The sequence below is a fragment of the Amphiura filiformis genome, chromosome 2, assembly GCF_039555335.1.
Source record: "Amphiura filiformis chromosome 2, Afil_fr2py, whole genome shotgun sequence".
Taxonomy (NCBI): domain Eukaryota; kingdom Metazoa; phylum Echinodermata; class Ophiuroidea; order Amphilepidida; family Amphiuridae; genus Amphiura; species Amphiura filiformis.
Genome location: NC_092629.1, coordinates 11,386,367 through 11,503,180, shown reverse-complemented (window position 1 = coordinate 11,503,180; position 116,814 = coordinate 11,386,367). Strand labels below are relative to the sequence as shown.

Sequence of the window (116,814 nt, the reverse complement as noted above, 5' to 3'; positions counted from 1 at the left end):
GATTAACTACTTGTATATCGAAATGAAGTGGTCAAAATCTTGCTAAAAGCATCAAATTTTTTGATCTAAGGTAATAGCATTTATTCATTTGGACGTACCATCTGAAAGAGATCTAAAACTACCATTTTATTAATTCATTACCATAATAGCAAAATTTTAACCTCTAAACGCAATATAGATATTGTTAAATCGCTCATATTACCTACGAATACACGGGTTTCTTCACCTTTTCATTGCATAAAGCGTTAGGTGTATGCGTATAATTCCTAATATTCTTGAAAACATAATCCTACTCGTTCTTATACAATGTGTAAATTGATTCATACTCATTTGATAAATAGAATACAGAAACTGACCTAAACTTCATTTTCAAAAATAAACTAGCATAAATTGACAAAGATCGTATTGATCGCGTTATAAAAATAAAAACAAATATTTTCTGGTTGAGCTAGCATTTTCCTGACACCCTGTGGTCTACATTACACGAAAAAAGCGTTAATGGGAATATTCCATTTGTTTTAGGTTGATTAGTATTGCGATAGTGAAAGCAACCTAGTGGTATTCGTAGGTAACATTGGGTTTTGATATCACATTTACTATCACACGTCCTGGATTTATTTTTCAAGATTAGTAATGGCACTTTTGGTTCCTATAAGGCCAATATGTCATCAATCAATGGGCAAAAGGAAAAAATTGTGGAGACATTTTTATTTCGGACTTTTATTTTTGGCCCGTGGACACTTTTGGTTGGATTCAACCATATGGTAGCTAACGCTACTGCTGCAATATTCTATGGCCTCCTTCCATTAAAGTCTTCAATTACTGTTCTGGATATCTATGCGTTTATACCTGTCATTATTACAATATTTTGTGAAAAGGTCCGATAAAGGCATAACTAACATAAAATCTACCAGAAAAATGTATAATGGGATAAGGATAGTCGTCATCTGGTGCAAAATCATAAAGGGCGCCATCCGAATCAGAAATTACATTCTATAAATTCAAACTTTAGTCGCTGAATGAACTGAAACGTTCCTTTCCAAAGCAATAAGATACGGCTTCGTTAATTCGTTAATGAGTGGCTTCATAATCGCTAATGTCTGGACTATAAATTGTAAAAAAATATAACACATTACACAGTTATCAACATATGGCAGATAAATAAATCTATATTTTTACGCATTTTCAGGGTTAGACATAGACACGATATAGATTCTAGTATACTCACTTTTATCAGGACGGGAATTGTCATCTTGGCACTGAGATGTGTAGAAATTTAGATTTGCAATTAATAGCAAGTGATGAGGTACTTACAGTTTGATCAGCTTGCAATCGGCAGACCAATATATTTTATTTTGAGAATTGTCTTGTGACATATCGCTAGAAGCATTACGAATTATTAATTCAAGTCCTTAAGGGCTGGGGTATGAACGTTTGGACAGTATTTATTTTGGGACATTAGAGCACATCAGACATATCGAATTGCATTCTGAATACGAAGAATGTCATTCTGATATCAAATAATTTTGATTTTTGAAATTCGCAATTTAATACAAATTTTATGGCAAATCATTACAAATTGATATTTTTGATATTTAACAGTACTTGAAGTAAACTTTATAAATCTGATGATTTATACTAAAAGTGTATGTAGGTGGGATGAAAAGCCGACGATCAATTGAAAATTTTGACCTTTCGTATTGAAGATATGGATTTTTTCCCAAAACACCAAAAAAAATTAGGTCTTTTGGGGAAAAAATCCATATCTTCAATATGAAAGGTCAAAATTTTCAATTGACCGTCGGCTTTTCCTCCCTGCTACATACACTTTAAGAATATATCATTAGATTTATAATTTACTTCGAGGACTGTTATATATCAACAATTTGAAAAATACCAAATTTTTATAATTTGTCATAAAATTTGTATTATATTGTGATTTAAAAAAAATTAAAATTATTTGATATCAGAAAGACATGCTTCGTATTCAGAATACAATTCGATAGGTCTGAGGTGCTCTCATGTCCCACAAAAAATACTGTCGAAACGCAATAAACGCTCATTTTGGATCCCTTAAGGGAAGTGTAATGAGCGTGAACCTGGTTTGGATTCCAGAGGAAGTGTGCCTGTAACTGCTGTAACAGACACAGCCACCAGAAAAGGACCAGCTCAGATCGCGCGGCACATAAGTTTGCAGTTCAGAAATTGCATTTTTTTTTCTCAGCCTTGAAAAAAATAGGCCGAGGTGGGAATCGAACCCGGGACCTCACTTTTATCAACTAAATGCGTTACCACTAAGCCAACTGCAGCTGTGAGAAGTGTGATAGTAATCCTTGATATTGCTGAATAGAATAAATCAATACTGATAGGCTTATTTATCGAATGTACGATGCTATTCAAAATTAATAGACGTTCCATAGGGCCTATAAACTAGGAATATAATGTGAAATGATTATCAATCGACCATCAATCAAGTTTTAAGTTATCAACAATCAATAATAAACCGATGAGTCATGGAATATTACTAATTTCTTACTTATCTACCAAATAAATAAATAAATAAATAAATAAATCAGTAAATAAATAGGCACAGGTCTAAATAAATAGATAAATACATAATGCAAAATGCAGTTAGTATTTTAGTTAGAAAACTCCAAACATTCTATTATAATTTTCTGCTATGCACGCAAAGGTCTTGTGCCTTTAATATCCGCGCCTAATCAATAATGGGTCTTTCATCATGCTTACACACCTTGTTAAACTACTGACCATGCTGACTATATCCCTGTAGGATTATATACTGATCAGGTGCTAAACAATTCAGTAAAGTGGATGCTTTTACTGTACCCAATCAAGTTTACATATCAAGGTCATAGCAGGGCATTAACAAAGAATGGTCAAAGGTCAACGTTTCCAAAGAAGTATAGTATAGATGTTGACGCAAGCTTTCGTGCGGGAAACATAAAACATACTTGCCAGTCGTGGCCTTTTCAGGAGATTTGATACGGCGCTGAAGTCTATGGCTGTCCCAAAATCAGTTCCAGACCCGGTTTCCAGACGCAAATTTGTATGTTGTTACAAGGATTGCAAACTAATTTTATCATCAAGTGACCCACATAGAGGAATACGACATCTATCGTGAGCCAATCTGCATTCTGTTGCCTGCAAAAGCCGACGATCAGGTAAGAATTCTAAAAGCAGCGTGACTATATATTCGCGTTAATTTCATTATAAGCTTAAAACGCGTTGAAAACGCCAAATTGCAGTCACAAAATATATAACATTAGTAAATCACCAAAGCAAATGGTAACGTAGGTATGTGGAAAAGAACTGCAATAACTATAACAAACTATGTGCCCAAAGAGTTGTCTTTGGCATGTCGCTTTTTTGAAATATGGAAAAACGACCAAAAATTAAAACAAACACGAACCTTCCAAAATAAATAGATATTCGCACTCGGCGGCCCAGTGACTACCTGCCGCTGTGATTTGGGGGTAACTCGTTGCTTCCCCTCTCCAGATACCTGTACTTCAAGTTCGCCCATACCCCACGCCTTAACACACCAAATATAGACCAGTTTGGTCAACTATAGCACTCTTAACGTGGGTCTACTTTTCGGCGTAGTGGTACATACTGCAGTTACTGTCCGTTTTCCTATACACAATACACAGTGCTCTCACCATTGACGCGTGACCTCTACAAATGATGTACGTTGGAAGAATGGGCACATGCCTAGTTAACATCACTGTGTGAAAAATAACCAGCCAATATTTTAGCTATTCTCCAAACTTCTAGCAAATATATTTCTCTAACATGACCTAAAATTACAGCTAGGTTAGATGTTCAGAAATAGTCGCACTTTTGTAAAATATGAGTGAGGGCAAGGCATAGCTAGCCAACTCCCCGTGTTAATCGAATGGAGATTTGACCGAAAATATCGGACCGCTCACTTCTGAAGGATGCCACTAAAAAAGGGTATAAGCTACATTTGAACTATTCTAAATAGGTTCTAGAAAATATAGTTTTGTAACATGTCCCTAATTTTTAGCTAATTTAGATGTTTGGAGAGGGTCGCACTTTTGTGTTTTAGGAAGGATATGTAAACGACAGATAACACCAAAAATATGAAGAAATTATTTCCAAACCGTGTTAAGTCAACAATCATTATGTTGCTCATTTTGAAGAATGCTGGTTAACAAAAAGCAGGTCTTTGTCACAAAAGTACACATACCATTGTTTCCTTTCGTTTCCTTTATAATCGGTTACCCAACTGAAGCTATAATACCAGCTTTATTGTGATGTCGCACATTGAAAACAGACACTTGTTCACAACCAGAGAAGATCTGATTTAATCAGTTGAGCTGCTTCAATGAGTGTTATCTTGGTTTAATAGCTTTTAATGGTGTTTAAGTCCTGCAAAGGTCGAAATGAATTCTACTGTAGACATGACTGCATCATGAAATGCCTAACCATTCCCGCCGATTACGAGCTGATCAAGCTATAGTTTTTACAACCCCCCTCCCCCCCATTCTACATGTATATTGAAAAAAGGGTATTTCCATCGAGCAGCCGACGCGTTTCTGCCAGAAAAAATATTAGAAATATTCGCGTTTTCGCGAAAATAGGGGGTATTGTCGAAGGGCAAATAATTCGCGAAATCGCTAAAAAAAGGGGTGTTTTTCCCCTAAAAACTTCGCGAAATGAGATGCAAAAGGGGGTGTTTTTAAAGTTCACCGACAAGCATGAATACCCGCGGATGCACGGAGTGCGGGGACCGGGGTAAGCCTATGTGCAATGCATTGTGGGATCGAGATTTCCTGATCAGATAATGTGTTGCCAGATTTGTCACAATTCCTAATAAGGAGACTTGCCCAGACTGATTTCAGAAATCACAAACAACTTGAGAACACTAGCAGTGTTCTCCTTAGAGCAACACTTAATAATAAAACATCAGTGATAACTTACTTTAATGTTTATAAACCAATGTGTTAATTTATAAAACTTATATGTATGTCCTAAAACATTAGTGCCAGATGTCAAATATACTGGTCGGAATTAGCACGCTGTTTATTTTTTATTATTATTCAAAATTCTGTTTTTTTACATGATTATATTGTACTTTATTATACATGTACAAACATACCCTGTAAAAATTATAGGTAAAAAATAAAAGATTATAGGTGCTGTAGTTTTGTTTTGATGGAAATATTAGTCGAACGCGTACACGATGTTCACTACACAGTACGTACATGGCGTGCGGGACGGATATACACATCAAATTTATTTATTCGTTATTTATTCAGGGAAATTCCATCAATACAAAAGTACTGGTCTCCCTGGAAGCCCTGATGATAACATATATATATCATTGATATACAAATAATATTATAAGAAAATGAATAATATACAAACATGGAAATTTAGAACAAGTTCAAAATAATAAATTAATGAGGAGGGCTATAATAAGTTCCTCATTAATGATAGTACCACAACACAACCAACGGTGTGATACACATTGGCGACGTCGGTGCTGGTAGTAAATTCCAATTTTCTATGCTTTACCTCATCAGTTGTTCGGCTCAAAATTAAAAGGGGCATGATCTGACAGTAAAAGCTAACATTTTATGGAAAATAAATACTAATCTATTTTGTATGAAAATGTTATAATATGGCTTTAAATGAAGGACATTAAAATGTCAATATACCGTAAAAACCCCGTCTACAAGCATATGGAGAGCTTCTGATGAAAGCTACATTAGTCCTAGACTTCTCCGTAGTCCACTTGCCCATTTTGCATACTCTGGCTATTACATTTAAGCATAAAACTCTGATTTATATTGATTTGTGTGCAACTGATAGATTTTCACATCTGTATCTGATCTTTTCAGTCACCGCACTCCCTCTGTTTGTTAGCTTCCCAAGTGTGGGATTTTCGTGGTTCGCTGTCAATAAACTGGTAGCTTCCAAAATCAGAATATTGTTCAGTATTAAAGTGAGCCATTATAATTATGCAAGATAATGTTGCATTCAATTACTTTTATTGTCACTAATCATCTGATATTCTTAATTCTTTATGACCATTTTACTATTGAATACTTTAATTTTAATAAACATCAGTATAATTTTGAGTTTAACGAAATGGGTTCATCATGACTAATAATAACATATTTTTAATAAAATTCGACTATGGCATAGTCTACATTAATCCAGGCGCCATTATGGAGTTTGAGCAAATAAATTACGGATCCAAGCATATACAAACAAGTATTATTTTAAGACCAATCTATTGTATTGGTATATTTACGCTTGCTTCGAATTAATTTAGCTTTCATAAAAAAACACTATATATGCTTGTAGACGGGGTTTTACGGTATTTTATGACGAAATAAAGATGGGTAATCGAGATACTTATTCTGTCTCTATTTTGTAAAATTGGCAAAGGGCGTGTTATAAAGGGCATATTAATATTAATTATTAATCGTTAGACAACATCAATATCGGCCACGATTAATCAATTGTTAACACTCCTTTTATTGTTCTCATAGCTGTTTAACACGGTTTGATATTTTTTGTCACGTATAGTACTACAGATTGTGCTCAATAAATTGTCGAAAATCGTAGATTTTACATTTAGCAGTTTTTGAGGAAATCACAAAACTTGATTTATTTTACTGCCTTGAGGAAGGCACACAGACTATTACCGGGTCAAGCAAGGGGCGGCAAAAAGGAAGGGGCGGCAGAAGAAGTGGCGGCAAAAAGAATTGCTAAAGGGAAAAGGGCGGAAAATTGTCAAAAATGTGTCAAACTGGTCAAACAAATGGAATTATACATAAACTATTTTGTTTTTAGGTTGCTAGCGCCTATCCTATTTTCATTATTATTATTTTCTGGCTCTTCACTTTTTCAAACCATCAAAACAATGGGCTAACCATTTCGGGTTTTTGAAGGGGGCGGCAAAATTCACCTTTTACTCCAGCCCTCTTGTGGGAGCGGCCTGGGTACATCACTGTATTAGTTGATATTGTTATATACTTCACGACATCAGCCATCCTATCCAATACTTTATCTATAGTTAGCCCCATCGCTTGCGAAACTGTGTGCTCTAAGTACACCCAAGACTTCGAAAGGTCGAATTGGAGCAAACGTGCATTAATTGGTTGAAAATTTTACCAATTAAATTACTTAACTTCAAAAACAAATTTGCAAGATTCTTCTTATATCGTCACTAGTGGAAATTTAAAATGAGAATTCTTTCAAACCGATGAGAATTGGATAAAACTATGAGAATTAAAAACTTTCTCATTTCTACCAAACTTTCTCATCCAAATGAATGAAAAATACTAAAAATACAATCCCTGTCTATATAGTGAATAACATTATTTCAATAATTGCTAATATATTTGTAATACAAAACAGTCCGGCAAAAAAAAAAGGGTTGGTGTTTGAAAGTAGATTTGCGCGGTTTACCGTCACGGAATCATTGAGTACATGTTCTTGAAACCAAAAACATTAGCCTAAAATGAAAACTCTGTTTGCCAGACTGTTTTGTATTACAAATATATTAGCAATTATTGAAATAATGTTATTCACTATATAGACAGGGATTGTATTTTTAGTATTTTTCATTCATTTGGATGAGAAAGTTTGGTATAAAGAAAGCTACATGTTTTGTTTTATTTATTTTCACCGTGATTTCTGTTTAAATATATTTCAAATCACACATAACTATATGGTCAACTTTTATCATGTGTAGGTTAAGTAAGATTTGGGAAAATTTCAAATTTATTTGAGTTAAGGGATCTAAAATGAGCGTTTATTGCGTTTCGACAGTATTTTTTGTGGGACATGAGAGCACGTCAGACCTATCGAATTGCATTCTGAATACGAAGCATGTCTTTCTGATATCAAATAATTTTCATTTTTTGAAAATCACAATATAATACAAATTTTATGACAAATTATAAATATTTGATATTTTTCAAATTTTTGATATATAACAGTCCTCGAAGTAAATTATATAAATCTAATGATATATTCTTAAAGTGTATGTAGCAGGGAGGAAAAGCCGACGGTCAATTGAAAATTTTGACCTTTCATATTGAAGATATGGATTTTTCTCCCAAAAATACCTAATTTTTTTTGGTGTTTTGGGGAAAAAAATCCATATCTTCAATACGAAAGGTCAAATTTTTCAATTGATCGTCGGCTTTTCATCCCACCTACATACACTTTAAGTACAAATCATCAGATTTAGAAAGTTTACTTCAAGTACTGTTAAATATCAAAAATATCAATTTTTAATGATTTGCCATAAAATGTGTATTAAATTGCGAATTTCAAAAAATCAAAATTATTTGATATCAGAATGACATTCTTCGTATTCAGAATGCAATTCGATATGTCTGATGTGCTCTAATGTCCCAAAATAAATACTGTCCAAACGTTCATACCCCAGCCCTTAATGCTCCCAATTATTAATTTATAGCTAGCATATACAGGTATGGTATATATCCTGTGTTAGAAAATATTTTTTAATAAAAAAATATTGTAGTTTAATGTTAAAAAGCAATAGCGGCGGCCTAAAGAAAAAAAATACTCCTTAAAAAAGAAACTTTACCATGATCAACTGAAATTTATTTGTAAATTCTATTTTCATCAAATCTGTTAACCATCTATAAACAAGAGGCATAGATTATATTGTGTATTTATAATCAATTAAAATCAGCTTTGTTTTTTCAAAGAAAGTGACCTTGATCGATTATATGAAATCGATGAATAACAATAGTGTATTATACTTTTTGCATAGCTAATATAAACTCATCTTCATCAAATTTGACCGAAGTTCTAACAGCTACCTATACATCAGAGAACTTTGCGCGTAATGTTCGAAACGTGCTCCAACAGTACAAAGCAAAATTGTTCTTCTCCAAAGCAGGGCACTCGGACTTATTCAATCGCCTGTGTGCAAGGTAAGAATTTATATAATTTTTCTTTTTTTGTATAAATGATGTAAAATAGTTTTTTCCACTTAATTTTGCACCTTTTTTTGACACATCAGGTCATTGATATTCGTAAAAAAAGATATTTCAGTTTCGTCACAAAAAACAAAATCATAGTTAATTGTATAAACTATAACAATCGATGTCGTCAGTCTAGCATTCTGATTTGATTTTATATCAATATAGTCATGATGAGCTTTCATTTTTATATCATTGATGTTCGCCAAATATCTGTTCCAAAATCATCTCACCGATAATTACCTGATTTGAAGAAAATACTACGCGTATCGCAAAACATGCTTAATTCAATGCAATGAAAAAAATATCAAAAATATAATGGCTCTCATTTTTTACCAGACTCATAATGTCCGTAGAAAGCAGCGTAATTCTGAAGACAATCCCATCCCATGTTAGTATGTACATCCAAAGATGGTGATTTACAAAGAGTTTGTATAAACATGGAGAAGCAATAGATTACGTAACACATTGTTTCTTTGATACCGAATTAATTTGCCGACAGGTTATTCATCAAGTGGTACCTTTTGTTCTGGACAAAAGGGTTCTGCAATTCAATTACTGATAGCGTATTAACGCTTTACCAGAAAGACTACTGTCAATGAGAGATCAAAGTATATGAGACTGTACATCACGAATCAGCCGTAAAGTCGGCCCGGTCAAAAAATATATATCGTAATAAGCTTTAAAATGGTATATCATTTGACTTCAAACGATATCCAGAAGCGGAGTTATGGTTTGTTGAACTCTGCTCCTTCAACAAAATGGTACCTTTTTCGGTTTTACATGTGTCTCTTTTTTCCAAATTGCTGGTAATAAATATCAAACAGTCATAATTGACGGTCATTTCAAATCATCCCCAAGTCAACGAGGTTCAGGAATGTCTTCTCATTGTTAATTGTTGGTTATACATACCTAGACAAAATACAATGCTTTGTAACCCACCACCACTTGAACAGGATTTAGTCAAAGCAAACAAAGACTAGAGCTATTTAATGATTCTACAGAAATAGGTAAAAGACTATAAACCTCTTCAGCAATAGGATTATTGATTGGATTACACGATGTTTGACTCGCACTATCTTATGAGAAACTTGTCGCAACAAATTGAGGTACACAGGGAAAATATGCCACCTAGTGCCAGGTTGGCACTTGCCAACTGATACCAATGTGGCATTTGCCAGGTTCGGCCAAGATGAATGTGCAAGGGGTACGCACAACCAGGCATTTGCAGTCACGGGCCAAATTGGCATTTGCCATCAATATCCAGAGTGTCAGAAATCATTGGCATCTGTCAATTGTACCAGGTTGGCAAGTGCCAATCTGGCAGGGGTTGGCATTATCATTTTTTGGTGATTTACAGATTTTTTTATTATTTTTGATGCAAAAGGGGTTCATTGGGTGACAGATTTGCAAAAAAAGTCCACTTTTCAGAGGGGATCTTAAAATGTAGCCAACAGGGACCGAATTAGTCGTTAACTGTGCAAAGTTTAAATGTTAGGGGGTGGGTGAAAGTCCACATTTTGGGAATTCTGCGGCCCCAAATCCTGGCTAAGATATAGGTTTAGCTATTAAAAATACGGAATCGCTTAAAATGTTTTGCAGCAACTTTTAAACATGTTTCTTACAGTTACATGTATGTTTAATACTATTATAACCCAGAATTGAAACGTTTTCTAGCAACCTCTACTAAACTTAATGTTTTATGTTTGTTGGGATAAAGTTAAAATCAATCATTCTGTCACGAGCTGTTTCAAAAGTAATATGAGGGATTGAGTGAGTAGGCCTACCAACATTATCACAGGTCTGGATAATTATGTTTATCAAGCTAACATGATCATTACTATACTGGCACTAGGTGGCATATTTTCCCTGTATACCTATGAATACGACCTTCGCGCACATTTTACAAAAGTGTAACTCAGAATACAATTGCCGACTTTACGGCTCATTCGTAGTGTACGGCCATATATTAATGCCGGGCCGCCCGATTTTGTAGGCGCTGTAGACGAGCAAGATCTTTAACGTTGTATCCAAACAGGAGAGCAATAGATAAGACTAACCACTGAGCTACCCAGACTATCCTGATAAACACTTATGAATAAGCGGTCAGATACTACAAAAAAATTCACAACATACTAACGTACGAAATCAATTTAATTATGCTTACCCGCTAGCCTAATATAATACAAACAAGCACTCAAACATTACAAACTAACGCACATAAAATCAAATTAATGATACTTATTTCATAATAGTATGTATATCAATATTATTTTTAACAAAAAATTACAATAGAAATATAACAGGCAGATAAGCCAGAGAAACAACTCTCATGAAGTACTAGTAACAACGTACGTTATGATAGTGTTATAAACGCGTTTTGGTTTTAGTCAAAACATTTTTCAAGATTCAAAGTTGAAATGCGGTCTGGTTTTAGTCAAAACTTTTTAATAACATAAATAAATGTCGGGTTGTATAACGCTAATGAAAAAGGTTTTTTTTAAATTGTTTTGTTTGACAAAAAAACAACAATATTTTTATAATGTTGTCAAAAATTGTTGTAAAAATATGTTTAGGCAAACAGTTTTGCACAATATTTTGGCAACACTAAAGCAGTATACAGACTTTTTATTGTACGTACAATATTGTTGTACGTTATTTAATCTATTGCCATTCTATTTCCAGTAATGTTTAAGTTCTAACGAATGTTTGATGACGTAAAATCGTTAATATATTTCTGCTAGATATTGTATGTAACATATTATCGATTTTTCGTCATCAAACATTCGTTAGAACTTAAACATTACTGGAAAGTAGAATGGCAATAGATTAAATAACGTACATATTGTACATACAATATTGTACGTACAATACTCGGAGTCTGAAGCTCGCTTTAGATAACATTTTAGAATGTTATCAAACCGGATTAGTCATGGTACACTCTCAAGCAATTTCCATACAATTGACTATTTAAAAGAAGTTTTCTAATAATTGACATTGTAAATAATATACTGCTAATTATGCATTTGTAATTTTTTAAGAGACGTTTGAAACAAAGCTGATCGACGGTATTATTACAAACATTATTGATTCTGACAACATCATCACATCTGCCATAGATAAGCATAGAATACCCAATAAAATCAAAACAAATACCAATATTATCAACGCTTAAAGCGCTCCACAGACTCCGAGTATTGTACGTACAATATTGTATGCAACATACGTTGTTTAATCTATTGCCATTCTATTTCCAGTAATGTTTAAGTTCTAACGAATGTTTGATGACGAAAAATCGATAATATGTTACATATAATATCTAGTAGAAATATATTATCGATTTTACGCATACAATATTTTACGTACAATAAAAAGTCTGAATACTGCTTAGTGTAATTAGTTTTGAATTGTGTGACACAACTTCCGAATCAATAATACAGTGTGATCCAAAAACAACTTTACCCAATTTGCCTGAATGTGGAAGGTTCATTTCAAGTTTAGAGCTGCTATTCTAAAAAGTGTTATACATTCTAAATATATATATATATCTTTCTAAGAATATGTGGTGAAAAAATGAGAGAAAAAGAAGCTTAAGTAACAAAATGGCAGCAGTTTTACGTCAGAGGGTCGAAAATCGCTTTGTTCACACGCAATTAAATGGGATGTATCCGATTACCAACAGTAATGCGCTATTCATGCATATGCTATTTGTAAATAATCTCGGCTTGTCGTTCAAAATTTTCACCACATATTCTTAGAAAAATATATATTTAAAATATGTAATAATATTGGGAATAGCTGCTCTAAACTCCGAGAAACTTTTTGCGCCACCTGTACAGCGCGACCTGGCCATAACCTAAAACACATGAAAACAATTATTTTCTCTTGAATAAAAAAAAAAAAATCAAAATGGGCTATTCCAGTTGAAATCCATACACCCAAGACTTGGAGATGTCCAACTCCCTTGGCTGAAACAAATCATTACTGAGCCAACTAGAGAGGACTAAATCCTTGATCTCGTTCTGACCGACCTGTCTTCAACCGCAACAACTTTTGCAAGACAATGCAACATAATCCTGTCCTAGTTATAGTTGAAGGTGCCAATCTACAGAGATAAAACTTACAGTGGGAGGTTTTTTCGCTACTATCTATACTGCGCCAATAAAGTATCCTTACACTTGGAAAAATAATCACAATTCCCAAACTGAACAATATTTGTGTAAATGTTTTAATAGATGCACTATCTAGTCCTGCACATTTTGACACCACATTGAATCCAGTGTGACTTCAAGAAGCAAAGTTATATAAGCATTTGATTAGACGAGGGTCCAGTTTTAAAAGTGACAAACTAGCCTATTCAAAACTCCACAGACTAGACATCTGGTTTGAGAGTGATGAATGGTTAATTTATGCGTTTGGCTTTAATTTAAAACGAAAGGAACAAAAGAAAACTGAAACAAAAGAACTGACAAATAAAATGAAAGTTATGAAAAGTACTGAGAAGTAAAAACTGAAATAAAAACTGCTTTAAATAACGCTTCATTGAAGAAACTATATTCAATTGCTTGTAACTTTACTTCTTGCGGTCACATTGGATTCAATGTGGTGTCATAATGTGCAGAATTAGCTAGTGCATCTATTAAAAAAACAAATTTACCCTAATATTGTTCAGTTTTGAAATTGTGATAATTTTTTCAAGTGTAAGGATACTTTATTGGCGCAGTATAAATGTAACTGTGAACTGATTTTTACTCTTATCGAGTAAAATTGGCTCCTATTCGAGTGACAAGAGAGTAATATAATTCACTCTAAAAAGATTGATTAGTTTTCACTCAATTTAAGAGTGAATTACCACTTTCTTGGAGTGAGAGTCATTTCATTTCCACTCTTTTGAGAGTGGGTTTCAGTCTTTTTAAGAGTGAGAAAGCACTCTTTTGAGAGTGAAATATTTTCACTCTTTACAAAGAGTGATCTTCACTCTTCAAGGACTGGTCCCTAGAGTCACTCTTTGTAAGAGTAAAAATTCACTCTAAAAGAGTGAATTTTCACTCTTTACATTAAGGGCTGGGGTATGAACGTTTGGACAGTATTTATTTTGGGACATTAGAGCACATCAGACATATCGAATTGATTCTGAATACGAAGAATGTCATTCTGATATCAAATAATTTTGATTTTTTGAAATTCGCAATTTAATACACAATTTAAGGCAAATAATTAAAATTGATATTTTTGATATTTAACAGTACTTGAAGTAAACTTTATAAATCTGATGATTTATACTTAAAGTGTATGTAGGTGGGATGAAAAGCCGACGATCAATTGAAAATTGACCTTTCGTATTGAAGATATGGATTTTTCCCAAAACACCAAAAAAATTAGGTCTTTTGGGAAAAAAATCCATATCTTCAATATGAAAGGTCAAAATTTTCAATTGACCGTCGGCTTTTCCTCCCTGCTACATATACTTTAAGAATATATCATTAGATTTATATAATTTATTTCGAGGACTCTTATATATCAAAAATTTGAAAAATATCAAATTTTTATAATTTGTCATAAAATTTGTATTATATTGTGATTTAAAAAATGAAAATTATTTGATATCAGAAAGACATGCTTCGTATTCAGAATGCAATTCGATAGGTCTGAGGTGCTCTCATGTCCCACAAAAATACTGTCGAAACGCAATAAACGCTCATTTTAGATCCCTTAAGAGCGTATGACAAGGCTGACTACTAGGATATAAGAGTCTTTCTTTTTATCAAGTCTTCCAAACCGAACAAGCTTACAGAAATGTTACTGACATCATAAACTATGCAATGAATATATACATTCAGAGTCAATTTGTCATCGAAAAAGACTGGTGATGAAGTTTAGTTTGGCGACAGTTGCAAAAGAGCTGCAAATAGGAAGCGTTGTCTGTTCAAGAAGTTAAGAAAAACAATACTAATAAAACAAGGATAAGTTTGCAGAAGCCAGGAGGGAATCTATATGGTTGAGAAAAAAACCCAAAAGGAGGTACAGGAGGTATAACAACAAGCCGAGGGAAGAGCTTTCGGATGGAAGCCTGAGCAGCAAAAACTGGTGGCCACCACTTTTTGCTGTTAAAATACTCTTTCTGGAAGAACAGTAAAAGCAGACATACCTGTGATAAAAGATCAAGACCACGGCAAAGGAGAAGACTGAAATACTAAGACAGACGTTTGCAAAGAAATTACAACTTGAGAATGCAGAAGAACCTGCTCCAGAAGTAAAGGGGCATCACCAGATCCCAAGGACACCATAGTTTTCAAAGCCAAGGTCACCAGGAGGCTCTTGAGAAATTAGAACCTGATAAAGCTAATGGTCTGATGAGATCCCCACTAGAATCCTAAAAGAGTGCACCGCTGAATTCAAGTTAGCAAGCCCTCTCAGCCGTCTATTTGAGCTGTGTTTAGCTTTGCAAAAGGAGTGTTCCTCAGGCAGTAGAAGTGCGCTTCAGACATCCTGGTCCATAAGAGGGATTCAAAGTCTAATCCATCCATGTACTGACCATCTGTTGCAGCACCAGCTCATATCAGACAGGCAGTTTGGCTTTACACCCCATCATAGCACAGCTGGCATCATAACCATCCTCTCTCAGCAATGGTCCAACGCTCTAGACAGAGGTCATGGAGTGCGTTTGATTGTCCCGAACATCAGAGGAGCATTAGACGAGGTGTGGCATAAAGTGCTTTGCTCCAAACTGAAAGGCTCAGGAGCATCTGGTAAGCTTCTGATCTGGTTTGAGAGCTACCAACCGGTCCATCAAAGTGGTTGTATCTGGCCGATCCTCATGTTATTCCAGCCAGAGGGAACTTCCTCCTGCTTCAGCGGTCGGTATACGCCACTGAAAAATGGGCTATTCCAATTGAAACCCACATACCCCTCCATTGAAACTCACACCCCATGTGTGGAAGATTAAGGTCATTATATTCTTTCGGGGGAATATGGATTTAAACTGAAATATCCCAATGCGATTCTAATTCTAAATCTGATCAAACTGACGCAAAACAAAAGAGGAAACATGAAAGAGTAGACTTGCTTTAATTAATTCCTTTCAGGTTAGCAACTATTTTAAACTGTTGCGATTTGGTAGTTCACAGCATCTTGCGAATGGTAGTCATGGTAGTGAGCACTGGCAATATCAAAACCAAAATGGTTGCTTCGACCAACAATACCTCGTGTACCCTTAAAGTCAAAGTAATTTGCTCATCCAGATGTGCAATGGTTTTTGGGGCTGTGGTGACATGAGTATAGGGGTGGTTTGGGGTTAGAGTGTATAGGTGCGCATGGCTACAGAGCGTATAATAGCTCTGTAGTCATGTCGCACAGCGTCATCATCCCTATATCTTCGTGTCAAAAATTGCCGTGATAGTACGGTGAATCCTCTCGTTTATCAAAAGCTACGTAGGGCGATTTTGTTCGAGATAGGCCGAGCGACTCAGGCTAAGCATACCATTTACACGATATGAGATACCACAGAGTTCCTATTCTACACGTTTTTACGATTGCATGCTCAGTACCCCATATGATGTTGCCATTACAAGAAAATTCGATTTGTTGTTTTCAATACACTAAGCGGCGATTGCTGCCGTTATACGCATAGTTTACTGCATTTTATACATTACGATTTTGAAATCGTACATTAAAATTTTGATATATTCAACTGTTTGAGAATTAAAATCATATAAAGCTCAGATGCACGTGCTCTATAGAATATTAAATCACAAGTCTATAATACAATGCACTATATCGAGAGCTATCGAGACACTATGCAACTTTCTTTATCTGTGTCAAACTAGAATATTGATTTTTATCGAATTGAATACATCTCTATATTTTGAGTTTGTACTTCAGCACTGAGCGATCTAGCGATCGATTCCTAGCCAATCAGATAGGACTCCTTTTCTTGCGTTCGGTGAAATACAAATCGCCCGTCGCTCACCAACGGAGTATTAAGTTGCAGGGAAAAAATGTTTATAATACATGGTGTCGACACTGGTGGCGCCTATTTTCAAGGGTATTAAGTTTGGTAGACATCTTGCAGCAAAGTTTGAGAAGTGGTGAGTTAGACCAGACGATGGTGGTGGCCGACGTCATTTAATGCGGCAACAGCCAATAGCGTAAACAAAACAGACAATATGGCGACAACACTGCCTGGACGTTGGACGCAATTATTTTTCCCCCAGCCGCACAGTGTCGTCGCCCCGATATCTTCATGGCAGAAATCGCCATGGTAGGTTGAATCCACAGCCACGCATGGCCATTTTGTTCCGACCTTTGAGACGCATAATGAGCCGGGGACATTCCGACTAAGGCTACTGACAATAGCTCGGTAATTGACTTCTCTGTGTGTAAGTGAGCTTGTATACGCCATGTGAGTGAGTGCTCACACTACGCTGTGTGTGACCTCTGTGTGGGTGTGAGCATGTGTACGCCATGTGAGTGAGCGCTCACATCAGAAAATCAGAATATTTCTGTCACTTTTTGAGTTCAAGACGCTCGCTTCTTTCTCAAGACGCTAGCTAACGACGATAATATCCGTTGAACATATATATTCAAGTGCAAGGAACCAAATCTGGTTTCTTTATACGAAATCATTTACGGGAGATATTTATCATTTTCTACCCCGGTATCCAAAGATTTATCTTCTGAATATCAATCGTGCATAGCAGATTCACGTGTATCGATCCTGGGTATTCATTTCAGTGTCTCTGGCTGTATAATGTAATTATTAACCGGGCGATGTCGGTGTGAGCCGAGGTGCGTTTATGGTGACATCCCGCTATCTCTAAGGTCCGCTATCTCTAAGGTTCGCTATCTCTAAGGTTCGCTATCACTAATGTGTAAAGTCTATGGAGATCAGAATCCCGCTATCTCTAATAGAGAAAAAGGTTCGCTATACCTAAAAAAAGGTCCGCTACTTCTAAGGTTCGATATCACTAATTTAGAATAAGGTTCGCTAGTTCTAAGGTTCGATATCACTAATTTTAAATAAGGTTCGCTATCACTAATTTACAATAAGGTTCGCTATCACTAATTTTGAATAAGGTCCGCTATCACTAATTTATTGAAGGTTCGCTATCTCTAAGGTTCGTTATCACTAATTTCAATAAAGGTCCGCTATACCTAAGGTTCGCTATCACTAATTTTGTTTCAGGTTCGCTATCCCTAATTAATTAAGGTTCGCTATCTCTAAGGTTCGTTATCACTAATTTCGATTAAGGTTCGCTATACCTAAGGTTCGTTATCACTAATCTTAAATAAGGTCCACTATCTCTAATTTTAAATAAGGTTCGCTATCTCTAATTTCAAATAAGGTCCGCTATCTCTAATTTTAAATAAGGACCGCTATAGCGAACCTTATTTAAAATTAGAGATAGCGAACCTTATTTAAAATTAGAGATAGCGAACCTTATTTAAAATTAGAGATAGCGAACCTTATTTGAAATTAGTGATAGCGAACCTTAGAGATAGCGAACCTTAGAGATAGCGAACCTTAGAGATAACGGACCTTATTTAAAATTAGAGATAGCGAACCTTAGGGATACCGGGATTGTTAAAATTAGAGATAGCGGACCTTATCTTAAATTAGTGATAGCGAACCTTAGAGATAGCGAACCTTCAATACATTAGTGATAGCGGACCTTATTTAAAATTAGAGATAGCGAACCTTATTTGAAATTAGTGATAGCGAACCTTAGAGATAGCGAACCTTAGAGATAGCGAACCTTAGAGATAGCGAACCTTAGAGATAGCGGACCTTATTTAAAATTAGAGATAGCGAACCTTAGGGATACCGGGATTGTTAAAATTAGAGATAGCGGACCTTATTTTAAATTAGTGATAGCGAACCTTAGAGATAGCGAACCTTCAATAAATTAGTGATAGCGGACCTTATTTAAAATTAGAGATAGCGAACCTTATTTAAAATTAGTGATATCGAACCTTAGAAATACCGAACCTTTTTCAAAATTAGTGATATCGAACCTTAGGTATAGCGGACCTTTTTCGTAATTAGTGATAACGAACCTAAGAGATAGCGAACCTTAGAGATAGCGAACCTTAGAGATAGCGAACCGTAACCGCGTTTATAGCTCTATTGGCCCCGTTACAGAAAAAAATGCACAAATTATATTTCCCATTGCAATATAAATATTTTTACATGAAAATTAATAATTTTGGATTCAAAATGAATGTGAAGAAAAAATATCTTCGCCGGGATTGGGAATTGAACCTGAGACCGCCGGCGTCGTAGGAAAAGCTACAATCCATTACACCATGTTTACATTGCTTAGCATAGGGGAATTTTCAGTTCATATCATAACATATCGTGCATTACAATGAGGTGCACTGTCGCACCTCAACGGATTTAGACAGATAAAATATTGCTTCATAACATACATACACATTATTATTTGAGACATTTTCGTGTTTACATGTTCAAGTATCGAAGTACATGTATCTCAACAATATATAGCTTTACGCCGCAGAGTGACGATATACAAAGTCGTAAAGTGGTGTGGTGTAGCATATAAAAATTATAATGAGGTGGATTGTAGAACGCCGCTCTTGGGGTGAAATCTATAAAAGAAATTGGGACTGTTAAATGAAGCTCCATAAACATTACCCTAGGCATAAATGGGTTCCAAAAACACACCATTAATGTCAAAACAGTGCAAAATTTACCCCTAATTCCCAAAACGACGTGCGATGGCGAAAATCGGACTCTTTTTCCACGTGTTTATTAAAAGCGGATGCGTAGCTCAAATATATCTGCGTGGTTCCCCCTGGGCTAAAAAAATAATACTTAAAACAATGCTGTGAAGTCATCACTTCTTACATTTTTCCAAAAATTGGCCCTCAAAGTCATAATAAGAGTCCAATACAAGAATCAACTGTTTCATGTATAACCGGTTATTTAGGATATTGACCCTCCCGTTATCTTGCTATTCGATGACAAAATCAGCGAGCGAATCTCTCTTACCAAGGCCAAAATATTTCAGGGCTGCCCGTCTTGGTTTCTTGATCACTAGCGCGTATTGGCCGTTGGCGGCGGTGTGTTAGCGTCCAGCCTGTCCAGGTGGATCGTAAATATCACCAAAATAATATGTAGCTTTTTGCACCTTTCTTAGTCTCATAGATGATAATAGCCTGCTAGTGGTTAAAGCCCAAAGTAAGATATTTTACATGAATTTGTAATATCTCTGCTTAAGAACTAGAGAAATAAGCTACATGCAGATTGAATGGGGCATCAGTTTTGTTGTTCTCCTTGTTTTTTGCAAAATGTTTCATTTCGACAATTCCTAATGACAATTTTAATGACTTATCCTTTACTTTTAGGAAATTTATGCACAATTTTAATTATTTTTACCCTTTTCTCTGGGATCACCGTATAAGCCTTTAACTAAAGTAATGTTATCCATGTTTCTAGCTTTAGGCTCGAGTGTCACCTTAATATGTCCATACATACATACAAAAGTTTCTTAGGGCGCAATTCGCCAAAGCAACATTGCGTTTACAAAAATAACATGAGCAAAAATACATAAGCAATAACAACCAAAAATCAGAACAAGTGTGTTTTTAAGAGTTTACTTTAAAAAGTGTTTGTAGATGAGGCTCCCCTGATGTATTGTGGTAGACCATTCCATGCTTTGGCAGCAACAGAGTTGAATCTGTCAATTGCAAGACGTGAAGGATCATTTGAAGATCTGAGCGGGCGAGCAGTAACATGATATGAGAACATTTTGTGATGTGATCAAGCAAAATGAGTCGGATGTCAGGTTTGTTGATAAACATTATAAAAGATTTCATTGAAACAAAACCAAAAGTAAACTCACTATTTGACGGTTTCGCCTATCATGGTCGATAGGCATCATCAGAATGATGGTTGCAGATCCATACTTCCGGTATGATCCTCTCCTGGCTGATAAAACACCCTCTTCAGTCGGGATACGTCCAACCGGAAGTATGGATCTGCAACCATCATTCTGATGATGCCTATCGACCATGATAGGCGAAACCGTCAAATAGTGAGTTTACTTTTTGGTTTTGTTTCAATGAAATCTTTATAATAATACCCAATCATAGTATTCAACTTCCTTTCATTGTTTCATTGTTCTGAACAACACTAGAATGGACATATCTCTGGAACCGAAAGTCTAATTATGATCGGGTTTTCAGCAAAATATTTAAGCTATGAGTGCTCATGTAATGAAATTGAAAATTTTGATTTTGATGCCACAGGAAGCCAGTGCAGCTTCCTGTGGAACATAGCACAAATCTTGTCGAATTGTTTATGCAAAAAATAAGGGGAAGTTTTGTTTTCATTCTCTTCATGAACGTTATTTTACTTTTTATTGATGTTTTCCCTTCCAGATTCAGGTGCGAGTGCTGAACACCCGGGCAGACATGCCACGTGCCGTGACGTTGGTAGGCATCGGGCTGTGCCTTGCCGTAACACTAGGGACCTTTGCCGAAGGTCAAAAGTCTTTAGGTATGTATCAAATGTGCTTCTCTCGATTGTATGTTTAATTGATCGATTAGTTGGTAGTTCAATGTTATATAATATCTATGTTAATGACGCCCTTAGGGGTTGTGCAATAATTATAAGCCCTGGAGGAAGGGTAAAATGGGGAGGGGGGGAATACATTTTGGCCGGCCGAAGGGGGGGCAAGCAATTTTGGCAAGCCGAGAGGGGGGGCGATTTTGGCACACATTCTTGGGGCGCTCGTAACATGTATAGACCATTTAAGGGAAGGGGTATGAACGTTTGTACAGTATTTATTGTGGGACATTAGAGCACATCAGACGTATATCGAATTGCATTCTGAATACGAAGAATGTCCTTCTGATATCAAATAATTTTGATTTTTTTGAAATTCGCAATGTAGGCCTAATACACATTTTATCGATATTTTTGATATTTAACAGGGCTTGAAGTAAACTTTATAAATCTGATGATTTATACTTAAAGTGTATGTAGGTGGGATGAAAAGCCGACGATTAATTGAAAATTGTGACCTTTCGTATTGAAGATATGGATTTTTTTCCAAAACACCAAAAAATAGGTCTTTTTGGGAAAAAATCCATATCTTCAATATAAAAGGTCAAAATTTTGAATTGATCGTCGGCTTTTCCTCCCAGCTACATACACTTTAAGTATAAATCATCAGATTTATAAAGTAATTTATCATAACATTTGTATTCATACATACTCACGATATAACGACGTTTCTGATTGGATTTGGGCCCTTTTTTGCTGGTCATAAATTCCGTTTATGACCAGTACGCAGGGCATTGGAACCCAATTAACACGATCCATGATTTGCTAGTGTTGCGTACACGCGCATGTCACCGCGCCCATCTCACGCGGAGCGCAAAAGATGACGCGCATCACGCGTTGACTCCCGGCCGTTGACCTCATGAGCCGAGCTGCTTCCTGCAAGTAGGCCTACTCATTTTCTTCCAATTTATGAAGGAAAAACGGTATGGAAATGTTATTTAAACTTGTAAACCCTTATTATTTTCATCTGTATTGAATTGCTAAGAATGTTGGGTATGTATGAACGGGGTTCATTCATAGGATTGAGGGCATGATCGCTGTTTATGCCTTCGGAGGGCATGATCGCTGTTTATGATCATGCCCTCAATCCTATGAATGAACCACTAATTATATCGTGAATTTCAAAAAATGAATTATTTGATATCAGAAAGACATGCTTCGTATTCAGAATGCAATTCGATACGTCTGAGGTGCTCTCATGTCGCACAAAAGATACTGTCGAAACGCCATAAACGCTCATTCTAGATCCCTTAAGGTTTGCAACTTGGGATGCCAAAAATTTGGCATGTGCAGGGGGAGGGCAAAGATTTTTGGCGAGCCGTTTGGAAATTTACCCCCTCCCCAGGGGTCATAATTATTGCACAGCCCTTTTTAATATAGTCGCATCGTAAGTGCCAACCGTGATGTCACAGTGCCATGATTTAGGGAATGTGTTTATGGTTACAATAAAACCACTAATATTAGACTGACCGAGCGGTGCATGAAATCTTGTGGGCCATCTGAGAAAATAGTTTGAAACAATACAACTTTCAAATTGACACGCTAAAATGGTACATTTTCTCTCATTGGTTCACAATTTTGATGAAAATTTTGCTCAAAATCGATTGTCCATTTCCTGCAGTTCAGGGTGTATCAAAAAGTTCTAAACATTTTGGAAAATGCAGATAGATAAAGTATGTGGTATTTTGTCGAAATGGTATTATTGGTAGCGGAATCAACATCTTGTCTTCTAATAACTGTAAAATTACTGGTGTGTGAAAATTAATAAGTACTCCGAGTAACAATACAATTGCTTAAAGTCAATTAAAATCAAAGCAACATGAAAGTCATATGTTTGACCACTGTCCTATAGTACTATATAGTAGTAATAACTGACAGTCTAAGTCTTCCACATGGCCGCCCGGGTATGCCACCGTTCCTCTGTATGCAGATTTGATCTCTCCTCAACATGATATTCAAACTACGTATTATGAGCTGTTTGATGTATATAGAATTGACTTCATTATTAACTAAATGCAAACTATAGGTGGCGCTAGTTATCCTAAATCATATTTCTTAATTTGAAAGGGGTAGGTGATCAATACTGCCATTAGGACAGATGGAATAGGTGAAACAAGCAACCAAAAATTTTATACAAATATTTCATCAAAAAATAAAAGGAATTATTTGTATTAAAAGTTTGAAAGAGTAATTTCCAGTAAATAAATAGCGCCACCAATTTTGTCAGAAATGGATACAATTTATATCAGAAAAAGCTGTATAGATGAATAATTTTGTAAAAGAGGGGAAATTAAAGTTGAAAATCACTCAAAAACATCTGTATACATTAGCACGATATCGTTATTAGCTGTTTAAGCCAAAAATTGGGCTGTATATGATGTTTTGTGTAAAAAACTAATAAAAGATCACATTAAACAACCGATGAGAGGTCAGCCTGAGGATGTCAAATTGTCAAATTGTATGTCTCTGGAGCAGTGGCGTAGCGGGATAGGGGTACCGGGAAGGGCACGTGCCCAATAATCGATCTGAAAATTTAGAAAATCGCATAGGAAAATTGACAAAAAACCGGTTTGTGCCCGCCCCCTCCCCGCCCCCCAATCATGGTCGGTGCTCCCCCAAATCATATGGTCGGTGCTCCCCAAATATGATGACCCACGCTACGCCACTGATCTGGAGTTCATCAAGGTTTGCAGGAGGGCTTGTGAAAACCTTTGATTTCAGATACATGTAGCCCACAAGAAGAAATCCAGAGGTGTAAGATCCTGCCGGGGGGGGGGGGAGGGCACATCAAAAATGTTGGTGGGTATGCTCCCCCGGAATTTTGAGGTGGTGGGTCTTTGGGAGCTGACAGCGTACCGGTTAAAGGAGGAGCTGCATGATGCAGTCATGTCTACAGTAGAATTCATCTCGACCTTTGCAGGACTTAACGCGGCTGTGTACTCAAGACGTTGTTTCTTTCGCAAAATTGAGATTTTTTGATATTTGTTACTTTGTTATGTTTTTATAAATACAAGGAAAGAAAATCCAGATTTATAAACTCCAACTGCGCTATTTTATGGATTTTATTTCACTATTTCATTCGTGTTTGCAATTTTAAAAGAGAGAAAATCTTTGTTGTATCAGCGAGGTACACGCGCGCAACAACGCATCGCGCTGCGTATCGCGCAATTTGTTAACGCACAGATACGCACGCATACGCGACGCTTATCTGCATGCGTGGCGCATCCTTTGGAAACACTAATTTCAAGTGGTCAAATGGCTCCGTTTTAGCTGATAAAATGTGTTTTTTTTCAAGTTCTCTCCCTCGATTTGAATATCAAGTTATGAATGGATTTCGCTCAAACTTCTCAACGGGCTGTGGATTTACCCGGTGTTCACGTAATATAAGGTAGAAAAAAACGAAAACTGCCGCATTCTCCTGTGAGATTCGATGAAAGGGCAAAATGTGACCACTTTAAACTTCAACGGCCATTATTTCAATGTTAATTTTCTCGGTAAAATGACGATTTAGGTACACGATAACTCAATAAATACAGCATCTATAGGTAAGCAAATATGATCATCGTAAAAAGCATGATCGACTCAAGAAACGGTTTTCTCATTTTTTTTTATTTTGGTCTATTTCCGATTTTAGGCATCATTTTGTGCAAATAGGCGTTTGTGAATTTTAAAAGTTCATTTTGATGCCTTATATGGTCAATATCTCAAAACCAAGGCCAATATCAAAAAAATAAAAAACCGTTTTTGGAATGGAGCCTCAAGATTGAGCTAAAACAAAATAAAATATTTTGGAAAGAGTGTTTTTTGTTATGATGTACCTAACAAATATTGCCAAAAACTCACTTTTTGTGATTTTCTTCATAATTGTTGTTTTACCCCAAATCTGTATTTATATTAAGATTTATTGATGTCTTGCCTTTATAAAACTGTATACTTTTATATGTCTTGCGCGAATAATTACAAAGTTATTGCACTTTTACCACATGCATGTCTGAGAGTACACAGCCACCTTAAACCCCATTAAAAGCTATTAAACCAAGATAACACTCATTGAAGCAGCTCAACTGATTAAATCAGATCTTCTCTGGTTGTGCACAAGTGTCTGTTTTCAATGTGCGACATCGCAATAAAGCTGGTATTATAGCTTCAGTTGGGTAACCGATTATAAAGGAAACGAAAGGAAACAATGGTATGTGTACCTTTGTTCACGAAATGAGACAAAGACCTGCTTTTTGTTAACCAGCATTCTTCAAAATGAGCAACATAATGATTGTTGACTTAACACGGTTTGGAAATAATTTCTTCATATTTTTGGTGTTATCTGTCGTTTACATATCCTTCCTAAAACACAAAAGTGCGACCCTCTCCAAACATCTAAATTAGCTAAAATGTAGGACATGTTACAAAACTATATTTTTCATTTTCTAGAACCTATTTAGATAGTTTAAATGTAGCTTGTACCGTTTTTTGTGGCATCCTTCAGAACGGAGCGGTCCGTTACCAATATAGCTCAATATTTTCGGTCAAATCTCCATTCAATTAACACGGGGAGTTGGCTAGCTATGAGCTAGCTATGCTTTGCCCTCACTCATATTTTACAAAAGTGCGACCATTTCTGAACATCTAACCTAGCTGTAATTTTAGGTCATGTTAGAGAAACATATTTGCTAGAAGTTTGGAGAATAAATTAAATATTGGCTGGTTATTTTTCACACAGTGATGTTAACTAGACAAGTGTCCATTCTTCCAACATACATCATTTGTAGAGGTCACGCGTCAATGGTGAGAGCACTGTGTATTGTGTATAGGAAAACGGACAGTAACTGCAGTATGGCGAACAAGTAAAATGGGGACTTTTGGAGCGGCATACAGCCAAAATCAAGGGTCTTTCTTGGTTTTCTGGTTGAAAATCGCATGAAAATACCTTTTAGAGCTGAAATTATCAAAATCAAGGGTCCTTCGGAGCTCTATTTTGGTCAAATATAGGGTTTTTGTTTGGAGCTGCGAAATCCAAAAAACGTGGGGGGGATTTTCCGGGGGAGCATACCCGTATGGTCATTTGTGTTAAGTGTCCCCCCCCCCCCGTGTAAGATTAGGATACATTAGGGGGCTTAAACAAGTTAAAAGCAATAATCGACTTTACACAACTGCATTTTGCATAGCTCATACAAACTTAGCCACTGAGTCCTTAATGGTCACACGCCAGTGATTTTACAGTTGTAGATGGCCGATATGTTGATTCAGCTACCAATGATGACATACCCGTACCTTATACTGTTTAAAGTATAATGGGATTTTTCCAACTAGCATTTTGAAGTTTTTACTTATCTTAAAGTTAAATGGTGCTGCAACGGCACTAGCATTACTGACTAGACTGTATCTCAGAAATAATGCGAAAGTAAAAGATAGGATCTTTTGCCATTGAACCGATTAACATAACAAAATCAGTTGTTTTTGTAAATGCTATTAATATTACACAAACATTTGTATGAAAATAGAAATCAACATGATGCACACTTTTTAAAATTTATCACATTATTGTTAGGAAGAATAAAAGGTACAACTTTAAAAATGCATTTTTCTCAGAATGACAAAATTCAAATCACAGCCTTTTGAGATAACAGCAATCTGATGAAGAACTTGTGACATCAAAAATTAATAAAGGTAGGATAAAACCACTAGATGAGGCTGTGGAATTCGGAAACCATGGTAAACCTACATACGGTAGCAGCCAATGCTGGGATAGTAAATTTATTTACACTTACAGAGAAAGTTAATTACAATGTGTTATGAAATAAAAGAGCGTGAAAATGTTGATATTAACTGCAATTTCGGGTCAATATTTTGAATTAGATGCACTCAGAAGACCGCCATCGTCCGCCCCAACGACTCCGGAACCCGACGTAGTAGCTGAGGGAACTGAGGGAACTTGGAAAAGATGTAGAGGTAAATATCAAAAATACTAACTTCTTGTCTGTGATGAGGGCATGCCCAGTATGGTGGCTGAAACCACAGAGCATACCTTGAGAGGACACTTGGCTCATTTGCATGGCATTCGGACTCTCCATTGTATATGTTCATTTGTGTATGGAGAGCAATGGCGACCCTTCATTGTATTTGTTCATTTGTGTATGGAGAGCCATTCTTGGAGCCCATGGGACTCAGGCTAGGTCCTCAGGTAGAGTCAGACGCTGTATGTACTAGAAACGCCTATTCTTAAGGGGGGTCGATCTTTTGTGCGTAATTATAGAGGGCCAGGGGATTCACTCTATCATTAAAAAAATTATTTGAAGAAGTCAAAGAGCCCTAGGAATAAAAATTGTAGTGTAATTCACGCCAGATACAATTTCTTTATACGACAAAAATTAATTTTTGTAATCGGTCAAAAAACAAACGTTTTATATCAATTTTAAATTTAGCCTGAATCCGTAAATATGGTACCTCTCGCCCTTTTTTAGTTCAAGGCTATTTTTACCATTATGCAGCGAACCATTGTTGAAGCTATTTCACATACATGTACAAAACATTCTAGAGAAAGAATGAGGACATATAGTGTTGAAATATCTTTTGTTGATTTCGAATGATAATGTCACGAAGTCGTAAATTTTAAGGTCAAATTCCTAAAACCAAAACAAAACATTGCGACGCAGATAATTCCAGACTTACGCAAATTCATCATCACATCAGTGTCTTTATTATTTGTTTGAAACCTTTCCCAAACGTTCGTGCTATTTATGCATAAAACGGCTAATCTATCTTTACAAAACGCGTCTTATTTTAGTAAACAAAAGGCTAAAGATGGCATTATGAGATTTATCTTTTATCATTACACTAATCCGCTCAACTGCCACTGTGGCCGAGTGGTAAAGCGCTAGACGCGTAATCGAAGGAAGTTTGGAATCGCTGGTTCGAGTCCCAACGAAGCCTGTGGAAACTTTTTTTCTTCAAAATTCATGATCGCATTCCGAAATGAGTCACTTGTCAGTAAATCATGTATCGTATCCTTAATTCCGCGTTTATTCAATGTTAGCCTAAATTTGTATTGCCCGGCGGTCCCGCGCAATAGAAAAACCTGAATTTGTTACATAAAAAAATGAAAATTAAAAAAAAGTCGGGTTCCACCTGAGTACATATTAAATGGGTGTAGAAATTGTTCTCAAAATATTAATTAATTTAGACAAACATACGGGATATAATGAACCTTTGACATGACGCCATGATGATATGATTTTATTAGTCGTTTTATATATCACCTATACCGTGTGTCATATTCCAGTATTTGTAATTTTATATAAGAACTAATATTTTGCATCATAAATGCGCAGTCCATATGCACAAACGAATACTAATCTTCGAGATATTAAGCTTTAGAAGACTTCAAAATAACATGTCACTAAGCAGGTCATAGGTGCTGGCCTTGTCCTATTCAGTATCGAAGTTACGTAATGTTACTATGTCAACGGGATCACGCGCTTGAGTAATGAACCACGATCGAAACAATCACCACACAAAGTATATGGCACTCGAAGGTATACCAAAATAGCGTGATCTGGTAACCAAGAGAATTACGTAACCACTTTGATGGTGAATTGTACTTGTTCATTTGTGTATGGAGAGCTCACTGACCTGAATAGAGGTCAATGGGAGAGCTTCTTTATAAGGCACAACTCCATCGGTTTCAGGGCGTAGTTCATTGAACTCACCGGGCTGTTATTTGAAGTGCTTTTATGTTATTGCAAAACGGATCGTGGCGAAAGCTAATAAATAATTCATGCCAGGGTTTAATTTATCCTGGGATGCAGACATTTCATTATTCGCAAACCACTGGGATTCGATATAGGTTTGCGTTGTAAATAAACATGTGAATAAGAGTGTCATCCCCCTGGCTGAAACCATGAAGGTAGTAGAGAAGGAGTTGGCTCGCGTATAGCTCATTACGTAAATCCTATTGTAAACACAATAGTGACAGATATAGCCTACCTTTGATCTAATGATCATCGCCGATAATTTCTGGAATGACTCCGTCTCATGGGGGGTTCATATTTAGTAACAAGTAAATCACGTATGCGCAAAACATGTATTATGGATGCGCATACATTTACTTAGCTGTCGAACTTGAATATTCATATTTCATTTAATATATGATGTTTTTTACGATTAATATGTTGAAACATGTTGTTCCAGAATGTTTCTAAACAGTTTATTATGGAATGGTGCAGTTCAAACACATTTTAAGGACGGGTAAAATTGTTTTAACCACTGTTTTAAAAATACGAAGATCTTATTAAAATAAATTACGCATTGTTAAGTTGAGGAATTCTGCCATCAAACGAGATGAATCTCAATGTTGCCCGGTACTACTCGGGTTGGTCAGATTTTATTTGTATACCCAAAACTTTAACAATTGTTCCTCCCCGAGGTTTCAAAATAAACCGCGTCCCGAGCCCTCTTTGAAACTAGGCAATGAAAGAGATGTAAAGCATAATGTGCATCATTTTCATCAAGTTCGCCGTCTGGGGTTTACTTCTCTTATATTAGGTTTATGTTCCTTATTTAGGGTTAAGGCGCCTTATTTGGGGTTGGGACTGGTTTATCTGAGGTGTACGTCCCTTATCTTGGGTTACGGCGCCTTATCGGGGGGGGTTAGACTACCATATCTGAGTTTACGTCTCTTATCTGGGGTTAAGGCACCTTATCTTGGGTTTAGATGTCTTATCTGAGGTTTACGACCCTTATCTGGGGTTAACGACCCTTATCTAGAGTTAAGACACCTTATGTGGGGTTTAGATGCCTTATCTTAGGTTTATGTTCCTCATTTAGGGTTAAAGCACCTTATTTGGGGTTTGGACTTCTTTATCGGCGTCTACGTCCCTTATCTGGGGTTACGGCGCATTATCTGGGGGTTAGATGCCTTATCTGGGTTTAGACTGCGATATGCTAAGGTTAAGGCATCTAAACCACAGGTAAGGCGCCTTATCCCTAGCTAAGGGATGTAAACCCAAGATAAGGCAGTTTAAACCCCATATAAGGGACATGAACCCCAGATAAGGCGGAAATGACACACTTATGCTTCTGCTCTCATTCAAAAATCACATTTACGCTCTACCAAATAGGGGCCATCTTGGATTTCTGGGCAAAAATTATGTTATAACGTCAAATTAATGTCAGATTCGGATTTCTTGGGGTCGACTTACCGGAAAATGTGTCTTTGTACACGATTTTAGGTTACTTCAAAACTTATTTTTTTCAAGATGGCGCCGGCGGCAACCATCTTGGATTTCTGGGTAAATATGAGTTCGTAATGTCAAAGTAATGTCAAATTTGAAATCCTTGTGGTCGACTTATCCAAAAAAGTGTCTTTGTACACGATTTTAGGTTCTCTTGTTCAAAACTAAATTTTTCAAGATGTGCCGGCCACCATCTTGGATTTCTGGGTGAAAATGATGCCGTAATGTCAAACTAATGTCAGAATCGGAATCCTTGTACATGATTATAGGTGCTCTGGTTCAAAACTTAAATTTTCAAAATGGGGGCGGCGGCCATTTTGGATTTTGGATCAATCGTCAAACCTTACTAGCCAGAGAGTGGTCACCAAATTGAACTTTTTCACCTAACTATGAATATTAAAAACATACGGTATGCTGACGACACTACCCTGCTAGCAGACCGAACTTGAATGCGTAACTTGCACATATACAACGGCTATACCCAGTGTTTACAGGGAAACACAAATTGTTGCAGAGAACCCAATAGCAAATCACATCTATAAAAACTAAAAATTTTATTAATTATTGTTTATAGCACGTGTGGCCGAGTGGATAAGGCGCCCGACTCATAATCCATAGGTTGCGAGTTCGAGCGCCGCTCGTGCCAACGTGTTGTGTCCTTGGGCAAGGCACTTTATCCTCATTGCCCACTGGGGGTGGGGTTGGGTTGGATTGGATGTTTGTATAGTTGTTTGTTTCAATGTTGCAATATTAGCGCTGATTAAGCTGCTGCCTGCAAATTGCATTGTGTCTGTTTAGGTGTGTTTGTACAATTCTAGCAATTTGACCTGCGGGTCACCATTAGAGTTTGAAATAAAACCTTCCTTCCTTATATAGGCCTTTATTAATTATGGGCTTTTTGCAAATGTTCGGATATTTTTTTTTTTGCGCAGTATAGAAGAGGGCGTGTAGAATCACCATTAGAGTTTGAAATAAAACCTTCCTTCCTTATATAGGCCTTTATTAATTATGGGCTTTTTGCAAATGTTCGGATATTTTTTTTTTGCGCAGTAGGCCTATAGAAGAGGGCGTGTAGAATCATCAATTTCTTTTGATACATTTCTACCAAGAGTCACTTATCACGTGTGAACTCCGATTACGTCGTGGCAAAATCTGTATGTATAGAAACTCTGTAATTAAGTGTATGGATTGAGTTGCCCAGGGCCGGATTTACCTTTTTGGGGGCGAAAGGCCAGGCCAAAATTTGGGGACACCAAACTCACCGTTAGGAAAGCATATGCACGCAAATGGTCAAGTTTTGGTTTACAAAATATGGGCATACTATAACATCAACAGTGGCGGCAGTAGCATTACAATTTACAGGTAAACCAGTAGGCCTACATTTTGTTCCGATTTTAGGACAATTGCAGGCGAAGCGCCCGAAGTTGCATTTTGCTATGTAAAGGGCCAGCGCGCGTGTAGTGCGCAAAATTGCGAAATTTTCGCCAAAACATAATGTTTTCGGGCTTAAAAGGAACATACACAGGGCAATTTTTGGCGCCGCATATTTTAGGGCCCAATGGTAAATCCGGCCCTGGAGTTGCCTAGTGACAGTTCAAAATTCAATTCAGCCTCCTATACTCTTGTGAAGCTATTATGGAAGTCCTGTAATCATAACCCTAACAACGAACATATATTTTGTTTTGATTTTCTATAGAAGAAATTCAGTCACCGGATTCAGCACCTAGCGCGCAAGAATTACAGCGTTTGGCTAGATTGAAGACGTATCTTAAGGGGGCTACAGAAAGGAAGGACGCTTATGAGAGCCAGGCATTGGTACTGAGGCAGAAAGCAGCAAAAGCCCCTAAATTGTTATCATCGCTTCAGGTAGGTGAATGTGGCCCATTTTGCTATCCCAAAAGGTCTGCTATTTTGAAGGTCCAATATTCAAAATTCATTTTGATCTGCACCATGAACGGACCATCCATCACTGGAATAGCAGACCATAGGAAAAGTGCGTGTGTGACTGTTGACAGCCCGGAAATATATACAACTTGCACGACATCTCTGTCAAACTACCAAAATCTGCAAGAAAGCTTCTACACATAATTATGATTTCTCAGGTTTCTGATGGTATACAAATCTCAACGTTTTTTGGAGTTAGTTCGGGGAGTAAGGCCAGTCGGCAGCACAATTATGTTCAAAAACTTTTCCTTCAACTTTTTTGTTTGTTTTTCTTGATTTCTGCTTATAGGACCTTGAAAAAGTAATAGAAAAAGCCAAAAGGTTAATAGAACACGTCAAAAGTGATATACAGGAGTATGAACAAATCGTTTACGGTAAGTACATCACACAAACGACCAAAGTCAAAGTTTATTAAATTATTAAGCCTAAAAAATTGTTTGATTGACGTAACATAATATTTTTTTTACTTTTAAAGCTGTAAATTGAATTTGACAAAGGCCTTGGAACTTTTTTAGAACTTTTTCTTCTTTCTTGTGTAGATATCTCTTTCTAGTTTCCATTCTCATCATGCTCATTATCCACATATTTAAAGATGTTTTCCTATTGCGATTGCTACATTGTGGTTTCGTATTACTGACAACAATGAATTTAAGGTCATTTATAGATTTGCTGAAGTAAAAAACCCTGATTTTTGCATAGCTACTTCTTGAAATGCTAAAAAGTTATATGGGCAGTTTTTCAATAATAACATTCTTGTTTTACATTGTCCAATCGCGATACCGTCTTTTCGCACACATTTAGCAAATAGTGTTCTGACTCAAAAGTCAAATCGACTGGCATAAACTTAATGCCATCTATATGCCGTGACAAAGAGTTCAGTATAAATCATCCCTGTATATTCTAAACAAAGAACCAGATATGTCATAATTTTAGCTCGGATTTAAGGGATCGAACAGCAACGTTTGCACAGGGTTTTTTTTCGTGGAACATGAGAGCAAATCAGACACATCAAATTGCATTCTGGTATCAAAATTTTTTGTTTTTGTTTTAAATTCCCGATATAATACAAATTTTATGGCAAATCATTAAATTTACATTTAACAGCCCTCTATAAAGTAAACTTTACAGATGTAATGATCTGTATTTAAAGTGTATGTAGCTGGGATGTAAAGCCGTCCATCGTATGAAAATTTTGACCTTTCGTATTGAAGATATACATTTGGTTTTATGTCTTTTGGGGAAAAAATGTAGGCCTATTTCTCCAATACAATAGGTCAAAATTGTCAAATGACGGACGGCTTTTCCTCCCAGCTATATACACGTTCATTACATATCATTAGATTTAATTTTACTCCTGACTGTTAAATATAAAAAAATATCAATTTTTAATAATTTGCCATAAAATTTGTATCATATCGCGATTTAAAAAAAAAATCATTTGATATTAGAAGCTCATTCCTCGTATTCATAATGCCATTCGGTGTATCAGATATGCTATCAGGCTCCACAAAATACTATTGCTAACAATACATATAATTATATAATAAAAAAAAACCGGTTTCATGATAGATTGCTCTGCATTCGCCTTTTGATCAACAATTCATACCATTCCATGCATAAAACACAACACATCTCCAGTGACTGCCCTGCCCAGAGAAAAAAGGGACTACTCTAATTGGAATGTGACCTTGTGACCCAACATAAAAATCAATGTGGATGGTAAATCTTAACCAATAACAGATAAGCTAGCATAGGCCTACATGTGTATGCATTTTTCTCATGGATCGCTAGCTATTGGATCAGAATAGGATTGGTGGATTTTTCATGGTCAGAGGGATTAAATAGAGGGATGATAAATTAAAATGGTCTACTACAGTTGACTAGTTTGATGATAAAAGTATACTTTTGGCAACCATTTTGAAATTTGAAGATGAAGGCGGCTATTTTGATTTAAAACAGTTGTTCAGTCAGAAAACATAATTACCCAGCAAACACAAAACGTTTTCGACATCATTCGCAAAAGGTTATAAAAGGTTGTCAGAAAACGTATAAATGTCGGGTTATATAAAGGGTATATTAAGAGTATCAAACGTTTTCATAACTTTAAAAAACATTTTTTGATAATCTACTTGCTCAGCAAACAAAAAATGTTTTACAGAAAACGTTTAAATGTCGGGCTATATAAAGGGTATAAAAACGTTTTAATAACATTCCAAAAACATTCTTGAAAACTTGACACAAAACATTCTAAACAGAATGTTATTTTGGAGTTGAAAAATATTTTGCGAAAAATGTTTGCCCAAAATATTTTCAATAACGTTTTAAAAACGTTTTCATGACCTTTATATAACCCGACATTTAAATGTTATTAAAAGGTTTTGAAAAAACATTTTAAGAACATTTCTGTGTTTGCTGGGTTCAAATATTTTAACATAATGTTATTTAAGTATTGACACAATATTTGGCAAAAATGTTTGCAAAAATAGTTTACAATAACATTTTTTGAAAACATTTAAAAAAAATATTGTTGTAGAAAGTTTTCATACAAAACGTTTTAAAACGTTATCATGACTTTTATATAACCCGACATTTTAATGTCATTAAAACGTTTTTACCTAAACCAAAAGCCAAAATATAACTTATTTAAAACGTTTTTAAAACGTTTTTGTGTTTGCTGGGTAGACATCAAAATCATTGAAATTGGACAATGTTAACCGTATTAGAAAATTGACCCCAGCCCAATTAAAGTACGTTGACCTTTGACACGTTTCTGACCATAACGTCGTGAGTAAACTTTGCAGAAACAACAAACTATACATTTTTGGATTCCTTTTAACCAGACAAATAATTGTACATAAATGTCATGGGCTATTTGTTGAATTTTGACCCCTGCTTGACCTTAAATGACCCTACCTATAATTGCCAGAACTTTGAAGAGGGCAACCCAAACCAAATTTGTTCAGTATACCCTTCAGGCAAGTCAAAACACTTTCAAACCTTTGTTACGATGATTTCGTAGAAGAAGAAAATATTTGTACAACATATTTTACATTTGGAATACAATTTCGTGATTACGTGTTAAAACAATGGCAAGAGGATTGCTATTACTGGGATTTGTAGGGTAACAATATAATAACAAATTAAGATCTAACCAGTGGATATTTGTTGTTGTTTTTTGTTTGTGTTTTGTTTATTCTATATATTTTGTACTATAGGCGTTCAGTGTGTTTGCTACGATGGTCTCGACTGTTTCAAGACGCGGTCTGAATGCGAGGAGGATCCAGCTAGAGCTCGTGACGAACTCCCTGAAGCTCCTGGTAATTTGGCTACTACATTTATGCTTTACAACAAAGAGAACAAAGACATAGCAGTAGAAATGCGAACTACTTACGAAAAGGAGACTTTTGAGACAAACGGATTCAAGAAAGACAAGCCTTTAATGATTCTCGTGCAAGGCGCCTGGGGTCCGAACTTTTACGGTTTATTGGAGCATATAAAGGAGGCCTTTTATGCGAAGGTATGACTACGGAATAATGTAATCTTTTAATATGACTCAGAAATAATGTGAAGATCCACTAACCAGTTATCTGATTAATATAAATTAAACCAATGATACATGGCCAATGGATCTTCCATCTGAGACGGGGAAAGACTCAAACAGAAACAAACGGAGAGCAAAATATAACTTCACAAATAAACTTTAATTTCTCATCAACAAAGTGATCACAACAATATAATAGATGAGTGAAATATTCTTAGCTCCATCCCCGGCTGTGGCTGGCTGTCATCTACCACGAATAATAGGCCGGGGTAATTGATGACACGAAGCCGCGGAGCGATATATTTAAATTAGCTATGGAAAGCAAATAGCGTCATAACACACGCCCTGCCTTTCTTGAATTGGCGCCTGACAATTCTAATTTAATAATTTAACTTTTTAAAATAGCAATTTGAATTGATCAACCTATGATTTAAAAATATATATATCTTTTTAACATAAACTTTAACATCAAACATAACATTTCATCAAGTAACTGCATGACTAATAATTAACTGCATCTTTTAATCTGAAACATTTTACTCCAAAACACGATTGGATGGGAAGAAAATTTTTTTTTCTTTAAACAACATCTTTTAAAACTCTGAATCTCGTACAGCAGACAAGGAAAAAGGGGAAAAGGGGATGACAAACTAACACAATTCTGAAAGACATCGACCAAGACCTTGCACAATCCCCAAACTGGGCATTTACAATGTCAAGTTCCATGCGTTTCAGAAAGTGCGAAGATCTTACTCTACACCTTAAACTATACCTTAAAATTAACCCTAGAGTTCATAATCTTGAATCGCTGAATCCCTGGCCAGTAGATCCACCGCTGTCGACTTGAACCCACTCGCTGCACTGTACTTGACGCTGATCTTGACACTTGCGTGATGAACTCGACATTTAATGTGTCGGTGTGATTCAGATCATGTTTTCCATAAAATTTTAAACATGACGTAACAAGAATTGCTTTTGTTTTGCAATTAGACGATAACTGATGACGGATGTCAATATAAATAACAGACGAATTAATTTCTTGATATAATTGCAGTTTTCAATGCACCAACATTGTGAAATAAGACGCAGTTCCTCCCGTAGATACAGTACTTGACGAACACGACGAAACAATTCCACACGACGAAATTGTACTTAGACATTCAGCGCTGAAGACCAATACCTTGATAATATTTGATTCAGAATACAACGGGCTTACATGAAAATCGTATGCAAAGTTTACGTACTACTTTGCATGAAAGGAATGTCATGTATCAGGTCACAGTTAATTAACCCGTATCATTATTTTTATTTCTGAATCAAATCTTATTCTGGAATCACAAATATTGTACTGCCGAAAATTCACAATCATTTCAGAATCACACATATTGCATACCAACTGGAACAAAATTCTTCTGTGTCAAGTTCAAATCCAAATGCACCTATTGTTCAGATGATTGACCACGAAAATGACCGAAGAACTCCATAATCCATTCAGCACGACTCGAATTCTCTGAATATAAACTCAAGCAAAATACACAGTATAAGTATAACACATACATACTATCTAATTTAGCATATTTCTTAATTCCATAATCATAAGAATACCGTATACCATATACAATATAACCTGATTTATACAGTATAACATCATAACATAACACACGCTGCCTTTCTTAAATTCTTCACAAATTTAAAAAAATTAACACAGCCAAAATTCCATAAACACGCAATTTTCAATTCAAAAATTCATAATTGAAATTACAATCTGCTTTATTCTTCACATAATTTGGAAAATGAATACATCCTAAATTCCATAAACACAGTTTTCAAAAATTCATAAATTACAATCTGCTCTATGCACAACATTAGTATTACAAAATTCAATTGCAACACATTCATCTGCTTTTGCCAGATATCTTCACAGGATTACTTTTCAAAAATTCCAAAGCAGCTGGGTTTAAATTATCAGCAGGCTCCCAAGTATTTCTGGAACTTCACGCCACTTGATAAGATACTGAAGCTTGTTGTCCCTGTACCTACCACGTAATATCTTCTCTACTTCATACTCACTACTTGTGGTAACAGCCCATATCAAACAATGAGACCTTTCCGGATAACTTCCCGATAGTCACCGGGTAGACACCGGCAAATTTCACATGCAAATTAGTTAGGTAGCGGGTGACTACCCGATAAATTTTTGGGAAACCATAGTGGATACCTTTCAGGTAATAGGTACCGGATGACTACCCGATGACTTTTTTGGGAAACTAGCGGGTAACTACCCGGTGACTTTTTTTGGGAACTAGCGGATAACTACCCGGTAACTTTTCGGGGACCTAGCTAGCGGATAACTTTTGGTGACAATATACCTGGTGACCTCTTTGGAGACTCCCTATTGACCTTTTGGGGAATGCAGAAATACAAATTCATGAGTATGCACACATTTATTAGACAGTTAGTAAGCTTATTATTTGAATTGTAGTTTTTGGAGAAATACAACTCTGTAGGCATGGCAGTTGAGCTTATAAAGTGCTATCTTTCAATAAGAAACTTGAAAGTGTACAATGTAATTGTAGTTATTGTACAAAAATATTCTTCTGATGTAATTTGGTTCACACCTTTATAAGGTGCATACCTTAATTAATGTACAACCAAATTGTTATGATATAGCATATGTATTACAGCATATAGCATTTACAGTACCTAAATGTGATGACACAGCCTATAATTTTTATATCAAATATTATAATTTATTTACAACAAATAGCTTAACATAAAGCTTATATGCAGTTCATTGACACATTCGCTGATGATTAGTAATTTAATTGACATTAATTTACTGTCAAAATCATGTATGATTTACTAGAAAAGATATAAACTAAAACATTCAAATGTGTCATATATTAGGTACATTGTACATGTACATTGTATAAAGACTGCATCAATATTATATAAATCATTTCATACAAATTTTCCTACTTGCATTATCATATGAAATCAAGCATTCAATGCTTTATAATTCCTACAGCATGTTCCAGATTAATTAGTAAACATCTTGTAATGTCCTACATGTAAATCCATACATTTTGGACCACAAATAACTTGAATATTCTGCACAAATGTATTCCAACTGCCAACAGCTAGCTGCTCCATTTTGAATTGATTCAGTGACCTTTGACCATACACCCACCCACAATGCATTCTTAAGATGCTTTATGCTATTTTCAAGGTCAAATTAAAAGCGGATAACCACCGGGTAACTCCTGCAAAGAATCTATGTTTCTGGGAACCTTCTGGGTAACTCATTTGAAATATTTGAGTTTATGGGAGACTACCGGATGTCTACCCGAAAACTTTTGGATAACTTAATTAGGTATCCGCAAGGTATCCGCTAGCGGGCACTTTTGGATAACTCTGGAAAAGGTACCCGAAAGGTTTCTGATGACCACCGAATGGTCATCGGGTGGTCACCGGGAAACTTTTCTTTTTGCTATGGGAGGAGTCAAAGGTAGACCCGGTATAAAAGATGTGCGCTTATCCAATTCCTGGGATGCCATAAGTGAGGCAAACGAGTCATCTGGACAATCAGCATCTACAACATCTTCTAGAGGATCCCTTTGCACAAAATCTTTGGGCATGACATGATTTTCTGGTCTGGCATATCGATCATAGGCAAACTTCATTCGATTAACATGCACTGAGGCTGACATCAACTTATTGTTTGTCAGATTTCGAACACGGAAATTCACGGGCCCCGTTTGCTCTACGAGTAAGTATGGTCCTGACCAAAATTTCATGAGCTTCTTGGACAAGCCTGGTTGAGTGGCTGGAATGTATAACCAAATTGTATCACCCACCTGAAACTGTACATCACTTGCATGTTCATCATAACGGTCTTTCATGCTAGCTTGATTAAGTTCAAGATGTTGCTTAGATATTGCACGGAACACTTCTAATTGAGATACCAAATGATGGATATGTTCTCTCACTGTCTTCTCTGGGTATTCACTCTTAGCCATCAATGTCACATCCAGGGGTAGTCTTGCTTCCCTGCCATATAATAAAAAGAAAGGGCTAAATCCTACAGAATTGTCTGCTGGTGTAGACCTATATGCAAATTAAATGGCTGGAATATACTCATCCCAGTTTGTCTGATACTCATTATCATAGTGTGACAAGGTATCTAAGATAACAGATTTAAAACGTTCCTGAATAGCATTACACTGTGGATGATAACTACTTGTATTCAACTTTGATGTACGCATAATTCTACACACTTCAAGCACCAGTTTACTGAGGAAATTTGTACCTCGATCACTAAGCAAATATTGCGGACAACCATGTTGACATATAATATGATCAAAGAATGCTCTAGCTACAGTGGCTGCATCAATAGTCTTAATTGGAACTAAGACAGGCCATCTGGTACAGTGATCTGTAAAACACAATACATACCGATTACCATTGGTTGTAATAGGTAGAGGACCCAAGATATCCACACTTACACGTTCAAATGCACTGGGGACCTTCATGGTCATCATGGGAGCTCTAACTTTGTGTCTATGTGTTTTTCTCTGAGCACAAGATATACACGATCTTACCCAATTGTCAAAATCTCTATACATACGTTTCCAGAAATATCTTTGGCGGATTTTGTGATATGTTCTCTGAAAACCAAAATGAGCTGCTAAAACATTATCATGACAGTTGTTAAGTATGATATCAATCATGGTTACAGGTATATAAAATTGCATAGTATTTCTTTCTGGCATATGAAGTTTGGCGGGTGTGTGCCATATATGATACAAAATACCTTCATGGACATAGTATTGATCTGACTGCAATAAAATATCACGTGCTTGTCTTTGATTATCAGGCAATAATTATGTCTTCATCCAAAAATCTTATCATGGGACCAGCAAAAGGATCAGCTAATTGAGCATCTTTGAAATGGTCCACATTAACATCAGTTGGTAAAGAAGGAACTTTTGAATATCTACATACTTTTGTCTCCATCCAGTCGTCTATTCCTTTGAAATCTCAGATTTCGAACAGTATTCACTTCTGGATCTGGCTTTGTCTCTGACGTAGGAGAGTCATTGATGACATCATCAGTCATTGTCTCCAAGCCACATTCTGTCCAGTTTGAATCTGTTGCTGAGGAAGTAGGGGAGTCAACATGATATGAGTTATATGAATTACAAGATTCTGACACTTGAGTTGGTATTCTACTTTTACTATCCTCGTTTATGGACTACTTCATAAGTATATGATTGTAACTTCAGTACCCATCTTGCGAGGCGACCTGTTGTAGGCTTTTGACCAAACAACCATTTCAATGCACAGTGATCAGTCTGAATTATGAACTTTACAGTATGTTGAAGGTATGGGGAATATTTCTTAATCCCTTCAACTACAGCCAAAGCTTCAAGTTCAGTAGTTGTATACGTCTTTTCGGAATCATGCAAAGCTCTACCTCCATAACAAATTGCCTTCTCTTCACCATCTTGTACCTGTGCTAAAATGAAACCAAGACCTCTTATACTGGCGTCTGTTTGCAACATAAATTGAGTACCATCAAAACGAGGGTAGGCAAGAATTGGACGTTCTACTAGCTTTTGTTTCAGGATTTCAAACGCTTCTGCACACTCTTTTGACCAAATAAATTGAACATCTTTACGAGTGAGATATGTTAAAGGTGCGGCTATTTTACTGTAATCTCTAATGTACTTCCTATAATAGCCTACAAAACCTAGAAATGATCTTACTTCCGATACCTTCGTTGGAACTGGATACTCTTGGACTACTTTGGTTTTCTTTGGATCAGTAGCTATCCCATCTTTACTTACAATGTGTCCTAAATAACGTACCTGTTCTTGAGCAAAAGTACACTTTTTAGGCTTGAGCTTCAAATTGGCTTCTCTCAACCTCTGAAACACTTGTCTCAAATGATCTACACGAACTGATTGAACCATCTGAATGTCTCGAGCATCTTTTTCCAAACTCTTGAATCTATCGTCAAAGCTATGGAATTTACCTTTAATACTCTGTATTACAGCCATTACATCGTTTATTGAAACTTCCCCTTCGCCTTGACCTCCCGCACCTTCACCTGTGTCTAAATAGGTCTTGCCTAGGGCTAAGTGGCTTATTATAGGAGGAGCCATAATCACATTTACTTTTCGTCATTAATATACACTGTATCAATACAAGAATATCACGCCGCAATATTATTCACAAAATGGCCGAAAACAGGAAACACGCAACAAAATTCTTCGCGCCACAAAACAACTTTGGCGGGAAATCACTGAAGCGTGAAATATCACTTAATCTACCAAAAATATCACATAATATATATATACAATGAATCAATCCAAAATTGCTAAAAATAATAATACCAAATTAACTTACCTGGGGGTTGGTTTTTCCCACCAGGGGTAGCTGACAGCCAGTCACAGCTTGCTTGGTACCGGAAAAGATCTGATTCTCCACCATTTAATATGACTCAGAAATAATGTGAAGATCCACTAACCAGTTATCTGATTAATATAAATTAAACCAAATACATGGCCAATGGATCTTCCATCTGAGACGGGGAAAGACTCAAACAGAAACAAACGGAGAGCAAAATATAACTTCACAAATAAACTTTAATTTCTCATCAACAAAGTGATCACAACAATATAATAGATGAGTGAAATATTCTTAGCTCCATCCCCGGCTGTGGCTGGCTGTCTTCTACCACGAATAATAGGCCGGGGTAATTGATGACACGAAGCCGCGGAGCGATATATTTAAATTAGCTATGGAAAGCAAATAGCGTCATAACACTTTTGACAGGATTAATTTTTTGTACGGTGGTGGGCGAGTTGTGTCAATTTGATGTCATTATTGAGTGCTGAGTAATTACTCCATAAAACATCTCAAAAAAAGTAACTAACCCCCCCACAGTGTCATCGCCCCGATATCTTCATGGCAGAAATCGCCATGGTAGGTTGAATCTACCGCCACGCATGGCCATTTTGTATCGACCTGTTTAATAGTTTTGAGTCGCATAATGGGCCGAAGGACATCTGACTAAGGCTACTGACAATAGCCCCGATTAGGCCGGTGACTAACCTCGCTGTGTGTGAGTCGAGCATGGTACGCCATAGGTCATATGCTTTTAGACTATCTCCACGATTGGCCTATACACTGCGCTATATAATTCGGCACATATAAATCAGAATTATTGTCAGTTTTTGACTCAAGACGCAAGCTTCTTTCTCAAGACGCAAGCTAACGACTATCATATCTGTTCAAAATATATATTCAAGTGCAAGGAACCATATCTGGTTTTTTTATACGAAATCATTTACGGGAGATATTCATCATTTTCTACCCCGGTATCCAAAGGTTTTCGTCTCATATCAAACTCGTGCATAGTACATTCACGTGTATCGATCCCGGGTATTGATTTTAGTATCTCTGCTGACAAAGTAATAATTAGCCAGGCGATGTCGGTGTGCCCCCTTAAATAATGACTATTATTCAAAAACGGGCGATTGTACTACAAATCTCTCAAATGCGTTGGAAGCAGAATTTATTCCCGCACATTTTGACATCTCATTTGTAGCAATTGACTAAATATTGACGTCACAGCGTACATTTAAATCAATGTAACCCACGGACTTGAAAGTTGCAGTAAATTGTATTGATTTTGTATCAGTATAATGGAAGGAAATCTGGGTACTGATATCTGAGTGTTTTTGTATTGTATGCAAGTGCATAGTGCAACTTTCAAATCTGGACCTCACTACATTAAATTGACCGGTGTTTTATTGTTTTCTGGGCTATCGTATCAAATGAGGTGTCAAAATGCGCAGAAATAAAGTCTGCTTCAAAAGCATTTTACAGATTTGTAATACAATAGTCACTTTTTGAATAATGGCCATGTTTGAGGGGGTTATTTACTTTGTTGCGGTCTTCAAATACCTTTAAATAGGTGCCAACCGTTGTTAATAAAAAAAATAACTATCTATGTTTTAAAGTGGCGTCTGTTACGCGTTATGCATGAGCGAGTAAAATGCGTCATGCCTGGAACTTAGTGTACGTGAACACGCTTACATGTAAAATTCATTATTTTGGAGGAAGATTTTATAGCTGATATCTTCAGAGAACTCATCGATCTTTTTGTAATATTGAATGGCAATGACTAAATTGACATTCCTCATGAAATAATGATGTGAGTTAGACGACCTTTAGCCTGTTTTCGTTGTTGAAAGGGATTCAATCATGTTTCACCGTTGTGCACCGTTTAACAACTTGCGTCCGGTGCGCTTAATTTCATTGCAACCATAACGGGCCGCAATACCACCAACCCTTAGGGTTGGGGTTAGGGTTAGACCCGGGTTAGGGTTAGAGTTTAGGGTTAGCGCATTGTGGCTCCTTAAATACAGTTGCATAAAATAAGCAGGCGAATCCGACGCATCGTTGTTAAATGGTGATGAACTCAGAACGGTTGTACAAGGCTCACTCAGTCATTTAATGAGGCAATACAAACGATCGAATTTGGTGTTGAAATGAGCAAAATTTTGAGTTACACCTTTACAATGTAAAATTAATTAAACTTGCGGTAAAAAACAACTGCGCCGATACTTGGTTGTCAAATGTACTCACGCTATCTCTTTGTGCACGCCAACCAGGGGGTCATTCAAACTTTCTGAGTGCATACCACTTTTCAGAGCCATATATTTAAAGCTCCTCCCACTTTCAAAACTGGTAGATTACAAGTGCATTTCAGTTCTGACGAGCACTTATTGGTATTTTGGTTCAGTAAATATCACCTCAAACCTCATTAAATTTGATAATATCAAAATAATGTTGCCCAAATTCAGAAATTTTGCCCCCACAAAAAATCAAATTCAGTCTCCTTAAATCCGCCATTTTAGGCTAATTAATGGAAAGTACATTTTCTGACAAACAATACCTTACACCATCTCCCGACACACCCCAATTAATATTTACCCCGTGCAATTTATGCAAACCCCTTCCAGACCAGTCTTGGAATTTTGCGAAAAAATATTCCATAATAAATGTCAAGTCTGTATATGGGCAATTCCAAGCGTTGCGGAATGATGCAAACTGCCTTTGTATGAATTTCTTTTTGATGCAGCAGCCAAATATGTATTAACAGCACAAGGTGAATAGCATAATGTTAAAGTATTTTTGGTTAGTGAATGATTAAGGTAGGAGAAACTTTTCCAAACCACCCTAATTTCCTAATTTGCATATGCAAAGTTTGCGTTGCGGAATGATGCGCACGGGGCCAGTATTTTTGCACTAAAACATTTTGACAAACTCTGTGAGTTTAGTAATCTGAGATATTAAATTTGCCACTTAATCTAAAGCTTAGGATGTAAACTGACAATTGTCAGTATCGATTTAAAAAAAATTTGGGCATCGTCTCTTTATGCCAAATTTTCCGACACTAGGTCACGTTGCGGAATGATGCAAGGAGCGTTGCGGAATGATGTTGTGTGTAAAATCCCATAGAAAATAAAAAGCAGTCCATGTTTGAAAATAAAAATAAATAGATCAATAAATTTGAGTAAATTGTGTTTTATATACTTGGCTACTTATGTTAGCTGACAAATATCAATATTTATCCAAAAATATTTATCACCGATTTTTTCAAATCAGATAACTTGTGTTGTATGGTCACATTTTGATACTAAAATTATGTCAACATTTTGCTAGTCTAAAATTCTTGGAAGTGAAATTTAGCACTGGGTGTTAGCCATAGGATGTAACATAACAACTATCACCATCTATCAAGAAATAATCATCACTGTTTTTATTTTATCGTAAATTTAAAGAAAAAATCCTTGCAATCCATGAATCCTTATGGCGTTGCGGAATGATGCAGGGGGTTTTGTGGAGTTATGTCACTTACAATGATTCAGGAAATGCTGAAACATCAATTACTGTAAAGATAATTCTGTGCAATGCATTTCAGAAAGTTCTAACCCAAAATTGTGAATATTTTTTTTCAAACGGGCACATTATGAATTATGCATCATTCCGCAACGTTGCGGAATGATGCAACTTTAATTGGTCGTTACCGCCGCAAATTAGACTTTTTTGAAAATTATTTTTGGGTCATTGGATAGGGATGAATAAATTTGCTTTGCATTCTAGTTTCAATGAAAATCAACCTTATTTTAAAATTGCAGTGGTAATAAATGATACTTTTGCGTTGCGGAATGATGCTTTTAATCGTAAAATTGGTACTCAAACAATGCTGACGAAGCTACACGTTATAAAATTTGAAAATTTCTGGTGTTTATATTTTGAGCTACTTATAAACTTTATATTCACATGCATAATTTGTTTCCAAAATTTTACAGTACAGAGCAGTTGCTGTGTTTTTAGTTTTGCTGCTTTTACCAGTCAAGAATATGCAAATTTATGCAAATTAGGATGTTTTTCTAACAATGGACACCATTTCTTCCTAAAAAAGTATGTTTTCAGAAAATATAACTTTTTAGCTACAATATGAGACCAAAATCACATACTTGACTTGATTTTTAAATTTTGACAATTTGGGCGAGGTTGCTTGGAATTGACCATATAGACCCACACGATGTGCCTGATAGAGGTGGGAAATATCTTTCTTTAGCAAACTCTATTAGTTTGAAACGCTAAAAAAATGAATTGCGAAAAAAGCTCGCGGCCGAAGTTAAGGCCTATAAAAATCAAAAATCTTGCACTAAAAGACAAAATTTCATGCCCAATTTTAACACCAGGATTTTTTTTAAACTGTATATCCAAGCACTATGTTTTTAACTGACATTTCTGAAGGGAAAAAATATTGCTTCATATTTGACCGAGAAAATTAATTTCATAGCAAAAAGCTGTGACCACCGCTCTGAGTGAACGGGAAAACATGAGTGGATCCCGTTCGACAACAAAAACATGCTAAACATTGTCTAACTCGAATGATTATTTTATGCATGAGGATTGTTAATTTAGTCATTGCTATTCAGTAGTGACATCACGTGTTCATCACGTACCACTTCCACGTACGAATTCTTATTAACTTCTTTTTAATGTGCGCAGTATCGATGAAACACATATCATGATTTAGTTTCTAGACTACGTTTTCCGTGCGCAGTGCAACAGGGTGTCCCGCAAAAGCAGAACCATCATTGGGCCCTCTTTTTTCTCCTATTTCAGAAAAAGTTTATCAAATATAATTTCATATGTAAAGAAACCTGTAATCGTTAGCTTTAATAAACTGAAATCAATATTTCTATCGGCTCACAACCTCTGAAGATATGCTCTTTTTAAGAAATGTACCCGTTTTTCACTCTGTCATCAGGATAGTTCATAAAAGTCATATAATTATAGCAAAGGTTCTCAAAGCAGATCTAAAAATATTTCGATTCCTATCGGGAATCTGGTTCAATCTGGTTCGCTGATTTGTAGTGTTTCTAGATGTTATTGTCAATCTTTATGACTGATCTTGATGACATCACACATGGGTTGCTTGCTGATTTGTGATCTGAACGTATATGGATGAAGTTCTTACACACCCTCGTCCTCTTTCGTGGTGGTGTTGCCTCTATACTCCTTATCCAGACGGCATCTTTGAGCTGGCGAGTTGTTTTGTTTGCCTTTTGGTCGATGACTTTATTAAGCCACTTGGGTGGGAAGAGGCAAACAAAACAACTCGCTGGCTCAAAGAGGCCATCTGGATAAGGAGTAGAGGCAACACCACCATGAACAAGGACGAGGTTGCCGATAACAACTAGAAACACAATCACTCATGCCAGAGTGAATAAGATCGCTGATAAGAATCAAAATATTTCCAGTGAGTACCTGGTTTATTTTGTTATGGATCTGATTGCGGATGATTATTGTTTTTCTGCGTTGTCATTTTTCATCTAGGAATTGGAGGGTAAATTCAATATCTTCATGGTAAATTGGATGAGTCTTCACGAGGTCGGCAGTGTAGATGAGGAGAAAATCCACCGAATGTACCTACGACCTGCCCAGAATGCCCGTCTAGTTGGGCGCCAACTTGGAATATTTCTAAAGTACATACACGATAAGTTTGGAGTGAGCTACGACGATATGCATCTAGTTGGGTACAATTTGGGTGCGCACGTAGCGGGATATGCCGGCAAGTACATCCGTGATGTAGAAAAAGACAAAGTTGCCAGAATAACAGGTAAAAAGAAACAACTCAAAATATATAGAAAGGAATTGTGTATGATCAGTATGGCCAGGTCCGATTTTTTAAAATATTATTTTGACTTAATGATTCGTCTGTTTGTTAAAATCATGATACGTATGGATTTTCATTAATTTTTAACTGCCCGTTAACTTACCCTATATACCGCCCTCTGTAGCTCACTTATCATGCTGAATCACCGTTAGACACAGTCTGATCCGGTACATGATTTTAACAAATGAACGAATCGCTATTCGACGTTATGCCAAAATCAAAACGATATGATATTTTCTAGCATTGTATATGAATACTTTTACCAAAGCCATTTGATTCAAAGTGTGAGTCAAATTATTCCAGTGGTTTGGATATTAGAAACAAACGCGTGCATCCCAGTGGCCCACAGACGATTAGATGCCATATTCTATACTGTTGAGGTAGAAATTCAACTTTTGAGAGGATGGGCAACCGAGTCATACCAAAAGGAAACATCGCTAAGTTTTTTTGTTTCGTTGGGGGAAAACACGCTACTTCATTGGTCAAATACAAATCGCTCGTCACCCAGCGATGGAGTATAAATTTAGCTTTACTGTGGTATTATTGTAAAAATATGATAACATTTTACTTTTGATGACGTTTGAAGGGGAGCATAGTAGGGGAGCATAGGTAAATCGGGTCGCCTATCTTAACCACGGGAATATACAATTTCAAAACATCCCAATTAAATCTTTGCAATTTAACCCTGTACACGTTACGCGAGTCGCCGAGCGTATTATTTCTACACAGTCCAACATTCCCAAGTTGAGAAAGATGTGCACATTGGCGTGACAAATGTAGGGTTGAATCGGAAAAACAGTCGAAATGCACTACGAACAAAATTTATAAGGTGACTATGACCACCGAATGAATCAAAATATATATTATGTTTTCACTTTTTTTTTATTCCATTTTATACCATCTTTCCATCAGTTTAAAATGTTTTTAAAGTTTATTGTTGCTTTTTGTGTAAAATTATGTGTAAAAATATGTCCGAGATGATTAATATATCGATATTATCATTATTATCACCATTATCATTATTAATTATTAGTATTAGTATTATTATTATTATTATTATTATTAGTGCTATTATTATTATTATTATTATTATTACCGTATTGGTCCGAGTATAGTCCCACCTGTTTTTTATGTGAAAATTTTTCACAATTGGGGGGTGGGATTATGCTCGAATTTCAAAAAAAAAAGTTTTTTTTTTTTTTTTTTTTAAGTTTTTTTTTTTCCGGTTTTGGAGTGTCCTGGACCTAGACCTAGATGCTAGGATCATTCATGGTTGACCTAAAATCAAAATTAAAAAAAAATCAAGATATTTTGTATTTTTAATATGAAACTTGATACTTTGTTTTCATGTCATACTCTATTAATGATTTCAAAATGCATTCAAATTAAATGCATTTTGAAATCATTAATAGAGTATGACATGAATACAAATTATCAATTTTCATATTAAAATACAAAATATCTTGCATTTTTTTTTTTAGGTCAACCATGAATGATCCTAGCATCTAGGTCTAGGTCCAGGGACACTCCAAAACCGAAAAATAACCTTTTTTTTTTTTTTTTTTTTTTTTTTTTTTTTACAATTTCTGAAATTTTTCGAAAAATGGGGGGTGGGATTATACTCGAACGTGGGATTATACTCGGACGAATACGGTATTATTATTATTATTATTTTTATTATCATTATCATTATTATTATTATTATTATTATCATTATCATTATCATTATCATTATCATTATTATTATTATTATTATTATTATTATTATTATTATTATTATTACTTAATAGCTCTTGGGCCATCCGCTCCATACTTTGAGAGAGACAACGGGACAAGCTTACCTGCTGCGTGTCGATTGGACAAAGGTGATGCTAAGTTCGTGGATGCCATTCACACCGACATTCCCTCTGAGGAAAAGGTTACGCTGGGAATGAAATCACGGGTAAACGCTGACGTTTCTCGTTTGTTTATCAAATATACTTCTCACAATAGGTATCCGTACACATAAAGCCATATTATAATATTTTCATACAAAATAGATTAGTATTTCTTTGCCCTAAAATGTTAGCTTTTACTGTCAGATAATCCTCTTTTAATTTTGAGCCAAACAACTAAGTAGTCAGTCGATGCCTATTGTTAAACATGACCCACTCAGTCACTTAATTAGGTGGTTGAAACGATCAAATTCGGTGTTGAAAGAAGCAAAATTTTTAGTTACACCTTTTCACTCCATACTTAATTTTCTCGGTCAAATGAAAAGCAATAACATTTCTTCGGTAAATGTCAGAAAAAAACTATAATGCTTGGTAGTGTATATTTTTTTTAAACCCTGGAGTTAACACTTAAGTATATATCGATCGACTTTTTGCGCGACTATGCATAACAAAAGAAGCAGGTGACCACCGCACAGCGTCATCATCCCTATATCTTCGTGACAAATATTGCAGGGATAGTTTTTTGAATCCATTAGTTCTTCAACAGCTATGCATGGTGATTTTGTTCGAGATAGGCCGAGCGACACAGGCTAAGCACATTACCTGTGCAACATGAGATACCACAGCGTTTCCATTCATTAGCTGAAATGACACGTTTTTACGATCTGCGCATGCTCATATGAGTAATATCAACCTCTTCGATGTTGCCAACACAAGAAAAATCAATTTGTTGTCAGGTTTTTGTTTTCAATTAACTCACTAGAAGTTCAATTAACTAAGATACGGTTATTGTGTTCTTTCAACACATAGATTTAACTGCAATTCCACCGAAACGTTTTTAAATCGACCGATAATAGTCATGATAATGTGATATATTCAGCTGTTTGAGAATTTTATCATATAAAAAGAATATGACACCACCAATGTTCAATGTCCCATGCATAACTCGGAACTCATTAGGCCTATAGCTAGGAATAAGTACCAGAAATACTTTGACGCTGGAATGCTATGAATAAAATTATCGTTAAGTAGCGGTCTTTTCAAATCATAAGCTTTTGTATGTATTGTATGAATTAAACTGTGTGTGTTCAACGTTCTGTGTCTCAATCAATTCTATAGACACAAGGAGAGAGTGCAAGCTTCAATTATCCTGGTCAATAGGATTATGACTCTTTTCATTAAATGGAATGTAAAGATATCTCTCGAGGTGATTTTTTTATGAATTCAGTTTAATTGTAATCCAGCGCTTGATGGTGCGTTTTACATATCCACGTGATCCCGTCTGTACAAATGTAATTATTGACCTGATGGTGATGATGCGCACCGTTCTGAGTGTAAGGCAAGGCAAGGAAGATTGGAATTTACTACCATCGCCTATGTCGCCAATACGTATCACTCCTTCGGTCGTGTTACGGTATGATCCTCTGTTGTGTAGATCGCCATCCCGCACGCGCGCTATGTACGTACTGTGTTATGAACATCAAGTATGCTTTAGACTAATATTTCCATCGTAATAATAACACGACGGTTCCTGCGTTTTATTCTAAGTCTCGGATTTTTGACAAAACTACAGCACCTAGGGTCTTGATTTTTGCAGGGTATGTTGGTTTAAAGTACAGTATAATCGTGTAAAAACTGAATTTTGAAAAATATTGAGGGCGTCCCCTCAGCAAATGTTATAATATGGCTTTAATAACACAACAGCAATTTATTAAAGACATTAAACCTAATATACAAAAAAAATCGATTGATTGATAGTTTTGTTTTGTTCTGCGTATTCGTGATACCTCATTCGACACGATGCCAAAAACAGAAAAATAGTAATATACAATGAATAGTTTTGTTTGTCTCTTTTGTACGTGATCCATAATATTAATACTGAACAGCAATTTTGTTCCTTTTAGGAATTTTAACTCTTACAATAATGGCGAAATGTGTACAAAGAACAACCAAACTAAAAAATAATTGGATCCCGATACGATACTGAAAATATCAAAACATGTCTTCGCTATCAAAAAATGCTTGTCACCCTGTTGCGATAGTCTCTAGTCGCAAATACCAACGTCTCATAATACATATGGAGCACACTGACCTCTAGGCCTACACATTTATAGTGGGCGGCGACCGAAAAAGTGAAACCACTTGGCCGCCATATTGGTCAGGGCAAAAAAAAAAAACAATTTCACCTTACTGATGAGTAAAAAAAATCCCCCACCCAACTCTGCATGTATAAAAGTATACATCAAAACTGAAATTAAATTTTTTTTAAATCGCTGCCGAAGGCGGCGTCAAAAAATAGTTCCAATCGTCCTCCAGAAGATATGAGTAAAAAAGAATCAAAACCCCTTTAACAGGTGATGAGTATTGTACACAGGGCAAAAAGTCATAGTCTTTGGTTTGGTATTGAATACACTCTATTACAGAATAGTCGCCTGCAGATCCGTCGGATAACGCTTTTTCAATGGGAAAATGAACTTTGCTGCTTGAATGATGTCACGATGAGGTTAGCATTTATTCCGTATTGAAAAGCGTCGACCGACCTCATTAATTACGTGTGAGCCCGCTATGTAAGCGGTCAGTTATGGTGCATGGCAATTTTACGAACAATGTGAACGACTATTACGTAATTTGATGAAAACAAAAATTGCCTTAAAAGGGTGGGTCTGAGCGAGCCGCGGTGGTGTTGGGGACACTGAATTTTACGGCCAACGCGTAGCGCTATTAAAGCGTTAATTGGAGTTCACATAGCAATGCGCGCGGGTGTCGTTTGACCTAACCTGCTAATCAGGGTTCGAATTTAAGGTGGTACAAATAACGATGCAATATTTCTTTCAGGTCGGACATGTGGATTTTTACCCCAATGACGGCAAAGACCCGCAACCCGGATGCAATCACATGTTCTGCAGTCACGGAAGACCAATGGAATACTACGAGCAGAGCTTCAAAGATAAATGTACTTTCCCAAGTAAGATGTGTTCGTGGAGTGAGAGTCAAGACTGCCCGGACGGCGACTGCCCAAATATGGGGTACTTCGTGGATACCAAGGCAAGTGGGGTTTACTGCGTAGATACAACAGATAAAGAGCCTTTTTGCAAAAAAGGTACCGGAAATGGAAAAGGCGGTAACAATGGAAAAGACGGAGGCAACGGAAATGGAAAAGGTGGAAAAGACGGAGGCAACGGAAATGGAAAAGGTGGCAAAGGAAATTGAAAAGGCGGTAACAATGTCAATTTCTAAAATAAAAAAGAGGTAAAATATAGTTTACCTTAATATGGGTAAACATCACTAAGGATATATGCATCTGTTAGGAACATTGTTTGTCTCAAAACTGCCTCGCGCATTTCTTTTAACAAACATGAAACTGATTTCTATCCCTTTTAACCCAAAATAGAGAGTACACAATAGCTTCCTTACGCAACAGACGGTCTTACAAAATGTTGACTTCGCCAATGGTTGAAACGTGATTTTGAAATGCAAAGCCAGTAAAAATCTTTAGAATGTGGTATGTTGTGACAAAAAAAATGTAGTTCGAAAACGAAATCCAGTGAAATTGTTGACCATCTATTTTCAACGTGCTTTCATTCTAGTAGTTTTATCGGCCTCGTTCGTCACGTGATGTGTGTCCATCATCGCACAGAACTTTACATCACCCACATCATTCCCAACCAAAATTGTGCGTGATTATCAACCTCTTTGACAGCTTTGTACTCAAGACATTCATAAAGAATTACGAGCATGTCCCGTACTGTTATCGTACCTGTAGCAGAGACTTCAAGATTTCCTCCACATAAAAGAACAACTTAGGCAAACTGCATTTTGCACGATGAAAATGTTCATCTATATATATTATTGTAATATGGATGGGGACAAATTCACTCATTATAGGGGAAAATTCACATTATAATCATTTATAATCCAATATAATTAACATTCAACTAATATGCATAATATTAATGATTTTTCTTCTAAAGTGAAAATATAATTCCAATCATTTGACAATTTTGATCAAGTCTTGCACATGTCGGATAAGGATCTATTTAAATCCAAGACTGTTAATGATCTATGTTTATCGGTTTTCGTTTTAAATCTAAATTCAAATCAGTTGAAATGTTATTTAATTTTTGGTTAAACAATATTAAATCTAAGATTGGTTGTCCATCGTCACAATTTTATATAAAGATAAACTGTTGCTTCTTGGGAATTCTAATTAGATTTTTTAATTATATTCTGCAAGCTTTGAGACAAACATTTTCTTTCAGATTTTAATTTCAGCAAATTAATATCAAATTTATGAATAATTCTAATATATATATTTTAAATTCTACAGGGTTTTTAATGTTGTCTACCTCTGATAAGTAAATTTTCTTGGTACATGTAAAATATCCCTTTTCGTTATATTTATTCTTGAGTAATGTTAATGAAGTAACATAACTGGACAAAAAAAACACAATGCAGCTAATGGCTATTCTGGTTGAAATCCATAAACCACTTATAAAATACATGACCTTAGTCTTCCACATGCACAGGGAGTGTGAATTTCAATTGGGTTACTTGAATGGGTGACTTCATTTGAAATCTACAGCCCCTCTGTGGGAATTTAAGGTCATGTTTTTCATAAGTGGTGTATGGATTTAATATTGTTTTCATTTCAAAGTGACTAACCTCAGACGACTATAAACTGTTCGTTATATTACTCCAAATAATGAAGGCAGCTTAAATTGAATATTGTGCAGTGCAAAGCCGTTTTTCCATATTATCGCTGCCGTCGCTCAGCGACTCGCGTAAGTATACTTGCGCAGGTATAATAGATGCGGACGGTTTTATAGTATTCTAGAAACTTCCCTTTGAAGTACAAACACACACACCCGTACGAGGTTCGCGAGGCGAGCTTACGCATAACCATCATAATTACAATTAACTGGTATCGAAGTTCGTTCGAATTAATCGTTGTTTATACAACTATATTCTTGTAAAATAATCAGTAATAAAAAACAGCTAAGACTGTATAATAATGGTAATAAAAGTAAAGTGGTGGTATTTAACATTACGTTTTGTTACCCGGAGAGATTTGATCATATCTCACCTTCTTTTTAAAACCAAAATGTCGGCAATAGTGAGGGATCAACATTTAACCACAAATTGCCTCAGGCAAAACTCACTTCCTGGGAACTAAACCCAAGGTCATTTTTATATAACTCAAACCCATTGTGTTATACACTGCCTCTAGCTATAATGACATCCGTGTGATCTGGTCAACTCATTGACAGATACGAACCTCAGGAGGGAATTCAATTTTTGATCAATTCTCTCCAGGTAGTGAAACGTAATGATATTTACAAGGGTGTAATCAATTAAATACGCATGCGGGTAAAATTAGAGCCCTTGTAATATCATGGAACACGGTTTGAATAAAGATTATAAAGGCTCATGCCTGACAAGAGAGACTCAAGGTAGTTCATTTTTGTGTTGTAAGAGAATTTTGCAATTGTCACTAAAATGACCCAGGCCAAAATCACCTGCTTCTGAATCTGAGTTCACGCAACAGCAAACACACAAACACGCTCGGCTGTTTGTTATATAACAGGTTAATTACTAAGTTATTAATTAGTGCAGTATGGCTATCAATCAACTATCAATCCAGAATCATACACTAATTAAACTTAGACATATTACACAGATATATTTTACTACAATCACTTATCTAAGCCTGGGGATCTTGATAAGCTGAACATCTGAACATCGGTCTCAGTTCTTGATCCAAGATCCGGCAATGTCCAAGATCCTGTCTATCCCAAGGTAAACCCCTGGTTTACCACAATCTCCGTCTAAAGTTCTGATTACTATGTTTTCACTATCCTAGCTGCTATCCCAGCAAACACAAAAACGTTTTTAAAACGTTTTAAATAAGTTATATTTTGGCTTTTGGTTTAGGTAAAAACGTTTTAATAACATTAAAATGTCGGGTTATATAAAGGTCATGATAACGTTTTAAACGTTTTGTATGAAAACACCCTAAAATATAATTTTAAATGTTTTCAAAAAATGTTATTGTAAACTATTTTTGCAAACATTTTTGCCAAATATTGAGTCAATACTTAAATAACATTATGTTAAATTCTATCACCTCCACGACCCATTATTCGAAGTCGCGCACTGTGATTTGTTGAAACGCGTCACGTGAGAGCCCATTATTCTGCAATAATGGGTCGAGCGCCGTAACACATTCTACGCACAGCATTACGCTTGGTTACGCGTGCAATATTTCCGCGATACGCGTTGTCACTTACGCGTGCGCGCTCCACCTTGAAGTAAACAACTTAAAATATTTGTGCCAAAAAATGACATTTTCTCTTTAAATCGCACTATTTTCTGGTAATAGAATAGAAATAAAGGGTGCAGCATTATCCTTTACACGCAAATAATGTGTCATCGGCAGTAAAAACGTTTAAATAATGGGTTCGGCTGCGCCTCACCCATTATTTACGTTTTTACTGCCTCGGACACATTATTTGGGTGTAAAGGATATAGCATTACCCTTTATTTCTTAAATAATTGAACCCAGCAAACACAGAAATGTTCTTAAAATGTTTTTTTCAAAACCTTTCAATAACATTTAAATGTCGGGTTATATAAAGGTCATGAAAACGTTTTGAAAACGTTATTGAAAATATTTTGGGCAAACATTTTTTGCAAAATATTTTTCAACCCCAAAATAACATTTTGTTTAAAATGTTTTGTATCAAGTTTTCAAGAATGTTTTTGGAATGTTATTAAAACGTTTTTATACCCTTTTTATAACCCGGCATTTAAACGTTTTCTGTAAAACATTTTTGTTTGCTGAGCAGTAGATTATCAAAAATGTTTTTAAGGTTATGAAAACGTTTTATACTCTTAATATACCCTTTATATAACCCGACATTTAAACGTTTTCTGACAACCTTTTGTAACCTTTTGCGAATGATGTCGAAAACGTTTTGTGTTTGCTGGGATGCTAGTGTTTTCCAAATGTTCTTCTATGGTGACCGTAAGCTCCTCTCTCGGAGATATCTTGAGGAAGCTTTCTGCTCCACTTAACAGACAGATAACACACTATGTTGGTTAGTCCAGCAAAATACCACAGACAGATCGATGATGGAGATATTTCTGTCTGGCGCTTCTTTAAGTCGACAGTACAATCGAGCACTCTTGGCTCACTACCGCCTTTGGCGTATTTTATTCTCTCCAACACAAGAACCGCGAACCAAAGTTTGAAGACTTCAATTATGGTAACTTTGTACCAATACTGGCTAACATGAATTTCACAGAGTTCCTTCTTAACATCATACAGCCTTTCTCCAGATCATTTCCTGTCCAGGCGTTATACCATTTCTGAGCATTATAGAATAATCTGAACTATTAATGGTATATAACAGCATTTTTAAGGCACATTACATCAATTCTAAATATAGTGCATGAAATCACCACAAGCCAATCAGACTCTACTCTGGATACATCAGTTCTAAAAATAGCACATTCCCTCAACACAAACCAATCACCATATACCTGTTTGTAGTGTTATGCCATGATTATTAGCATAGTGTCAACACTTACTACTGTGGTAATCATGACTAATGTAGAAGTCTCAATTATGTTCCAGAAGTTTCTACAAGTTACTAGATATGTATTTCTTGATCATTTTAATCATTAGCATTCCTGAGGATATTCTATTAATCTTCAGAGTATGTCAAATTCAAACAAATGGAGATAAATATCAAAACAAGTGAAAATTAATGTTTAATGACAAAATACATAACTTTTAATGAATATTATAAAATATTTTTGGGGCACATAACAATGTATCATTATCAGTCGAGGAGCCCAGCAATCACAACACGTAATTCTAAACAGAATGTTATGCAAAATTGGTCCCATTACATGCACCAAAATCTGAATCCTAAACCCTAACCATGCTAGTATAAAACCCTAATTAGGGTCTATATCTTAAAAATCTAACCAGAGTATCAATCCATAACCCTAAGGTCCGTATGCACAAAACAAATTAGACTCAGGTCCAACTTTACCTGGTCTAACTATGGACGTTAGACTTAGGGAAGGATCAATTCTTTTCCTCCTTTTCTCTTAGCATAATCCAAAAATTAAAGTGCAGCCATCTAATATTAAGCTACATGCATTTTACAATATAGAATAAGGTATGTAACTGCCAAAAGGTTCCTTCTCCGTAGGACTATCTCCATAGTTAGACATGGTCTAAATTTAGACGGTCCAACTTGTTTTGTGCAAACTGCCTAAAATTTTAATTTAAATAATTAAACTATAGTTTTTGGTGTTATTGTTTTATTTTGAAACATGCAGGAAGGTGCAAAAAATAGGCCCTGTTACCAATCCATTACATGTTTACGTGTATTCAATTTAAAATCACTGTTTTCACTGATTACATCTACTTTAATTATTCGATGTAATAGTACTAAATTTATTACAATGATGACCAATGTGGCAACAAGCATTAAATTGTTTACCCATAGAGGCATCAGTTGCCGGTCGTAAATCAAACATATTTCCATAACGACCAAAACTCCGACTCTTAAACCAAGATAAGTAATAATATTAAGGAACAGGTTGATTTTATAAAGTTTCGACTGTTTTGGCACGCCATACATGAGAAGAAGTTGACGGAGATGAAGAAACACGCCGTTGACTTCGACTAGCGTTGAAATGAGACCGTAGCCTAGAAGACTTTGTCGCCAAAGAAACTTCACCCCGACACTGAAAATCTGTTTTTAGAAAACACGATTTAATTTAATACGGTAAGTTAAGATTACTGAAAGGGATTATCATAGATTTTCTGTAAAAATTCTTGTCTATAATCGGAGACTGCATTAAAAATACAAGATCGCGTCTGACGTTACCTGTCAATCAAACTCTAAAAAGATTTGTTGACAATTTTCATGATTGAAATTTCTGAATGCAGCAGTAAAACAGCGTGCCCTATGATTACTTTTTCACCTTCAAACATACAAACTGTCTCAAAAGTTAGGTCATAATGATTGGAAACTTTCTTTTCTGAAGGCACCATGTCAACAATGCCTAGAAAAAGTTGTTTTTACTTGTAAAAGTACCGTAATTGGAATTGAGAAAATAGCGAACAATTACGGTACTTTTACAAGTAAAAAAACAACTTTTTCTAGGCATTGTTCCCTTTTCTCCGATGAAGGCACCGGATGAATCAACATTCCTTTTATACAGGGCCGGATTTACCTGGGGGGGGGGGCTCTGGGCCAGGCCAAAATTTGGAGGCCCCCAAACTCACCATGAGGAAGGCATGTGCACTCAAGTGGCCAACCTTATTTCTATTGTGGTCCATTTGAACACCAGGACGGGTTACCAGGAAACAGTTAGGGGCATATGAAAAGGTTTGTCTACAAAAACGATTCTCTTATCAATGCATATCTACGCACAGTTCCCACTTCGATGCACCCGAGCACACAGATATTTCCGAGCACAGCGAGTCTAGTCTCTACGCAGTCTGTCTTTATACTACATAGTTGAGTGCATAGCATCATAAGAGCTTTATGAGATCTAGTGGAAAATAAGCATCTGTGATTGTTTTTTTGTCAAAACCTGAAGTGTTCCCTTCATCCAATGAGATTTTTTATATATCGAACGAAAGCTAAAACTAGCAATTTTATGTCATTAAATGAAAGAGCACACTTATATTTCAATATACTAGCTTCATTTCAATGAGCATTGGTCAATTGCAAATATTGTGCAAAAAGTTATTTTCTCCTGTTTGTCATACGGATGTAAATTCAATGAACTATGACTTTGCTAAAGAGCGCTTGCAAATTGATATGTTAACACCCTACTCTTTTCGAAACTGGCTGCGAAATACTTGGACCGGTATGGCCCTCTGTACACGGGACCGACGGCTTAATGTCCCCTCCAAAGGACGACGTACTTTCATGATTCATTTACCCAATTCAATATGAACCATGGGGAGAGCGGAAGTCTGAATTTACTACACAGGTTGCCAATTAATTTGAGATATTTTTCCCCATGTCAATATCCCAGCAAATCTCCACCGCTGGGAATTGAACCCGGGCCCTCGTGCACTTAAAGCAATAATGTGTGATTTGCATAAAGAATAGATTTCTATTTAAATGTTTGTTTTCACTGATTACATTATCCCCTTTTAATTTCGAGCCAAACAAATGAGGTATAACGAAGAAAAATGCGATTTCATTCCAGCGCCTTCAATGCGTGTCTTACGCTCGCCGATCGTATTACATGTAATACTGCACGGAGCATTGTGCTCGACGTGTGTACACATAAAGCCGCGGACATGTTAGCAAGCACTTGATCGGGGAACTCTGAATAAAACCGGGTCTCCCCGGTTTTAATATAAAAAGCTAAATTTTACTGTTATTAAAGCACTTCAGGTTTAGTCTTTTACGTGGTATTTTAGTACACCACTGGGCATTATAATTATGCAAAAAGTAGAAATCCGAGTAAAATTAAGGGCGTCGCTGTGAAGCAAATCACACATTATGGCTTTAAGGCAAGTACTTTAACCATAAGGCCACGCTCTCCCTATTTGCAAGAAAACAAATAATTGTCCTCGACAAACACAAAAATATACATATAACAAAAATGTAGGAAATACAATCGCATGAAATAAAAAAAACCCTTTCAAACACTAAAATAATTCATTAATTTTAAAAGGAAATGTACTTACAAAAACATGGTGGAGTAGAATTGGCCACGACTGAGCAACATTTTGGTTCCGTAAAGAGTCTAAAGTGTCATGTAGGAAATACCCTGTGTGTGACAAATTATAATTATGATTATAAACGAACCGCAAACGGAACAGCAAACATATGGCCCGCACCCCAACACACACACAACCACACCCCGCCCCACCCCCACCACACACCCACCCACCCCCTACACAATTGGGGAGGACAAAACTTATCTTGCATTTTTTTTGGTATTTTATGTCCAAAGAGCATGAAAAGTGAGCACGTAAAGTAGCATAATTTCTTACCTTACACCGAGGGGCATGCAAAGCCCAATACCTCCAACCTCCAATTTTTACCTTGCATTAAGGAATCGTATAGCAACGTTTGCACAGTATTTTTGTGGGACATGAGAGCACATCAGATCGAATTGCAATTATGTCCTTCTGATATCAAATTATATTATGGCAATTTATTCAAAATTTATTTATTTTTTATTTTTCATATTTAACAGTCCTCAAAGTGAAATTAATAAATCTAATGATATGTTCTTAAAGTGTATGTAGCTGGGAGGAAAAGCCGACGGGCATTTGAAAATTGTGACCTTTCGTATTAATTGAAGATACATATTTTGTCCCAAAAAGACCTAATTGTTTTAAAAAAAAAAAAAAAAAAATGTATTTCTTCAATACGAAAAGTCAAAATTTTCAAATGATCGTCGGCTTTTCCTCCCAGCAACATACACTTTAAATACATTAGGGAGCGATCGTTGTTTACGACAGGGGGTAATGGGCATTTTGAGGGGGGACGCGAAATTTTGAGGGGGGAACGCGAAATTTTTTGTTGAACCAGGAGGAGGGATTGTTAAATTTTAAATGGAGGAATTCAAAAAATTCATTTGAGCTGACGCCAGGGGAAAACACGAATTTTGTTGCCGATATTTTTTTTTTCAAAACACCCATTCCCCCCTGCCGTAAATAACGATCGGTCCCTCATTAGATTTATAAATTTGACTTTGATGACTGTTATTTGTCAAAAATATCAATTTTTAATAATTTGCGATAAAACTTGTATTAGGCCTATATCGCGAATTTTTTTTTTTAATCAAAATTATTTGATATCAGAAAGACATTCCTCGTATTCAGAATGCAATTCGATATGTCTGATGTGCTCTCATGTCCCAGAAAAATATTGTGTAAACGTTGCTATCCGAGCCCTTAGTCTTTACAAGATTTTGCAACACACCGTAGATTAAATTATTCAATTAAGGGTAGTCAGAGCGGTGCTTGAGGTGACCGTGTTTGTACTCAAATATTGAGAAAATAAAGCCCACACTCACAGGGAAAGGTATGGCCACAGTGTCATCGCCCCGATATCTTCATGGCAGAAATCGCCATGGTAGGTTGAATCCACCGCCACGCATGGCCATTTTGTTCCGACCTGTTTAATAGTTTTGATACGCATAATGGGCCGAAGGACATCTGACTAAGGCTAATGACAATAGCCCGGTGACTGACCTCGCTGTGTGTGAGTGAGCATGGTACGCCATAGGTCATCTGCTTTTACCTCCACGATTGGCCTATACACTGCGCTATATAGTTCGGCATATATAAAATCAGAATTATTGTCAGTTTTTGAGTTCAAGACGCAAGCTTCTTTCTCAAGACGCAAGCTAACGACTATCATATCTGTTCAACAAATATATTCAAGTGCAAGGAACCACATCTGGCTTCTTTAGACTAAATCAATTACGGGAGATATTCATCATTTTCTACCCGGTATCCAAAGATTTTCGTCTGAATATCAAAATCGTGCATAGCACATTCACGTGTATCGATCCCGGGTATTGGTTTTAGTATCTCTGCTGTACCAAATAATTATTAGCCAGGCGATGTCGGTGTGTGGGCAGGTCACCGGATTTACCTTTTTGTGGACCCTGGGCCAGACCAAAATTTGGAGGCCCCCAAACGCACCGTGAGGAATGCATGTGTACTGAAGTGGACAAGTTTTTAGATTATATTGGGACATTGGCGTGCGAAGCGAGCGAAAAATTTCCATTATAGACTATTTTAGCCCAAATGAAAGCTGAATTTTGCTATGTAACAGGCAATTTTGCAAAGTAATATGAAATTTCAAAAACTTGCACACACGTAAATTATGCAGGCTTAAATCTAATTTAATTATTGATGTGATTGATTCAAATTGATGAGAATTATTCAAATTTATCTATTACATATGCTGTTTTTTTAATTGATTGATGCATCACTAATGCGTATTTTAGATTTTTATTTTCGCTTTATGATATTAAATGAAATGTAAATTTTCATATCAGTTTTACGGTTGCATATATTTTATTTTTTTATATATTTATTTATTTTTCTTTCTATAGCATGATGGTAATTTCAAAAATGTCGTACCTACTCTCACATGGCACACGTCGAAGGGTTAGTGGACTTAAATTGAAGTATTACATGTATATAAAAGCCAATTAAACATGTTAAAACGGAAATCAAAGTACAGGCAAAAGCATGCGAATATTGGAGAGAATTCTTGTACTTTCCCAAAGGAAATAAAGAGAGATAATTAATTAATGTTTTCATTTAGCCGTTTCAAAATACTTAGTTCTAAAAACGTTTTTGAAAAGACTTTGAAAAAAAACCACGATGCGTTTTTTCTCAGGAAGACACAATAATTTTTGAAAGATTATATTCGAAAATAAAGTTTTAACTTATAAGCTGATATGGCCTTATAAAGTGGGGTGGTCCTGTACTATGTGCTAGAAGGCTTTTGGTGACATTATCTTTATAAATTTAGAAAGACGTCTTAATAATTATAGGATCGGTGTACGCAATTTATGCATTAGACGGAGGCGCTGTATTTAACGTTAGTTTTTGATATTTTTTATTTTTTATTTTTCACCCGGGTAAGTCGGGTGCAAAATAGTTTTTAAGTGTCCCAAGCTTTAAATACGACCCTCCGCTTAATGGACAGTTTTGTTTACGGTGTGTCAGAAAAAGCGGGCCTCAGCGAATGTGGTGATGTTTTAAAATGTGTTTTAAGCATTTTTTTCATTCAGTGTGAAAGGCAAGCCACGTCTTCTAGCTCTTATTTACAAAAACCAACAACAGAGTTTATTCGATAAAACAGTTTTGAAGATATAATCTCGGATGTAATATGGTTGAAGGATAGATTTTGCAATTTTCTGTTGACTACAAATGCATGGCCACAATTATTGCCTCATTCCAGTGGCATATAGTTCAATAACCTCAATAAAACAATCGTAGTACAAAATTTGACCTGAAGTTGCAGAGTATGAGTTTTTGTACCAAAATTTTCAAAGGTCATTCAATCAATGTACAGATGTATTGGGGTTAAAGAACTGTGCCCTGATAGATGAGCATGTTGTAGACCATAGTGAAAGTGCAAGTGTAAGTCCACACCGCACACGGAGAGTTTTTGGAGAGTTTTTGAAACCTTCAATGGAGAGTTTTTGAAACCTTCCGTGCGTGTGTTAGTGGTTCAAAAAATCAAGCCACTTTTTGTAAAAAAAAAAGTGAGGCGTGTATTTTAAAGGAAATTAATAAAAAATGACATTAATAATTCGGTAGCTTTTGCGGTTCTTGAATTATAAGGATAATAATTATCAAAAAAATGTAAGACATCTAGAACTAACAGATCTATCAAAATGTGAATCTATTTCTTAAATTCCCAATTAATATTTCTAGAAATCTGATTTTGAGAGAAATATTGATCCATGGATGGACGCGCCTAAATAAAATTACTACAAAATTGGTCCTGCACTCATTTTTACATTTGAGATCATATGTTCAAAACTGATTTATCAAATGAACTCCAGTTTTTTTAAAGATGTGTCATTTACATATACTGAACAACTGTTACAAAAATTAAAAACACCATTTTAAGATAGCATTACATTTGTCGAGGCACGTTGTTTTTGTGACACTCTGTAGAGTGTATAACATTACCCATTGAAGCGGCTGACATAAGCGCACCATTTTGCTCAAAAGTGTTCACTCTATCCGACAGGTATTCTGGAGTAAGAATTAAGCTGTAAATGTAACCAAAAATAAATGTCACAATGGAATTAGTTTTGTTTTATTTTCCGATTGGCGATAGCATGGCAAGACGTACCTAGTACCCCTATATTAATAGGATTTTTTTTATAGTAATTTAAAAAAATGAGTAAATAAATCAATAATATTATTTATTGAAATAGGCTTATGTACCAGTCTTGATTATTTTATTTTAGTTGATAGTATCTAATTCTAAAATTATTCAACCATGTACATTGTAAAAAACAGTGTATGCAGTTATTATACACTAAAATAAGTTACGCGAACAGCAAATATATTATACAAATACCCGGGTACAAATATAACATTTGAATTAATTATATAATGTATAATTATACAATTTTTTGTTAGAAAACTGAAGTTAAGGAAAACTGATATGCCATCCGTCATTACCGAAATTGTATCAAACAAATGATGTCACCACATTCACACCTATTCTATACTTTCCAATTTGTAAGTACATCATTTCTGGTTTGAACATTAATGGACCATGAACAGGGAATCTGAACACTTAACACCTCTTGACTTTCAGCCTTATCAGTAATATTTTGGTTCATATTGTGATGAACAACCCTGGTGAGAACCTAAATTTGTTTTAATAGTGTATGTTATCATAACACTTGGCTTAGAACATTATTACGTACGATTAACAATGACAGGAAGTATGAACAGGTAAAATAGTCTATTCGGTCTATTGTGTGAAAGTGTGTTATGGTTTACCTCATTCAATTGATTTCACTAACCATAGAGTTCCAAGGGAGTACTCAAGAAGTGATGGTTAACTAAACCCCTCAACAAAAGTTTGGAAAGTTTTTTCAAGCATCTGTATCTCAAATTATTTGTGACATATTCATATCGTGTTGCATATCAATGGATAGCTACAATACTGCCCTTTACAATGACACCCCATTTGAAACAATAACATTTTTCACTGCTGAGTACACGCCTTGTGAATGTAGTGGGTCTCAAAAAGAATTTGCCAAATTGACCATTATTCTGAGCTCAAACAACGCTAGCCACTAACCTCAATAGCGGGTAGAAAAAAACCACAGGCAGCCACAATAGTCAGGCACCTTTTCCTCACCGACCTGCAGGTTACACGTTACTGTGGGATGGAATTCCATTCTTCAACAAGGATTCGTCGCAGGTCATTCAATGTGGTTGCATATGGGTTTCTCTGGCACGATCAAGCTGGTCCCACAAGTATTCAATCAGGTTGAGGTCTGGCCTGATGGCAGGCCAGTTTGACTCTACTCCCATATTCTGTAGGTAGTCGTTGACTACCGTGGCTATGTGGGGCGAGCGGTGTCATTTTGGAGGATTGCATTAGGTCCCAGATTGTGAAGTTATGGGATTGCAGCTTGCTGCACAGAATAATGGTCAATTTGGCAAATTCTTTTTGAGATCCCACTACATTCACAAGGTGTGTACTCAGCTGTGAAAATGTTATTGTTTCAAATGGGGTGTCATTGTAAAGGGGAGTATTGTAGCTATCCATTGATATGCAACACGATATGAATATGTCACAAATAATTTGAGATACAGATGCTTGAAAAAACTTTCCAAACTTTTGTTGAGGAGTTTATAACAACATTTATTTTCATTTTAGACTTTTTTATAGTCTATATTTTCTTCATTTCAGCTTAATTTAGCAGTTGTCATGGTTGTGTGCAAATTCCTATTACTATTTATAGATACGTTGTAATAAAACATGATTTTAAACATTTGTATATTACTTTTCTCTGAGGGCTTGCAGCAAAATTGATATTTTATTTTCCTTGGTATGGGTTTGTGGCTAGTAGTCAGGTTATGATGATGATATGATGATGATGACGACGACGACGACGACGACGACGATGACGATGACGATGATGATGATGATGATGATGATGATGATGATGATGATGGATAATACAACTGATGTCAGGTGATTATTAGAGTCGTGATGGTGACGATGATGGCAGTGATGAGGGATTTAATTTAGTATGAAATTCTCACCCCCCCCCCCTCCCGCACCCACCAGTCAATGTTGTTTTGATACTGAGACAGGAACGGACAATTGGTCTAGTATTGGCTCCAACATTGCTTTTTTTGGGGGGTTGTGCAATATGAAACATTAATGTTTGCCACTCATGTTACTTGCAATGTTTAAACAAAGAGCACGTTTCTATGGTATCAGTCACAGTATATGTTTTTGCTTAACACGTGTGCTATGACCCAAAAAATACATCATCTCCAAATACACAGTTCAGTGACCTCGAGGCATCCATTCAACAAGAAAGTTAACCTGTTGTTATAGAAGGACATGCATTTATACCCAATACACTCAGAGGTCAATTTATGAGTGCACAAACATTATAGGGTCAACAAACTGTGTCTTTATAATCCGAACAACATGTGACATATTTACAGCAAGGGGCCGTGCCAAGGCCAAATCGACAATGTTTATTGAAGAGATAAGGTATGCATAATCTCAGTTTGCGAGTAGATAAGAGGTCAAATTTTCCATGTTAAAAATAGAATTACATGCTAGGCATGTTTGTTCCTCTTTTTCGTTTGTGTATTAATCATCATCATCATCATCATCATCATCATCATCATCATCGTCATCGTCATCATTATCATCTTTTATTTGATTTGATTTGTTCATCATCATCATCATCATCATCATCATCATCATCATCATCATCATCATCATCATCGTCATCATTATCATCATCGTCGTCGTCGTCGTCGTCGTCATCGTCGTCGTCATCATCATCATATCATCATCATTACCTGACTACTAGCCACAAACCCATACCAAGGAAAATAAAATATCAATTTTGCTGCAAGCCCTCAGAGAAAAGTAATATACAAATGTTTAAAATCATGTTTTATTACAACGTATCTAATAGTAATAGGAATTTGCACACAACCATGACAACTGCTAAATTAAGCTGAAATGAAGAAAATATAGACTATAAAAAAGTCTAAAATGAAAATAAATGTTGTTTTATATACAATTTGTCAATATTTGCCAGACAGTAAACTTTATCTAGTGTGTTGTGAGTGTGGTTCCCGACTATGGTTTGGTTTTTATCCATATTACTGGATTTATCAACTCTCAGTTAGCGCAAATGGGGGTTTCCCAGGCAAAAATTTAGGCATGAGTCATGCCCATGAACATGCCAAGATCTGGCCATGAACATGCCAAGAACATGCCCTATTTTCGCTAGCAACGGGCATGAATTTTCATGAATTTGGGAAAATTTGATGGGTTGTTCATGCTCACCCATGAATATTCATGCCCTTGCATGTTTTGTTTTTTGTCATGCGTGTAGTCAGAGCCTTGACATGTTCAGGGCATGTTCATGGGTAACTCATGGGCATGAATCGCGGTCAATGTCAAATTCTCTACTTTCATGCCCATAAATTCCTTATTCATGGGTAAATCATGGCATGAATCATAGTCAATGTCAAATTTTCTCTACTTCCATGCCCATTAATGTTTAGTCAAGGACGTCAATTACAATTTTAATGGGTTCAAAATTAACGACCCATGAATCCTTGATAGAGGATTTTCATGCCATATAAAAAACAAAAGAATCAGAATGTCTTGCCATGTTCATAGCATGAACATGCCATGTTTATGGCATGATTTGCATAGCAACCAGTAGCGAATTTTGGGAATACCCATGAATTATTTTTGCCTGGGTTAACACCTCTTGACTTTCAGCCTTATCAATAATATTTTACTTCATATTGTGATGAACAACCCTGGTGAGAACCTTTTGTTAAGGCCGCTATCAATGTTTAGACAAGGGAACTTTCCTACGTTCAGGTTTGTGTAAAAATTGCTTGAAAATAATTTTAGCTTACTACTCTTCATTCTTTTTGATACTAATATTCCTGTTCTTTTCTTTTCCCAGTAAACACAAAACGTTTTCGACATCATTCGCAAAAGGTTATAAAAGTTTTCAGAAAACGTTTAAATGTCGGGTTATATAAAGGGTATATAAAGGGTATAAAACGTTTTCATAACAATAAAAACATTTTCTGATAATCTACTACATAGCACACACAAAACCTTTTGCAGAAAACGTTTAAATGTCGGGTTATATAAAGGGTATAAAAACGTTTTAATAACATTCCAAAAACATTTTTGAAAACTTGATACAAAACATTCTATGCAGAATGTTATTTTGGGGTTGAAAAAATATTTTGCGAAAAATGTTTGCCCAAAATATTTGCAATAACGTTTTAAAATTACCTTTATATAACCCGACATTTAAATGTTATTAAAACGTTTTGTAAAAAACATTTAAAGAACATTTCTGTGTTTGCTGGGTGCAAATATTTTAACATAATGTTATTTAAGTGTTGACAAAATAGTTTGCAAAAATGTTTGCAAAAATAGTTTACAATAACATTTTTGAAAACATTTCAAAAATATTGTTGTAGCGTGTTTTCATACAAAACGTTTTTAAAACGTTTTCATGACCTTTATATAACCCGACATTTTAATGTTATTAAAACGTTTTTACCTAAACCAAAAGCCAAAATATAACTTATTTAAAACGTTTTTGTGTTTGCTGGGTTCTTTGAACTCTCGTAATAGTTTAAAATTAAAGAAGACCTTCTAATTAGCATACTTTTGGATACCTCCATATTTGGTATTACCTAATTAATTATCAATACTTCTGCGGTGTTCACATATTGACGTCATTAAAGCTAGTCACTTCGTCAAACATCCGACAAACAAACATTTGCACTTTTCTTTCCATTACTGTTATATTCTGAAATACCATATATAGCTGACATGTTAGTTCAATGATATGAAAATATTTCTGCCGATGACCTCATGTTCACATTGGCTAAATAAGCAGGTATTTTCGCTGGAAAGGGACCGGTTCTTGTCAGCCATTTCCCCCTCTGATTTGAGACGATTTCGTAGATTGCTTACCAGTCGTTTTTGTTATCCTAACTATTATAGTTCGCACATAGAGAGGTGAACTTCGACGTGGTGCGAAAATTCTTGCCGTACATTTTTTTGGTTTATTAATATTCATATTTCAGACGGCCTGGTTACGTGTCATGCATCAGTATGCATCACCAGATCTAGTTTTACTAAAAAATCTTTGTAATAACCAGACTTGTGAATTTCAGGAGGTCAAAAACCGTAGCTTACAGAAAAATGTTGTGATTGACTTTTTTTTATCCAACTATCCATCGCAAAAACTGATACACTTTCCACGACACTTAAGTCATTTTTCAAATTACTTTTTGATCAAAACTGCACAAAATCATCCAAAATGTCATTTTCACCAATTTTATTGAATTAAGTGATGATATGTTCAGAGATATTTAAAATAGCCATGCATGTGTAATGTGTTCTACACGCCCATGACACCAAATATGAAGTTTCTACTATAGCTAATTAAATTGTGACAGTTTGCAGGGCGATATATTCAAACAAAGTTTTAAGGGCTTGGATATAGCGACGTTTTCACGTATTATTTGTGGGACCTGAGAGCACATCAGACATATCGAATTGCATTTCTAAAACGAGACATATCCTTCTGATATCAAATAATTTGGATTTTTTTAATTTACGATATAATACCGATTAAAATGATTAAAATTGATATTTTTGAAATTTAAAAGTCTTGCATAAATCAAATGATATGTACTTTAAGTGTATGTAGCTGGAATGAAATTGAAAAGCCGACACTCAATTGAAAATTTGACATTTCATATTAAAGACATAGATTTTTTCCCCAATACCCTGAAAAAATTTAGGTTTTTAATCATTTGCCATAAAATGAGTATTATGTCGCGAATTAAAAAAAAAATTAATATCAGAAGTCATAGTGAGTTGAAAAAATAACAGTAAGCTGAGTCTCTGCCTAATTCAAACAGGCCGCTTTTGATTTTGACTAAAATTTTGACCTTCATGCTGATTAAACTTAATTGTTTTTTGTGCTCCCCAAATATTATAGTTGCCCAAAAACATATATTTTGGTAGATTAAAGATCACTGCATCCATACATCATGACTTTACTTTCAAAATGAGACTTTTTCGTCCTGAAAATTGGACGCGTTGCATGGACTTAGACATGAGGTAAAATCAACATATTTCAACGTAGCATCTGCGTTTTATTCTACGTTGGAATCCAAAATGGGAAATCGCAATGTCATTTTTTGTACGCAAAGTATCACACACATTTCAATGTGCAATCTCTGCGTATGAATATTGCGGTTAAATTTAGTCCATTTTTAACACATCGCCGTACCTTTATTATAATGATTTGTTACAAACAAAAAGGATCATAATAATAATTAGACTTTCCTTCGTATGTTTATTATCTTTGACTGTCTTTAACATATTGTGAAATGGACAAATTTTGTGTATTTTCAACGATGTATCTACGTCGATTTCGCACGTGGAATATCTTCCAAAAAAGCTAAATACGTGACCTCGCTTCGATACAGGAGAGTGGGTTTAAATAGATCAACGTACGTCCGATGTCTACGTTTGGAAATCGCAATGTCTCTATTGTGGTACCGTATGAGGTACAAATTGCAATCTTGCAAACCAGGCAGAATAAAAACAGAACATTATTGGAAAATTGACATTTTTAGTGCTAAAAAACCAATAATATTGCTCATTCCTACCTAGTCATCCTAGATATGTAATGGTACGTCTAATAATTACTTACCAACATATTCCTGTAACAGCGCAGTACGAGGCGTGAATAAATGATCCCAGAATATTTTTCCATTTATGCCGCTTTTCACTGGCATATTTGTGCGGTGCTGGTATAAAACTAGTATCCAAAAACTGTTTGAAAAGTTCAAAAACTACACAGGATGAAAGCAAAGTCGTGGTTACTGGCAACGAAAGCATATTTGCGCAGGTTACGTTTCAACTTCAGAATCCGAATCAGGAAGAATACTGCTTGGATAGTCTATAGATGTGATGGTTGTCTGTTGGGTAATTGACGCTCTCAAACATAGTCAAATTTATCACAAAATTATTTGGTAGACGAATCCAGAATATTACTCATGTCTCTAGCTTTCACCATCAAACTCAAAGCTTTCTCAAACTCTCAAAAGTGACTTGGTTCACTGCTTTTCCCACAGAAGATGGCTGTTGCCTCATTCCCACGGTGCGATGTTGGTGCACGTAGTGAATCAAATACGTGATCTAGCGTGAAACTACCTTCTGGATTTGTCTGCCAAATAATTTTCTGATAACCAAACTAATCCTACAGATGAAACTGTTCAGTGAATAATATATAATATTAGTGAACAATTTGCGGTCAATATGCGTGTTTTTCATCATTTCGCAAACTATAGGCCCTGTTCTTCCAGCTGTCAAGATATGGAAATAAAACGAATTTGTATTAAGTTAGAAACCAAAAGTATATGACAGCAATAACAAACCATATGTTATACATACTATTGTAATTATCATTAATTTAATTTATTAAACCACTCAAATACAATCAATTTGATCCATAAGAGACAGACATTTAAACATGGATGTAAATTGGCTTATTGTTTAATTGATTATACGCATGTAATTGGCATTGACTTAAATTCATTATAGTGTGATGTTAAAATCAGGCATACGTATTTTCAGTTTTTAAACTGAATTCAGCTTTTTTTTTGTAGTCAAAATTTCCGCAACTTTATTTAATTTCAGCCTGTTTTTGGGGCTTTTTTTTGCTCAATTTCACGTGTATTTTCATTTTTATTTTCAGGAAAGTGCAGTCTCATGCCTGTAATATAATATTATATAAAAACAGGTCGAATCAAGGGGTGTGTAATGGGCGCGAACCTGGTTTGGATTCCAGAGGGAGTGTGTCTGTAACAAACACAGCCACCAGAAAAGGACCAGCTCAGATCGCGCGCCAAATGAGTTTGCAGTTCAGAAATTTAATTTTTTTCTCAGCCTTGAAAAAAATGGGCAGAGCTGTGAATCGAACCAGGGATCTCCATGTTGAAAAAACCAGTGCGGTACAACTAAGCCAACTGACAATTAGTTTGATAGTAATCCTTGATATTGCTGAATGGAATAAATCGATACTGATAGGCCTATATGTACGATGCTATTCAAAATTAATAGACGTTCCATAGGGCCTATAAACTAGGAATATAATGTGAAATGTCTATCAATCGATCAATCAATCAAGTTTTCAAGTTAAAATGTGTGTGATACTTTGCGTATTAAATCTATAATAAACCGATGAATCATGGAATATTACTAATTACTTGCTAATCTACCAAATGAAATGAAACTAGACTTAGCTGTGGTCTAAGACCACGAACACAGCCGTGTTGTGACCTCTTAATGACCTTTGACCCCAAAATGTATGAAAACCCCATAGGCATTGGCTAATGTCAATGTATGCGTGCACGTGGCATTATTTTGCCATGTTATTTGTGGCAGAAGGGGCATTTTGAACGTTTTTCGTCTCAGACCGGAAGTGGCCCTTAATGACCTTTGACCCCAAATCTGTGTACACCCATAAACACTGGGTAATAACAATGCATGTGTGTAAGTGGCATCACTGTCCTGAGTAATTTGTGGGAGAAGATGCATTTTAAAGGTATTTCGTTTTATACCGGAAATGACCACTTAATGACCTTTGACCCCAAATAAAAAAATATCATATATACATTGGTTAAACACAATTCATGTGTGAACATACCATTACTCTCCTATGTTCTTCTTAGCTAATACATTTTTTTGAAGATATTTCAATTTATACCGGAAGTGGCCCTTAATGACCTTTTGGCCCCAAATCTGTGTACACCACATTGACACTGGGTAATAGCAATGCATGTGTGCAAGTGGTGTCACTGTCCTACGTAATTTGTGGGAGAAGATGCATTTTTAAAGGTATTTCGTTTTATTCCGGAAGTGACCCCTTAATGACCTTTGACCCCAAATAAAAAAATACCACATATACATTGGGTAACTGCAACTCATATGTGAATATACCGTTACTGTCCTATGTTTTCCTTAGCTAATAAAAAAATTTGAAAGTATTTCGTTTTATACCGGAAGTGACCCCTTAATGACCTTTGACCCCAAATCTGTGTACACCATATAGACACTGGTTAATAACAACGCATGTGTGCAAGTGGCGTCACTGTCGTACGTAATCTGTAGGAGAAGATGCATTTTAGTTGAAATCACGTTTTTGACCCCTATGACCCTGCGTGACCTTTGACCCCACAAGTTTCATGTGACATGTAGGGGCACGGTCAATGATCATTGTGACCAAGTTAAGTCAAAATCGATATAAGCATGTGAGTGCTAGAGCAAATGTAATGGTTGACAGAAAGAAGAAAGAAGAAGAAGATCCTGTAAGAAAAAAGACACAGCCGTGACTAACGTCACGGCTGTGTAATGAAATCAGTAAATAAATAAATACATACCTGCCGCTGTGATTTGGGGTAACTCATTGCTTCCCCTCTCCAGATACCTGTACTTCAAGTTCGCCCATACCCCACGCCTTAATAAACGCATTCTGGATGACAAATCTATAGACGAATCCAAATCCACGCAGTACACCTGACTAGCAGCCTTTAGTTGGGTAGCCGTCGGCTACAATGCACCCAAAATGTGAAATGATTCGGCCTTGGCGGAAATTTTAAACTGCATTCCATCACCCGTTTTACATCTTCCGCGAAAACACAGGTAGACAAAAGAATGATTAAAGTTTACACCGGAGTTTACAACACAATAGGCCCTATAGTTCCCTTCGGCAAAACACACATCTTCTACATGGTCTATTCGCTGTTGAAGTGACATAAATCGGATTAACTACACCATATCAAACGCTACAAATGGATGTACTTGCGAAGAAAAAGGACTATGTATGAATAGATGCGACGGGATTACCTGCGGAATTATCTCTATTGTATATATTATTCTATTAACCCTCCTCGTCCTTGCATCTTCTCTAGGTGTTAGGCGGCTTTTATTTGCACAATGGGGCGCTCAAAACACCAGGTTGGTGCTAGCGGCTACCCAAAGATGGCCGACCAAATCCTGACCATGACTTGGCTCGTTGGATTCGTCTATAGGCCTACTGCACGCATGCAGGGTGTCCCTGCAGAACTAACGTCAAAAGTTTTCATTTTGGGGTATTTTAATGCCAGAATCAAACATAATTATGAGCGAATACTCCCGCGAATACTCTATGCATTTGCAAAGTAAAGCATCTATTTCTTTGAACTAGCCGTTTTGTTTTTGAAATAGTGACCTGTCAATACAAAATGAGCGTAAAGTCGCAAGTTAGGAGTTTTGAGACGGCCTGGCTGCTGTGTCGGTGTTCTTTGTTTCACATGCACCTGTTCACGCCACTGGTATGTCTGTATGTCCTTTGTGAATGGGGCCACAATGGGCCATGATTCACGAAGGAAATGCCAATAGCTTGTACAGGTGCGCGTCAAACAAAGAACATCAACTCAGCAGCAATGTCTCGACTACCAACTTGCGACTTTACACTTATTTCGTGGTAGCTGGTCAAATATAAGGATTTTACGAAAATTGCTCATTTTCAGTCCGTCTGAAACCCAGCTAACACAATACGCTTTTAAAACATTTGGAGCAGATTATATTTTTTAGTTTTGAATTTGGTAAAAACATTTTAATAACATTAATCTTTTAGGTCTTTTGGGGGAAAATGTATATCTTCAATACGGAAGGTCAAATTTTCAAATGATTGACGGCTTTCCCTCCCAGCTACATACACTATCATCAGATTTGTTATAAAGCGTACTTCGAGCAGGGAAGTGCAAACCTGCTTCGAGGACTGTTAACTGTCAAAAATATAAATTTTTTAATAATTTGTCATAAAATTTGTATTAGGCCAAAAAAAAAGTTTGTTTCCTGTAGCGCGCATTTCGTTTTTGACGGAGAAAACTACTAATATTGGAGAAAACATCACACATTTTTTTAATACTTTTTTTAATCTGCAGGTTGAAAGGGGATCATAAATATTCTTGAATATGAAGAAATATGATTTTTGTGTGTGTCAGGGAGACCCACTGTAAATTTCCATTCCAATTTGCAGCAAAAAGGGTATTTTTTTTTCATTTGAAGACATGGATTATAAAAAAATAAAAAATAAAAAACCGCATTTCGCATTTGACTTTTTTGACCTGCTACAGGAAACAAACATTTTTTTTTTGGTCTTATGTTGCAATTTTTTTTAAATCAAAATAATTTGATATCAGAAGGATATTCGATCGTATTCAGAATACAAGTGTGCCTGATGTGCTCTCATGTCCCACAATAAATACTGTGTAAACGCTGCGATCCGATCCCATAAAGAATCGGTTATTATAAGGTGTTAGCTACAATTTAATAAATAAATCTACCAGACTTATTTGTTCTCACACATGAAAAAATTATGATTTTATTGATAAATAAGTGCATGGATGCTTACATTACATCCATGCATTAAAAATAATTAAATACAATGTACGGGTATGAATCAAACAGAATTGAATACATTATACTAAATACATTTGCAGCCTTACACGTTATTGCTATACAATCAAATGGATATTTACCTATAGTGGGTTTACATGCGCTATGCATGGACTGCTAACGTGTCAAATACTTGAATAACATTTTCTTTGGTAAAATTTAGAAAAAGTCTTGACGAAAGAGAAATAAACTTGCTGTACACAGCAAAAAAGAACGGTACTTTTTTTTCAGGTGTATACTTACTGGGGTAAGAAATTGTGCACGGGGCCGCATGTACAGGTACACCAGTGGGGCCTGTGCAGCAACAGCAATTGTTCATAAATTTCTTTCAGGGTGGCCAAACTTGTACGAGCCTTGTGCTCTTCTTTGGTCATCCCTCCATTAATTGCGTTTGTATCGATTTATATGATAAATTTATATGGTAAATAAAACTGAAACAGAAAACTGAAACTGATTGTCCTATGTAGGTAGTTTGTGTGCACCGGTGAGGTACCTTGGCGATGGTGTACCTGTGAAGCCGGCCACAATAAGAATCTTGTAGTATAGTTATATTTAACACTGGTTAACAACAAAAAAATCATTCCAAAAAGAGTGAAATTTTTCAAAATGAGTACATTTCACTCCAAAACGTTTGAATTCCACTCTAAAAGAGTAAAAAATTATCACTTTTAAGTAGACATATACGTGACCTTTCTTTTGGAGTGAAATTCACTCTTTGGAAGGGAAAATTTTACTCATGGAGTAATTCTCATTATTTTTGGATTGCATAAAATACTTACACTTTTTGTACACTCTCTTACTTTTATAACAATACCCTAGCAAACACAAAACGTTTTATAGAAAATGTTTAAATGCCGCGTTATATAAAGGATATATAAATGGTATAAAATGTTTTAACAACATTAAAAAACTTGTTGCAAAACATTCCAACAAAATGTTTTTTAATTGGTGACAAAATATTTTGAAAAAGTGTTTGCTAAATATATTTTACAATAACATTTTGAAACCGCTTATATAAAATGTGTTATGTTTTCTTGTATAAAACGTTTCATGAGCTTTATATAACCCGACATTTAAATGTTATCAAAACGTTTTGCCCAAAACCAAAACGAGCTTATAACACGTTTATATCGTTTTAAAAACATTTTATATGTACGTTGTACGTTACTGCCGACTTAAACAAAGATTGCATTTACACCACTCAACTTGAGTTCCCCTGAGATTTTACATTATTCTTTAAGACACTTGTAACCTAATGGCTATTTACAATCCACATTATATCTGTGAAAGAGTTTGGAAATATCTTCCACAGACGGAGTATAAATTACAAATGGAATTGAGCACATTAGTCAGCTCTATTTGAATTTTATGCCTATAACTCAAGAACTACATATCGGAGATATGTCAAACTGTGCTTTTTCTGAAAACACCTCGCTCGGAGAAAGATGTAACCAGAATATTCACAGAGGAGGCGGTGAGTTTCAAATAAAGTTAGTTAATAGGTTAGTTCAATTTGAATGTCATACTCCCCCGTGAAAGATATTTTTAAAATGTGGAATATGTTTTTAAAACTTCCACAGGAAAATCAACTTTAAATGACTCAGCCCAATAATTGCATAGAAATCGCGATTCACATGAAAAAGAGTTATATCCTTAATTTCTACGATGTCTCTGGTTATGAGATCTTCTCAGTGGCGATAACTTTACTACCAAGTTTGTCACAGTTCCTTTTCTCTTAAATTTCGTATTTTCATGATCATTCCTCAGGTACACTGCAAACTCATCTTCAGAAGTACCACTTTCTTCCTCCTCACGAATCGTCGTTTGTCCATTATTTTCTTCTTCCTCCTCCTCTTCTTCAGAACCAAGTAATCTTTTATTGACAACTCTGCTGACATGTTCCCCCACGTTTCGATCACAGTATGGACGCCTATGATGCACAACGACACACAGTTGACCATATGCATATTTTTGACTAGAGTGCGCCCCCATCGTTGGACATCCAAGAAGCGGGTCACAGAGACCAAGGATTTCACCTTTGTTTGTCACGCACGGAAAGGAGGTGAAGGGACATCTGTTTTTGATGCTTAAAGTAAAGTAGATTGGTGCCATCGCATGACTACAAGAGAGCTGGTCACGTGATGGACATGCTGGTTGATTGTGTCCGCCGTTGGGGTAGAAGTCGACGTGACCAATCTATAGTAGGAAAAAAATAAAAATGAATTCAAGGTTGGTGAGTTATGTTCATAGTCCACTGATGAAGAACCACAAGACATCGTCATTAAAACAGTACTGGGCTATTCCAGTTAAAATCCATACATCCCCTATGGAAGACATGACCTTAATATCCCACACAGTCTAACAGAGAGTGTAGAGTTAATGAACTCAGCCATGTGGTCAACCCCATTTGCAATTCACACTCCCTGTGTGGATGTTTAAGGCCATGTCTTCCATAGGTGTTTTATGGATTTCATTTGGAATGCCCATTGTCCTTGTTGCCGGCTGGTTCTAGTGAAGATCAATGTTCTACTGATATAGCCCTAAAGTACCAAACATTGCAGTTTTACGCGGTAGTAAATATTGCTATATTATAGATGCCGGCTATTCTGTCTTCTGAAGTACAAACATCCTATGTTAACAATGTTGTTTTACAGAAGGAATAAAATCCCATGATTATGAAGTGGGTCAACTAGATGGAATACCATGATATTTAACTGCATTTTGTGAAAAATTGGTATACTGATAGGTCAGCATCCGAAAGTCTGTGTGGTGCAGTCCCCGTACAATAATTTTCGAAGACCACCAGTTGCTTTATATATATAAAAGGTTAATTTAAAACTATATAACACAAAATATGTTAAAACTTAAAACCGAAACTTACGTTTTGGTGGATCCCAAGACCACGAATATCAGTGTGAATAACATCCACATAGAGGGCGTCTTTCTTGTCTAATCTGCACGATGGTTTGGTATCTTTATAAAGAGGACCAGCTGGATCTAAACCTGAGAAAAGATAACAGTATAATTCGCTAAATTAGCAACATCCGACATGATTAAAATAAAACATTGCAATACGTTTCTGGAAAGGGTTTTTAATATTTTGCGGGTTTGGCGGTGACGGAAGGCACTTACTGAAAATGGATGACAGGAATGTACGGCCATAGTGACCCACATTTACCAACTATTTCCCACTCAATGACCTCTTTTTTGTTTTGCTGTCGCCCAATCCCCTCTGTTAAAGTGTAGCCCGCAAAATAATTAAGGTACCAACCAGCTATGTTCACCCAGGGGGGGGGGCACTCAACACAAATGACCATATAGGTATGCTCCCCCGGAAAGACCCCACTTTTTTGATTTCGCAACTCCGAAAGACCCCCTATGTTTGACCAAAATAGAGCTCCGAAAGACCCTTGATTTTGATAATTTCACCTCTGAAAGGTTTTTTCAAGCGATTTTCAACCAAAAACCCAAGAAAGACCCTTGATTTGGACTGTTCGCAGCTCCAAAAGTCCACATTTTACTTGTTCGCATCTCCAAAAGACCCCCTTTTTTCGGGGGAGCATAGGCCTACCCACCAAAATATTTCGATGTGCCCCCCCGGATGTTCACCCCTGCACCAATGTGCACACTGACATCTTCAAAGTCAGGCAAATCTCAAAAGCAAGAAAAAAGTCTTTACCAGTGATTCTGCTAATTTTTCCATCAAGAAATTCTCCAGCATGTCCAGCAACATGCGCCCCCAAACTCATTCCAATCATATGGACACCTTCAGGTGACAGCGCCATCGTTTGGTTTAAACTCATAAGAAGCGATCCAAGTTCACGTCCCGCTATCTTTGCATTTTGAACCGATTTAACGTAGAGGGGGTTAGATGAGCCGCCAGTCCAGTCCACAAGAATGACGTTATAATCGCCCTGAAAAAAAACGGGGAAAATTATTATGATCCATCTGCATTACTGAGCATCCCAGGGGGCACTCACATAATAGAGAGATTGCGATTTCCAAACGTAGCATCGAACCAGAGATACTATAATAATGAGATAAGGCACTCTCTACAAATTGCCTATACCATGCTATACCGCAGCTGAAGACAGGCAATTCGCAAGCGTCGTCGCCGGCCAAGTCTTACTACGAACGTGTAATGAGAAGATACCATAGAGTCCTACATAGAGGTCTGGGGAAGAGACGGTCCGAATTGACCTACCTTGACCTATAATTAATTAGAGAATCACATTTTGTACCGCTCACAAAACAAAGAGCATAAGTCCGCCCACCGCTGTCAATCATTCTAATGAACAAATAAACAAGCTCTGGCAATGACGTAATCCTAATTATAAATGAGAAAATCACATTGTACATGTACTGTCTGCTGTACTAGATGTCTTCCAACAAGTGCCGGAGTGTCCCGGTCCTGATCGAACGTATGGGATCTATTCAAAATCCCGTCACAGGTGAGAGATTTTGAATAGATTCCAGTTCCACGTACGTTCGACACGTACGTTTGGAAATCGCAATTTCTATAATATTATTAGTACGCGTCATGTGCCTATCAGTAGACCCTCCCTGCCACCCAATGACACCTTTTTCATCAGCCTGTGCTTACACCCAATGAACCTTTTTTTTTTCATAAAAGCGGTTGACCAATGACGTAGTGGTGCTTCTCCCAACGCAACATAAAGCGTTGTACCTCATTGGGCAAAACACCAGTCGCTGTCACTTAGCGATGTAGAATACATTCAGCTTCATATGATTGTTTTTGATTGCAGACAAGTTCTGCCCCTCTTTTTAATCCTCTAATATTTAGTTTCTGAACAAAAGACAGGAAATGTTATGAGGTTTGACCGTCATCACAAGCTATCACAATGTTCTCAAATTAAAATGGTTGGATTTTGGAAAAGATCCTCAATACCTCATGTAGAAATGCGTCTTTCATATCCAGCATCCACATTTTCAGTCCCGTGATTATATCAATCTTGCTTGGATTATTGGCCGAATTCGCTTTCGAGGCTTTGGTCCAACCGTGTACAATAACCTATATGTAAAAGAGAAAAAAAAGTTGTATGATAATTTGACGACAACAAAATAGATAAATTAATAAGCTTACATATTACGTACTGTAAGTTTCCCGTAAATATATCAATCCTGTTTGGATTGGCCGAATTTGGTTTCGGGACTTGGCTCCAACTGATGTTGCATGCATACAGTATGACAAGATTAATGTTCTTCGATAACTTACGGTTAAATACCACTAATTAGAGCTGGACAGCGCTTGAAAATAAGAGAGGAACTTTCTTGCATGACATCTGCAAAATTAGGTGCTTAAATTCACTAGAAATACTAGCTCTATCATTGGCTATAGCCAAGAATGTGTAACTTTCAGGTAAAAGTGCAGAAATGACATGTTTATTTTATAATTTTGATGAAAAGTTCTCCCAATTCATCCGTCGCATTTGTTCACCCAGCCGGTGTGCTCCTACCTGATCCCAAAAAGGAGGGCGCGCTGTAAAATTGTGGCGTTTACTTCAGTGGTTTAAAACAAAAAAGTCTCATGTCATCATAATGTTGAAATTTGGTCATTCACCAATATAAACAATATTCCTAATAGATGAGAGGGCAAATGTCCCTATAAACTGCACAAACTGTCCCACAATGTATTGTAAATTACAATGCCGATTTGGTAAATTTATAATTACCTTAGTGGGTCTACTTGAATTCAAATGCCTCTCTTTCAGCATACCAATAGACATATCTTTGATAATCATGAGTGGCAATATAGAGTTCTCCGGAGTATAGAGGAGGAACTTGGTATCCACGACAACGGGATGATCGGGAGGAAAACTGCCATCGACGACAGAACCACATGATTCTGATCCTTTATTAGAGAAGCATCCTAGATCGCCATAGCAGACTTCACCGGCATGAATTGTGCTGATGACTGTTGAAAATAACATGGAGATACAAACAATATTGATGATTATATGATTTTTTTTGTTAAAGATTTATAAAAATGTATTCTTTTTTAATCGTTTTTATGTGCTACACACTAACAAAACGTTTATCTGTGAGATACTGATGTAAGACAAAATAGATTCAAATGTAGCTGAAGTGAATTAGAGTATTTTTGTTTAAATTCTAAGAACATAAGATTCAAATAGATTATATTTTATTATGATCTTAATTTACATTTAGTCTTGGATTGGTGTCAATTTTAATCCATGTGAAGATTAAAATCGCAGAACATGACCTGTACAAAATAAAGCACTTTTTAGAGTTTTTAGTTGTTTTGTCATTCCGCGATTTATTTGACATCAAAATTAGGCCTACAGGAAGTGGAAAAGCAATAAATTAATAAAAAATAAATTAATTAATTAATTAATTAAATCGATAAATAAATAAATAAACAAAAATAAATAAATCGATAAATAAATAAATAAATAAAAATAAATAAATAGATAAATAAATAAATAAACAAAAATAAATAAATAGATAAATAAATAAAACAAGTAAATACATAAAAATAAAGAAATGAACAAATGAAAATAATTAATTATTAAATTAAAAAATGTCAACAATATCAGAATTGGACATTGCCATGAACCCTCATTTTGAATCAGCATGCAAAATACATTGAAATGAGTTCAAACAAGCTTATAGTATTTGCACTCCTTACGTTGTGCCTTAATAATCAAATCTCGCCGTCAGCAACACTTTCATTAATTTCATTATTTGTGATAAACTCAAAAAATTGCAGGTTTATGCATCACTATGATTACCAAATTTCAGGTTGGATTTGTCTCTCATCGCGATGAACTAGAAAGTTAAACGACCTTTTGGTTTCATTACAATGTGCATAACGCAATTTCTTTATTGCTGTACATCTCATAATAAACAGGCCTCAAAAAGAAACTTATAATTTTTCACAAGGTCATATCTATATATCAAATTCTGTCCATAAAAGTGAACAAAATTACACACAGGATTACTTCAATACTCTACTCAACTGACATATTTTAACAGTCCTCTTCCACACTTTTCCATTTACTCACAGATTTCTTGTGTTGGGTGCCAAATATTGTGCTGTGAATGTGGTCCAGGAAGTTGTTCCATGTCAGTGCATTTTACTGTTGTACAACTGTTTTGGTTACTGAACAGTGTTTAGAGTAGAGTATTGAAGTAATCCTGTGTGCAATTTTTGTTCATTTTTATGGACCGGATTTTAAGATATGACCTTGTGAAAAATTGTAAGTTTCTTTTTGAGGCCAGTTTAATAAGGCTGCCCAAAAGTAAAAGAAGTCAAGAGACTACTTTCAATGGGAGACAGAAATTCGTGATGGGTTGAAAATGCCTTGAAAGGTATGTTGTCCAAGTTGTCCAACCTGGTTTTTCAACCGATAACACATTTGTCATGAGAAATCGTGTATCAACAAAATATTACTCAAAAGGGCATTGACGTTTATCAATGTTCCTAGTTATGTAAATGAGACAGTTGACGCTCCGTAGCTATTACATTGAGATTTCGGGGTTGCTCTTTTACTTGCTCTGAACCATTTCTCTATTTTATGTGCTCAAGGCCATTTCTACACTAGCTCTACACAGTTGAATTAGCATAAAAAGAGTGTATCTCACGACTATTTGGTGCGGACTTAATATCACATTGAATGCAATGCAGAAATGTCTCCTAGCGTTTGCTACTCATCAGGATACCAACTTTTTCACAAAAAGCTCCAAACATTTGCCCAAATCGAGTGCTTTTAATCCAATTTCGCGCATTGGTCTCCACTAAAAACCAACCCATCGATATACAAACATTGGTGAACATGTTTAGGCCTACCCCAAAACCGTGGCATATCTCCGTGCACATTCAACCAGAACCCCCACACAGCACATATCACCCAAGAAAAAAGATAGTAGGTCTATATCTATTTCGTAATGTAGTTGCAGTTACTGCGTTTCACGGGGCAGATGGGAAACTTACCTGTGACTACGACGTGAAAAAATAGAATCACTTTGTTGGTATGATTGAGACAGGACCACATCATGAGGAATCGTATGTAACCTGAATCTGTGATAAAGAAAACGAAGAGAAATCAGATATATTAACCTATATCAAGAAAATCATGCGTTGATAAAGAGAAGAAAGGTAACATTTTTTTGGCAGTATGTTTCGACTATATTAACATAAATACGTATTTACAGATTCGGAATCCTCCCATCCCAGATGTATAATTTTGCTATTCAATTAATACTTAAATTTGAAGATATTCATCTAAAGAATTCCATCCCTTTCTGTATTAGTAGTAGTCAATGGCATTAGGATTTGATCACGCTTGCTGGTCTTGGTATGTCGTGCCCATGGGTCACGTGCGTATTCATAAATACGTATTTATAATATACTCGAAGGTAGCTGTTTGGAGGAAGAAAATGGCAATTCAGATTTATCATTTGAATCTATTTTATGGTCACTATACAGGAAGTTTGATTTGACTTAAAGGTCAACAACATCAATTAAACTAAATTTTTGACAGCTGGGTTGACCTAATGAAAACAATAAGAAAGAACGAAAGAAAAAGGAACGGCAAAAAAAAAAAAAAGAAAAAAGAAAGAAAGAAAAAAGAAAGAAAGAAAGAAAAAAAAAAAAAAGAAAGAAAGAAAGAAAGAAAAAAAAGAAAGAAAAAAAGAAAGAAAAAAAGAAAGAAAGAGACTTTTGTCTCATTTTACAATACGTTCACAATGAATAATGTAGGAAACTTATATATTGTTGTTAATAATATCGTTAATTTATTGCTATAATTATCATTTTAATAGTATTACATCGCGTCTTAGTCACATATTTAACACATAATTTGCTATTAACAAACGACACATGAATGATACGCGACGGCCTGCAATTTTAAAAGATCAAAAGGGTTCTCACATTAACGAAATCAACATGATTAATCAACATGATCGAAGTGTTGATATAGGTATTGGCTTTGCTGACGGCGAGATTTTTCAGGCACCACCCATTCAGTGATCCCAGCGAACCAGTGTGCATCCAGATGTGCCTAAAAGTGAGGGATACCGGTACATCATTAAATTGTCTTAAGGCATTTTTGAAAAAAAAAAGTTTTTTGTAAAAACAAGGAAAACAGAAGTTAAAGCCAAATGAGCTTTTTTTCTGATGCCAAATATCCATTTTAATAGAGAAAAAAAAGTGGATGGGGAGGTGGGGCTATCGATCAGGTCAGCCATTTTAAGTACCTCGTTAGCCAAGTGACCCGAATTAAAGAAGAAATCTTGTTATAATGTTATCGCATTATTATATTCGAATATTTTTGTGGAGGGTGTTTAGGCCTACCTTTTGTCACTTTCGTCAAAAAACAGAAACAAAAAACAAAACAAAACAAAGAAAAACACTCATTTGTAGGTATATAATTGTAGACGGAATTGTTAGGTATATCTCCTCATGTCCATTAAGCAGGACACGTTATTGGTTCATATAGGCCTATTTATGTATTTTCCGACTCAGAAGGAGATGGGACAAGCTTATAAGTTATATCAGTTATTGGCCGTAGGCCTATCAAAATATCCTTCGTCTCAGACGGAGATGAGACAAGCTTAATTATCAGTTTCACCGCAAATATCCGTAAACAAAGTTCTATAAAAAGCTGGACCTCATGCCAAAGTTTCACTTGCTTACAAAAGCTCGACCTTTAATAGACCTACGAAAGGCAAATATTTTCAAAAGGGTTTTTAAAATACACTTCTCCTTCGAATAAATCATAGGCAGTAACTATCAACCATGACTACCTGTTCCATGGCTAGGCCTATAAAGTCTTTTACGCCGAGGGTTCATACAATAATTATTAAGTTTTTAGCGGGTTCGCCGTCGTCGGACAAGTTTAGAACTGTCAGACAATTCTCCCGGGCAGTTCTAAATTTATCCGTATTGTTTCTTTGTCTTCTAAAGTACCCACAATTTTGGATAATTTGGGACCTGCAATTTATCATTTAATATAAAACTAATTTTAACCCCATTTGAAGCGAATACATTAATAATAAATAATCAATCAATAGCAGTCAGAATATTTAGGTCCTGTATAATTTTATATATTTTTGTCTACCCAGTGTCCTTCATTCGGAAAGACCCCAGTCAGCAACATGTACTATCTGTCAATTTAGCCATGGAAGTAATACATTAGCGAAGACTTCCGGTTAGCATTGTACATGATCTTGTCTCAAACCTCTTATACGCGGAGTGGCATATGATATCCCGGCATTCAATTTGAGAACATTTGAACACAATGCATTGATAGTAAATCGAATACGCAAAATTAAGTCTTCTAAGAGATTCTCGCGTTTAATTATGGGATTGAATAATCTTAATTTGACGTATAAGGTCTAGTATAATTATACATAGCTATACAGAACCATGCAGCTCGGACCACAAATATTATTATTAATGATTCAGGAGGATTTGTCCTTTTTCAGAAGAACACTTGATCGTTACATATAATTATAGGGCCTATTTAGTGACTAAACCAATCACTTCAGTGTGAAAATGAAACGGATTATTAAAAAAATTAAAATGAAACAGGTGAAAGAGTTAATATACGGCTTTCGGTTTAATAACTAGCATGTTATGTTAGCACATTTTGATGATTTTTACGATCCTGCGGATGAGCAAATTATCGAATGTGCCTTTAACATTTTAAGTAAAAGCTGGAAACCGCCCTATTTTATACCAGAACTAGGCAAATGTTTTGACATGGGTGCTGAATTCGTATACTTTGTCTTCTAAGAGATTCTCGCGTTTAATTATGGGATTGAATAATCTTAATTTGACGTATAAGGTCTAGTATAATTATACATAGCTATACAGAACCATGCAGCTCGGACCACAAATATTATTATTAATGATTCAGGAGGATTTGTCCTTTTTCAGAAGAACACTTGATCGTTACATAATTATAGGGCCTATTTAGTGACTAAACCAATCACTTCAGTGTGAAAATGAAACGGATTATTAAAAAAAAATTAAAATGAAACAGGTGAAAGAGTTAATATACGGCTTTCGGTTTAATAACTAGCATGTTATGTTAGCACATTTTGATGATTTTTACGATCCTGCGGATGAGCAAATTATCGAATGTGCCTTTAACATTTTAAGTAAAAGCTGGAAACCGCCCTATTTTATACCAGAACTAGGCATATGTTTTGACATGGGTGCTGAATTCGTATACTTTGTCTGCCAAGTTGTATCTGAACACCACCAGAACCCTCGAAAAGGATCCCGGAAATGCCCATTAGCTAACAACTAAACATGCTTAAAATATCAAATTCTTAATTTGGTCCATTGTGGGACGGTTTTGACAAAATGTTGGTACATCCAGTGTTTTTTTGTTTTTGTTTTTTTTAATTGTAGAAAAAAAATTATACTAAATTTGAAAAATATTTAAATCTCAGACATTAATTAAGTAATTAATGATATTTTGAACGATAAATGGATAATTAATAATTAAGACAATGTTTCCGATAGGTCAGCGTTCAACCGACAACCGTACCAAACAGTCCCAAATTGCATTTTCGATATTGCCCATCACCGAGTGGTTGCTGGAGTAGTTGCCATTTAAAAAAAAAATACTAGTATTATAAATTGATTACAGTTATCAGCCCATCAATATGCTCGGTTGTCAATTGCTAAAAGTTAATTAATGAGTTGTCTAATTGCATTTATAATTGACAATTAGTTATATAACATATTCCGGCTATGGATGGTTAAATGTACTATCAGAGGAAGTCACATTCCGTTCAATGAAAATACATGAACCATGAACATTTACCATATGATGTTTGTTTTTGTCTTGTTTAAAACTAAAAAATGCCAGTTATTTCAACTAGCGTAAATATATGCAATGTATCTTGATTATTGGTACAGACAATAAAATATAAATAAATAGGGCCTAATAAATTAAATCGATGTATAGTATCTACAATAATTGTGACATGATCTGGTCCATGGGGCCAAAGGCGGCAAATTGGAAATGGAGATAAAGGCAAAAATATAGAGTAAAAAAACATTAAAACACATAAGAAAATAGACATCACAAAATGTCAGAACTTTAGAACCAAGTATGCTAGACCTTTGGTGTTTTAGCCTAATGTTTGTGTAAGCTCAATTTTCAAAAATGCCTCCTTTGGCCTCCGGATGGAACCGGTCGTGTCACAATTTGCTTCCAACAAAATCAGTGTAATTTGCCCACACGTCAATGAAAACAAACAAAATATCTTATTTTAAATGTAGGCCAATCATTTATATTAGCAGTCAAGCCTAATTTACATATTAATAGCATGAACACATAATTAGCTAAGTTTCAAATTTAATTACATTTAGTAAGTGCAAAATAAATCGCACCCCGATATCATGTACGGTTTTTAACATGTCTATGCGTATACCAATTAGCTGAACTTCGACATTTTGTCATCTTTCAATAGGCCTAATTGTCTGTAGATAATTTGTTACATACCGGTGCTGCGTGAAAAACCACATACTTTCAAAATGCGACATTTTGTACATGGAAAACTACACACTTTTCGAAAAGCATGTGATTTCGCATAATATGCAAGAGTACATACACGTGCACCCCCACACTGAATGTATAAATGACGAGGCGCAGTGATTTGTATACACCCTTGCATTTGCAACACAAATTGCGCGGTGTTTGCAAAATATCATACTTTGTAAATATGTATACCCAGCAAACACAAAACGTTTTTGACATCATTCGCAAAAGGTTATAAAAGGTTGTCAGAAAACGTTTAAATGTCGGGTTATATAAAGGGTACATTAATGGTATAAAACGTTTTCATAACATTAAATAACATTTGTTGGTAATTTACTGCACAGCAAACACAAATGTTTTACAGAAAACATTTAAATGTCGGGTTATATAAAGGGTATATAAACGTTTTAATAACATTCCAAAAACATTTTTGAAAACTTGGTACAAATCATTCTAAACAGAATGTTATTTTGGGGTTGAAAAAATATTTTGCAAAAAATGTTTGCCTAAAATACTTACAATAACGTTTTTAAAATGTTTTCACGACCTTTATATAACCCGACATTTAAATGTTTTTAAAACGTTTTGTAAAAAACATTTTAAGAACATTTCTGTGTTTGCTGGGTGCAAATATTTTAACATAATGTTATTTAAGTGTTGACAAAATATTTGGCCAAAAATGTTTGCAAAAATAGTTTACAATGACATTTCGAAAACATTTAAAAATATTGTTGTAGTGTGTTTTCATACAAAACGTTTTGAAACGATTTCATGACCTTTATATAACCCGACATTTTAATGTTATTAAAACGTTTTTACCTAAACCAAAACCCAAAATATAACTTATTTAAAACGTTTTAAAAACGTTTTTGTGTTTGCTGGGTAATTGCATGCTACACCTATATAGATGCTTTCAAACCATACTCGTGTATATAGTCGTGTACTCTGTATTGAATTATAGAACTCACTCCTTTCAAATGTTTATAAAATAAAAACAATTAAAAAATCTACACTCGCTGGTAGCTATCACGCAAACCACCCATCCCCATACATTACACAATTACTTACCTTATAAAGAGTGACAGAAGTTTAAGCACTCTAATAATTATAATGTACTGTTCGACGAATAATGATACGTGTGCATCAATATAATTCCTCCCGAAAAATTATCAAAAACTGGAAGAAATTACGAAGTATGAAGACCGATGTGTCAAATCCAAGCATGAACAATTAAATGTGCTTCTTTGATAATTAGGACGCAGTTATATAGCGAATGTAGGATTTTAAATTGTTTTGGATAGGTCCACTCACTCCTTCATCCTCAATGTCCATCACTTCCGGTAACAACTTCTTTTGTTTTGAACATAGGCTTTGTTTTCCGAGAAGTGGAATGCAAACGATACCGCCCATCTCATGATGCAACTTCTTGAAAACCGGAAGCTATGTATGTACTTGTACTTCAAGATTTTACGATTGATAAACAATCACAGAATGATAAAAGAATTTACATTGCGGGTAAAAAAGAGGAACAAAGCTCGGAAAAAAATGGCCACAGATTAAGGGATCTAAAATGAGCGTTTATTGCGTTTCGACAGTATTTTGTGTGGGACATGAGAGCACCTCGGACCTATCGAATTGCATTCTGAATACGAAGCATGTCTTTCTGATATCAAATAATTTACATTTTTGAAAATCACAATATAATACAAATTTTATGACAAATTATAAACATTTGATATTTTTCAAATTTGTGATATATAACAGTCCTCGAAGTCAATTATATAAATCTAATGATATATTCTTAAAGTGTATGTAGCAGGGAGGAAAAGCCGACGGTCAATTGAAAATTTTGACCTTTCATATTGAAGATATGGATTTTATTCCCAAAAAGACCTAATTTTTGTTGGTGTTTTGGGAAAAAAATCCATATCTTCAATACGAAAGGTCAAAATTTTCAATTGATCATCGGCTTTTCATCCCACCTACATACACTTTAAGTATAAATTATCAGATTTATAAAGTTTACTTCAAATACTGTTAAATATCAAAAATATCAATTTTTAATGATTTGCCATAAAATGTGTATTAAATTGCAAATTTCAAAAAATCAAAATTATTTGATATCAGAATGACATTCTTCGTATTCAGAATGCAATTCGATATGTCTGATGTGCTCTAATGTCCCAAAATAAATACTGTCCAAACGTTCATACCCCAGCCCTTAAGTATGTTGGAAGTTAATCAGAGATGTAACTACCAAAACATCTATTTGATGCAGAAGTTATAATAAAGTATTGGGCGGTCAGAATTGATGAAGATCTGATTGTGTTTAAAAAAGACAAGTTGTATTGTGAAGTACATATGCCGTAGCGTTTAATAAAATTACACTGATTTCAAAATATACCTATGATTACAGGATCTAGGACCATCAGCACATTATCATGGTCGGGTTTAGCACGATTCAATTTTGCATAGTTTAATCAGGACTCATAAAGCTCGACATTGTGGCAATTGATTGTTCATCATTCATGTTCATACGAGTAATTACACAGCGATTATGCACTAAATAAGATGATTCTATATCGATGAACCCCGTTCGCAAATTACCCAACATTTGGTGATTGTATTTTAACCATTAATATCAAATAGATGCAAGTAATATATCATTTTTACATAATCTCAAGATAAAATAAGATTTCATTTTCAAAGGTAATACTGGTAGTGGCGGGTTTGAAATAAGATATCGATAACATTCTGAGAATGATGATTATTCCCATCAATATAGTTCATTCCACATTTGTTACTATAACTTTTCGATTAATTCATTCCACTGAATTGGAATACTGGTCCTATTTTGCGCATTAATGAAACAGGATTTTTTTCTATTACTCAATATTATATTAGGATTAACTTCATTGAGCTTTTGGTCCGGGATTTTGGAGGAACAAAATGGCAATCCTGCCTGGTTTATCATTTGGAAATTATTTTATGGTCATTCATGTACACAGGAAGTTTGATTTGACATGACCAGATAATGCCTGCTATATAAATAAATCAAAAACAATTATCCATTGCGGAAATTATTAATGGACGTCAACATCAGTTCAACAAATGTTTTGACAGCTGATTTGACCAACAGGAAGATCTTAAGAAAGAGCTTAAGAAAGAACTTAAGGGGGCACACAGGATCACTCAAAGTCGGAAATTTTAGACATTGTTTTGTATTGTATTTTTAAAAGTGATGATGATAAGTACATAAGAGTATACATTTTCAGAAACGAAATGACACAAGGAATCCAACTAGCATGGCAGACTTCTGCAAAAATGAGCAGTTTTTGAGAAAAGCGTCAACATTGATTTTCCAAGCCAATTTGTTTCGGTCCGTCATAACAACTTACCCTTACTAAAATTGATGAAAATTGCATGTTTCTATTCTAAAGACACAAATCTAGAAAGTGTTTTCTTAAATTTTGTGTGCCACCTTAAGAAAGAACTTAAGAAAGAACTGTCAACTGACTGAAGATCGCGGATTTTAATAAATTGCGTTTTCACGATAATAAAGTTGACTAAGTTCATCTGTTGAATGTAAGGGGTCAGTTCCATTTCGGGGTTAACTCGGGCTATCATTTCAACTATAAATTGTGAAGAATATTCAATCATTTTATTTTGTGCCTGAAAAGTGTCACTATTATATGATCTTATTTAATTGCTGTTCATGTTGATGTAAACAATGGTAAAGGAATCGTCATTATTGATCATAATGGCAAATTGGAAATAAGGACGATGTAAAATACGCCCCGACCTTCATCAGATATCCCGTCCGCACACGTCAGGTCAAAATCATTTAACCAGGTGAGTAAATGGTCAAAGGAAACTGACTGCTCAAACCTGTTTCTTTTTGTTCATTTAGATGATTATTTGATTATGTAACATCCTTTGCGTATTTCGGGCCCGCGATTTCGGATGTAGTTCTTGAGCTTTTAAGCGTGTTTTAAAACTTTCTTCCACAAAAGCATGATACGATATGCCTATATAAAATAATATACCACAATAATTTCACCAATATACCGTAAAAAAGCATATGTGCTTACTATCGAGCGTCTTTAAAACATGCAAACATAAAGTGCCATATCTACAAAAGTGTAATGGGTTTTGAGCAAATAATCGATACACAAGTAAACCTGCAAATTTGTGTCTCAACCTCATCAGCTCAGTTGGTAAAGCGCGGACTTTGGTACAATTTCATGTTTTCAAAAGCGATTATGCTAACTATCGAGTTTTTACGGTATTCGTTTCCCGTGGTGGGTAGTGAGTGGGTGGATGGGTGACTGGTAATTGCCTACCGGCGCGGCGTTGGAAAGTAGGCCTTATATAGACCATTAAAAAAAAAGGGGGGAATGTAAAATAATTTTGATGTCTGGAGTTCTAACTTTTCCAAAAGTATTTATGAACACTCCCTTACGCCCAGAAGTCCTGGGTTACAGTCATGCTGATATCCGGCACAAAAAACTGAAGCCTCTATGGCAGTTAAGATTGATTTAAGAATTTCTTTTCGCTTGACCCAAATGCTAATAGTAAAATTATTCCCATGATTTGTTGGGAGTGGCCGTCTTTTCCTTGAGCTATTAAAATCATGTTTATCCCAAGGGTTTATCACTAACACTGTGACAACAACTATCATGTAACGGGTGATAGTTAAAGCCCCTTTTCTGAAGACGAATATACATGACCCCTTTTATTTCAAGTCCTACACAATCGACCCACCTTTTTAAGGTTAGGCTAGCCAATGACCCCACTTTTTTTAATAGAAACTTTCGAATTCTCGCGTTCGGCAAATTTCTATTGCAAATGTGGCAACAAAATTGGAAAAAATTGAATTATGTTCCTTTTTGTCAAAATATCCTACCCGATGACCTATGGTTTTAAATTTTATTCCCAATGACCTTTTTTTAATTTTGTACAAATTAAATAATTAAGTTTGAGCCGAACTTATTCATTCCTCAAATTCACCAACGTTATTATGCCCATCAAATTGTATTTGACTTGCAATCTGAATGTAAATGAATATAAGGCGACGAAAAAAGAAAACCCTGTTCTACGGGCCCGACCGACCCTGATTTTGAACAAATTGGGAAAAAAATTCCTGTATAAATGAATGCCGACCCAAATTTCGGAAATTTCAGGAATTTGTATTTTCTCAAATTGCAAATTATTTACAGATTTTGGTTAAAAAAAAAAAAAAAAAAAAAACAGGCCGACCGACCGACCCTACTTGAAAGGTCCGTCCGCCCGTAGAACAGGGTTTCTTTTTTTCGTAGCCTAATAGGCATAAATAATAAATGGGTGGACTAACCATGTCTACAAAAGACTTGTAGACTATTTTGGTGTTAAACCAGTCACATCTAAAAAACCAGCATGCACTGATAGCCAGAATGGAGGCAAGTGACTCTATAAGTGGAGTAAACTAGCAATGACTCTCCAAAGGAGTCACCTGATTATCACAGGAGAGTCAGTTGACTCTACCTACCTGTGGGGTCAATTGACTCTACATTCAGAGTCGTCGACGGAGTTAAGAAATGTATGACTCTTCAAGGGAGTCAGACTCTGTAATTGCTCGGCTCCCAAATTTTCTACATCGTGTCGTCTGACAATCGCCAATGGCGTGAAACTCAGAGTAAAGTCTCCTATTCCGGTAGGTCTATACCCTTCCACGTCTATACTTTGAATTTTTATCTTGATTTTCATCTAGGCCTATGTGTATCATTATTTTGTCTTTTTTCGGACAGTCGGAGTGACCCTGTAATGAGGTCAGGATGACTCTATTAATGGAGTCTGGGTTACTCTAGGAGCAGAGTCCAGCCACTTCGCGACTCTATGTCTAAAATGACTCTATATTGGGAGTCAAATGACTCCTGTGTAGAGTCATCAACAGTGACTCTTCAGCGGAGTCAAGAAATGTATGACTCTTCAAGGGAGTCAAATGACTCCCAATATGGAGTCATTTTAGACATAGAGTCGCAGAGTGCTGGACTCTACTTTTAGAGTCACCTAGACTCCAGTTTGGCTTTCAGTGTGCCTCAAGACAACAAAGAAAAATCAGACGCCTGAAAAGGGAAGCTAAACACCAATACAAAATAGCCCTCAAAGACGGGGACAAGACAAAAGCTACAAATCTCAAGAAGGACTTTCTCAATCAGGTTACACAACAAGGTCAGAAAGTTGGAGCTAAAACTTCAAGAGAAGAAATCAACAAGCAAAGCACAACAACAATTCCGACAAACCCCTTACCAATATGCAAAACGATTGCTTAATGTCAAGCAACACAGAACTCCATCCTTCAGTAAAATAGCTGGTAAGAATATACTTTAAAGATGTCAACAACGACAAAAGGCGAGAATACAAATACCATCCTTTTATTACCACCTGATAATAGGCAATTTATTACCACCTGATAATATTAATCCAATGAGCGACCGAATTGTCCGCTACGGACGACTAATTCAACCGATAATGATGCTATTGACATGTACGAGCGGAGCTCCACTGACCGAGTTTGGGGTTATTTTTCACTGAAAGGCAGATGTTTGCTGTCATTTACTCATCAAGGCGGACCACCGTTATTATAAGGACTATACCAATTATTTAAAGATTGACATGTAGAGAATAAGCCATACTTGATTGACAGAAAGTACTAAATTTGTACCTGTGACGGTTTTATGACACCAATCTTCCAAATATGACCAAGCCAGGGCTGCCCGGTGAAGAAAAATGTGCATTGGAATAACACGGCGAGTTTAGATAGATGGTAGGATTTCTTTTTAATAAAAATGTATGTTCCCCCGTTATTAAAGCTTGTACGGGGTTGAAGATTCAGATATTTGGAAAAGAATAAGTAATTGAAACATAGAGCAAGTACTAAAATAATAGCTTTTATACTTTTTGATATATGATGCTAACTAGTTCATCCCATATAGCTACAACACAGCGCTACCAGTAGGGTTCAATTGCCTATTGTTAGTGCCCCTGTGTTGTGTGCATACATGTAGTTAACAATAACGGCATGATGCACTATTTTTATTTTTTCAAATATCTCAAAAATACAAGAATCTAAGCTAGTTGAACAGACAGTAGAAGCAAATCGCGTTCTCAAATCCACTAAATATATGTTTATGTTCATCAAATTATATCCGACCTTGATGATTGTATCAGAATATAAATATAATAGATAAAAACAACTAAAAACTAACTATAACTTGATAAATAACATGATGCAGTCATGTCTACAGTAGAATTCACCACGACCTTTGCAGGACTTAAACCCCATTAAAAGTTATTAAACCAAGATAACACTCATTGAAAACAGCTGAACTGATTAAATCAGATCTTCTCTGGTTGTGCCTGTTTTATATGTGCGGTATCGCAATGAGCTGGTATTATAGCTTCAGTTGGGTAACCGATTATAAAGGAAACGCAAGGAAACAATGGTATGTGGACCTTTGTTCACGAAATGAGACAATGGTCTGCTTTTTGTTAACCAGCATTCTTGAAAATGAGCAACATAATGATTGTTGACTTAACACGGTTTGGAAATAATTTCTTCATATTTTTGGTGTTATCTGTCGTTTACATATCCTTCCTAAAATACCAAAGTACGAATATTTCCAAACATCTAAATTAGCTACAAATTTAGGACATGTTACAAAACTATATTTTCTAGAATTTTAGAAGAATACTTTTAATATTGGCCGGTTATTTTTCACACAGCGACGTTAACTAGGCAATGTACTATTACCTATAACATACACTAAAACACCAAAGTACGAATATTTCCAAACATCTAAATTAGCTAAAAATTTAGGACATGTTACAAAACTATATTTTCTAGAATTTTCGAAGAATACTTTTAATATTGGCCGGTTATTTTTCACACAGCGACGTTAACTAGGCAAATCCCATACTTCTAACGTACGCTATTTACAGAGGTCACGCGTCAATGGTAAGAGCACTGTGTATTGTATATAGGAAAACGGACAGTAACTGCAGTATGGCTTGAAAATAATTTTTAACACTTTACGTATAATGCAAGTAGGCCCCCTATGTTTAAAATATAGAAGTTCTGCGTCGGCCGGGAATCGAATCCGAGACAATTCAGCATCGAAGTGGTTACGTAATTCTCTTGGTTACCGGATCACGCTACTTTGGTATGCCTTCGAGTGCCATATACTTTATGTGGTGATCATTTCGATCGTGGTTCATTACTCTAGCGCGTGATCCCGTTGACATAGTAACATTACGTAACTTCGATACTGAATTACTTGGAAGGCAACCACTACACCACCGACGCTTCTAACAGCTATTTAGCAATGTGAATTGATCATGCACATAACAATGTTCGAAACGCAAGAATTCATCATCCATGAAGTTCACAGGTTACATAATAACATATCCAGTCAATTTTTATTTTGATCCTAACAAGTATAGGCCTACATAATATTAAATGAAAGAAAAAAATAGATGTTACTTGAAATATCATAATAATAAAAAATAACTATGAAAGAAAATATGGTATCGATTAATACTGTACACCAAAACAATATGCGTCGGCCGGGAATCGAACCCGGGACAATTGCTTGGAAGGCAACTATGTTAACCACTACACCACCGACGCTTCTGACATAATGAGAGCACGAGTATGTTAAAGTAAGTTCCTTTCTTCAATGCACTGGATGTATAATGACCATTTTAAAAATTGTTTCCTACTATTATCTGAGAAAGTAAGTAAGTAAATAAATAAATAAATAAATAAATAAATAAATAAATAAATAAATAAATAAATAAATAAATAAATAAATAAATAAATAAATAAATAAATAAATAAATAAATAAATAAATAAATAAAAAACTTGCATGACTCTATTATGTAAATAAATAGACCCTATCAAACAAAAACAAAATCACCAAAACAAAACAAAAACAAAATCACCATTTTAGAAAATAATATATTATTCCAATATACACACCTGTTGTGGTGGGCCTGTTGTATGAGCTACAGAAAAGTACGAAAACATATAAATAATTGCATTCACAGAAATGGCAGTGAGACATGTTTAAGCATTACATATATTTATTGATTGGCCCTTGTAAATTTGTTAATTAGACCGGGCACCATCGCATTGTCTATTGTCATTTAGTTTGTATTCATGACCTGGTTTAAACCACATTTTGATCACTCAAAATATCTATTCAATAACTTTAAGTGATTCTATAAGTTTATCCCGTAAGTTTCAGGGACCTTATAATTTCTATAATTATTTATAAACATATTTTAATATTCTGGTTTTTATCTGTCAGAAAAGTTCAACAAAATAGCCATATAATAATCAAACCTTCCTTAAGACCCGTTCTTATGTGCCAAGGTCATTCAATTACACACGCTATCAGCACCGGGTATCAGCATTTCAGATCTGAAGTTCAAATTTGTTCTTTAAATTTTAGTATTATTCAACCCTGTACTTGTGGGAAATATCCATATTATGGCTTGATGTTAAACATAACTGTATAAAGACAATTTTATATTCTAAACATTGGTTGTATAAGACATTATCTGACAATGATTTATTTTTCATCTAGCACTGGTAGTCAATAACAAAATTGGAACAACAACAAAGTTTTGGCATATGCCCTTTTTCCAAGGACTATGGTTTAGGTCTGCTGATCTGTCTCTGTGAGCAAACGAGCACTTCACCACAAGCATGAATAGGCACAGTTCTGCCAAACCACTCATTTGTAGAAAAAATACTGTTTTTGTCTCAAAATGAATGCAGTACTCGCTAACTAAATAACTAAATAACTAACTAGAGAAATAAACAAAATAAATAAATGAATAAGTAAATAAGTAAATAAATAAATAAATAAATAAATAAATAAATAAATAAATAAATAAATAAATAAATAAATAAATAAATAAATAAATGCATTTCTAACATAATGAAAAGTATCAGTGAATTGGTCATGCACATAACAAAGTTCGAACCGTAAGAATCTAATCATCTATGAAGTTCACAACTGCATCATGTCCAGCAAATTTTGATAAAGTACATAATATGAAAAGAAAGAAGAAACTTAAATAACTTGAAATAATCATAATCATAATAATGAAAAACAAAAAAAAAAAAAACAACAACTAAGAAACACATTTTGGAATCCAATAATACTTTAAACTAAAAACTTATGCGTCGGCCGGGAATCGAACCCGGGACAATTGCTTGGAAGGCAACTATGTTAACCACTACACCACCGACGCTCCTGGCATAATGCAAGCACCGATATGTTAAAATAAGTCCCTTTCTTCAATTCACTGAATGTATAATGACCATTAAATTGTTTCCGACTATAATCCGGGAATAAATAAATAAATAAATAAATAAATAAATAAATAAATAAATAAATAAATAAATAAATAAATAAATAAATAAATAAATAAATAAATAAATAAATATATGAAAAGTGTCAGTGAATTGGTCATGCACATAACAAAGTTCAAACCGTAAGAATCTAATCATCTATGATTATTATATTATAAGAAAGAAAAAACTTGAATAACTTGTAATAATCATAATCATAATCATAATAATGAAAAAAAACCCGAAGAAACAAATTATGGAAGCCATGAATACTGTACATTAACATTTTCTGCGTCGACCGCGAATCGAACCCGGGACTATTGCTTGGAAGGCAACTATGTTAACCACTACAGCACCGACACCACCGAATGTATAATGACCATTTAATTGTTTCCGACTATAATCCGGGAAAAATAAATAAATAAATAAATAAATAAATAAATAAATAAATAAATAAATAAATAAATAAATAAATAAATAAATAAATAAATTGCATGACTCTATTCTGAAAATAAATATCTAAACACAAAACAAACAAAAAATCACCACTTTAGAAAGTATTACCATATTATTCCTATATACCCACCAGTTGTGGGCCTGTTGTATGTTGAGCTACAGAAAAGTACGAAAACATAGAAATAATTGCATTCCTAAAGTACGAAAACATAGAAATAATTGCATTCCTAATTTGTTAATAATTATTAGACCGGAAATCATCGCATTGTCTTTTGCTACTAGAAAATGACATTTACTTCGTAATGCCCTAATTTTAACCACATTTTGATCACTCACAATATCTATTGAATAATTTATAAGTTTCAGGGACCTATATTATAAACATATTTTAATATTCTGGTTTTTATCTGTCAGTAAATAACCATTTAATCTGTCAAATAACCATTTAATTATTAAACCTTCCTTAAGACCCGTTCTTAAGTGCCAAGGTCATTCAATTACACACGCTATCAGCATTTCAGATCTGAAGTTCAAAGTTGTTCTTTTAACAAATTTTAGTATTATTCAAGCCTGTAGGAAATTATCCGTTATTATGGTTTGATGTTAAACATAAACTGTACAAAGATAACTTTATATTCTACATAAGACATCATTTTGACTACAACATATCTGACAATGATTTACTTTTCATCTGCCACTGGTCATGCTGGTAGTCAACAGCAAAATCTAGGTCTGCTGTCCTGTCTCTGTCGTCGGGGAGCACAAGCATGAAAAGGCGCAGTTTTTTCCAAACGACTGATTTGTAGAAAAAAATACTGTTTTTGTCTCAAAATGTATGCAGTGCTTGCTGGTGGTAGATGAAACATGACTGTAACAATGTGAAGTTAATGTTTCTTTATTTATATTTACAAATTACAATATTGGAAAAAAGCAAAAAAAAAGTGATATGGAGAAAAGGAACGTGTCTGTGGAGCAACGGAAGCAATTTGAAGAGACTCAAAATGTGATGTCATCATACTCGATGGAGCAAACACCTCAATGCTTCTAACGAACATCCGGTAATTATGTAACCTAGGCAGTAGCGGAACCAGGAAATTGAGGAAAGGGGGCACATTGTATTTTTTAGTGCCCCTCCTTGAATGGCTGCAAGGCAGTCATCACACGGGCTGTCTGGAGGATGTTCCCCTTCACCTTTGGAAATTTCAATTGGAAGGCCCAATTGAACCAATTTCGTGGACCATATTACACTATATTATTTTGTTATTTCATTGTTTAAAAGTGAACGGGTGTCCAAACCAGAAGCCAAAACGGACACTATTTATACGCATGGTATGTGTGTATTAGGGGGCCGTGCCCCTCAGAATTGGAAGTTGTTTCAGAATAAAGGCCCAATTAAAGCCATTTCTTCTCGCTATTCGCAATAAGGGCGCCGCCAGCGGTTTGCGATGTAATCGTGATGTATCATGGGAAAAGGTCGACATCAAGTCCGCGCAATACGAATATTACCATGCTATTACATAGGAACACGTGACAATATTTTTTAGTTTGTCAAAATAAAGGTGTTACACGCGAATCGATACTCAATAATACTTAATAATGTGATTTGAAATGTGCACAATTAATTTTTTGTCTATCGATTTGCGTGTAGTACAGTTATATTGACAAACTAAAAAATATTGTCACGTGTTCCTATGTAATAGCATGGTGATATTCGTATTGCGCGGACGTGGATGTCGACCTTTTCCCATGATACATCACGATTTTCCCATGATACATCACGATTACATCGCAAACCGCTGGCGGCGCCCTTATTGCGAATAGCGAGAATTGAATCCTATAGGCCTACTTCGTACGATGAGAATGGGAGGATGTGGGGCACTCCCACTTAACCCGAAAAGGTTGGCCCAATTGTTTTTCGATGGTTTGAAAAAGTGAAGAACAAAAAATAAATAAATAAATAAATAAATAAATAAATAAATAAAGGAACAAATTTCAAAGATAAAAGGCGCTAGCATTTTTTATGTAAAATTCCATTTGTTTCACAATTTTTAAACATTTAAGACAATTTTCCGCCCTTTTTTCTTTAATAATTCTCTTTAACCCGAAAAGGTTGGCCCAATTGTTTTTCGATGGTTTGAAAAAGTGAAGAACAAAAGTTAATAAAATAAATAAATAAATAAATAAATAAATAAATAAATAAATAAATAAATAAATAAATAAATAAATAAATAAATAAATAAATAAATAAATAAATAAATAAAGGAACACATTTTTTAAAAAGGAAAAAGATAAAAGGCGCTAGCATTTTTTATGTAAAATTCCATTTGTTTCACAATTTTTAAACATTTTAGACAATTTTCCGCCCTTTTTTCTTTAATAATTCTCTTTGCCGTCACTTCTTCTGTCGTCCCTTCCTTTTTGCCGCCCTTGCTTTTTCCCCGAGGGTTATACACGCATGATAACGTGCAACAGGTATACATTTCAACAAAAAAGTCCGTTGGAACCTCTGAAGGTTATAAAATAGAGGCAGCAACATTTCCCGGAAATGGGATCTCGGGAACTGTCGATATAAAGACCTAATTGGTTTAAATAAGCTTTCCTGTGCATATTTTGAGCCGCTAACTTAAAAACCAATTACAAGTTTTTGATCATAAAACTTGACAGGTTACCTTGATGATATAATAGTTTAGTGATGGTGCAAAAATGTGAACCGTTTAATCAAAAAGGAACTACTATGCTCCTTTTAAGCAAAAAGGAACTACTATGCTAAAAATGTTGAAGTTTTGAAAAAGACACAGCCTGGGAAATGGCATAAGAATATCAGGAATATTACTGGTCACAACAACAAATCTGGTGATTTTGACTTGTCATTCTTGGGTAACACTGTTAGTGAACAAGCTAATATGCTGAATGAACACTTTTCTAATGTTTGCTGCCAATTGCCACCACTCAGATTGGAATCTCTACCTTCCTACTTACCAGCCCTTGCTCCTCCAACAATCCATGTTTGGGAGGTTCAAAATCGGTTAAGCAAACTCAATGCTTCCAAGGCTGGCCATCCAGAAGATATTCCTATTAAAATCATTAAGGAATTCTCGTACGAGTTGGCTGACCCCCTAACTAAAATATTTAATGCTGGTCTCCAGGAAGGTGTATTTCCATCTGTTTGGAAAACTGCTACAATTATTTCAGTGCCAAAAGTCAAGAAACCGTTGACAGCAAATGAATTGCGCCCAATTGCCTTGACTAAAATCTTAGGGAGGGTGTTTGAGTCATTTTTGGCCGAGTGGTTAAGTGATGATTTTACTCCGGTTCTTGACAATAAGCAGTATGGCAATGTGAAGGGTACAAGTACAACTCATTATCTTGTTGACATGTTGCACAAGGTTATCTCTGGTATTGAAAAACCATCCACTTATGCTACTTTAGTGGCGATAGATTTTACTAAAGCATTCGACCGAATAAACCATAGTGTTGCTGTAAATAAAATTATCTCTTCTGGAGTGAGACCCTCAATAATCCCTGCGATCAGTAGTTTTTTGGCAAACCGTACACAGTGCGTTCAATACAAAGGCCAGCTTTCTAGCCTTAAAACCATCACCTGTGGCGTTCCACAGGGAACAAAGTTAGGGCCCAGTATATTTACTGTGATGGTTAATGACGCTGCCGAAACTACTACCGATCGATGGAAATTTGTTGATGATCTCACCTTGGCAGAGATCACTAACACTCAAGCCAAAACAAAATCAAAGCACCAAAAGCTTCAACATCATCTAGATGCTTTAGATGATTGGTGCAAGGTCAACGATATGCTGCCGAAGCCAGCCAAATGTCATGTTTTGCATGTAAATTTTTTGAAAAATCCTGTCCAACTCCCACAACTTTCTCTAGGTGGTGAGGTCCTTCAGACTGTCGATCACATGAAGTTACTTGGTCTGGAAATTCAAAATAATCTGGGTTGGGACATCCAAGTTAAAAACATGATTTCTCGTGCAAGTAGACGTTTATTCATGCTCTATGCTCTTCGTAAACATGCTGCTCCAGTTGAGGACATGCTGGCCATTTTTCAGACCTATATCCAACCCATTTTGGAATATGCTTGTGCAGTTTGGCATCCAGCGCTTACTAAAAACCAAAGCCACCAGATCGAAAGGATTCAAAAACGCACTTGCAAAATCATCCTTGGCAATGACTATCAGGACTACGAGTCTGCTCTTCGTGAGCTTAACATCAGCAGTCTTGCCAACCGTAGGGAAGATCTGGTCGTGAAGTTTGGCCAGCAGGTCCTCAACTCTGAAAGACACCGTCACCTACTTCCTGAGCAGAGATCTATGAAGTACAATCTCCGGCACGGCAGAATTTTTCCTGAACCCTTCTGCAAAACAAACAGGTTTCAGAATTCCACCATTCCGTTCATCATCAGTAAACTCAATTTGAAAAAGTAGTGTAATCCTATGCTTCTGCTGGTATTTTACTCCTCTGCCTGTATCTCTGTTTTTGTTTTGTTTTTAAGTAAATTGTTGAGTGTATATATAATGTATATTTTTGATGTGTAAATTGTATTTTGTAAAGCCGGCGCTTTGTATACCGTGAATAAATAAATAAATAAATAAAAATATAAACCATATGTATAAACACATATGTGTATAGCTATTATTAATGTTGCCATATATAAACACACCACAAAAATTAATTACCCCCCCCCCTCCATAATTACGAGCTAGACAATAGCTCAAAATCTATGCATTACTTTAAAACTGAAAAAAAAAAAAAAAATGAAAGCCATTTCAGTTCAGCAAATTCACTATTTTGTCTGGATAGCTCAAATTTTGTAGCCATGGTGACTCCTTGAATGAAAAAGATACAAATTCAATCCTTGCAACTTTTGAATCTGCATCTTTTTTCATTCAAAGGGTTACCATGGCAACCATTTTTGAGCTTTGGTATATTAAGACAAACGAGGCATAAAAATGTGCATAACAAAACTGTGGTTTCTTTCTGCTACTTAGCTTTATAATTTATTGCATATAGAGTTTGAGTTAAATCTTGTAATGAAGGGGGTATAATTATAATCTTGTGTGTAATTTTGGTTCATTTTGATGGACAGGATTTTAAGATATAACCTTGTGAAAAATTGTAAGTTTACTTTTTTTTTGGCTTAGTGTGCAATACTAGCAATTTGATGTGAATTGATCATGCACATAACAAAGTTGGAAACGTTAGCAAGAATCTAAACAAAATTAATCATCTATGAAGTTCACAAACTGCATCATGTCCAGCAAATTTTGATTTTGAACCTAATAAGTACATAATATTAAATAATAAAAAAAAGAAAATAACTTGAAATAATAAAAATAATAACAAAACCACTATGACACAAATTAATTATGGAATCGATTAATACTGTACACTAAAAAGTTATGCGTCGGCCGGGAATCGAACCCGGGACAATTGCTTGGAAGGCAACTATGTTAACCACTACACCACCGACGCTTCTGTTATCGTGCAAGCACGGGTATGTTAAAATAATGCCCTTTCTTCAATTCACTGAATGTATAATGGTCATTCAATTGTTAATTAGACCGGACATCATGGCATTGTCTATTGCTACTAGAAAATGACACTTACTTTCTTTGGCATGTGTTTGTAATTATGACCTGATTTTAACCGTATTTTGACCACTCAAAATATCTATTGAATGATCCCCTTAAGACATCATTTTGACTAAAAATATCAGACAATAATTTATTTTTCATCCAGCACTGGTAGAAAATAACATAATTGGGACACCAACACTGAAAGTTTAGGTCTGCAGCTGATCTGTCTCTGTCAGGGAGCACTGAAAGCAAAAGAGCACTTAACCACAATCATTAAAATGCGCAGTTCTTCTATTTTGTAGAAAAATGACTGTTTTTGTCTCAAAATGTATGCAGTGCTTGCTGGTGGTAGATGAAACATGATGGTAACAATGTGAAGTTAATGTTTCTATTTATAGGTCTATATTATTTTATTGTTTACAATGTCGGAAAAAAACAAAAAGTGTGATAGAGAACCGCAGCAACTTTCATATATCACTGATTTTGTTGCTTATTGTTTGAAGATATTTAGAACTAGAAATTCAATGTCCGAGGCTTCTATGGGACAGTTTTGTACCCAAGTGGCAATTATCCCATTTACCGCATACCCCTTACTGAAAGTATCAACCCTACACCTACATTGTAAATCAATTTCATATTGAAGTCCCGGGATCTAAAATGAGCGTTTATTACGTTTCGACAGTATTTTTTGTGGGACACGAGAGCACCTCAGACCTATCGAATTGTATTCTGAATACGAAGCATGTCTTTCTGATATCAAATAATTTTCATGTTTTGAAAATCACAATATAATACAAATTTTATGACAAATTATAAAAATTTGATATTTTTCCAATTTTTGAATTATAAGAGTCCTCGAAGTAAATTATATAAATCTAATGACATATTTTAAAGTGTATGTAGCAGGGAGGAAAAGCCGACGGTCAATTGAAAATTTTGACCTTTCATATTGAAGATATGGATTTTTTTCCCCAAAAGACCTATTTTTTTGGGTGTTTTGGGAAAAAAATCCATATCTTCAATACGAAAGGTCAAAATTTTCAATTGATCGTCGGCTTTTCATCCCACCTACATACACTTTAAGTATAAATCATCAGATTTATAAAGTTTACTTCAAGTACTGTTAAATATCAAAAATATCAATTTTAATGATTTGCCATAAAATGTGTATTGAATTGCGAATTTCAAAAATCAAAATTATTTGATATCAGAATGACATTCTTCGTATTCAGAATGCAATTCGATATGTCTGATGTGCTGTAATTATTATCCCACAATAAATACTGTCCAAACGTTCATCCCCGCGACAGGATTACCAGAGCACAGACCATAAAAAGAAATAATTAGTGAGGAAGCCTTGGATCAACGGACGAAAAAAACATATTAGTCATATTCTGGACTTAAATAACATATTAATTTGCTACTTTTAGTATTACCCATAGTAAGGTATTAATGTTATTTCTCTTCCTTGGCAACTTTCATGTGAGGAACAGACGACTCGAATATCCATCGACAACGGTCACGATGCGTGCAAAAATAGCATCCAGTTGTCCATGTAATAACCACGCGTACTTTAACTCTCTCCGCGCTGGTGTCGACTGCAGACGAAAAAATTCAAAAGAAATCAGAATTGTAAATTGTCATGACCATATTTGGAATCAGCATGACAAATGTATTAGAACGAGTACAAACAAGCCTAGTATTGGTTCAGTGGTTCTTAGATAGCTCTTGATATTTTGACAAAATCTATCTTAGATTTGGACTTTTTATATTGAGGCATATGACTAGCACGCCTAGCACGCCTAGCATTAAATGCAGACAAATCACTTTAACAGTTTAAGTCATAGTGGCCTCATTTCTACGGGGCAGTTCATAGACATCCATTAACTACCATAGATCCCAGGTCGACCTCATGCCATGGAAGATGAGTTTTTGTACCCAACATTTTCAAAGGTCATTCTGTGAATATAGAAACATGTGATTACTGAACTGTGTCTTGTATAGATGAGTGTGTTTAAGATCCTATGTATATATTAAAATGATAGCATCTTTATTTCATTTATTTGCAGTTGCTAGGCTGATATTTTTAAACATGCTGATGAAGCATTTTTGAAAAAATGACGTCATTCCAATCTTGAGAGAATCAAGAAGAAGCATGCACTTGTCAATAACAAATGAAACCAAGCGAAGCCTTTGGAAATCTAGCTGATTGGGAAAAAAATAGGGTTTTTGTACTCAGAATTTGAAAATTCTTAAATGAAACTTTAAAGGTGCTGATACACTTCAAAATGTGCAACAAATGAAAACTGACGTCACTAATCCCCAGGGATCCACGCTAGATCCCTTAAGATATGGCTTTATGTAACAACCCACGATGTGATAATCTTATTATGCTCGAATTTATATTGTTCTTAATCATCGTTATCTTCCTTCCGGTCACAATACACCCACCCGATACAAATATGTGATATTATACAAATAAACATGGGATGCGGCTATTCTGTCCTTTTTGATGGGCAGCATCCCATGTTATAGTCCGTAAAGATCATGGAAGAATGCGAGAATTTGTACTCTATGCATGATTGTGCTATTAAAATGCATCCAAATGTTTTTGGTTTATTGGTATCACAACTAAAGCATTTGGCGTGCTTTTTCATGGATGTCCATAGTTCTTCACCAACTTACACTTGTCTAAAGTAAAAAGTCTGAATTCCGGGAATATGTGGAAAGACTGATTAAGTAGCCCCCTCCTCTTATAGCTCAATAATAAGCCTCACGAACATGCATAAAATATGAAAATAAATAAATAATAAATAAATAAATAAATAAATAAATAAATAAATAAATAAATAAATAAATAAATAAATAAATAAATAAATAAATAAATAAATAAATAAATAAATAAATAAATAAATAAATAAATAAATAAATAAATAAATAAATAAATAAATAAAAACGCTAGTATGTAGCAACCTAAAAATGTATGTATAATTCAATTTGTTTCACACACATTTTTGACAATTCTCTGCCCTTTTTCTTTAATAATATTTTTGCCGCCCATATACTTCTGTTGCCCTTCCTTTTTGCCGCCCTACTTTGCTCGGGACTTTGCTCCGGGAGTTATACGTGCATGATAACAACCAACAGTGATATATTTCAACAAAAAAAGTCCGTTGGAACCTCCGGAGGTTTCAATAAAAGTAGAGGCAGCAACATTTCGCGGAAATAAGGGATCTTGGGAGCTGTCAATATAGGGACCTAATTGGTTTAAATATAAGCTTTCCTGTGCATATTTTGAGCCGCTAAACTTATACCCCAATTACAAGTTTTTGATCATAAAACTTGACAGGTTACCTTGATGATATATAAATAGTTTAGTGATGGTGCAAAAATGTGAACAAATGTGAACATGGTGCAAAAATGTGAACCATATGTATAAACACATATCATGTGTAGGCTAGAGCTATTATTAATGTCACCATCTTTGGGCTTTGAATACATGCTCTTGGAGCTCTTACTGCAGATGCTCAAATTGCAGGCTTATTTAATTTGGGATGGGGCTGTGATGGTGGTGTTTTTTCTTCCATAATTTGTTTTCAAAAATCGAAAGGTGGGATGGTCCTAGAGGTGATTGTGCACCTGTTTGTCCCATTCTTTTCGCTGGCATTTTATTCTATTTACCTTGTTTTGATTAGTATGTGCAATATTTATATATAATATCTTTTGTAATGGTATATGAGCCAGTGATGAAGCATAATAAATAAATAAATAAAAAATAATGTTGCCATATATAAACATACCACAAAGAGCAATACCCCCTTAATTATGAGCTAGACACTAGCTCAAAATCTATGCATTACTTTAAAACGAAAATCAAAGAAAATGAAAGCCATTTCAGTTCTGCAGATACAAACTTTTCAACTTCAAAATCAGCATCGTTTTTTCATTCAAATGGTTACCATGGCAACAAGTTTTTGGTTTTGAGCTATAAAGACAAACGAAGCATCAAAATTTGCAGAACAAAACTGGCTTAAGGGATCTGGAATGAGCGTTTTGAGCGTTTCGACAGTATTTTTGTGGGACATGAGAGCACCTCAGACGTATCGAATTGCATTCTGAATACGAAGCATGTCTTTCTGATATCAAATAATTTTCATTTTTTGAAATTCTACAAAATATACTACAAAGTTTATGACAAATTATTAATATTTGATATTTTTCATATTTTTGGATATATAACAGTCCTCGAAGTAAATTTTATAAATCTAACGATATATTCTTAAAGTGTATGTAGCTGGGAGGAAAAGCCGATGATCTATTGAAAATTTTGACCTTTCATATTGAAGATATGGATTTTTAAATGTTTTGGGGAAAAATCCATATCTTCAATACGAAAGGTCAAAATTTTCAATCGATCGTCGGCTTTTTATCCCACGTACATACACTTTAAGCATAAATCATCAGATTCATAAAGTTTGCTTCGAGTACTGTTAATTATCAAAAATATCAATTTTTAATGATTTGCCATAAAATGTGTATTACGTTGCGAATTTCAAAAATCAAAATTATTTGATTTTAGAAGGATATTCTTCGTATTCAGAATGCAATTCGATATGTCTGATGTGCTCTAATGTTCCACAATAAATACTGTCCAAACGTTCATACCCCTTCCCTTAAGCTTTTTGCCCTTCCCTTAAACTTCAGTTTTAAAATTTGATGCATAGATTTTGAGTTTAATATTTTCTTGTTATGAAGGGAGTAATTTATAACTTTAAGTGATGTGTTTACTGGGTTATATGAATCATAGGATCAAGTGGTATTTGTGTATATAGCACTGCCCATGACTATGACCTTGAATAACCTTTACAGATGCTATATCCTACTGGTACCTTAAACCATATGCATATACTCTATCTTGGAGGCGGTTGAAGGTTCACTGAAAGATAACCTTCGCAACGTATTAGTACTGGAGATCAGCAAATCAATCAATTGGGATTACTCTATCTTGGAGGCGGTTGAAGGTTCACTGAAAGATAACCTTCCCAACGTATTAGTACTGGAGATCACCAAATCAAGCCCAAGGTCATAGTGTTTCCTCTCCTTGTGGCTCACTTAACATCTTAAAGTACGTTAACCAAAGGTAGCCATTTGTGCAACCCCACAATTCCAAGGTCAAATTTTAAACGGGCGTCCAATTTCAAAGTTGCTCAAATTTTGTTTAAACCAATTCTGATTATAAAATAGATAGTGTGACCTGGATAAACTTTGACCTCGGAATTGGGATTAGACAAATGGCTAACGTTGGTTATCGTACTTTGTATGACCTTCGGCTGAATTGTGACACTCAAACGGCACTATATCTGTCCATCAACGTTATGCCCCGGAGTTTGGATTAGGAGGGCTGTGCGGCTTCCGAAATACATAATGAAAAAAGAAATTTCTATGAGTACGCCAGTAAATAATGTTTTCACAAGCGATGAGGTTTTTGACCTTATCCAATTTAATCTTTACTTGATGGAATGCAAACTAATATAATCCGATGTTTCAGTGTGGTTTTCGTTGCAAAAACATAAAGAAACGCTACATACATTTTCGTTTCTCAACTGGGATTCTCAGTTCTCCGTTGCGATTTTCGATTATCAGTTACACTTATATCTTTGTTTGCGGCTTTCGTTTTACGTAGCTGAAAACAATGCGGCATTTTCGTTTCAAGGTGCCGCAGTGGAAACCGCCGAGACAAAAGTGTCGCTGCGTTTGTTTTAACGTCAAAAGGCACGAGAAGTTTTCATAGTTTTATACAACTCTGTTACGCGTACGGTGGGTGTTGGCCCGGAGTGTTGGCAAAGTAGGTCTACTGCAGTCCTATACCTCATTTTGTAGCAGAGGATTGTAAAGATTGCTGAGATTACAGGATCCCTCGTCTCTGTTCATTATATTGCTAATCAAGCAGTCTTGTCAATACTCTCCGCCGACAAAAGACCTGGTCACACTAGTAGCAAAGCCAGGGGCGTAGCCAGCTTTCTTGGTTAGGGGGGGCAAAATAAAATTTTGGGGGCACAGACGAAAAAATTGCAGTTGCATCATACAATACATAGAGACTGTATGTCTTCGAGCTTCCCTGAAAAGGGTCTTATTGGGATGATGTGAGAGCGTAGCACGAAAAAAAATGGTATTTTACACTATTTTCGCCCATTATCCGGCTAAAAAGGGCTTTATTGTTATAAATGTGCGCGCGTAGCGCGGAAAATTTTGTATTTTACACTATTTTGGCCCTGAATTTTGCTAGAAAAGGGGCTCCTTGCCCTTTTTCTTTTCCTTTGCCCTCCTGATTTTCTCTTTCATTTTTTTGTCAGAGGGGCACTTTTTCTTTCATTTTTTTGTCAGGGGGCACTCTGCCCCCCTGCCCCCCGCCCCCGCTGGCTACGCTACTGAGCAAAGCTTCAACTCTGAAGAAATCAGATGGTCTATGATGAAACGTCAGTTTATGAGTTTTACCATCTTTTCACCATTTATTAATACCGTTTTTTTAAGTAACCTTGAACTAGTTGAACAATAACAAACCTGCTTAATCTCTATAATAAATAGTCCGTTTTATACATCTTTCCATTTCTATTTCTACAAATCTCTATTGTGCGACAAAACACGTCGGCAGACCGATCGAATACAGACCTGACCATTACACAACAAAGTTACATTTTCCAGATACTTTCAGCAGATGCGTCAGTGAAATTACTGACAGCTCAGGGTACTAAGTATCTCTGGTTTGTTTGTTCCACTTTGTTTCTTTCGACAAGCTGATTTCCCGGTTTTCATCAACGTGCAACCACACGTTATTTTGTCATCGTCAGAACTGGAGTATCTACAATCTTGGAAAAACATCTTGGAACACTTTCGTGTAAAGAACGGTAAACTCTCATTCCTCCCAGGCTCCCCATCATGCCCATGCAATGTTGAGAAATGCCAATGTCTTCAGCAGTTTCCCAATGTGTTCCAACTTTAATTGACGGGCAGAGGGAAGGGTAAATCATTGTTGTAGATGCAATGCTTGTTCCCAAACACAAAGAAGATAAGTTTAGTACTGGCATTTTACACAGTAAACTAAAGGGGAGTCTAATAGAGGTTTCACAAACGACGATTTCACATGAGTGACGTGGAAAAATGGCGGAGTCCGAGATCTTCAAGTCTATCTTCTTTAGAGCACTTTTAGACTCAGCCATGCGTCTGTCATGTTTGTTGTTGACACCTGTTCGGAAGTCATTGGGTTGTTGCTATGCCTCCAAAAAGCCGTGTTTGGGTACTTCAAAGGGAACATCTTCATAACATAACGTGTTGCAATTCATAGCTGCCCTTAACATGCTAAAGTGAACTAGGCCTTCATTTACGACCTTAAGCATTAAGATTTAAGGGAGGGGCAAAGTTTTGTTTCAGTTTTACTGGGATTTTTTATTTTTCATTTATTTATGTTTATTCATTTTTATTTTATTATTATTATTATTATTTTTTTTTTTTTTTTGCGTAGGCGAAAAATTTAAATTTCAACCTTTTAGCTCCCAAATGAAGGTGTGCTTTGTTATTTGATGGGCCAGTACGCACAAAGCGCTCAATATTGTGCAATGTTACCCTATTTGGGCACAAAACACTGTGTTTTTTCTGCTAACAAGGAAGATGCACAGGGCAATTGTTGCTTTATTTTTCTTCAATTATGATTTTAAGTATCTTCAATACTAAAAGCTACTAAAGGTCAAAATACTAATGTTCACTATTTTCATACGATGGACGTCTTTTTCGCCCAGCTTTATACAATCTAAGTACATTTCGTTAGATTTATAAAGTTTACTTCGAGGATTGTTAAATATCAATTTTCAATCAGTTGCCATTTAATTTGTATTGTATCGCGAATTTAAAAAAAAACCTGATATCAGAAGGACATTCGTCGTATTCAGAATGTCTGGTGTGCTAAAAATATTATGCAAACGTTGCCATCCGATTCCTTAAAGATATCGAATTGATCACCTCAGTAGTATTATTAATATTATACATTTCTTTTTCAAAAACTATTGTTATTTACAGTGAGAGAATCTAACACAGGAGGCAGCTTTGCTATTTCTCCCCATAAACAACTTTCTATCACTCTTATGACGTTACGGTTTTAGCCCTTAATTAATTGTCAGGATACATGGATTATGAATTGAATTGATTCAATTACGTGTGAATTTGCCAAGACATTATAGAACGCGTTCAAATGGTCTCGGTTATTATAGGGTCATATTAACGCAAACTTTACATTAAAAGATACTATCTGTGTACCTGTTGAAGAAAATGTATATTTTACGTGTTTCACTCGCACCTGTTAGATTAGTGTCTTTGAAAAGAGCGGCAAAAGTGTCCTAAAAAACGCCCAATAAGGCCAGATTTGAGTGTGTTTGAGCGCTTTTTGTTGGCATATATAATGATAGGTAGCAAAACAGCAAAAAGTCCGAGTCAGCATTCGAAAGTCTGTGTGACATATCCCCGTACAAATTTTTTGATGCTATCCGTAGGCTAATTTAGAATCGGATTTTGGCGTAAAGTGTGCCCGGAGGACGTTAGGGATGAAATCAAATCTCCATCGGTGGTTGCACGCCGGTTCCGTCCGGTGTCCATTATTTAGAACAATAGAAACCGGACGGAACCGGCGGTCAACCGCTGGTCGAGTTTTGATTTCACCCCTTAGTATTTTGTAGTATGTATTGCTCCATTGCCCAGAGACGGAACCAAGACTGTTAGACAGTAGTCTGTCACAGAGGAACAATTTGGGAATGATAAAAATTACACCTATAGGTGTATCACACCTTTATTGCTTTAAAGGCGCTAATAAATGTAAAACTTTTATGGAGCCCATGTAGAATGTCACCCAATCGTAATTCTCACTGAAACCACACGCCAGTCTCTCTCTTTTTTTTCTAATCACAAGTAGACTATGTTAATCCTTGAACTTCGGAAACATTAGGCGGAGGTGCCCTATTTAGCTTTACTTTTCACCTGATGTTGATATTTTGTCAACAAAATCACTAAATGTTGTTAAATAGGGCGTCTCCGCCTAATGACAAATTTCTCAAGTATTTGAACGTTTTCTTCTAATAACACGTGTAATGTTCTGTTTTGGGTGTTGTATTTTTCTAATCCCTGCGTACCTTTCCATGTATATTAATTGTTTGAATGAGCAATGAGTAAGACCTATAGACACTCATATTTATAAATTAAGTTGTAAGGCGATAAAAAGAAACACGCAAATAAAACACCCTACACTGCAAAAAAAAAATGTTTATTTTCAAACACGATCATATTGTCCGATTTAGAGCAGCCCTTAACATGCTTAACGTAATTTATTAACACTGATTCAGTATGTTATTAACATAACTTAAGTGTTGCTTTATGCACACTATATTGTGTTTATCACGAAAACCATTTAATGGCAAATAAAATTGGAGCGTCAGAAAAAACAAATAGCCCTATATTTTTCATTCAATCTTAACAGGCCCACTTTACGCCATCTCGACAATACTAGGATCATGAAAGCTACAGATTAGACAGTAACTAACTAATACTGTAAAGAGCATTAGGAGACGAATTTGAAGAAAACCTTCTGTTCATAAATACTATGCTGAGCCACCAGCCTGGGTGACTCACGCTCCAGTAATTTCAGATGATTGAGCTCAGTAATACATCAAAGAATGTCTTCCAATTCATGAAAACAAATAGATAATCAGCTTATCGGATTAAAAACTTAGAGGGAAGGTCTTGCTGCTCAGCGAGTGTTTGTAATTATCAGAAGGTTTTCTCCAAATTCATTCTCTAATGGGTAGGCATAGTCTTTGTAATGCTCTGTGTGCTAGCCATGGGCTTTTTCACATAAAAAGTCCAAGTTTTGAGATAGTTTCAAGAGATATAACCACTGCCTTGTTTGTACTCATTTTAATGCATTTTCATGCGGATTCCAAATGTGGTCATGGAAATTTACAATTGTGAAATTTTTGAATAAAAAAAAAGTCGCCTGCAGTCGACACCCGCGTTTGTGTCCGCAGGTTATGTCGGACATAGGATATTATTTTTCAAGTTTTTGTATGCCTTTTCCCTCTAGTATTTATCTGCTATCAAGTTAAAACTCAAAACTCATTTATGGATATTTTAATTTACTAAAACGTTGAGGATGTCCGTCTATTTGGAAGGATATCTATTCTTTACTACACGGTAATCGCTGCGCGCGCTGGTAAATTTACACTAACATTATGAAAGGTAATATTGCTCATGAAGTTAAGGTTTACAGGGCTCCCCTAAGTCATGGTGGTTGGAGATTTTGCTATGTTATTTGCAGCTATCTTAGTTTCAAGTGACCGTGCATGGATGCCTACGGAAGAGTTGACAAACAAGTGTGCCTATTACTCACACCTTTTGCGTATACGCCACAGAATGTTAAAAATAGTTTCCATATATTCGGCCCCTAGTTAAACCCCTTCACCGGACGCCATCACCGCAGACTCGCTTAAATAGAAGTGTTGCCAGTGATTCCTAAAATACACCTTATTGGGTCACTGTCCACTTTCAACATGTTAAAAACGTCAGTCCCGTATAAATTATGTGATTAGGTTGCAATTTCCAAACGTACGTATCGAACGCCAAAATCATATCACAGGAGAGTGATTTTCAATTAGATATACGGGCATACGACACGTATACGTTTGGAAATCGCAAACTCTCTATTAATAACAATTCCTTTTCAATAAACCAGAGGCAGTAACATCATGGCTGTCGAAAAGGAAAAAAATCTACAAAAATTGAAATTGAAGTACTTTAAAGTACAAAATGCTTTTCTTTTGTAATGATAACTGATTTTCATAGTTTATTTAATTTTATACGAAAATGATCATTACTGGGGTCATTGTAAGAGAACAAAAATGAGCATCATGTGTTCCGCCTATAAAGACAGCACTAT

The 116,814-nt window shown here is 35.5% G+C and overlaps 3 protein-coding genes and 3 non-coding genes across 9 annotated transcripts; 1 reads left to right on the top strand and 5 right to left on the bottom strand.

The window, feature by feature from the left end:
* Window positions 1-8,854: 8,854 nt before the first annotated feature.
* On the top strand, window positions 8,855-55,961 carry LOC140145884 (pancreatic lipase-related protein 2-like). 4 transcript variants are annotated; one of them, XM_072167584.1, is made up of 10 exons: window positions 8,855-8,969; window positions 21,420-21,537; window positions 27,460-27,552; window positions 32,530-32,699; window positions 33,067-33,151; window positions 35,993-36,294; window positions 48,250-48,532; window positions 50,380-50,531; window positions 53,359-53,683; window positions 53,738-55,961. In XM_072167584.1, the coding sequence occupies exons 2-10, from the start codon at window positions 21,453-21,455 to the stop codon at window positions 53,758-53,760; spliced, it is 1,518 nt and encodes a 505-aa protein (XP_072023685.1). In that variant the 5' UTR covers window positions 8,855-8,969; window positions 21,420-21,452; the 3' UTR covers window positions 53,761-55,961. The 4 variants fall into 4 exon arrangements, with proteins under 4 accessions (XP_072023685.1, XP_072023687.1, XP_072023684.1 ...); XM_072167586.1 differs by having other exon boundaries at window positions 53,717-55,961; XM_072167583.1 differs by having other exon boundaries at window positions 53,359-55,961.
* A 2,388-nt stretch (window positions 55,962-58,349) lies between these two features.
* Window positions 58,350-72,433, bottom strand: LOC140171257 (TLC domain-containing protein 2-like). The gene is made up of 4 exons (XM_072194490.1): window positions 72,052-72,433; window positions 65,243-65,325; window positions 61,256-61,338; window positions 58,350-59,294 (listed from the first exon to the last, which is right to left on the bottom strand). The coding sequence occupies exons 1-4, from the start codon at window positions 72,237-72,239 to the stop codon at window positions 58,899-58,901; spliced, it is 750 nt and encodes a 249-aa protein (XP_072050591.1). The 5' UTR covers window positions 72,240-72,433; the 3' UTR covers window positions 58,350-58,898.
* Window positions 72,434-76,717: 4,284 nt separating this feature from the next.
* Window positions 76,718-90,708, bottom strand: LOC140145881 (pancreatic lipase-related protein 2-like). The gene is made up of 7 exons (XM_072167580.1): window positions 90,455-90,708; window positions 84,820-84,906; window positions 82,538-82,779; window positions 81,754-81,876; window positions 80,524-80,758; window positions 79,726-79,847; window positions 76,718-79,040 (listed from the first exon to the last, which is right to left on the bottom strand). The coding sequence occupies exons 2-7, from the start codon at window positions 84,881-84,883 to the stop codon at window positions 78,498-78,500; spliced, it is 1,329 nt and encodes a 442-aa protein (XP_072023681.1). The 5' UTR covers window positions 84,884-84,906; window positions 90,455-90,708; the 3' UTR covers window positions 76,718-78,497.
* A 7,274-nt stretch (window positions 90,709-97,982) lies between these two features.
* Trnag-ucc (transfer RNA glycine (anticodon UCC)) lies at window positions 97,983-98,054 on the bottom strand. Its single transcript has one exon. It is a non-coding gene; the product is annotated as a tRNA-Gly (tRNA).
* Window positions 98,055-99,617: 1,563 nt separating this feature from the next.
* Trnag-ucc (transfer RNA glycine (anticodon UCC)) lies at window positions 99,618-99,689 on the bottom strand. The gene has a single exon. It is a non-coding gene; the product is annotated as a tRNA-Gly (tRNA).
* Window positions 99,690-105,666: 5,977 nt separating this feature from the next.
* Trnag-ucc (transfer RNA glycine (anticodon UCC)) lies at window positions 105,667-105,738 on the bottom strand. Its single transcript has one exon. It is a non-coding gene; the product is annotated as a tRNA-Gly (tRNA).
* Window positions 105,739-116,814: the final 11,076 nt, after the last annotated feature.

Coding starts and splice junctions, on each gene's coding strand:
- LOC140145881 (XM_072167580.1), bottom strand. CDS start 84,883: ATGATGTGGTCCTGTCTCAATCATACCAACAAAGTGATTCTATTTTTT. Junction 82,780..84,819: donor TTTTCACGTCGTAGTCACAG/GTAAGTTTCCCA, acceptor TATTTTCAACAG/TCATCAGCACAATTCATGCC. Junction 79,041..79,725: donor GTCTTGGGATCCACCAAAAC/GTAAGTTTCGGT, acceptor TTCCTACTATAG/ATTGGTCACGTCGACTTCTA.
- LOC140171257 (XM_072194490.1), bottom strand. CDS start 72,239: ATGCTTTCGTTGCCAGTAACCACGACTTTGCTTTCATCCTGTGTAGTT. Junction 61,339..65,242: donor TATGTCAGCCGCTTCAATGG/GTAATGTTATAC, acceptor TGTCACACACAG/GGTATTTCCTACATGACACT. Junction 59,295..61,255: donor TTCTACTCCACCATGTTTTT/GTAAGTACATTT, acceptor TTCTAAAAACAG/ATTTTCAGTGTCGGGGTGAA.
- LOC140145884 (XM_072167583.1), top strand. CDS start 21,453: ATGCCACGTGCCGTGACGTTGGTAGGCATCGGGCTGTGCCTTGCCGTA. Junction 27,553..32,529: donor AACTTGGAAAAGATGTAGAG/GTAAATATCAAA, acceptor GATTTTCTATAG/AAGAAATTCAGTCACCGGAT. Junction 33,152..35,992: donor GTATGAACAAATCGTTTACG/GTAAGTACATCA, acceptor TTTGTACTATAG/GCGTTCAGTGTGTTTGCTAC.